The sequence below is a fragment of the Rhodamnia argentea genome, chromosome 7 (assembly GCF_020921035.1).
Source record: "Rhodamnia argentea isolate NSW1041297 chromosome 7, ASM2092103v1, whole genome shotgun sequence".
In the NCBI taxonomy this organism is placed as follows: Eukaryota; Viridiplantae; Streptophyta; class Magnoliopsida; order Myrtales; family Myrtaceae; genus Rhodamnia; species Rhodamnia argentea.
The window spans coordinates 1,418,312-1,542,332 of record NC_063156.1 but is presented as its reverse complement, the minus strand read 5'-3'; the positions used below and the strand labels follow the sequence as shown (position 1 = coordinate 1,542,332).

The 124,021-nt window shown below is 38.8% G+C and overlaps 11 protein-coding genes across 23 annotated transcripts; 5 read left to right on the top strand and 6 right to left on the bottom strand.

Moving 5' to 3' along the window:
- The first annotated feature begins 8,946 nt into the window (after positions 1-8,946).
- On the top strand, positions 8,947-12,743 carry LOC115746033. 2 transcript variants are annotated; one of them, XM_030681744.2, is made up of 2 exons: positions 8,947-9,216; positions 10,985-12,743. In XM_030681744.2, exons 1-2 carry the CDS (start codon positions 9,091-9,093, stop codon positions 12,350-12,352), a joined length of 1,494 nt encoding a protein of 497 aa, XP_030537604.1. In that variant the 5' UTR covers positions 8,947-9,090; the 3' UTR covers positions 12,353-12,743. The 2 variants fall into 2 exon arrangements, with proteins under 2 accessions (XP_030537604.1, XP_048138529.1); XM_048282572.1 differs by lacking the exon at positions 8,947-9,216 and adding an exon at positions 9,227-10,886 and having other exon boundaries at positions 10,921-12,743.
- Positions 12,744-14,463: 1,720 nt separating this feature from the next.
- Positions 14,464-17,381, top strand: LOC115744902 (silicon efflux transporter LSI2-like). 3 transcript variants are annotated; one of them, XM_030680319.1, is made up of 4 exons: positions 14,464-14,568; positions 14,643-16,008; positions 16,124-16,313; positions 17,013-17,381. In XM_030680319.1, exons 2-4 carry the CDS (start codon positions 14,824-14,826, stop codon positions 17,273-17,275), a joined length of 1,638 nt encoding a protein of 545 aa, XP_030536179.1. In that variant the 5' UTR covers positions 14,464-14,568; positions 14,643-14,823; the 3' UTR covers positions 17,276-17,381. The 3 variants fall into 3 exon arrangements, with proteins under 3 accessions (XP_030536179.1, XP_030536171.1, XP_030536187.1); XM_030680327.2 differs by having other exon boundaries at positions 14,493-14,568; positions 14,716-16,008; XM_030680311.1 differs by having other exon boundaries at positions 14,470-16,008.
- Positions 17,382-21,589: 4,208 nt separating this feature from the next.
- Positions 21,590-27,163, top strand: LOC115746146 (silicon efflux transporter LSI2-like). 2 transcript variants are annotated; one of them, XM_030681864.2, is made up of 4 exons: positions 21,590-22,748; positions 24,567-24,756; positions 26,722-26,990; positions 27,067-27,137. In XM_030681864.2, exons 1-3 carry the CDS (start codon positions 21,759-21,761, stop codon positions 26,982-26,984), a joined length of 1,443 nt encoding a protein of 480 aa, XP_030537724.1. In that variant the 5' UTR covers positions 21,590-21,758; the 3' UTR covers positions 26,985-26,990; positions 27,067-27,137. The 2 variants fall into 2 exon arrangements, with proteins under 2 accessions (XP_030537724.1, XP_030537716.1); XM_030681856.2 differs by having other exon boundaries at positions 21,591-22,748; positions 26,722-27,163.
- A 10,775-nt stretch (positions 27,164-37,938) lies between these two features.
- On the top strand, positions 37,939-43,355 carry LOC115743935 (SKP1-like protein 21). 5 transcript variants are annotated; one of them, XM_048281618.1, is made up of 11 exons: positions 37,939-38,075; positions 38,197-38,346; positions 38,955-39,189; positions 39,568-39,783; positions 39,961-40,152; positions 40,241-40,351; positions 40,436-40,508; positions 41,513-41,613; positions 41,705-41,886; positions 42,228-42,364; positions 42,766-43,355. In XM_048281618.1, the coding sequence occupies exons 3-11, from the start codon at positions 39,154-39,156 to the stop codon at positions 42,780-42,782; spliced, it is 1,065 nt and encodes a 354-aa protein (XP_048137575.1). In that variant the 5' UTR covers positions 37,939-38,075; positions 38,197-38,346; positions 38,955-39,153; the 3' UTR covers positions 42,783-43,355. The 5 variants fall into 5 exon arrangements, with proteins under 5 accessions (XP_048137575.1, XP_030534834.2, XP_030534817.2 ...); XM_030678974.2 differs by having other exon boundaries at positions 39,562-39,783; positions 42,228-42,337; XM_030678957.2 differs by having other exon boundaries at positions 39,562-39,783.
- A 1,841-nt stretch (positions 43,356-45,196) lies between these two features.
- LOC115745187 (kinesin-like protein KIN-10C) lies at positions 45,197-49,854 on the bottom strand. Of its 2 annotated transcripts, none has more exons than XM_030680600.2 (18): positions 49,529-49,854; positions 48,774-48,939; positions 48,481-48,681; positions 48,198-48,387; positions 47,908-48,116; positions 47,578-47,810; positions 47,438-47,480; positions 47,153-47,206; positions 47,017-47,070; positions 46,889-46,936; positions 46,752-46,808; positions 46,586-46,673; positions 46,243-46,511; positions 46,093-46,139; positions 45,872-45,893; positions 45,725-45,793; positions 45,515-45,553; positions 45,197-45,405 (listed from the first exon to the last, which is right to left on the bottom strand). In XM_030680600.2, exons 1-18 carry the CDS (start codon positions 49,747-49,749, stop codon positions 45,379-45,381), a joined length of 2,037 nt encoding a protein of 678 aa, XP_030536460.1. In that variant the 5' UTR covers positions 49,750-49,854; the 3' UTR covers positions 45,197-45,378. The 2 variants fall into 2 exon arrangements, with proteins under 2 accessions (XP_030536460.1, XP_030536468.1); XM_030680608.2 differs by having other exon boundaries at positions 46,243-46,505; positions 49,529-49,853.
- Positions 49,855-53,595: 3,741 nt separating this feature from the next.
- Positions 53,596-55,496, top strand: LOC115745198 (60S ribosomal protein L36-2-like). Of its 2 annotated transcripts, XM_048281621.1 has the most exons (5): positions 53,596-53,726; positions 54,144-54,248; positions 54,960-55,159; positions 55,278-55,327; positions 55,362-55,496. In XM_048281621.1, exons 2-4 carry the CDS (start codon positions 54,147-54,149, stop codon positions 55,306-55,308), a joined length of 333 nt encoding a protein of 110 aa, XP_048137578.1. In that variant the 5' UTR covers positions 53,596-53,726; positions 54,144-54,146; the 3' UTR covers positions 55,309-55,327; positions 55,362-55,496. The 2 variants fall into 2 exon arrangements, with proteins under 2 accessions (XP_048137578.1, XP_048137577.1); XM_048281620.1 differs by having other exon boundaries at positions 55,278-55,496.
- A 1,323-nt stretch (positions 55,497-56,819) lies between these two features.
- LOC115743162 (cleavage and polyadenylation specificity factor subunit 2) lies at positions 56,820-64,118 on the bottom strand. 3 transcript variants are annotated; one of them, XM_030677828.2, is made up of 18 exons: positions 63,867-64,118; positions 63,410-63,578; positions 62,782-62,878; positions 62,432-62,558; positions 62,233-62,348; positions 61,958-62,052; positions 61,738-61,877; positions 61,542-61,599; positions 61,357-61,464; positions 60,287-60,536; positions 59,729-59,913; positions 58,896-58,988; positions 58,370-58,468; positions 57,849-57,980; positions 57,723-57,767; positions 57,465-57,632; positions 57,258-57,332; positions 56,820-57,015 (listed from the first exon to the last, which is right to left on the bottom strand). In XM_030677828.2, the coding sequence occupies exons 1-18, from the start codon at positions 64,013-64,015 to the stop codon at positions 56,914-56,916; spliced, it is 2,208 nt and encodes a 735-aa protein (XP_030533688.1). In that variant the 5' UTR covers positions 64,016-64,118; the 3' UTR covers positions 56,820-56,913. The 3 variants fall into 3 exon arrangements, with proteins under 3 accessions (XP_030533688.1, XP_030533724.1, XP_030533733.1); XM_030677864.2 differs by having other exon boundaries at positions 59,729-59,910; XM_030677873.2 differs by having other exon boundaries at positions 63,410-63,589; positions 63,868-63,999.
- A 2,709-nt stretch (positions 64,119-66,827) lies between these two features.
- On the bottom strand, positions 66,828-69,523 carry LOC115741029 (cytokinin hydroxylase-like). Its single transcript, XM_030674729.2, has 4 exons — positions 69,185-69,523; positions 68,845-69,074; positions 67,967-68,578; positions 66,828-67,443 (listed from the first exon to the last, which is right to left on the bottom strand). Exons 1-4 carry the CDS (start codon positions 69,486-69,488, stop codon positions 67,015-67,017), a joined length of 1,575 nt encoding a protein of 524 aa, XP_030530589.1. The 5' UTR covers positions 69,489-69,523; the 3' UTR covers positions 66,828-67,014.
- A 13,765-nt stretch (positions 69,524-83,288) lies between these two features.
- LOC115741020 (cytochrome P450 72A68-like) lies at positions 83,289-83,702 on the bottom strand. The gene has a single exon (XM_030674718.1). It carries the CDS (start codon positions 83,700-83,702, stop codon positions 83,289-83,291), a length of 414 nt encoding a protein of 137 aa, XP_030530578.1.
- A 3,014-nt stretch (positions 83,703-86,716) lies between these two features.
- On the bottom strand, positions 86,717-89,458 carry LOC115741012 (cytokinin hydroxylase-like). The gene is made up of 4 exons (XM_030674705.2): positions 89,085-89,458; positions 88,745-88,974; positions 87,852-88,463; positions 86,717-87,299 (listed from the first exon to the last, which is right to left on the bottom strand). Exons 1-4 carry the CDS (start codon positions 89,386-89,388, stop codon positions 86,871-86,873), a joined length of 1,575 nt encoding a protein of 524 aa, XP_030530565.1. The 5' UTR covers positions 89,389-89,458; the 3' UTR covers positions 86,717-86,870.
- Positions 89,459-112,505: 23,047 nt separating this feature from the next.
- Positions 112,506-115,256, bottom strand: LOC115741003 (cytokinin hydroxylase-like). Its single transcript, XM_030674696.2, has 4 exons — positions 114,854-115,256; positions 114,516-114,745; positions 113,652-114,263; positions 112,506-112,946 (listed from the first exon to the last, which is right to left on the bottom strand). Exons 1-4 carry the CDS (start codon positions 115,155-115,157, stop codon positions 112,506-112,508), a joined length of 1,587 nt encoding a protein of 528 aa, XP_030530556.1. The 5' UTR covers positions 115,158-115,256.
- Between the last annotated feature and the right edge of the window lie 8,765 nt (positions 115,257-124,021).

The window sequence follows — 124,021 nt, the reverse complement described above, 5'->3', positions numbered from 1 at the left end:
CGAGAAACAATAAACCGATACACTCTTGACAAATTTATCATAAATTATTTTTTTATCATGAAAAATCTCAAACTAATACAATTATGAGAAATTTATCACAAACTATTTTTTTTATCGCAAAAAAATTCTAAACCGATACACATGTGACAAATTTACCCCAAACTATTTTTTTATCACAAAAAATTCCAAACCCGTACACTTGTGATAAATTTATCAGAAATTAATTTTTTTGACTACTAAAAATCCTAAACTCGTACACATGTGACAAATTTACTTTTCGTTAATTTCCGTTTAATAGGGTTAGTACCACGAAAAAAATTCAAACCGACACATCTGTGACAAATAGAGGGTAAAAACCCCAAACCGATACACTCGTTAACCGTCACGTGCCATGCAACTCGACAATTTGATGGTAAAATTTAACGAAAAATTAACGGCGGGTAACTTTATCACAAGTATACCGGTTTGAGGTGAATTTGTTATATGTGTACCGATTTGGGGTTTTTGGTGATAAAAAAATAATTTGAGATAAATTTATTACAAGTGTAGTAGTTTAAAGTTTTTTGTAATCAAAAAATAATTTGACCAAAATTTATCACAAGTGTTACGGTTTAGGGTTTTTCGTGGTATTAATTCTTTGCGATAAAATATCATTTGTTGTATTTAATGGACTTCACCATGCCTCCACTATTTATGAAATGGATTATTTTCTCATTTTATTTGCCACTCTCTATATTCTATTTTCTTTTTCTCACGTTAGCATTCATCATTTTCTTGATGTTTATTCTAGTAATTATATACCTTTAAATCTAGGCCTCCGGCCTTTCGAAACGAAAAATTCTTATTTCCCCACTCCCCTCCTCTTCTTTTGCTCTATTTATACTTTTTTCTTTATCGTATTCTTTTCTAACTATTCATATCGACAAATACTGTATTGAATAAATATAATTCGATCGTATTGATTCAAAGTCATACATATTGTTTATTTCCAGATTTCATTATTCATGCCGTGCTCAAATCAAGCAAGCGTTAAAATCTAAACAATCTTCAACACCAATTTAATTTAATCCAAGCGAACGGTATGTTCGCCGTAAGTTTTTCAGCATCACACACTTTGCCGTTGCGATCGGTTGGAATTTCCTTTGGTGCCAAATTTTCATTTTCTGGCTTGGGGTAACTAACGCAATGCCCTCATTTTAGATTTGACGGTGAACGGATCCCATGTGTTAACATGTTAATTCACCTATTTTGAATTTTTTTCTACATGTGAGCCTCCTGTATGTCGACTTCTACACGGATACGTGCACAAGATAGGTTTGTCCATGTAACTGACGCTGTCTCCTCCAAGTCGAAAAGCCAGACTTGAAAGTAAAAAAGATGCCACTTCAGAGAGTGACTATTACACGGGAACCCAATTAAATTTGACGAGTCTCGTTCAATCGAGGGTATTGAACCTGCTCCAAATGATGATCTTGAAAGCAATAGAAGTGCAAAAATTTTAGGCAAAACTGTAATTGGACTACCTAAACAATGAAAACTGCTCCTTTTTGACAACTCGAATTAAACCACCTCGATTAACAAAGACGAAAGCTCCTTAACAAGACGCACTAAGAGCAGGTCTTTTAAGAAACCAACCTGAAAGTAGCAGAGTATGCTTGGGATTTGATTTCCTCATAGGCCAGCCAAGAGAACAACCTCTTTCCAAAGAGATTCACGAGTTCCAATTCTTCCTTTGAAGGCATAAGGCAAGGACCATGATTGAGGATTTTTTTATCATCTTTCCCCGAGTAAGAGGCGAAATATAATTTACTTGAATTCGTGATAGCTATTTGAAATTTTAGTTAAAGATTGGAATTATTATCTCATGTTTATTTATCGTGAAAAGAAAAATACCAGTCGAAGTGGAGGGTTTCTCCAAACAACAAGGAGCTATTTGGCCTATGTTAAGTTATTTTAAAGAAATTTTCTATGCAATAATAAAAAAAAATATTGTGAAATTGAGAGAACGTAATGAAAATCTTTCACTGAAATAATTAGTAGGAAAAGGTGGAGAAAATCTTAGAATTTCCACAATTGTTAATTCTCAGCATTAAAGACCGTTAAACTGCTTGTTATTGTTTTGTTGAACAAAACTTATGGCGGGGACGAAGAAGCCTGCCCTGTTTGAGCGGGTCAATTCATCCCCCCTCAAATTTTTTATTTTCACACTCACAAAATCTTACTTTACCATGCAAGTTTCTTCTCTTTTGTGAACTTTCAACTCCACATTTTCGAAAGTAAAAACTCGACTCCATGGGAATATGAAAAGACCAACAAGCGACGGTCGAAGGAAGCCCAAAATCGTGAAATTTCTTCAAGTGTTTCTGAAAAGATGAAGAGCATATTATCATTTTCGAAATTCGGTGTACGGAACGCGTTCTTGCGATATTGTTCTCAACAGGTCACCCAATTTTTCAAACGATACGACAGGTACACACAAGCTATTGAGAGAGTCAGAGGACTCGATCGTACAATATTGATTTTAGAGAACCAAATTGCACAAATCCAAAACATTTAAGAGTATTCAATCTAAATGTTAGAAGATCAAGTTGAACAATCGCGCCGAAACTTAAAAAAACCATCTGTTCTTAACCCAACAGAGCAAATCCAAGTTGGTGAATCTTCTCCCTTCGAGAGCCAGCTGGTGCATGTGATTGTGGGCCTCGCCCTAAGACGAGCCCCATTGTGAACGGGCCAACTTTTTCCCCTTTCTTTCTTTTTTTTGTTTGTTTTTTTTTAAGGTTGTTACAATCAAACGATCCCAAGTGCGTGAAGGAATATGTTTTCTTTGTAATTATCCACACGTATGAAAAGGGAGAAAAAAAAAATTTCAACGTGGTTCAGTCGACCAAAAAGTAACCCTGAAAGTTTTAGTCCACGATAAGAAACCCCCAATTCTTCTTATCACCTAAGGCCCAGTTTGTTTAACGAAAAACGATTGATTTGGAAAATATGTTCTTAAAACATACTCTTATCACCTGAAATAATCGAGCAATTAAAAATATTTTCATTATTGACAACGATTTATGTTTAAATATTTTCGTAGACAACGTAGATATTCCTTGGTTCGTTCATTTTTACAAGCGATGCGAGCGACGACAATTAGAAAAATGTTTTCGAAATCATTCGTTTTTTCACAAAACAAAAGCACACTGAATAAGACAGGATACATCTGTAGAAACAAATATGAATATATATCGAAAAGACGATACAATTGCTGTTTTCCATTTTTATTGATTTGAGCCAAACCTCTTACTAAATTTGGACTCTCCTTGCGGATCGTCCTTATCTTTCCAACGGAAGATCTCGTGCCAAAATCTGGTCAGCATCTTTCTTTGTTTTTGTCAATATATATTCATTTCCATACCTAGTTGGAACATGAGGTGTGCTTGGCTGTGCTTTTGCACGTGGGACCGATCGCCGCCCCGCCCCAATCCACGACCACGTTAGGAGGGGGGCCGTCTCGTGATGCGCCGCCCGGTGGGCCAAATCCTGAAATTAATTTCCCAACGCCCCCCCTGCCCCCCCTTCAACCCATCTCCTCTTTTACCACAAGAATCCTAGATCTTCCCGATTCTTTGTTTTGTCTATCTATGCACCTCTTTAAAAGGTTCAAAAGAATATCATGTCGTATCGCCTAATGGATGTCACCCGTGCGCTTTGTTAAGTCCATTTGGGGGCAAAAGTATATAAAGAAAAGAAGTCTTAATCTTATTGCATTGATATTAATTTAGTCATAAATCTTTCAATTGGATCAATTTATTATTGAACTTTTCAGCATCGGTACTATTTCGGTTCGTCCAACTAATTTAGGCCGAAAATAGGCGACGTAAACACCGGTTGTACTGTGTAACACAATTGGCGTTGACGAGATAACTTTTTAATGAATTTTTAATATCTTTTTTTTCTTTTTTTTCCTTCCCCTTTTCTTTGTGCTAGGCTCGCCAAGCAAGCAAGGGTCGGTCGCGGTTGAGCAACGGTGAGGCCCCCCTCGCCAAATATGGTAAGGCCGGCCCTCGCTCGGGTGAGGCTTGACGAGGGTGGCTCCGGTGCTCGCCCTTGTTGGCCATGGCTTGCGGCCAGTGGCTTGCTAGCCACCGGCAAAAGGGAAAGGGAAAAAGAGTTCATTAAAAATTATAATGGTCCGTGTCACGTATGACGATCGGTGTCCACGTCAGCAATTTTCAGTTTAAATTTGCTGAATGACTAAATTGGTACCAATATGAAAATGTTTATCATCAAATTAGCCCAATCAATAGGCTTAAGACCGAATCGGTACCAATACAATATGTTTATGATTTTTTTGGTACTTTTCAGCCCCATTTGGGAGCATCGCTCATCTTTGAAATGCCCCGTTAATCTCATGGATCGAAGGGGACGCAAGGCAAATATGGAAAGGTCTATACCCAATAATTGGCCTAGTTCCCTGAAAAAAAAAAATTCAACTATTATGAACTTTTTTCCGTTAAAATACTCTTACCAACTGTCACTCTAATCTCGAATCTATCTCCGCATTAGAAAATCGCCACTGGCTTTTTTAGAAATTATCAGTGTCGGGGGATGCCGTTGTTTAATTAGAAGGTGAGGGTGTTGGTGAAGACACATGTTCGTCTCTAACTAGCTATGATATTGATAGTTTTGAAGAAACTAGTGGAGGTTTTTAGACATGGGGGTAGATTCTGGACTATAGTGAAAATTTATTTTATTTTAGACAAAAAAAAATTGAGGCAAAATTAGAATTAGATTTAAAGTTGAGGATCTTTTTGAGAAAATCAAGCCCTTGATAATGTGATAATCCATTTATCGACCATCAAGTCAATCCCGTGGGGTCGACAGCAGGTAGTAAATACTGTATCCTAGGTGCAAAGTGAAAAAACAAAAAAAAAAAGGTGTTAAGATAAGATTACGAAGCTGATTCCTACTTTTTCTCCCCTTGTTTTGCTAAAACTGAAGCTGATGACACCTTTTCAACATCGGATGAAGAAGAAGAAGAAGAAGAAAAAGAAAGTCGACCCATTTCCTATGCACCTTTTAACAGAAGCTTTTCGAGTTACTTTATTGCTTCTTTTCAATTTCAATTTCAAATTTTTTTTTCTTTTTGGGTTTACAGAGGTTAGATCTATCAAAGTTGCTAAGAATGATTCGGAGCTGTACCTCAATAATGTCTAGCTCGATCCACTCCCCATAAGAGGTTGAAAAATAATCATAGAACTCCCCAAAAAGAAGAGAGGAGTTGGGTCTGAAAAGGGGCTTTTAGGTCACACGGACTCTAAAGGTCGCGAAAAGGAAGGGCCCAAAAGAGAGATGATTGAGGAAAATCCCAAACAGAGAGGGTGGTGGGGACACATCTTTCCGGTTAATATGTTTTTTTTTTGGGGGTCATGATTACATATTTAATCCAGAATTACCATCCAGATTTTGTTAATGAGTACCATCCCAATATTTGTAGAAATTTGTGAATGAAGAGTGCGTTTTGGACAACCCTTAATAAAAAAAATAAAAAAAAACCAGACATGTTCCTTTCGAAGAAAAATCGCGAACATCGTCCTCTAATGTTGCACTCCATGTCGGATGCCTTTCTCGCGTTTCGAAACCCATGGGGTACCGTTCTCGCCGTTTTGCATTGCATTTCGAGTTCCGTCTCTAATCCAGACGTTAATTTACCGAGTCGCCGTTTTCGTTCTCGAATTATCTAATCCCCGATTGCTGGATTTTGCCTATTGAGTGTGAATTTGGGTGGGCATGAGCGCGAATTGGTCTTTTTAGGACGGGGGCGACACAGCCGTAGGTTTTGAAATATGAGGATGGTACTTAACATGGATTTTTGCAATTCTCGCTTTTCTCAATTGATGGTAGTTGTTAGTACGAGCATTATAACGATGATTCATGTTGCATACTCAAACTATGCTACGAGACTGTATTTTCGATCCTCCGAGCAAATTAAATTTATTTTTTATTAATTTTTTAAGACAAAAGTCGGGGTGGGTGACACCGAGGGAGAGAATAATAACATAGAGAGAGAAAGAGGAGGGCCTGTCGCTATCTTGCGCACGAGGAGAGATGCACGAAAAGTGGATCTGCACACGTGCACTCCTTTTGACAAAATGAAGTAGGCCTTTCTTGTAAAAGGGACGACTAATCCCACTTATCGCAAAGCTGGAAATTCTGTGGACCGTTCTGCCCTCGCGTTTTTGCTTGAATTGCGGGACCTTGTGCGAGGGAATCTTACTGTGCTTGGGGTTGCTTTTGGGGGAAAGCTACCTAATTTTATTTTATTTTGTTGCGTGAGATGGTTGCTAAAAAAAATTAGTCGATTAACTTATCAAATCAAGTAAATTATCTTACAGCTAAGTCCATCCTATGCTCTATTAAAGAAAAAGAATAATAATATGAGGATTGTACGAGTGAAGGTGGTACCCAGTCAATCGATTGTACCGAAAAAGAAAAACAATAAAAGTATGAGTGCGCCGAAATTCCTTAGAACTTGTTACAAAAGTGTAATTGAGTTCTAAAACTTGCAAAGTGTGCAATTATGTCATAAAACTTGTCAAATTTGTTCAATCGAGCCATTCCCTTAACTCCGTCTAATTTGGCTAACGGAATATGTCGACGTGATTTTGTTTTTCCTATTCTACGTGGCGCCGAAATGATTAAAATATGAGACATAAGGCTAAAATGACTTCGTTTTGATCCAAATCTAATTCTTCAATGGAAATTTTATTTAAATTATATTGAAAATAAAGAAAATTTAGAAAATATAAATAAAAAAACAAGCATATAGCCCTTGTCGCCGCCTCCCTCTCCCCATTACTGAGAACGGCAATGGTGGGGAATGGATAACGGAGGTCGCTAGGGCTAGTCATCAGCTAAGGGCTGGCTGAGGGCTAGTAACCCCCACCACCGGCAGCGCTCACCTAGATTTGGGGATGGCCTGCAGGCCCTCGCCCTTGGTCGGACTGATCCTTGTCAACCATTCACCCACTTTTGCTTGACGATGGTGGGTCGACGGCTGCGAATACTTGCATATTCCTTCTTCTTTTTTGTATTTTTTAGATTTTACTTTTTTAATATAACTTAAATTGATTTTATATTGAAAAGGACTTGGAGTAAAATATCGTCATTTTAGCCACGTCGGCGTCGCGTAGGATTAATGAAAAAATCACGTAAGTATTTTTCATTAACCAAATTGGAAGAAGTTAACGGAAGGACTCGATTACATCAATTTGATAAGTTTTAGGACTTAATTATATTTTTTGCAAAATTTAAGATTCACTTGCACTTTTTGGACAAATTTTAGGACTTTCAGTACACTTATAAAACAAGATCTCATCCTTTTCTTATTTATATTTTCTTCACGTCATTGACTCTAAGAAAGGGATGCATTTCATGCATATTTCAGAGATAAAATGGAACTTCTTTCGATAGTTAAAGTTTGAAGATGATTGTCGAAATCGATCTTTCACGTAGCAAAGTCAGGATGCAAGTTTTATCTATCTCACGAGTCCGGGATCAAGATTTGATCGAGACCCATACCGACCCCGTCACATAACGTCGAGTTCATAAAGAAACCTTTTTATTTTTCTTTTTTTCATTCGCGATCACGATGTATCCGTTACATGTTGTGTACACCGTGTTTAAAAAGTCACCTTCGGAACGCGAAAGCATTCTACGAATCAATGCTGACCATTGCCTGGCCCCCATGGGCTCGCCCGGTCGGCCAGCACGGACAACGGTCACGAGAGTCGCATGTATTAGGTGGCCGGAGTAAATATTCCCTCAGTTTGTCTCGGCTGGGCCTGGTCCTTTTAAGAGGGGGGCCGGAAAGAAAGGGGTGGCATCGTCAGTAAATACGGACGCAACTCAAGGGCGATCCCCGTCAATTCACGGGGCCATTGCTTTCTGGCCTCTACAACCCCTCGCTCAAATCATTGGAGGCGGATTGAATAGAATGGAGTTGAATCCCACGGGGAGCCGAACGGGGCAATTATGCGCAAATCTTCGTTGCTCGATTGGGCGTTTGACCTTTAAACGAGATAATCATTTCCAAATCACAAGCAAATAAAAATATTAGGCATCCAAAAGTAAATAAAATTTAATTTAATAAAATAACACAGCTGGCTGGTGTCCAACTCTTATCCTCAAGTGCCCAAGTGGGTCCCTTTTTTTAAAAATTTTTTTTTCTCCTTTTTTTTTAATATATCCGCTTAAAAAAATGGAGAAAAAAATTAAAATAATTGCCCATCTGTCCCACCACCCTATTTGTTTATTGCAAAGTAGACGACCCTTTTGTTCTTATCAGTAGCCGGGCTCTGTTCTCTGTATTTTGTCGTATTTTATTACGCATAGGAAACTTTCCAACTACAGTGGAAACGACAAGGAAAAAAAAAAAAGAAATACAACCGTATTATTATTAAATGCGGTCACATGTTTTATCTGAGAATTAATGATTTGAGTACTGCAATTTGCTGTCGGCTTAGCTCAGCTTGTCCGTTCACTGCATCTCCCCTGGAAAACGAAATTGCAATTCCTTAAACTTAAGCGAAATTAGAAGGAAAAAAAAAAACAAAAAAGGAAAAAAATTTCTCTTTTCCAAAACGGTGGACTTGCGATTTGAATTGGACATACGACTTTCCACGAAGTGCACACGTGTCGCGATGGTAAAAGCTTCGTACATAAAAAAGAAAATGTTTTTATCTCATGATAATTTTCTCTGAAAAGTGAAAACTCCGATGCTGATCAAGAGGTGGCGATAATTTGGTGCGAAACGGTGGGGGAAATTGGAGGGTAACGACCGGCGGAGAACCGAATCGAACCGGATCGGACAGGACCGGACCGGGGCGTGAGAGTAGTTGATTGTTGGGTGTTGTGATCAGAGATTATCATATTTATATGCAGAGAGTTGGGCTGGTCCGAGAGTAATTATTTGCTTCTCCTGTCTGCACATTCTCTCTGCGAGCGTCCATTTCCAGATCGAAACCGAACACTCTTCTTCGTCTTCGTCTTCTTCTTCTTCTTCTTCATGTTCAGAGAGCCTCTCTGCTTTTCCACAGAATGAGAGGCGTTCACAACCACAATCACAACAACAACAACAACAGCAACTACAGCATCGAAACTGTAAACGCCGCTGCTACTGCGATCGTCGCCGCCGAGGCTCGCGCCCAGCCCACCGCCGCTCGGGTACGTCTCTGCTGAGCTGCACACGCGCTTGCTTACGTGCACGTATGCCCATCGGGTGTGGGTTGATTTGGATTTCGCGTGTTCTTTTTTTGATTTTGAGCTCGAGGTTGGTTGTAGGAGGAGTCGAGACATGATTTGTGGATTTCTATCTATTCACGGCCTTGCATTTGTCTATTTAGATTGCCTTTTCTCCTTGGTTTTGAGCTTCCAGTTGGCGTCGAATCAACTTATCGCGGGAATCAAGTTATTATGTGTGCCTTGATTGTCTTGTTTTGTGAGTTTTTTTGGACGAGTTGTGGTTAGAGATTTCACGCCTGTTTAGATTGGAGCTACGAAGTTGTGAATCGGAAAAGTAAATGGGGGCAGTATTGTGATTTGTCAACACCAAAGGCAGGGGCTTTCTCCTTTCTTAGGTCCTGATTTGTCGCTGAGAAGATTGATCTAGATTTGTAAATTTTAGTTGTGCATAGCTGTTATACTTATGGCTTGTGATACGCTGACTGCTTTAAGAGCAGTGATATAAAGGGATCTTGTAGACTGTTTATGAAGTTTTTTTTCTTTTGGTCGAAATTTATGAAGAAGTTGAATCTGCTAAGATGGACTTTGCTTTTGTTTGTTTTTGTGATATTTTCAATGCACATTGCATGAATTTTCGTTTCTTTATTTCGTGCTTTTAAACCAAGAAAAAGAAATTCAACCACTTATAGTTCTCTAATCTCCGTGATCAGTGAAAATGAAAGTGATTACTGCATCAAGCTGCTGACCAGTAAGCACTCCAAAGAAGGAAGACACGGTAGACACAGTTTGGGTGCTCATGGTTTGGGCTTTTCTTTATGTGGGTGACAGAGTGTTTATTCATGCCCAGCAGACTTGTAGGAAAGGGACTTAGACTAAGGAACTTAGCGGTGATTTTTAGTATCCAAAGCTTTGTACCTTTTTCTTAGCATTTGGTTTTCTAAGTATGTTCCAGGAAACACCTCAGTTTCCCCCATGTGCGTACTTCTGGTAGTTTCTGCTTAAAGTTAGGACCACATACTGGAAGTGTCCCTCTATTCTTACTGTTAAGAGAAGTACTAAAACCGGTATTCTAAGCTTTTAGAGCTATCGGTAGTGCTACATGGTATAAGCACAGGAGGATCCGAGTTCAAATGTTTCTGGCTTCTATTTATCTCCCTTATTTATAATTCAACACTTTAGGCTTAGGCCAAAGTCTAGCCTTTGCATTAAGATGAATGCTAGAAAGTTTAACTATTAAATTACTCCAGGTTGTGGTCTCACAAAATTTGACACTTACATAGTAGCCTTTTTTTTTTGTTTTGTCCAAGGTGATTGATTATTATTCAGATATGAGCTATTTATAACTCTTGTTTCTGTTTGTGTAAAGCTCTTCACGGTCAAATTATTGGTCATGACTCATGTCAGGTGGTGGTGCCTATGGATTGTCACGTTAATGAATCAAAATAGTGTAGATTCTCTTACAAAACTCGTGGATTAGTTCTAGTACTTGTGAGTCACCTAAATGGCCTCTTAGAAAGTGGTAGCTTTTACTGTTTACACGCCTGATTTTTCTTGAAACGAACACTTGTTGGTTGATCTTTGATCCCCTTCCCATTGTTGTTTTGGTAACTGTTATTTGTTTGATCTTTGATCCCATCACTGTTTTAATAACCGTTATTCCAATGAGACTTTTTTTTTTTTGGTAAGGTTATTCCAATGAGACTTTGATGCTTTCTAACTTTAGTTGCTTTTTCACCCAACTCAAATGCAGAAAAGAAGATGGGGAAGCTGCTGGAGCCTATACTGGTGCTTTGGACATCATAAGAGCAACAAACGAATTGGCCATGCCGTCCTTCTCCCTGAACCAGTCGCTCTGGGTAACACAGCTCCTGCAGCAGAGAACCAGGCCACATCAACTGCTATTGTGCTGCCGTTTATTGCTCCTCCCTCATCTCCTGCATCGTTCCTCCCTTCTGATCCTCCTTCTGTGACCCAATCACCTACCGGATTACTTTCCCTTACTTCTCTTTCCATCAATTCTTATTCTCCTAGAGGGCCTGCATCTATCTTTGCCATTGGACCTTATGCCTATGAGACCCAGCTAGTTTCGCCACCTGTAGTTTCCACTTTCACCACCGAACCATCCACTGCTCCTTTTACTCCTCCTCCGGAATCTGTGTATTTGACAACACCTTCTTCTCCTGAAGTTCCCTTTGCTCAACTACTCACATCTTCGCTTGAACGCACGCAGAGGGGTGGTGGGACCAACCATAAGTTTTCACTATCCAATTGTGAATTCCTTCCTAATCAGTCATATCCAGGAAGCCCAGGTGGCAACCTGAGATCACCTGGTTCAGCAGTCTCATATTCGGGAACCACTTCGCCATTCCCTGGGAAACACCCCTTTATCGAGTTAAGAATGGGTGAAGCTCCCAAGTTATGGGGCTTTGAAACTTTTTCCACTCGAAAGTGGGGTTCAAGAATGGGTTCTGGGTCTATAACACCAGATGGTGCAGGGCTATGGTCCAGACTTGGTTCTGGATCTTTAACACCAGATGGCGTGGGAATGGGATCGAGGCTGGGTTCTGGATGTTTGACTCCCGATGGCACTGGCCCTATGTCCCGCGAAGGCTTTCTTCATTTTGGCAATCAAATCAGCATAAGGGCATCGGTTCCAAGATTGGATGATGGATCTAAACATGACGAGACCATAGTAGATCCTAGAGTGTCGTTTGAATTAACTGGTGAAGATGTTGCACGTTGTCTTGCAAACAAAGCTGCGACCTCTTTTGGAACTTTATCAAAATGTCCTGAGGATGAAGCAGCTGAAGGCCCAGCTGAAAGAGGTGGGACCGTGGGAGTTGATGAGGATTCTAATGAACGATGTACTGAAAAAGGTACAGATGATAAACTTGTCAAGGGGTCAAGTCTAATGGAGAAGGACCACAGCTATCAAAAGCATCGTTCCATCACGCTTGGATCAACCAAAGAGTTCAACTTCGACAACAGAAATGGAGGTATATCTAATAAGCCCAATATAAACTCGGAGTGGTGGGCGAATGACAAGGTTGCTGGGAAGGATACGAAGTCTGGTAGCAGTTGGTCATTCTTCCCAATGCTGCAGCCTGAAGTCAGCTGAGGTCTACTTTATCCTCCTCAGCTTCATCTATGTACAACAGCCAGCAATTGCACTTCTAGAAGTTAGATCTACTAATCGACTAACCCCATTCAAAGCATAATATCTGGAGGTCACGACCAGATGTGAATTAGACACAGCATTGCTTTCTTGGGTTTGGGTGACTGCTGAAAAGATGGTTTGCATGTGACTTGCGAATGCTAAGTGAGGATTTTGGTAGGAGTGCTGGTATCGATAGGGCATTCTTTCTAGTTTTTTCACCTTACGGAACATAGCTTTTACATGTAGCAAGTATAGTTAGCACTATGTGCATTATTCATTATGTCGTATGCAAATAAATGGTAGAGACTATCAATAGATGCAGTAATTGTATATGTCTTCTTTAGCTCGACTTCACCATGTTGATTTCGAGGGTATCTTTTTCTATATCTGATTCCATTAAGATGATAGATTGAGTGAGCTCAGGCTTTACTTATTTCCTATTATGAGATGAAAATGAAGGGGATTCACTTAAATTTCCCGAGAGACTGATGCCGGTATGATCGCCACCTGTGACGTGACTGATGAAGTTCGCATTAGCCATGTGGTAGTAAAAGAATTTGTAGTGCTGGGCTCTAGTTTGGCGATTGCATGAAAAAGTTGCGTCCATGGCAAGAACACAAAGAAGCTTTAGGCTGTTCCTTTTTAGTATATTCGGTGTTGTGCGACACCTGATTACAATATGATCTTACTACCAAACACTGATGCCAGCTTTTGTTATTCTGCTCTTATCGACCTTGCGTGCCCAGACACAGAACATAGACTAGAGAAGAGAACGGCCACGGATTACTCCATGTGAGTTCTTGCGGATGATTTTGTCTGCACTTATGAACCAAATCAATATTAATTTAGTAGGCATCCAAACTCTTCTTTTTTGCAAAAGATGGATAAATTTTAACTCGGTCTGCGTGAGACATGTCATTAACTTTAGAGAAGATGACCCAGAACACCCTACATGGTTGACAAGTTTCTCCCCAAATGTTTGTTGCCTTAAGTGGTTTTGTGTCATTAAAATGGGACATTACCCTGTTGCCAATTTCAGCTCGAGCTTACTCATTAGCGACAAATTCGGCATTGCCCGTGTGAAGTTCCTTCAGACCAAAGTTTGTTTGCTTACCTAAGCTAAAAACAAAAAGTAGTCACATTCTTTAAACTTTCTGTTATATATTATGTTATCTATTTTGGTACTAAGAACATTATTTGTCCGTCGGCACCGTCAGCCCTGTCCCATGCGATGTGGACTTAAAGAAAATTTATGTTGAATGATAGGCGTCGTTGTATTCTTAAACCTCAATCAAATGCAAAGGTCTCTTCTCCTTGCCTGTCCGGTTCCTGCCTTGGCAAGATCAAAACGGATCCTTTTGCCCAGACCCTTTTTTAAGAATCACACATAATCGTGACGGGTTAAAGATTTAGACACCTGACAGCGACATCATGAGCCGAATCTCGAATCAGTATTTCGACACTTTCTACACATTTTCTTAATGTGTATGGAATAAACAGACATATAGAAATTAGCCGGGTATTTAGAAAATCCGGACCCTTTTTGTATAAAAGGAGATGAAGTGCCAAAAAAGAATTTTAAGAGGGTAATGTAGACTTATACAGGACGTGGATAAGAACCGTTGATCCCGAATCCCGATGCTTTTAGTTTTGGATAATGGGAGACCCACTCAAAGTCAACGAGACGTTTCGTTACTCTTGATCAACGCCTGATTTCTTGGTGAGAGAGAATGAGACTTCAATGGCCTCATGAATATGATACGAATTGCGGTTGCAGAGATTGATCTGGCTCGTTCTATTCGATCTCGATCTGACTGACCTGAGAATCGTGCCTTGTTAAGAGACTGTTGTCATGGGCCTGAAGTTTGGTATCGTCCCGATTTCATAGTTAGAGACTGTTGTCAGACTCAGGCTTCCTTTATATCAGTGCTCGAATCTTAGAGCGTTCTAGAGAGAGACTCTGAGAGGAATGCTTTTGTAGTATTGATTTGTCGGTAGGGGGCCTTGAATTACAACCGTAAATCCCTATCTTATCTAATGGCTAAGATCTCACCTCCCGTATTCCGAGAGGGAACTCTCCTCAAGTGCTGATAAGTTTTGATAACGGAGGCCGTTTTCGCTCTTGAAGAGACCGAGCCGATCGGGACATTATCTAGTAGAAAAAAGACTCAGTTGAGGTGAGTTCGTTTGACTATTTGATTAAGTCAGTGCATCTTAAGGCACACCCATTATTGTTGTCCTCTTTGAGCAGCCTAAAGTATGAGCGTGTCGCCAGAAGATTGTTTTCTTTAGGGTCTGTTTTTGTTGGGGAATCTTGCTCACAGAAGCAATTACGTATCGGCTGTGAAGTTGTCGTAGCTAGTGTTTTCTCAGTCCATCTAGTTCTGAGGTGCTTACTCTCATCAATCGGCCATAAAGAGGGAAATTTTGTAATGGCTTCATCAGTGAAAATAGTTTTGGGATCTATAGCCTTTGCAGTCTTCTGGGTATTGGCGGTTTTCCCAGCTGTCCCGGTTTTGCCCGTCGGGAGGACCGCTGGCTCCCTCCTGGGGGCGATGCTTATGGTCGTTTTTAGGGTCATAACGCCCGATGAAGCTTATGCAGCGATCGATCTTCCGATCCTCGGTCTCCTATTTGGGACGATGGTCGTCAGCGTGTATCTTGAAAAGGCGGACATGTTTGAGTACTTGGGCAAGCTGCTCTCGTGGAAAAGCAGGGGAGCCCGGGACTTGCTTTGCCGTGTCTGCATAATTTCAGCCATATCCAGCGCCCTATTCACCAATGACACCGCCTGTGTAGTCTTGACCGAGTTTGTCTTGAAAATAGCCAGGCAGCATAACCTTCCTCCTCATCCGTTTCTACTTGCTCTTGCCTCGAGTGCGAATATTGGGTCTTCGGCGACTCCAATTGGCAATCCTCAAAACCTGGTTATAGCAGTCCAGAGCAAGATTTCGTTCGGAAGTTTTCTTTTTGGCCTTCTTCCCGCGATGCTGGTGGGGGTTTTCGTCAATGCTTTGATTCTACTATGCATGTATTGGAGGCTATTATCCATTCAAAAGGACGAAGAAGATGCTACTACTGGAGTGGTTGCCGAGCAGGACGTTAGTTCTCATCGCTTTTCACCTGCAACAATGTCGCATGCTTCGTCCTTAAATTCTCAGGAATGGAACTCTAGAGTGGAGTCCATGAATATGCAAGGCTCTCCCATCGCGAATAGAAACTCCCTGGCTCAAATTGAGATGCTCCGAAGCCGCTTGGCTCCAAATGAAAATGAAATCCATAGGGTCCTGAGCGGCACGCTCGACTCAGCAAGAAATTCAAATGCCTCGAAGGAGGCCACTACTGACTCACCTTTGCAGAAAAGAAATGAGAATGCTTCTTCAGAGAGGGTGCTCTCAATGGACAGGTTAAGTGATGCACTCTCGGTTAAGTCTCAAGCAAAGGAAACCCTGGCCCCTAGATGGAAAAGACTCTTGTGGAAATCATGCGTTTACTTGATCACTGTAGGAATGTTGGCGTCGTTGTTAATAGGTCTGAACATGTCTTGGACTGCCATTACAGCAGCCCTTGCTCTTGTCGTCCTCGATTTTAGGGATGCACGGCCGTGCCTAGAGAAGGTAAGCCAAGCCTTTATACTCTCATTTCAATTCGCTTCAATTTACTTGGTGTCCACTGACAGGAGTGCATTATACTCTATGGTTATTCTTAAGTCCATTCTGTTTTTTTCCCCAGGTTTCTTACTCTCTTTTAATCTTCTTTTGTGGAATGTTCATTACGGTTGATGGATTCAATAATACTGGAATTCCAAGCAGTCTCTGGAACCTCATGGAACCCTATTCCAAAATTGATCGTGCTAGTGGGACAGCGGTTCTGGCCGCTGTCATACTTGTTCTGTCGAACTTGGCTTCGAATGTGCCAACAGGTACAGTGATATAGTTGAGTTTTTGCTGTTTTCTTCTTCTGTTATCCTTTTGCAGCATATTTCGGTTATCTTTGTGCATTGTTCTAGCTTGTAAGGAACTTCAACCTTAGTTGGAAAAAAGAGGAAGGGACATCAAACCTTATAAAGCATGCTAATACTGCGAATCTATCACAATGCAGCTGTTTTACCGGCTGTGCTAGTGTAATGACTGAACCTTCGTGTATGAAACCCTCAACTTTTAGTCTTGTAAAGGGTATTTGAAATCAGAATACAAGCAAAGACAGGTCATCTATTTTCATTAAGGACACATAGGCTAATGTTAGAAAACATGCACAAGTCCTGCGGTTCTTACTGTTAGAACATATGGCGCTCTTTCTCTATACGACGTCCTGGTATTTCAGTTAACCCAGACGGTCCATTCCAATCAAAGCATCCCCACTTCTTAAGTACTTTAGACTAATCCAAGATGCGATATGTGCGCAATTCCTTTAATGCTCATGAATCTGTTCATTGGCATTTTGTTCTGTCCCTTTGCCGCTCCTTATGGCAACATGTAGAACCTGACTCTGAGCTGATCCCACTTTTTTATAGTCATCTGATGTTAATCTCCGGAACAGTTCTGCAATCAACGAAACTTGTTACTGCGTGTGGAAGTTAAATCACAGGGCACTGACTGTTGTGATATGTGTTGCCACGCAGTTCTCTTGCTAGGGGCACGGGTCGCGGCATCTGCAGCTGCAATCTCTGCAGCCGAAGAAAAGAAGTCGTGGCTGATCCTGGCTTGGGTCAGCACAGTGGCCGGGAATCTCTCATTGCTGGGATCGGCCGCCAACTTGATCGTGTGCGAACAAGCGCGCCGTTCGCCGCACCTCGGGTACACTCTATCCTTCTGGAGCCATCTCAAGTTTGGGGTTCCTTCCACCGTTGTAGTGATTGCCATTGGGTTGATTCTCATAAGATGATATTATCCCCAATGCGTCCTGTGAAGTTTGCTTTTCGCAGGCAAACTTTTTCTGGCTGCTGGTTACAAGTGTGTTTCATTTGATAATTCACTGAAGAGGCGAGACTCTACATCAGGTTGCAAATTTCTGTTCTTCCCTTTAATAAAAAAAAATGGAAAACTTTCCCATCACTAAATTTCTGTAAACATTGGTAAATATCAAGTAACAGTTGGTAAAAAAAAGTTGTGGCTCGTATATTGCTTGTCCAATAACTTGTTACTTAGTTACCAATCCTTATTTCTCAAATTACCAAGAGTTATTTGATTGTTTTTTTTAAAAATATTTTAGCTGTTCAAATCAATCATCAACTTTTATTTGGGCAGCCTATCAACGTGTGAAATTACCAACTCTATATAATGATCAACTTTACTTACGGTGGTTTACCAACTTTTTTTTGTCTAATTAGATCACAAACTCTTATTTGAGTCACTTACCGTTGTTTATTTAGTCATCTGGAACATTATCATTATCTGTTCAATTTACCAACTATTATTTGCTTAGCTCGCTGACATCTAAAAGTTACCAACTCCCGTGTCAAACTACCAACCTTAATTTGAGTTGTTTTTCAATTTCTTTTTGATTAAATTGATAACTAATTTCAGGTTATCAATTCTTATCTAAATATTTTCCAAAAAAAAAAAAAACAGATTGGGTTTGTTGATTAGAATAATTAGTCAATTTTTTTTTTTCACTGCCGACAATAATTTATATCTGAACTTTTTCGAGACGATGGAAATATTTTTCGTTCCCATATTTTTATAAGCGATACGATGAATTAGCTCTAGGAAAACCTTTTTAAGAGGTTGATTTTTTGCGAAACAAACGGATTCAAGGCGGCTCATCGACGGTAATTTAGCAATGTAAAGGTTGGTTAGCCCTGTAAAATCGAATTAGAGAAGTCTATTGTGTGCGGATCGGGAATCCAACAATCTAACCCTAGCCATGTTCCGTAGCTTCGCACTACGCTCGATGGACATATATGGCGAGCGAGGGAATATTAGATACCCACACGCATGGCTTCATAAGCTCCACGACGACGGCCGTGGAGCCGTGAAACGGAGAGCTATGACGTGGACAGCGAGAGCTCTGTCGGATCAGTTGGTCTCATGGTTCGGTGGACAATATCGATCATCTACGTCTCCGACAAAGACAATCACCTTGGAACGAATTTGCGTCCTAAAATAACCCTATCCAATTGTGTAGATTTCATCATAGAGACCATTTTATTCGAGTACGTAATCACACAACATTTCAAAATATCATGTTATTAGACATGCAGACTAAATCTGTTGGGAAAAGTACAAAATAAAGTCTCAAAATCTGTTACATTTGTGCCGATTCAATCCTTTTTCGATTTGTCAATTTAATCTACGTGGTTGATTTTGGCCAAAAATCAATTCAATTGTGTGACATGTACGATGGCCAGCGGCTCGTGGACAAAATTTAGAATGTTTTAATATTTTCTTTTGTATTTAGTATTTTCTTTGTATCTTATTTTTTCATTGTGGCCCCGCGAGGGTGGAGCCCTCGCTAGATCCGACGAGGGTCGCCCTCGCCTAGGGTATGCCAGTCCTCCCCCAAGCTCCGAAGGTCGAGTGCTCCCTAAATCTGACAAGGGCGATCCTCACCCAGGTGAGGATTGCCCTGGTTGACTTTTGGTGAGGGCTTGACCCCTGCAGTTGGATCTAGCGAGGGCTCGTAGGCCCTTGCCCAGTGTCCGGTGATGGCGACCCTTGCCCGACGCAGGGCGATCTTGGCCTAGGTTGCGAGGGTCAAGCCCTTGCTAGATCCGGTCGGAGCAATCCTCGATCACGTGGGCGAGGGTCGCTCTTGTCGGATTTGGGGAGGGCTTGACCCCCGCTGTTGAATTTAGTGATGGCTCGCATGTCACGCTCGCTAAGTAGTAGGTGTAGACAGTAGATGCATGTGAATATATGGGTAGCTAGAGATCACGCAACTATTTGATTGCATAAGGCCACGTGGGCCTTGGTTATATCCATCTCGAGTAGAAGATGGTTCTCTAATTGTTTCGGTCCAAAGAATTGAAATAATTTAGTCTACCAAATATTATATTTATGATTTCGTCTAGGCTTTTTGGATAATTCTTGTGCATGTGTATTTAGTTTACTCTGATCTAGATAGATAATCAACTATATCGATATCATATATCAAATGGAGGGTTCTTGTTAACTCCAATTTTCAATCTGTTGTGGGTGTGTCTCTCTCTCCCTTCTCTTTCTCACACAAGCTAAACATGTCTGGCTGCTTTCCAGTCAAAACTAACTTTCTATGAGGGGGGGTTAGACCCGCCAAACATCCATCTGCTCGTGCAAATGATCTTCTCTCCAGGCTCTCTCTTGCTCAATGTCTGGCCCCAAGAAGAAAAAATTTCGTTTTTGCTCCCTTTCGTACGTCCTCCTGCACGTACATGTTGTCTCCCTCCAAACTCTTGCTTAACGAATGGCCCCCAGAGGTAGCTCGTGCTCGATGAACTGGGTTAAAACCAGAACAACTCTTGATCAATGTTGAGCAGGATGTCTTATCTACCTTTAATTTGAGGTTGACATGAAATATTATTTTTTCTTAAAAAAGGATTCGGTTTTTCGGTTCAAATTATGAGTGAGCGGTTTTAGAGTCGTTTCAAATCTCACATGGAACATGGATACTATTCTATTGGGAACGATTTCATAGTTTTTGAAACTTGAAACCTACCATGTCTATCGGTTCTAGGGTCTACCAGAGAGTTGGGAAATTTCTTTTTTTTTTTTTTGTTTCATTTTTTAGTTAAGAAAACGAAAGTGAACGCAACAACAAAAATCCCCGTTTATTCATAAAAGATAGTTTTGTAAAATAAAATAGACAATAAAAATTTCAAAACATGCAACATAAAAATGTTCCTGATTTAGTTCTTACCTAGGAACCGAGAACAAAACCGCACAATCACCGGTTTCACTGTTTTTGGAGTCGGAAATTGAACCTATAACCGTGGAAACCTGGAACCGGGGCTGATTCCTATAGCCGGTTCGGTCCAATTTTCGACTCTACCATGGACCCATGCTCACCGCTAATTCAGACCAAGATGGGAAGCTCCTCAGCATCCACAAGTTTATGATTATCTTTGTCCCCTAACCTCATGTACACAATCAAACCCCAAGTCCATCCGTGAAACGGTCCGAATAGAACCGGCAATTGCATTAGATGACGAAATATTGTAATAGTTACATAGCTCAACATAATCATATATGCCACGAAAATTTTGGTCCATCACATGGTAGTTTGTGGATGGACCTAAGCAAGTTTTTAAACTATTTTGTCCGAACTACGGTTTGTAAAACTTCGAGAGTATTCCCTGCCTTTCAGCAATTGGAGACTTAAGGCGGGCGGCTATCGGCATGTTAAAAATAAGGAACTTATCCATGGAACCTGCTGTCTCTGTATATCAAATAAATGGACGGGCCGCGAAGTTCCTCGTAAGAGAGAAATTTCCCTTATCTGATGAGGTAACCCTTACGTAACCACACCGAGGATCCAGGGAAGCACCGGTCTGTGACAGCATTTATTTTCAATTGATCCCACGTGAGTGGAGAGGCGGTCCAGGACCACCCGATATTTTCTTGTCCTCTCCATGTATCTTTCGACCGTACCGTTACCCACCAAACGACCACATATGGAATAATGGAAGAACCAATCCTTGCATGAGGCCAACTTCCCCTGAGAATGGGAAAAATCGGGAAAAAAAATAAAAAAAATGAAGGTAAAGGAAGCTCCAATCTCACCTCAATTCCTGGTCCCCCGCGGCAATGTCGAGTAGCTATGAGGTCCGTCTTATTTCGAATATCACTTAGCTGCTCCTGCTCATACAAAACGTCTTTTTTTTTTCATGTCAAACTCTTCTAGGATGTATAGTTGACGCACCAATCAAAATCGCCAAGAAAGATTACAAACTTTATTCCCATTTGAAGGCCTATCCAAAGACGAGAGAACCGTTGTTCATGAATAGGCTTGCACAACGTAACAATTTTTAGGTGATTGGGAAAGTGACAGTATATTGTGGGGTATAAATTTTTAAAGGAGTGGATCCCAAAAGCAATGATAACTTCTCATTTTTTATTTTTTTTAGCCAGAATAAACTGTTAGTTTCACATAAATTAAGAACAGTCGCATAATCATCTCCCTCGTTGTTTGATGGCCAAGATCTTCCTTATTTGTCTCTTTTCCTTTATCGTTTTTGCCGCTCCATTCTATTCTTTTCACCATCTCTCCCACATGCATTTGGTGAGGCATGAAATCTCAGTCTCTCAAAACCTGATTGCCTTTTGTCATTCTTTGGCACAAAACTCCCAACTTCACTCCCAAAGTTAGGATGGTACAACCAAAGAGAGGGCCCTTATCCTGAACTTGTAAAGAGCCTGAAATTTTCAATCCATTTGGCTCCAAAAGAACGATGAGTTCTGTGGTCAAAGTGATTCTTGGCTCAATAGCCTTTGCAATCTTCTGGGTCTTGGCTGTTTTTCCAGTTGTTCCATTTCTTCCCATTGGACGAACTGCGGGTTCGCTTCTTGGAGCGCTGTTAATGGTGGTCTTTGGAATTCTAGACCCGGTCGATGCTTATGATGCGATAGACCTACAAGTACTTGCTCTTCTCTTCGGGACAATGGTGGTGAGTGTGTACCTTGAAAGAGCAGACATGTTCCAATACTTGGGGATGTTTCTCTCATGGAAGAGCATGGGCGCAAAGGACCTGATGTGCCGAATCTGCGTGGTTTCTGCTGTTTCGAGCGCGCTCTTCACAAACGACACTTCGTGCGTGGTCTTGACCGAGTTCGTGCTCAAGATTGCCAGGCAAGAGAACATCCCGCCCCACCCGCTTTTGCTAGCGCTCGCTTCGAGCGCGAATATCGGGTCGTCGGCGACTCCAATAGGGAACCCTCAAAACTTGGTGATTGCCGTCGAGAGTGCGCTGTTCAGTTTTGGGAGCTTCATGACAGGGATGCTTCCGGCAGTGCTGGTAGGGCTCGTGTTGAATGCACTCGTCCTCTTGGTCATGTATTGGAAAGTGTTGTCCATTCGAAAGGAGGACGAGGGAGATGTGAACACGCAGATGCTTCTGCCCGCCACCATGTTCCATGTACCCTCGAACCTGAACGAGAACCGAAATGCGGGACATGCAGACACACCAGGTCTCGAGAGCGGAGTGTCCTTGGAAGAACGCGAAACGACACATCTGGTCGTCCATGAGATGTCGGAGTACGACGTTGTAGAAAACACGTCAGGGAAATGGAGGAGGATATTGTGGAAGACTTGTGTATATTTGGTCGTGGTAGGAATGTTAGTTTCTCTATTGATGGGTCTCAATATGTCATGGACGGCGACCGGCGCAGCTCTTGCCCTAATCGCTCTCGGTTTCGAGGACGCTCAACCATCCCTAGCGAAGGTGAAGTTTCCTTCGCGAAAAGTGTCTTTCTTTCATTCGAATAATGCTAAGTCTACTAAGATTGATTTATAAAGCATTATTATCGGGGGAAATTACTTAAAAAAATCCTAAGCTCATTGTACTTGTACTAGTTCAGCCATAAATATTCAATTTGATTAATTTAGTCCTAAATTTATTGCATTGTGTCAATTTAATCTTAAACAATTTAGTCTTGAACCTTTTAATTGTGCCAATTGAATCATAAATCTTTTGACTTATTGTTAATTTAATTCTAATCATTTTGACGATTGCCAATTTAGTCATTTCGGTTAATTTTGACAAGAAATCGTTGACGTTACGGGCCAGCCGATGCCAGTCGTCCTACATAGTACGGCCGATGCAAATGTGGATGAGTTTTGAAAAAAAAAATGGTTTTTTTTCTTTTTCCTTTTCTTTTTTTCTTTCCTTTCTTTTTTTTGACTAATTTTGACAAATCGTCAAAATGTTTAGAATTAAATTTACAAAAAGTCAAAAGATTTAGAATTCAATTGGCACAATTGAAGGTTTAAGACTAAATTGGCACAAGTGCAACAGCTTAGGACTAAATTGACCAAATTGAAGGATTTAAGATGACTTGACACAAGTACAACCGAGTTTAGGACTTTTTTGGTAGTTTTGCTGTTAGTATTGGATATTGAAATATGATCTACTCAATTTATTGCCCACTTCAAATCTAACAGGTCATTTATAAAGCCATTTTCCTATAATTTCGCCTTCACCTTCCCCTAGCTACCTTTCCTTGGGAGTACATTTTAAAGAAGGGTAAAAGTCATCAAAAACCCTAAATTATGTTTGTTGTGACAAATTTACTTCAATTTTTTTTTGTGACACCCAAAATCCTGATCTTGCCCAAGTAACACATTTACCATAAGCTTTTACCTATGTGGCACATTTACCCCCAATTTTTTTTTTGACCCCAAAAATCCAATTGGGATAAATGTTTCACACGCCTACAAATTTGGGGTTTTTGATGTTACAAAAAAAATTGAGTGAATGTGTCGCATGGGTAAAAGCTTGGGATTTTTAGTGCGACAAAAAAAAAATTTGGAGTAAATGAGTCACATGGATACAAGTTTGAACTTTTTGGTGTCACCAGAAAAAATTTAGAGTAAATGTGTCACAATGAATATAATTTAAGGTTTTTAGTGGCTTTTTCCTTTTAATAACTACGAAGACTTGCATGTTTTTAAACACAAGTAAGTAGCATTGGTGTCCAGTGAGGAAGATAGAAGTTCTAACAACTTGTCACGATTTGATAAATAGTAATTTCTATGTGGAGAAATGATCTAGTGACAGTCTTTAATCTATCATGAGAATAACAGTATGTTCTAGGCCACAAAAAGGTAAATTTATAAATTATTATAAATCATTATGGTGTCTGTTTTTTCAATGATTTGTGGCTCATAACATACTATTACTCTTATGGTGGTCTAAATACTGCTATACTAGCAAAATCCTTCTAGATACGAGGAAGGCGAGAGTTCCAGAATAGAACTTGCACATGAATCATCAGTTCGACATTGTCATCACCTTCTCTCTTTTTCGGGCCCATAAATTCAAAAAAGTTAAATATATAAGTTCCTTGCATACAAAATTAGGAAGTTGATGCTCCTTCTCTTGTTCTTTTACCTTATGAGAAAACAAAAAATGAAAAAAGAAATCCCAAATCCACTAATTTGAAGTGTGTTAGAAGTTACGTGTATTTTCATTTATGCTTATGTGAAAATAAGCAAGTGAAACAGTTCACTCCTTTGTCTGAACACATTCGATTTGATTTAGGTTTCATATTCCCTCTTGGTATTCTTTTCCGGGATGTTCATCACCGTCGAAGGATTCGAAGGAACCGGAATCCCATCTTCGCTTTGGGCTTTTGCGGAGGGATATGTGCAGGTCACGAGTGCGAAAGGCGTCGCTGTTCTCGCCCTCGTCATCCTTGTCCTCTCCAATTCTGTCTCCAATGTCCCAACAGGTATGTCACTTTACTCGTGAGGAACTATCTTATGCATTCTTCAGCACACTATTGACATAGAAAATCACGCCTACTATCAATATTTAATGCAGAAAACGGAATTTCATGATGCATTACAACCATTCATAAGTCCAAGATCCACGTTGAAACATCTTGAATTTTTTTTAACATCTTGGTTTTTATCCTCAAATGGGCGGAGTTGACGTAGAACAAACATGTTGTCACAAGGAACTTTAAGAACTAGGAAGATTGATATGTCAATCGAATGCAGATTACTTACCTTTTTATCTGACTGCAATGTAAACTCCTGCATTTCGGACTTTAAATGTAGAAAATATACTTTAGACATAGATTTTGCTCAATGACCAAAAGCATAAGTAGTCGGGGGGGCTGAGTGGTCGTTGCTTTCACCGCGGCTTCTGGTATGCTGATGAACCCTAGGTTTTCATCCTTAAAAGGGAGAGAGTGATCAAGTTTAAGCCTATGCCATTAGGGGAGGGAACTTCTGCAACAAAGCTATGGTGGATATATCCAACAAGAAGGTGGCAGTGGCCCGACCTGCAGAATCCTGTGAGACACCTGCACCTACATTTTATATGTGAAGACATCGCTGCAGCCACCATTTCTCTTGTCTAGGATTTCCCAAAAGTAGCGCTATTCCAGAGTTGTTTGTATGGCCAGAGTCTTTCCTAGGTTTTTCTCCTGTAAGAAAAGGAAGAAAGGCTTTGTTTGACACACGGGATTTCTTGCTAAGGAAAAAATTACCAAAACAGTCCTAAATTTATTGTCAATCATAAATCTTTTTTTTGGCTAATTTAGTCCTAAACCTTTCATATTTTTGCCAATTCGCTTCATTTAGCTAGCTAATAATGACATGGCCAATTTTCAATAATATTTTATTTACTTTTTACTTACTTTTTTCCTTTTTCTTCCTTCTTTGCTCTTGTTTGTGGCCGGTGAGGGTCGTGGCCCCTCGCCCGGGGAGAGGGCAACCTCACCATAGCCTTGCTGGCTGTGAGCGAAGGCGGCCTCACCTGCGGCCGGCAAGGACATGGCCACCTTCGACAGCGGCCGGCAAGGCTGTCGCGCCTCATGGGAGATATTGGCCTCACCCGAGACTTGTCGGCGGTGGGCGAAGGTGGCCATGGCCTTGCCGGTTGTGGGCAAGGTTGCCTTTGCTCACGGCCTCGACCATCGCGCGAGGCTATGCGAGGAGCTCCGGCAACCCTTGTCGACCACAAACAAAAGTAAAGAAGGAAGAAAAATAAAATAAAATTTAATTAAAATTTTGAAAAAATATTATTAAAATTTGGTCACATTAGCGCTAACCGGCTAAATGGACTGAACCGACATAAATGCAAAAGGTTCATGACTCAATTAGCAAAAATAAAGTTTATGACCGAATTGAAACGATTATAATAGATTTAGGACTGTTTTGGTAATCATGTTGTTAGATTGCGCTCCTTGTTCTTGTAATTTGCGAGTCCGTCCTGGAACAATGGGAAGAGCATCTAGTATCTTGACACGGTCGTTTGTTGGTCGTGTTTTAAATGTAGATTTGGTCCGATAGGCGTCTTGAAATTGACTAACCATTGTTTCGCGAAGTAATGCTTATATTAAGTTTGGAAAAGGCCTATTAGTATTATGCAATGCGTATATCATGTAGCATATTGATATGGTGTCACTAATTAAATACATCATTTATTGTGACTTTTACACATTTACAATAAAAAAATAGATTAGCCGCACATGCTTTGAGATGAATACGTCGTTCTGGGATTCCAATTTGCCACAGTTATTAAACTATGAAAATGTCAATCTAGCAATTGAATGTGTGATCTCTTCTCCAGTCCAACCCCATCCAAATGCAGGGATCATATCCATATCACTTTTAAGTTTCAAAATGGTCATAACATATGATGATCTTTTCTAGTGCAAACTTGCTTTAATTCATTACAATTGCAGTTTTACTGCTAGGGGCAAGATTCGCGGATTCGAAAGCTTTCAGGACGCGAGACGACCTCAAGAAGGCATGGCTGATTCTGGCTTGGGTCAGTACTGTGTCCGGAAACCTCTCACTCCTGGGGTCAGCCGCCAACTTGATCGTGTGCGAGCAGGCCCGCCGCTCGCCTCATCTTGCTTACAACTTAAGCTTTTGGAGGCACCTCAAGTTCGGAGTCCCTTCCACGATTTTAGTGACCGTCGCCGGTTTAACACTTATTAGTTAAATGACAGTGAGTATGATCACACAATTCTCAGAGGCTGCAAATTTTGCTGATGATAGAACTGCATATGACGAGAGTGTTGTAGTGACTTGGACTAATGGAGCACTCGCGCGGAGGGAAAGGGCAAAGCTTTAACTTAGTTTTTGTGATCAGCTGCTTTATGGAGCTTTAGGGAGCTTCAGAGGGGTCAAAAGGCATCCTCATGAATTAATTTCAGTTTTTACATATACATATTAGAATCACTCTTACTTGTTCGGTGCGCAGTTCGGTTCATTCCTGCCTTCTTCGCTTTCCTAGAAGCATGCCAGTGAATCAATCGACCACGTTTGTTTTGATTCAGGTTTCATGTTCCCTAGCTCATGGTATTCTTTTGCGGGATTTTCATCTCTGTCGAAGGATTCGAAAGAACCGGGGTCCCATCTTTGCTTTGGGAGTACACGAAGAGATACCCGCAGGTCGCTAGTGCGCGTGGCATCGCTGTTCTTGCCCTCGTTTTCGTTGTGCTCTCCAATTTCGTCTCGAATGTCTTTTACATGATCTCTTTGCTAACGAGAAAAAGAATGGCTAATATGCTTTGTTCGGATGGGTTAGATTGACTTCTTCGTTCTTTGCATCCGTGAGACCGAGTCTGTCTGGAAATGTGGGAAGATCATCTAATATCCTGAGCGGTCGTTTGTTGCTTGCTTTTCAAATGCAGAATTGGTCCAATAGGCGTCTTGATAGAAAGCTATTGTTTCTCGCATTGCGAGGGGAAGAGAGATTCTTAACTGTGTTACCTGTTGAGATAGACAGATCACGTAACAAGTGACAAATAAGGATTTTTGTAAGATTCCCAAATCATTCGTATGTTACAAATTCTTCATACATTTCCTCTCAAGCCCCTTTTAGTTAACATGCCTAACGAACTTTGTTTTAGCTTCGCTGAGAGGAGTTACTAAAAGCCTACGTCGTGGAGAAGTAAGTGGATCTATTAAATGACTAAACTCTAAAGAAAACAACGTTATTACCAGATTAATTATGTTTTCTTTCTTTTGGATAATGATGGGTTAATCATGAAATCCGAATAAAAACTAGGTCCATCAAATCCTATCAATATATCCATAATTTGCATTTTCACATCTATGGAGAAAATCTACTAGGTAATGGTTATATCACGTGACATGTTGATGTGGCTTCACTCATTGAGTATATCATAATTTTTACGCATTTCCTGATAGAAATACGCCAACGGCACATACGTTGTGATCAATATCGCTTGATGTGGCTGTTACATAGCACGGTTTCTTGTGGATTTGTTTGGTGGTGAAATAAAATGTTAGGGGATGGCAATGTCCCACGCTCAGGCAAAATAACAAAGGAAGCTAAGTGAATGGCGAGGTGGGGGCGTGTAAAGCAAGACGCATTGGGCCAAGCCCGGTCCAATAAGGCACGACCGGTTCACTTTCAGTTATAGTTGTAAGATTCCAGTGACGGCCATCTAATCATGCAACTGAACGTGTATTGGTCTCTTCTCTAGTTCAATCTCTTCCGAATGCAGGGATCGTATCCATTTCACTTTTAAGGCCTAACATGGCTTAGCATATGACGACTCTCTTTTGCAAACTAGGCTTAATCCGCTGCAAAACATTTGCATTGCAGGGTTATTACTAGGAGATTCCAAAGCTTTCATGTCCCGAGACGATATCAAGAAAGCATGGCCGATTCTGGCTTGGGTGGCTGGAAACATTTCGCTCTTGGGCTCGGCCGCTGACGCGATTGTTTGTGAGCAGGCTCGTCGCTCGCCTCATCTTGTTTGCAGCTAATGGCACTTAAGTGATCAGATTCCAGCAAGAAAAATCGCCGATGGTATTTAAGCGATCTATTTTTCAAATTTGTGGCATTCGAATGAGCGAAAAAAAGGTTATAGCACCCAAGTAAACGGTATACAAAAGTCATGGCATTTCGGGTAAACTTATTCCCAATTTTATTGCTAGGAGCAAGATCAGCAGATTCAACAGCTTTCGTGTCACGAGACGATATCAAGAAGGCATGGCTTATTCTTGCTTGGGTCAGTACCGTGGCTGGAAACCTTTCGCTCTTGGGTTCGATCTCCAACTTGATTGTTTGCGAGCATGCTTGCCGCTCGCCTCGTCTTGCTTGCAACTTAAGAATTTGGAGGGGTCTAAAGTTAATTCGGAGTCCTTTTTACGATCGTAGCGGTAGTTGTAGGTTCAACACTTATTAGTTAGATAATAAAGGCATAATCATTGGGGACCATAGAACTTTGACTGAATTAACGGTTATATCACATGACATGTTGATGTAGCGTCACTCATCGCTCATGTCACGAGTTGTAAATTTTACGCATTTACTATTACAAACAGGCGAACAGCACGACACGAACGAGTTGTGACCAATACGTGGCTTGATGTGGCTATTACATGGTAGTGTTTCTCGTGGACTTGTTTGGTGGTGATTTTTTTTTTCAAGGGATTCTAATGTCCCACGCTGAGGCAAAGTAACACAGGAAACTAAGTGAATGGCGAGGTGGGGCGCGTAAAATAAGACGCCATTGGGCCAAGCTCGGTCCAATAAGGCACGACCAGCTCCCTTTCGATTATAGTTGTAAGATGCCAGTGATGGCCATCTAATCTGGCAACTGAATGTGTGATCTCTTCTCTAGCCCAGCCTCATCCAAGTGTGGGGATAATGTTCGTTTCCCTTTTAAGGACTAACATGGTCATTAGCATATGATGACTTTCTATTGCAAACTAGCCTTAATTCATTGCAAAACATTTGCATTGTAGGGTTATTACTAGGAACAAGATTAGCAGATTCCAATAGCTTCTCCATGTCGCGAGGCGATATCAAGAAGGAATGGATGATTCTGGCTTGGGTTGGAACCGTGGCTGGAAACATTTTGCTCCTAGGCTCGGCCGCTGACTTGATTGTTTGCTAGCAGGCTCGCCGCTCACCTCATCTTGCTCACAACTTAAGCTTTTGGAGGCGCCTAAAGTTTGGAGCCCCTTTCTGGATCATAGTGATTGTTGTAGGTTCAACACTTGTTTAACTAATAACATGCCCATGATCACACATTTCTCCGACTGCAAATTTCGTCGCCATAGAACTTTGGATGATGTGATTGTGTTGTAGCGAATTCGGCTAAGGGAGCACTTGCGTGGAGGGAAAAGGGGCAAAGCTTTCACTTGATGCTTATGATCAGCCATTTGTATTTGATATCTATGATACTTCTAGAGATGTGCAAATTTGATCAACAAATTAGGAAACGACTTACATTCCTATTTGTATGGATCTCTCTAGGCAGGGGACGACCATGACAAAGGTCAGTGAACTTGCACCAAGTAATGCGACATAGCCAACTTGAAGGAACCTGAAATTGTGATTTATTGGAGGGCTTGATGCTATAATTCTAGAGATATATATGACTTGATTACATGGAAATAAAAGTTGAGAGTATTATATCGAAAGAGAGGAATTATTGTATAATTCGATGTATCTAAAAAATAGTACATGGAACCTATTTATAAGCTTTGTTAGAAGACTAACCAAGGTAATAAGATAAATATAACATCAAATATAGTCAATTAAGGATATGCACTATCAAAGGTGACAGTGTATGTCTTGAAAGATATATTGAATCAACTAAATATATATTCTAATATTACTAACAATAGACTTAAAAGAATCAAATTGTGATTTCGCACAGATAAAGACATCAAGAGAACTAAAACTGAACTCAAACGGCCCTTTTAATGACATAAATTTTAATTGATATGATGTTGTCTCATCAAAATCAAAGGTAGATCATATGAAAAAACTGGTTGCCTACTGGAAGGCGCAAGCTGGGAAGAAAGGAGACTGTGAAGATCTTGAAAAGACTCAAAAACAGGCAGCTAGAAGAACTTTTTTTAGTTGTCTTCGTAGCGACTATTGGTTTTGGCAATAAGAGCATTTTACAAACGATGACGAAACGCGATCAATCTTGTGGATCTTCGACCCCCTTATGAAAAGTATTAGGAGATTTTTACATATTCCAATTTGGAACAAAACAGGTTCTAGAGACTTCTTGGATTTATTTATTTTTTCGATGAATTTCATATTTTCGAGTTCCTATCGAATCCATTTTTTCAAAGATAGACCGCTAAATGTTTGTATTTCCTTTTTCTTTTGATGTCCCACTACCCTGATTATTGCATCAACGGAAGACCATCATCCTACTGCTTCAAAATGAAAAAGAAAAAAATAAAATAAAATATGTCAACAAAAAAATATTAACGTATTATTACAACATATCCACGTCGGTGCCATTCGTGCTATGTAAGAAGGTCAACATACATTGTGATGCCTTTCAAGAAAAATGTGTGCAAAATTTATCTAAAGCTCTGGAAGATCATCATATGATTTTTTATCTACTTTTGCTCCGCATATCTCATATAGAAATTGTAAGTTGACAATGCTAAGGAGCGACTCACTCGGGGATAATGCGAAGCCACCTACGTTTGTCAATGTATCACCCATTGTGTCAAATTTGGACGAGACTTGCAATTCTTTGATGTAAGTCCTGACATTTTTTTATTTCCTTTTCGCTCTTATTCAACGATTGCGTACTTATGAGATAATTATTTAACGAATTGTCATTTCTAGTAAGAGCTGGGTCTATGTAAATGCTTGAGCCATTACTGTCGATGATTGCTTGGATTGTTAGTTTGTAGAATTGATGGCTTCAACTTCTCGAATGGGTATTGGTTTGTTTTTGAACTATCTAAGAATATCGCAACCCCAAAAAAAAGCAATCTCACAATATGCATGTTCAGGTATGCATCAAAGAATTTCTCATCAAAATCAAAATACGTAGAGCGTTTAAAAAAACTAGTTGCCTATTGAAGAAGCAAGCTGAAAAGGGTGAAGACTTGTGAAGATCTTGAATAGATTCAAGACCAATGTTTTTGAGTTATCTTCGGAGATTGTAATGGTACTTATGTTGTTGATGCAATGACTTTTGCCTTGACTTCTTACTTAAGAATCATTTTACAAAAGATGAAACAACACGACGATTCTGCAGATCTTGAGGCCACCTCCTTCTGGAAAGTTGGAGGAGATTTTTGCATATTCTAATTTGAAGCGAAACAGGTTCTAGGGACTTCTTTTATTTATTTATTTTTTTTTCCAGTGCATTGCATATTTTTGAGTTCCTATCGAATCCGTTTTCTCAAAGATATAGCGCTAAATCTTTGTTTCATTTTTCATCCGATGTCCCATTACCTTGATTATTGCATCAACGGAACAGCGTGATCCTGTTGCTTCAAAATGAAAAGGAAATAAGAAAAATAAAAATGTCAGCAAAAAATATTAAAATAGCATTACAAAATATCTTCATTAGCGACGTCTGTGTCACGTAAGAAGGTCGGCGTACATTGTGATACCTTTCACTAAAAAATGTGTGTAAAATTTATCTAAAGCTCCGGAAGACCATCAAATGATTTTTTTTATCTACTTTTGCTCCACATAACCCATATAGAAATCATAAGTTGACAATGCTAATGAGCAACTCGGGTAATGTGAATACGCCTATGTTTGTCAATGTATCACCTCCTGTGTCAAATTTGGATGTGACTTTCAATTCTTTGACGTCTTGTTTCGCTCTTATTCAACGATTGCATAATTATAAGATAATTATTTACCGAGTTGTCATTTCTAGGAAGAGGGTCTATGCAGCTATTCCACGTAGCAGCTTGCACCATTACTGTCGATCATGATTGCAATGGATTGTTAGTTTGTAGAATTGATGACTTCAACTTCTTGAGTGGCCATTGGTTTGTTGTTTTTCGCTTTTTGAACTATCCAACAATATCCTAACCAAAACAAAAAAAAAAGCTATCTAACAATATGCATGTTCAGGTATGCGTCAAGAGTTCCATCAGTCACTAATGATCCCAGCAAGAATGTCTCATCAAAATCAAAAGACGTAGAGCGTTTGAAAAAACTGGTTGCCTACTAGAAGGAGCAACCTGGGAAAAGAGGAGACTGTGATGATCTTGAAGAGTTGGGGAGAGAGGAGACTGTGAAGATCTTGTGGAGATTCGAGACAGGCGGCTAGAAGAATGTTTTTGAGTTGTCTTTGTAGTTGTAACGTTACTTTGGTTCTTCATGCAATGACTTTTGCATTCACTTCTTACTTATTCTTAATGACTATTAGCTTTGCATGGGAGCATTTTACAATTGATGACGCAACGCGACGAATCCTGCAGATCTTGCGGCTACCTCCTTGTGGAAAGTTCTAGATTTTGTGGCCACCTCGTTGTGGAATGTTGTAAGAGATTTTTGCATATTCTAATTTGAAACGAAACAAGTTCTAGGGACTTCTTTTATTTATTTATTTTTTTTCCGGTGAATTGCATATTTTCGAGTTCTTATCAAATCCATTTTTTCAAAGGTTGACAGCTAAATATTTGTATTTCATTTTTCATCCGATGTCCCATTATCTCGATTATTGCATCAATGGAAGACCGTGATCCTATTGCTTCAAAATGAAAAAAGAAAAAGAAAAAAGAACAATGTCAGCAAAAAAATATTAAAATATTATTATAAAATATCCACGTCAAGACTGGCCGTGCCACATAAGAGGGTCAGCGTCCATTGTGATACCTTTCACGAAAAATGTGAGCAAAATTTATCTAAAGCTCTGGAAGACCATTAGATGATTTTTTATGTACTTTTCCTCCGCCTATCCCATATAGAAATCATAAGTTAGACAATGCTAATGAGCGAATCACTTGGGGCTAATGCGAAGACACATATGTTTGTCAATGTATCACCTGTTGTGTGAAATATGGACAAGACTTTCAATTCTTTGACTAAGTCCTTATATTTAGTATGACTTTTTCGCTCTTATGCAACAATTGCGCACTTATGAGATAATTATTCACTGGATAGCCAAGTTTTAGTAACAGCTGGTCTATGCAACTATTCTACCAGATGCTTGAGCCATTACTGTTGATCATGATCGCAATGGATTGTTACTTTGTAGACATGTTTTCAAGTTCTCTTAGTGGCTATTGATTTGTTGTTTTCCCTTTTTGAACTATCTAACAATATCTTAACCCAAAAAACAATATGTGACAATATGCATGAAGAGTTCGTTCAGCTAGGAATGATCCAAGCAAGAATATCTCATCAAAATCAAAAGAGGTAGAGCATTTGAAAAAAGTGGTTGCCAATTGGAAAGAGAAAGCTGGGAAGAGAGGAGACTATATGACTTAAAAACAGGCGGCTAGAATAATATCTTTGAGTTTTCTTCCCATTACTTCTGTTCTTCATGTAATGACTTTCGTCTTCACTTCTTACTTATTCTTAGCGACCATTGGCTTTTGCATTAGGAGCATTTTACAAAAGATGACACAACACGATGAATTCTGCAGATCTTGCAGCCATCTCCTTGTGGAAAGTTGTAGATCTTGTGGCAACCTCATTGTGGAAAGTTGTAGGAGATTTTTGCATATTCCAATTTGAAACAAAATAGGTTCTAGGGGCTTCTTTAATTATTTATTTTTTCCGGTGAATTGCATATATTCGAGTTCCTATCAAATCCGTTTTTTCAAAGATAGACCATTGAATCTTTGTATTTCATTTTTCATCCGATGTCCCATTAGCTCGATTATTGCATCAACGGAAGACCATGATCCTATTGCTTCAAAATGAAAAAATAAATTGAAACAAGAAAAATAAAAAATGTCAGCAAAAAAATGGTAAAATATTGTTACAAAATATCTACGTCAGCACCGGCGGTGTCACGTAAGAAGGTCAGCATACATTATGATACCTTTCACGGAAAATGTGTGCAAAATTTATTTAAAGCTCTGGAAGATTGTCGGATAATTTTTTTATCTATCTTTTCTCCGCATTTCCCATATAAAAGTCATAAGTTGACAATGCTAATAAGTGACTCACTCGAGTACTGCGAAGGCATATATGTTTGTCAATGTATCGCATGTCGTGTCAAATTTGGACGAGACTTGAAATTCTTTGACCTAAGTCCTTATATTTATTATGTCTTTTTTGCTATTATTCTACGATTACGTACTTATGAGGTAATTATTTCTTGAATTGTCATTTCTAGTAAGAGCTAGGACTATGCAACTATTCTACGTAGATTCTTGAACCATTACTGTCGATCATGATTGCAATGAAAGGAGCAAGCAGGGAAGAGAGGAGACTGCGAAGACTGGCGAAATGTTTTTGAGTTGTTTTTGTAGATTGTAATTGTAACATTAGTTATGTTGTTGATGCAATGACTTTCGCCTTCACTTCTTATTTATTGTTAAGGACTATTGGCTTTTGCATTAGGAGCATTTTACAAAAGATGATGCAAACGATTCCTGTAGATCTTGCGGCCACCTCCTTATGGGAAGTTGCCGGATATTTTTGCATATTCCAATTTGAAACAAAATTACTTTTTTAATTCGTTTATTATTTTCTGTTAATTCCATGTTTTTGAGTTCCTATCGAATCCGTTTCTTTAAGGATAGACCGCTAAATGTTTGTATTACACTTTTCATCTGAGGTGCCGTTACCTCAATTATTGCATCAACGGAAGACCGTGGTCCTATTACTTCAAAATGAAAAAGTAAAAATAAAACATGTGAGCAAAAAATATTAAAATATTATTATAAAATATCCATTTCAGTATCAGCCGTGTCACATAAGAGGATCGGTGTCCATTGTGATACCTTTCATGAAAAATGTGAGCAAAATTTATCCTAAGCTTTGGATGATTATCATATGATTTTTTATCTACTTTTGCTTCTCATATTCCATATAGAAATCCTAAGTTGACAATGCTAATGAGCGACTCACTTGGGGTAATGTGAAGACACCTATTTTTATTGATTGTATCACCTGTGTCGAATTTGGACTAGACTCGCAACTCTTTGACATAAGTCCTTATATTTATTATGTCTTTTTTGCTCTTATTCAATGATTGCGTACTTAATAGATAATTATTTACCGGATTGTCATTTCTAGTAGGTGTTGGACCTATGCAATTATTTTACGCTCGAGCCATTAATGTCAATCATCCGATGTGCCATTACCTCGTCGACAATCAAATTTTCATCAGCCTTTGGAGCACTTGATTTTTCCAGCGGCTGGAATATGACATTTTGTCCAAAACAAAATCTGCAAAAATATTAAAAAGAAGACAATTAAATTCAAATCAGAAGAGAGAGATCGCCGAGGAAGAAGGGGGCGGTGGAGTTCAACAAGCCGCCGCCGGATAACATAGACAAAGAACAAGATATTGCGAATAAAGCAATAAGTCATGCATTTTGTAGAGGTAAAGGAACTTCTCAAAGATAAAATTCGCAATGCCGAGAATTCGAGAAAATTACCAAAAAAGTCCTAAACCTATTGCAATTGTGTCAATTCAGATTTTTTTTTTTTTGGCCAATTCACTCATAAACCTTTTATATTTGTACTAATTTAGTCATTCCGGTCAATTTTGACTGGAAATCTCTAAAGTGGCGTGGGCTGACACCGACATGGCTAATTTTTGACAATTTTTGACTTGTTTAGTATTCTTTTTGCCTTTTTTTTCTTCCTTATTCCTTCAGCCGGCCTATGGTGAAGCTCGCCCCCATTGGCCATTAACAAGGTTGAGCCTTGCCCAACCATGGTGAGGCACGCCCTCACCCAGCAACGGCGGGGTTCGCCCTCACCCGCCCTTGACAAGGTCATGAGCTATGGGCGAGGCTTGACCTCAACCTTGCTAATGGTCGGTTCTCCCGAAAGCCTGCTAGATGAAGAAGAAAAGGAGAAAAAGAAAGAAAGAAAAATATAAAATTCGAAATAATAGCAACATATTATCAAAAATTGTCCATGTAAGTGATAGTGTCCACGTTAGCGTCGGCCGGCCAAAATTGGCTTGAAGGAATTGACAAAAAAAAATGATTTATGGCTGAATTGACACAATTGTAATAGGTTTAGGATTTTTTTGATAATTTTCCCGTCTTTCGCAGCCTCCATATTCATGTGGTATACTAGCAAAGTCACTTATGCAAATTCTAATAGAATGTAGTAATGTGGAAGAATCATTTTATCCCAAGGTCTTGTTGTGGATAATATACTTTGGCGAAATGTTTACATACTTGTAATTCAGCTTAACCATCCTTTATATTTGGTACTCACGAACTAACTTAATTCGAGAGTAGAGAAAGGGGAAAATACTTACCATCTAGAAAAGAGTACATGGAACTCATTTATAAACTTTGTTAGAAGACTAACTAAGTTAATAAGATAAATATAATATCAAATATATTCAATTAAGGATATGCACTAGCAAAGGTGATAGTGTATATTTTAAAAGATATATTGAATCAACTAAATGTATATCTTGATATTGCTAACAATAAACTTAAAAGAACCAAACTGCGATTTTGCACGGATAAAGGCATTGAGAGAACTAAAACTAAACTCAACCGGCCCTTTTAATGGCATAAATTTTAATTGATATGATGATTAAGTAATTTCTTTTATGACATTGCTTTCAAGAGTTGTACATTTCTTTCATAGCTTCGTGCTTTCGAGTGTCTCAATTTAATCGATCGACTTTTCAATTGCAGTACCCCGATCTTACCGCGTTCAATAATATCCGAGAGAAAATACCGTCGCGAGAAGTGGCGCTCGAGCCCCATCGACTCATGGGGGAGTACCGGCCCGTGAATTAATGCGAGAGGTTCGAACCCGATTGAAATCAAATCGGCACCTTCGGTTCAGTTGCGATCACGAACGAAATTAGCCAGAGAGAAAATAAAAAGAAAAAGAAAAAGAAAAAAACCCTAACTACCAACACGTGCAACGGTTGCCCCGAGCTCTGATTAGAGTCACGTGCGAGGGAGCGAGCACCACCACCCCCACCCCGCACACAAATCCGTAACAGCGCCCATCGACGGCCCGCTCCCAACAGAAATCTAGAGAGAGAAAATTGGCAGATAGAGAGAGAGAGAGAGAGGTGCTTCTTCCCTCAATCACCCCTGCAAACCCTAGCACCGCCTGCGAAAATTGGCGACGTCTCCCTCGTTTCTCGCCATTTCTCGACAGGTTCGACCTCGCCTCTATCCCCTCTTCCTCTCTGCGTCGGTTTTTTTCAATCGGGCGGGTGCATTGTGCGTCGTACTTGCCTGTCTCGCGAGCGTGTTCAGTTCGTCGCTTTGTTTCGTAGATTCCGCCCTTCGACGGTCAATTGAGATCTGAATTGGCGTCGTTTTGATTGAGGCGTTGTGATTTGGTCATTGGTCGTGCGGTGCTGAGTAAAATGTGACGTCTTTCGATTCCAGGATTGAGCTGATTTTTTTGCTTGTCTTCTTATAAGGTTGCTCTGTTGACGGTTTGCTTTATATGCCACTAGCTTATGTTTGGCGCTGGCGAATTGAGTGAGCTGATAGTTTTTCTTTTGAGTCGGCTTTTTGAAGGAATTAGCTTCTGTTTGGCGTGGGCGAATTGAGTGAGCTGATAGTTTTTCTTTTGAGTCGACTTTTTGAAGGAATTAGGAGGATTATTTTGGTCCGCTAATTTCTATATCGTATACGAAGGTGCTTGTTATTCAATCACAGAGATGGATACTAGTTACTCAGCATTTGCCGCACATAAGTGGAAAAAAAAGAAGACCAGTGAGATTAGTGCGGATTGAAATTAAATGAAGTATAGTAATTTTGCGGCAAAATGGACCGAGTGGTGTGAAAGTTGAGTTCCTGGATATGTATATGTTGGCCTCGGTGGACTCTTCACTTTGATTTGAATGCTTATCTGTTCTAAGCTTGCATAACTCTGATTTGACATGCATCTTCTCGTTTTGCTTTTATGTAGATATTTTTCAAAAGGTCTTGGTTATATTTTCATGTTCTTAATTTTGTCCCTTGGATTGTTGGAATAACAACTTATGGTTTCTTCTCCCTTCTTTTTGGCTTTTCCCCGCGACAGTATTTAAGGGAGCAGCAGTTGAGATGCAGAGAGACATGTCATGTAAAATGGGTATTTTGTTGTACTGGGAAGCATTGAAATCTCTCTCTTATTCAGCTCAGGCATCCATCTTTTTGACCATCACGAAGCCTTCATTTCTTCTGTAAAACTCGTGACTTAGTTGATCTTTCTGAAGAAGTCATAGTTGTTTAGTCTTCAAATGTCAGAAGGTGCCATGGCAGTTGTCAAGCCCGAGGTACGTATCTTAAATGTTTACGGGAGAGGTTACTTTTGTTTGTTTTTTATATTTGGATTAACAACCCTATGCAATACACAAGGAGTGGTTATCATTGGGAGTGTCTCGAAATGTCAAATTTGGCAACTTATTTATAGTTGATACCAACAACTTTCAGATTTTATGTTGGATTATTGCGAAGCAAATGAACCATATCTGAGTCCAAATTTAAAGGAACTTTTAGAGGCGTATTTCATAGAGTTTTATTTTACATCCTTATAGGCGCTATTTTTGTTGTTGCATCTTGGCTTTTGTGGAAACTCATTCATCTAGTTAAAGAATTTAAGTACTGTACCAAAATTTTTTACTAATATTTATTTCTTTTATATCAAGATGAAGTCATACATCTGGCTCCAAACTGCTGATGGTTCAATCCAACAAGTGGAAGAGGAGGTTGCCATGTTCTGCCCCATGATATGCCGAGAAGTAGTTCAAACTGGCATGGGGTCTTCGAAAAACTATGCTATAGTACTTCCACAACGGGTCAATCCTCCTATCTTGGGCTTAATTCTTGACTATTGTCGATTTCATCAAATACCGGGGCGCTCGAATAAGGTCCGGTTTGATGTCAATAGAATTCATTCCTCTTGGTTGTCGAAATTCATTTCATCTGTCGTATTTTAAGGTTGGCATGATTTATGGTCATACCTCCTAGAGTGAGTCTACTTGAAGATTATTTTAGTGAAGAAAGAAAACTATCCAGTTCTGTTCTGATTTGACTTTTACTGCCAGGAACGCAAAACATTTGATGAGAAATTTATCCGAATGGATACCAAAAAGCTCTGTGAATTGACATCTGCTGCCGACAGTCTGCAATTAAAGCCTTTGGTGGATCTAACCAGTCGTGCACTTGCTCGAATTATTGAAGGAAAAACTCCTGAGGAGATTCGGGAGACATTTCATTTGCCTGATGATCTCACGGAGGTGTTAATCAGTCTTGATATATAGATGTTGACTCATGTTTTATTTGGGTTTTTGGGTCACATGTGATATAATATTTTGGTTCCTTTAGGAGGAAAAGTTGGAACCTTTAAGAAACATTACGGATGATCCACGTATCCGATTGTTGAATAGATTATATGCAAGAAAAAGGAAAGAGTTGAAAGAGCGAGAGAAATTGAAGGTACGTGTTTAATTTCAATACTATTCTCAAGGCTCCAACCTAACTTTGCATGTCTTGCTAATAGTGGAATTGCACATTTTCCAGACTGTGGAGGCCGAGGAGGAGCGTGTCGATGAACGCTCAGCTGACGATCTCTTGTCATACATAAATAGCGGAGGTATGTTAGTGGATACTTGGTCACACAATGATAGTGAATGGTATGACTTCATTATTCTTGGCCTCTCAATTTATCTCAATTTGCCATAACTAGCTTTTAGCTATTAGATTGTAAGAAAGACAATATAATTCCCCATTGATTGGTTCTAAACTTATATCTCCACCCTTTATGGAGGATGCACTGCTGATTTTGATTATGATGCTGATTTTTTTTATTCCGTAGCCATTTTTTGATTCTGAACTTTTGCAATCGAGGTTTCTGCGAGTAGGTATATATTAGAAAGTGAATACAGTTGGCTGTGGAGATTTGGATTTGAAATTACAGTTTTAGTGTGCAAATTATAGACTTCATTGAATCCTTTTATTTCTTGGACTGTCAAAGTGATCTGCAAAGCCTGTGTTTTTGTTGGCTTAGTCTGTCTGACTTCTTAAGCTTTGCCTGAACTGTTAGTAGTTAGAGTGGGAAGATCCCTCTTGTGATCTTTTTAATATATAGAGGCTGGCCATACAAGAGGTTTATGTGGATATACCCTTTTGTTTAATTACATTGATGTTAAGTTTTCGGAGCAACTGGGTTTAATTTGGAGTTCATGTATTCTGTAAGCATATCAGATAACACTGTCTAGGATATGGAGGTAGATTGAGGTGAGAATGTATGGTGCCATTCTTCATACATGCTTTGAGTCAGCAGTATATGTTCTATCCGTTATCTGCTTAAGATTGCATTCTTTATGATACTGTTTACCTGATTGTGGCCCATTTTAATATACTCATTGAGTGGACAGAAAGTAGCTGCAATCTTGGCCGTTAATGCATATGTAGCTGTTGTCCATTTTAAAATGTTGATATCATGTTGATGAACATTTGTCATTGGTAAGTGCCGTCACATTCTTCTTGGCTGTCCATCCTTTTTCCGTGTCTAATGTCATGCATGATTATTAAATAATGTTGTGGCCTTCTTTTCCATAACTACCAAAATTAAGATGTGACCATGTTCGTCTGCAGATGGCAAGGGAGTGAGAGCTAATAAAAGCAAAAAGAAAAATAGGAGGAGAAAAGACCCATCAAAAGATGCTTTGTCAAATAAGGTGAATGGTGATCACGACGTTAGTGACGAGTTTCTATTCGACATGCAAATCCACTCTGTTTTATTTTTTTAGACAAGGTTTAATATTTTGGTTTTTTTCGTCTATTCAGGAAGTGGAAGCTGTGTCCACTGCTTGCTCTCATGGTGAGGCTAAGGACCTTGAGGTGGCTTCCCCTCATAAAGCTTCGAAACTTCGAGATTCTTTTATTGGCACCTTTTCCCCTAAGCTTGAGTTTGATGATGGTGATATGGATGATGATTTAGATCCTGCAATGAGGGAAGAGCTTGATAGGTGAGTTGCAGGAAAGGATTTGTGCTTTATTTGTTAATTTCAGAGAGTAGCTGCTGGTCTTATGATATAGCTTTGAGCGAGGATATGATTATTAATTAAATCTGTGCTTGTTTTCTTTCTTGAGTGACTTACCCTCCCTTACAACTTCAAATGTGCACTAAAAACCAAGTTTATTGTGAAGATCTTTTTACTTTATGGGTTGGGTGTGATGGTCTGTGACGACCCCTATGAAGGTGTTGAGAAGGGATCATCTTCTAATGATAAGTGCATAGTAGGTGTTTTGTTAAGGAGGGACATTCGATTCCTGGCATGACCTCTCATTTGAGTCGCCTTCTATGTAGGGAGGTAGAGGACTTTGCTCGTCGATTGAACTCAGATTGGCCTGAGAGGATGCAGGAGTTGTTGTGTTTGGGCCCCCCAGAAAGTAAACTTCTGCCAGTACATATCAATGGTACTAGTTCCAGTTGTGCATGCATAAGTATGTTCCTATCCTCGAGTATTTTACCCTCTTCACTTTATGGATCTAGCTGCTTGATAGCATTTCTATCATTCTCATCTTCTTCGCTGTTATACATATGGATTACTTGTCTCATTTCTCTCTTGAAATGACTCCTCTTTTCACTATCGTGTGTGATTTAGCATTCACTTGTCCGGTCTCAACTTATTTAGAGTTTGGGCAGTACCTGTGTGTGTGTGTGTGTGGGTGGGTGGGATGGTGAGTGGGCCGTGTAAGTTTTGACTTATTCTGAAGCTAGGGGCTTGGGGACTTATATGGGAAGCAAGTTTGCGTCTTATTAGATTTTACTGTACTTTTACATTTTTCTACATGGCTCCTGCCAAAGAAAAGCATTGAATTATATTCTTCATGGATTTGAGCAGGTTTGGATCGAAGATAATTGGTGGAAGAGAGATGGTTGTTTTTCAGTGATCAGAATTGTCGCCTCCTTTTCTTGTTTGAGCTACTGCAAATGCAGGCTATGTTGCTCTTGCAATGGAGAGGAGTTCGAATACTCTGGTGTGGGTAGTGTGCCAGCATGCATACCTAGTTTGCCATCACCAGAGCCCCGTCATCGTCCTGTGGGCATAGTGGATGTCAGAGAAAAGGTGAAGATGAGAAACCGGGAAAGCAGAGGAAGTATTTCGAAGTTTTGATGTGCAGTTTAAGCAGATGTTGCTTATATATCTTTTTTTTACTTCTGTTATTGGGTTGGTTTGTAGTTTATACATGATCTTTGGCTGGATCATGTGCTTGCTAGGAATTGTCAATTCCAATAATGATCCCTTTCCTTTTCTCTTACACAATTTGGCCGAGCACACACAGAGGGACAAAGCGTTCTTGTTGTCGCTGATGTCATGATGGTGTTTTCATACCAGATTTACTTCTTGTCTTCGGCCCCCTCATGGCTTTCTTTAAGGACATTAGCCGTAGAGTGGACATTTTTCCAATAAAGTCATTATTCTTTTGCAAATGTGGATGTATATTTAGACAATTTAGTATCTCCTTGTCTTCTCTTATTTATGCGATACTCTCTTCTTTTCTGTGGTTTGCGAGTGACGCGTCATTAGCTGACATGGCGTGCATTTTTTCACTCCTAGCCAATTAGTGACATGTAATACTGACGTGGAATTACATAAAGAAATCAAAAATTTCAGTCCATCTCTCTCTTCCTCTATCTGCCATTGCAGCCACCAAGAGCCCACAAAGGTCGAGTAACCAGGCCTCCCTACGCCGTTGCTATTAGCAGTCTTAGTGCTCACCTCCATCCAGGGTTTTTGCCAGATCTGGAAGTTCTCTGTCGTCCATGGCCGGTGCCTTCAAATCTGACTCGAACACGGCCATGGCTGCAAGGTTTGTTGCGGCCTAGCCATGGACTAGGAAGGAAGACCGAGGGGTGGTCTGCATGGTTCCAGATTTGACTATGGCTCCAGGTCTGTTGCGGCCATGGACGAGCAAGCAATGATCATGGACGAGGAAAGACGACAGAAGGGTGATCAACGTGGATGTGCAGTAGTGTAGGCGGATCCGATTGAGGAGTGGATTTGGTGACCAGATATGGACTTTCGTTGCTCGCCTTCATTGTAGCAATAACGAAGGTGTAGTTTGGGCCGATTGAAAGCGACACCAGAAGGATGGAGATGGATGGTGATCAGACGGGGTGGTGTTCTGTGATGGAGGAGGTTGCCGGAAGGGAAGGAGACAACAATGGCCGGATGGAATGGTGCTCTATATATATATACTAACTCAGCAAGCATTTGTCAATCTACTATTGGATTTAAGTAAAAAATGAATGTCAAGTCAGCGATTGACGTGGCGCTTTGCAACTATTGAATATTTTTTATTATGTTAGTGATACTGTGCCTGATTGCTACGTTTGCACCGTTTGAGCGCTTGAGTGAGAGATTCTTGGGACTTGTGATTTGAAGTAGAAGATAACAGCCGTCAAGATGACAGATCTGAATTGATTCACATGCTGAATATATTTGTGTCTTTGCGAATCAGCAAGATGTGGAGGGGTGCATCTGTAGAACTCTTCCACTGTGTTAAGAGGAATAAACATGAAGTCCCGTACAGCGCTATTTTGAAGGAATGATTGGAATATGGTTTAAGATGTAGAATGTGCTAATGAGTAAGTTACTCTCAGAACTGATGGATACTTTAAAACACGGTACTTTTTCCATTGGACAGATGCGTGAATTGCCAGCATCATTCAAGGCCAAAAGTAATTCAGAAACTGGATATTCTTATGTAGATGGACCACTCCTTTGGTGCTTTGAATTTAATGGGCATATGGAATAAGGGAGATTATATATATTTTCAGGTCATGAGGGAGATTATATCTTCACCATTACATCAACGAAAGATTTACGATTGTAATTAGAAGGGCTCATGCATATGTTACGGACGCAAGGGTTTATAGCCGGACCGGTCGTTCATGTGACCGAGAAGATCCTCAAGACTTGTTGTGCCTTAGCAACCGACGGTTTCCTAAGATTTTCTAAGACTCTCTAAAATATTCTCAAGGGCGGACCATACTGTAATTGTCCATCTCTCAAGAACATTTCCATTTATTGTCAGTTGTTAATATCAAATGAGATAGACATCAACGATTGTAATCCAAGGGCCTCTCTTGCTTTAACTCACTGCAGGGATGACCCTCAAATGTCGGCCCATGACACATAGTTCCCTCTCACTATTAGCCTGAGAATTGAAACTTAATTCTTTCTAATTCGCCGGCCCTTTTATGGAAAACCTAAATCAAGTGTCCGCTCGTGATGGTGGGTCATCTTTGCAGCCCATCCAAAAGCAAGAACACAACAACACAACACCATGAGTTGTCTTTCCCCTTACATCCTGAATCATCACCATGATCGCATGAGGACATGCTACAATACATATCACACAACAAGCTCCGCACGGATAAACCCGGTTTTGAGGCAACACTTGTCGCCAATAGAAGATTTATCTTGCACACAAGGAATGGTCGGTGCACTCTACTTTATTGCCAGCATCTTCTTCACCTATGTGACATGAATAACACTTTGTAGAATCAGCTTCCGTTTAATTAATCTTTCCTTTGATTCAATTGTCATATTTGGCACGGGGACAAGGTGACTCGGAAAGACATACCTGCTTTGCTGAAAGTCCAACACTACCAAGATCGTCAAGCTGAAATCAAATATAAAAGTTATTATCACTCATTAAATCACTTGGAACCTGACAGACGATAATGGCCAGACCAAAGAAATTGTTCAATCGAGCATCACATCAAAATAGATATACAGACGATGTGCAATCAAATTTTCTGAATGAACATTTGCAACAACAAAAAGTACTTACACTCTTAAATGGCTCCAGAGATTTTTCGCGAAGTTGAAGAATGGAGGTAGCTCTCTTCTCCCCGATTCCCTGAATTAAGAAGTTCAATTCATGCAGCTTACTTGACAAAATTTAGAGTAATCATTTTCTGTAAAATAAATTCCTTACCCTTAGTCCCTTCAACTCTTCCCTGACAAAAATCGAAGAAATGGAGACAAGCATAAGTCCACAATTCTAAATTGCTGAGATGAAAAAAAAAATTGTTCCCAACAGCTGAGAAATAGTGCAGTTCTATTTTTCAAAATTTGTCTGACCGTTTCGTGGCTCAAGTAGTTACCACAAATCTAGAGTTTTTTCTATTCAGAGAAACAAATGTATACTTTACTCACTTGCTAGCACTGTTGAAAATCCTTAGATATTCTTGAATGAGGGAATTCTGCATGAAAAATTTTAGAAGGTGAATTAGCAAAATAAAAATTCAGAATTTGAGCAGTGAGATACACTCTTTTTCTTTATTGGATAGAGTTGATGAATGTGACCTTTGTTGCCGGGTAGCATGTCCTAGAAGCAGCCCAAGGACTATTTGTGTTAGCAATGTTTTTTCCCTCATTTCCTTGGACATTTGAGTCAATTATTGGAGTTTTTGGCTCCAGAGCTTCCACATTCTCATTTGGCATCTTCACGCATGGAGTTGAGGAATACAATAGCTTCAAGCTGTTTGATAGCTCCTGCAATCTGGCAGTTAATGGTGGCGATCCACCTTCATTGACGAAAAATTTCCAATTTTCCTTACCCATACTACCTGCATGTTTTCAGAAAAAGGACCATCAGTATATGGGAAATTATAACTGAATACTATCAGTTGAAGGAATGCATTTGTACCTCTATTTGGAAGAGGCAATGCTTCCTCTCTACAACTGAGATTAGAGCTAACCTCCTCTTGATTTTCTTCGCAGTGATGAGAAACATCCTAAAACACAAAAGAGAATGTATACATATATTTTCTTCCTCGAAGGATTTCTGAAAACAATGTTGACATGTAAATTACCCCGTTTTGTGGTTCAGTGTTTTCCAAGGTATGTTGCAACACCGTAGAGGAAATTTGCTGTTGAAAAAGAAATCTTTCATGACGTTTTATAAATTAAATCACATAAAATGACATTGAAAAAGCAAAAACTCAATTACCTTCTCTGATGAGACCATACTCTTGGTAACACTGAAGCCGGACTTTTCCTGAAATTATCAGGACATGAACTAAGTTATAAAACAATATGCTCTTAACCTCAAACCTCAAAAGACTTGGGGTTACTAACATCTCCATGCATCAAAGATTCAAAAGATGAAGCATCGGCAGATACAGAAGTTTCCTGCAATATATGAAAATACTAGATAAGGAAACCAATGTTTCTCAAGAAATATGTTTGTTTGAAATATGTAGAAAGAAGTAACCTCTTCTTGTGCTCCAGCTTCAACGGTTGAAGCAACAGCTGTGTTTGAGCTAGCCTGCAATATGGCCATAAAGCAAAGGTTTATTGGAGAAAAGAAATGGTTGAGTCAACTTCAATCCATACGCAAGACCCAAAATGCTCATTAGAGAGGTGAGATTCTTAGACATTCTTGTCTACAAATAGATACTCTTCTCTCTTGCCATAAAAGAACCATTCTTGTTCAGCTGCCAGTTTAGATAAAAGTGATAAACTACTTCATTTACATATAAAAGAGAAGGTCAAGTACCTTCACATCATTATTCATGTCATTTGTCTCGCCAAATAGTTTCCTTCACAGCAAGAAGAAAAAACCATGTATACCCCTTAAATAAAGATCCACATGAATTTTAGACAGTCATAAGAATAAAAAGGAAAACATCAACTTACTTTCCCTTCATGATTGATTTACAACTGGCATTCTTTCGAAGAAGACCAACCCGAGACCTGATTTGCTTTCCAGAAGCACTTTGTGAGATTCTAACCTTAGATGAGGATATCACTACTGGTTTTTCAAAAGTTTTGCCCTTCTTTGCAGATTCCATTGCAATCTGATGACTTCCTTGACAAATCCGAGAAGCTAAACTGGTAATGTAAATGGAATCTTGGCAAAATAATGGGTTCTGTAGGAGCAAATTAAGAATAATTTATTGACTAGTTATCATAAGTAAATAATGCAAATGAGACATGTAAACAGAGCAAAGAAGCAACCAGGCTCACCAAGCAAGCTATGACTGTGAGCCTATTATTTAAGCCTCCAAGTGAATCTTGCAACAGGCGAGTGACTTTGCTTTCCCGGAAAGGAACATGATTTTCATTAGCATTCAAAGCATGAAGAACATTTTGTAGCGCATATAGTGACTTGTTAATTTTACTCTTCTCCACAAAGCTAAGGCCGTCGTTACTTTTCCTGCGAGGGTCCTCATAACCTGATAAAGACAAAGTCAAAGGGAAGCACAGTTTATACTTGCTAAAGAACTTGGGGATTACAATAAAAGCGTGAACCAAACCTGTCAAGTCAACAAAATTCAGTTTGCCAACAAGAGGTGCATCTGTGTTTTCAACAAGAGATGTGACGTGAATAATTAAGCCCCTATGGCTTCTTTTAGGAAGTTCATAAGCCGTCTTGTTGAGTGTTCTGTTGGAATTGCAACCGCCAAAATAAAGCTTGCGAAATTCTGCGCCAGTCTTTATGGGAACCTGAATATTACGGAACATGCACAAAGAAATGAAGTTGGCCAACATCAAGTCACAAATTCACATCCTAATTCTCTAATTACAAAGAGGACATGCCTGAGAAAGTCCCTTCAATTTTATTTTTCCTTGGGCATCTTCAAGTATTGAAACAGCTGCCCTTTCTGATTTCAGCAGATCATAGACCTGCTCTTGGTAAATCTCATAGAATGATATTGTAACTAGTCTCTCCAATCTTTCAGCTTTTTCAGTAATGTCTTCAATCGCTAGTGCAGTCAAGCCTGGGCTCTCCCCCGAGCCCTTCAAGATAGACATATCAATAACCACAGCATATGCTAGAACTAAAATTTGTGAATAATACGGCCAAAAACATTAAAGCTATCAAATCTAACCTGAATTAAGCATGTCTTTCCGCTGCCTCTAGCCCCATAAGCAATGGTAGTGAAATTATGACCATCAAAAACTTCTGATATAAAAGGCTTGATCTCTCTGATGTATATCTTATCATTGTCTTCATTAGGCTCGTAGCAGTAGTGCACTTGATGGGATTCTTTTTTACTGCAATAGAAGGGTGATTAGCCCATCCAATTCCACATATTACTAGAAGAAAGTGAAGATGACTGGCTATTTCAGCATTATCTGCATAATCCGGTCCTGGAAATCTAAATGCTAATCTTCTTGACACATGCTAAAAGTTCATGGACATTAGATAGGATATGTAAACCTTACTTCTCTCTCATAAATTCCCCTCTTCAAGACTAGGGAAAGCCTTTCAACTTGTCATTCCCCCGTCACAATCTAACCACCGGCTCCAATTTTTCCATTCTCAGGGAAACTAAAAATAAGCCTAATCTCATAACATAGATATCGTCTTCCCTCATTCTCGACCGACAATAGTTTCGCATAGTGTGTGTATATTTGTGCACAAATGACTTCCACTATCCTCAGCAATTCAAACAGAAGAAAATTAGCATCGTCAACAGGATCCCACATCAATCTGGACACAGTAGTCGTGGAGTAAAAGACTCCTAACCATCACTAGCTTCCTTTCATCAATTCACGTACAGGAAACGTAAAATCGCAACAAAAAAACGCAAAAAAAATCGGCAGGCAGACACACGCACGCACGCAGAGAGACTGAGAGTACCTAGCAGATTGAGCGTCAAAAGACAAGGCGACAGTCTCCGAGTCCTCTCCGCTAGGCTTGTGGACAGAGATCCAACGTTTGGTCTCTCGATCCGCATGGCCTCTGATTTTCGCGACGACTCGGATCTTCAGAGAGGGTTTCGAGCTCATCTTCGTCTTCTCCACCTCGCCGCCAAAATCAGACCGAGAGACCCGAAACCTCGAATGCGCGATCGACAGCATACGAAATCGAGACCGGAGGGATGCGGAATTCAAGAGATTTCTGGGGGGAATTCAAAGCGCTGAGAAGCCAAATTGGGAGGCGTCGACCTCTGAGAATTCTCGGGGGGAAGTAGCCGTTTCGTTCATTTTGAATGTAGGGGGGGATGAACTGGCTTTTCTCATGACACTCCCCCTTACCCAGAAAAGCCCACGTCCTTCCGTAACGGGTTCATGGGCATTTTCGTCCTTTTAAAGAAAAAGATCCAGATGATTCCTCAGCAAGCTTCAGTAAAATTTGCGTTTTTGTTCTTTTGAATTGGTGGGGCCCAAATATTATATCTTTCTGCGTCCCGAAATGAAAGATACAAAATTATAAGTCAAAAGATAAACTTTGGTAAATGAGTTACTCATTTTTACCCGTTTCATGGATTTTCTTACTCGATGAAGGAGAATGATAGTATTACTAAATGCTAAGAAAAGACTTTCTAGTTTTCGAATTGTTACCAAATTTCTCATCCACTGTTCTAGTAATGTCGAAAGCGATGATGTTGATCGAGCGACACGATGCTTGGCCGAGCGAGCTCAAGCGACGCGACATTGTGACGACGAGGCTGTGTGGCCCCGGCCAAGACCCCGTTGTCGCCACGACGCACGAGCGTTCAATCACTAGGCTGGATCTAGGTATGAGACCGCTCACAAGATTTCCAGCACGTGGCTCTCTTAAGCTTCATATTATGGAGTCCCCGATGTCGCATGATCCCAGGCGAAGTTCCTTGGCATCAAGTGACCCTTGATGAAGGTTGTCGATGTCTCACGACCAGCAGTGATGCTTTGATGGCATCCCTTGACCTCCTCTGCGAAGTTTCCCAGCCATGAACTTTTGGTACGAGTTGAATCTAATCCCCGAATTGCATGAAAATGTTTAATATTTTCTCTGAATTGGAATTAATCAAGCGACGACATTGAATATTTTCATGTAGTAAGAATTAGATTGAACTCGTACCAAAAATTCACAAACTACATTGAACAAATTAAAATTTTAACCATCACATTACAAATTAAGCCACAATTTATGGACTATTTAAGTCGTTATTATCCCCGATCTATGGAAGCGACTCTCAGATATATAAACCTAGTTCTTCTTCCTCGACATTTGATCGACTAGGATAGGTAGCATTCGACGAAACAGATGGTGTTTTCCGACATGGAAGAAATGTAATCCAATTGACATATCCCTCGACCTCCCTAATCCTGTCTTGAAGAATCCATGGGTCAAAGGCAGCCCCAAGTTCTATTCGGGCAGAACTCGTTATTGAAAAGGTTAGAATATGCCCTTGCGTCGTGCAATCTCTAATTCAGGTCGATTCATATTATGTAACGGATATACTTGCGATTGTGAACCGTGCAAGATAGAGAATTCTTGAGAGAGAGAGAGAGAGCTTTCACGAAGATTTTTATTGCTCGGATAATTCAAATGGGGAGTATATTTATTTAGGCTCCGTTTGTTTCTCGAAAAATGAAGCGTTTCTGGAAAATGTTTTCCGAAAAGTCGTTTTTTAAGAAAATAGCGACATTTTCCGGTGTTTGGCTGAAATCTGAAAACGAATTGAAAAATATTTTCAGCTCTTTGGTAAGGAAAATAAATTTCCATCGTACATAATTTTTTAATTATATTTTACTTTTTTCTTTTTAAATTTTTTTAATTTATTTTCTCTTTTTTCCTCCTTCCTCTTCCTTCCTTCGCCGCTTCTTCCTCCTTCCTTAGCCCGACCATCGGCCATGACGTATGCTGGCGAGCTCAAGGCACGGCCGGTCTCGGCAAGTCCCGAGCTCAGCCTCGATCGAAGCTGGTGAGCGAGCGGCCACCGTTGGCGAGCGAGGAAGTTGAAGGCAAAGGTGGCCTTGGTGATGGACTCGGCGGCGTCGAGGAACAGCTCCATTGTAAATTATGGAAAATGTTTTTCAAAAAAATATTTTCCGTGAAACAAACTTGCTATCCATGATTCTATTTTTGATCCAAAGGTGGAGATCCAATCTCCATATCCACCATTTAGCTCATTAATCACAAGCTAGATACAAGAATCTTCAAGAGTACCGGGTCAATTCATGGATTATCCGCACCCACTCTCGCGTCGGTTGGGTTTGAAAAAACGGGAACAAAACACCAAAAGAGTGGTCCCTATGCATAAATCAAAGGTCTACTTCCGATCAGTTCCCCCTATATTCAGAGCATAATCCTCTCAATTTTGGCTATTCAACGCTCCAAATTCCATTTCTTGGAAACGCAGCCGCCAAGCTATCTCTCTCCCTCCCTCTCCATTTCCTTCTTGCTTCCCTCTTGTCTCTTTGAAGCTTTTATTTTGTGTGCGTAAATAAATTTCTGCAACTCGTCTTGAATGAACATGGAGATCGGTTAGGCCATCCGTCCGGTCGATAGCCGCCGAGGAAGATAGTGGTGACGTGGCTCCACAACCTCTCCGAAATTAGACCGCTCTCCTCTCTCGATTTAGATTTAGGTCAATATTTGGGAGTTTTACTCTCCCTAACTTAGATCTAGATATAGATTTGAAAGTTCTATTCATGTATTTGATATATGTTCTTTCAATATATTGATGTTGGTATTTCTGCACGACGATGTGATGAGGACGTTGAAATTAAACGCGCACTCAAGCCGTTGCAATTGAAGTGAGAGATTTCGATATGTGCTCATCGCTATTCCCGATGATCGGCCACCAAAATTTCACAGTGACAAATTTGTTTTAGAAGAACGATAGTGTGCTTCTAGTGTAGATTGTGTTTTGTTATTTGCTTTCTAACTCTTGTTTTGTTCAACAGTTATTTGAAATTTACTAGACTTGGCAGATATAACTCTTGACTATTGTTATGATATATGAATGACATCTTTCTCTTGACAAAAGAAAAGAAAAAAATAAAACTCCATAATTCCCCGCATAATCTCTCAAATTATACATCTCTCCCGTCTCGACTTCATCCGCTCTCGATCGATTCAAATCCCGCAACACACACCAAATTTGTTCTATGAATTACATATGTTTTTATGTCATTTAAAAAAAAACACAAGTTTTCATTTCGAATAAAGCAATGCGCCTTTTGCAATATAAAAATCTCGACAAGCAAAGACGACTTTACCCTTTATCTTTTTTATCACCACTATATTTGCAATTCGTAAAACCAACTCTCTTGAACGTGATATACTCCTTAGACATAGCAAAAGTAAAGCCATCCTTTTGAGTTTCTCGGAAAATTTGTTAATATATATATTTTATGATCGAGGATCCGCCAATCGTAATAGGGCTTTGCCCTTTCCAACGGCGACTATACTCGGAGGGAGGCTTGCCCTGAAGCCCACCAATAAGGACCCCCCACTTAAGTTTGGGAAACGCGTTGGGAGAGTTTCGAATCCCTGACAGTGGCTTACGCCAGCGCCAAAAGGTTTGATTCTCACAAAACACGCCATGCCCGTGGTGAGTGTTAATATTTTGACTTCACACAATCGAAAAAAACATATATTAACTCATATATCCATTTGGATTGTCTGCAGGGACAAGGAGAGTGAATATAGCCGTAAAAAGAACGTTTGGCTGATAAACAAGCGTATCTTGACAAAAGTATACTCGATGTTCTTTGTGCGACCGAATAAAATTATTAATTTATTTTCGCGACTTATTAATAACTTCAAATCGGATCAGCTATGTCATATGATCGTGTCGTCTTAATATTTTCTTTTTGCACACATGATATGAGCGTTTTCGTAGTGTATCCATACAGGAGCAAACAAATTTTCATGCTTAGTATTGGTTAATAGGTGTTTTCAAAATATTAACTTTCAACATGTGCAATGACGACTTTACCCTTCCTCCTCCCCAGTCCTCCTTCTCCTTGCCCTATTTTGCGGATATATAAAAGGCGACGCTGAACGCCTAACCCTAGTTCTTCCTCTTCAAGCCGACCGCCTCAGATTGTCAGGCCGCCAAAAGGTAATGTCAAGCTGTCGACCTTATGAGTTCACAGAGGAAGAGTGAAAACTCTTCAGAAGATCGAAAGCTTGAGTTTTCAGATTCTATGTTTATTAGATTTGTCCTCTCCGTTGTTCAACGTATAAGCTTCGTGATGTTTGATTCGTCTCTGTATCCTACTTATCTCGCGTAGCTTTGGTTCATCCCACGTTCATCGATTGCTTGCTTGCTGTAAATCTTGGATTTGCACATGATAATGGGGTTGTTGTCGGTCTCCTCACGGCACTCTATGGCAAAAACTTCTCTTTACAACTCTTCGGTTTTGCTAATTTCACCTGCTTTAACATGGTGTATCACAGGCGTACTGTCTGCGTATTTTGATTAGGATTGATTCTGCAAGCACGCACTAATTCGTGGGTTCGTGTTTTCGATAAGCAGGAAATGGCTCCGAAGCAGCCAAACACTGGCCTCTTCGTGGGCCTTAACAAGGGCCACATCGTGACCAAGAAGGAACTTGCTCCGCGTCCTAGTGATCGTAAGGGAGTAAGTTTCATCCTGCATTCATGCTGATTAGCCGATGCATGTACATTTCATTGATGCAATTTGAAAGATTCAGGATTTTGTATCAGTTTTGTCTCCCTAGAAGAGAATTTTAATGACTCGTGATTGACGGCTGGCATTTGTTGCCCCTTTGTTTTGTAATGTGGAAATTTGCTGATGGCTGGGAGATTGATATCTGAGGAGGGATGCCCTAGTATCTTGCTTGACGGTATTTGTAGAGAGAGAGTATAAGGATATAAGGAGGAAACTAGTTTCTCTTACAGGGTTAGGTTCTGGCAGAAATTGCATTATAGTCTGTTGCACTCACGCAATTGGCTAAACCATGTAAGCAGTATCTAGTTTGGTGAAAATACGTGGTGCAGCTGGTGCCCAATACTGTAGGTGGATTGCAAAAATATCACTGTTGTCTTCCATGTAACTATCAAAGTTGCACATCCATACAATAGCCGGTGTTGAGGTCTCTCTAAATTACAGTTGGAATAGTCATAATTTGCTCCCCTTAAATTTCGATGGAGAATTGTGGTTTCCACTTCAAAATGCAAATTACTGAAGGGGTCTCTTTTCTTCTCTCCCTTGAGTAGTATCAGCAAAAGCAGAGGTCATAAGTTACTTCTATGGACATTAATTGTAGGGTAGGAAGAATTGAATTATTATTTTTCCTATGTAAGATTTGGTTCCTTTTATGTCCTCTAGAAAACCAGCAAGAGGGTCCATTTTGTGAGGAACTTGATCAGGGAAGTTGCTGGATTTGCACCATATGAGAAAAGGATCACTGAGCTTCTGAAAGTTGGAAAGGATAAGCGTGCTCTGAAGGTGGCTAAAAGAAAGCTGGGCACCCACAAGAGGGCAAAGAAGAAGCGCGAGGAGATGTCTAACGTCCTCCGCAAGATGAGGTAATCTAGTAAATGCACACTTTTTCATGGTGCTTTTGTAATTGCTGGCAGATCTTTTTATGTTTTAACGTGTTTCGGTGAGATAATCTCTTTCGCCCTTTCTTGGATTTCGGTGCAGGTCTGCTGGAGGTGGTGAAAAGAAGAAATGAGGGATAGTTTGAAACTAATGAGGGATAGTTTGAAACTAGTCTTTTGAAGGGATTTTCTTGTTCAATTACAATCTGAATAGTCCGCCAGCAGTTTAGAAATTTTCCTTGATCGAGACTCTTGAATCTGGGAAGACCCGAATTCCTGTACTTCCAAGAATGTCATTTTTGCCATGATAATGTTTCTCATATGTTGCCTTTCTACTTTTGCATTTTTTTCTTTTAACTTGGCATATGGTTTCGATGCTCTTGATGCTGTCGGCTGGCTACTTCCCAACCACACTGGGCGATATCCAGATCAGCTTTATGCTCTGGAGCTTAATATAATATTTGGCACTTGCCAGATGGTGAACTAGACGGAGAGTTTGAATTTTTTGCCTAGAGCTAGTTCATCTACTCGATCGCGAATTGGAAAAGATCGAATTCACCCATCTATATCATCGGAATTCGTTTCCCATGATTTAAGAGTGGGTTTTATGTTTGGCAATAGGTAAAGGACTAACGTGAATGCCAAGTGTTCAGATGACTAAATGAAAATAGAGCAAGATTTCAGAAAACAGGACACCGTGGTCTGGAGGTGTAACTTCTTTGCAATGATGGGGCGAGAAAACACAGGCTTCTTTACACCGTAAGGAGAATTTCTACAAATAATCGTCCTCGAGGACAATCCGCTTGAATAAGCCAGATAAACAGTCGTACAAGATGGAAACGCACAGAATCAGTGACAAGGATAAGAATGCTGAAAGGAGGGAGTTATTCATAGTTCTTTCCCTCAAAATAGATCGGATATGGGCAAATTCCATCATGAGAAATTATACGGCTCGGATTGCTTCGTTCAGAGGCGAAGGGGGTCAGGTTGGACAGCGATCAGGAGTCGGGACAAGGCAAGAGGGAAGTAGAACAAAGGAAGACAAAATGGAGTCCGACAAAACCAGCAGAAATAACTGATGCAACTATAGCGCCTTTCGCCTTATATACAGGTTGCATCTAAACGACTGATGAAACTAATATCATAATGCCAACAGAAATCATTTCCATCAATCATCTGTTTGCCAGAACTGTTCAGATACCGTTAATTTGTTCCTTATAGTGAAACATCAACCTACAAAAAGGCCACAGTACAACTATCTAGAAGAGTATGAATTCACCGATCTGTGAGGTTATTCCCGGTAGCCACACATGAGGTAAAGCCGGATAAGATCAGGTTAGTTGTTTTGCATCCATTGTTTAGAAAATAAGTGAAGGACAAACATTTTATGCCCATTGCTCAGAAGACTTGAGATACGGTAAGATACAAATAGGAAGAAAAAAAAAAAAAAACAGGAACCTATGGCAGTGGGTGTAAACACTTTGCGATAGCCGTTTGAAAGAAACAAGTCCATGTTGAGCTACAAAGAGATGGCAAAATCCTTAAGATGGTGTTACTTAAGAATGGACTCCACTATAGTGGTGGTGATCGTCGTTCACGGTGTACGGCCACTGCTGCATGTGGTGATGGCGCCTGTGTTCGGTTTATGAGAAATAAGCTGTTAATGGCTCCCAACAGAATAATGAGACATGGCACAGGCTTCTTTACCCCATAAGTAGAATTTGCATGTGTATCTAATCTCAAAGCAAGTAAAACTGCGAGTACAAATAATCACGAATCTTGTAATAATCTTCACAGAGAGGGCCCTCAAGGACAATCTGCTGAGTGCCAGATAAGCCGCCCTACGAGATGAAAACGCACAGAATCAATGACTGGGTAGAAACACAAAAGGTAGCAGGCATTCATAATTCTTCCACACCAAATAAATCGGACACGGGCAAATTTAATCATGAAAAAGTATCTAGCTCTGATTACTTTGTTCAGAGGTAAAGGGGATTGGTATGGACAGTGGTTAGGAGTCAGGACCAAGCGAAGACGCAAGTAGAAAAAAGAAGGACAAAACAGAATGCCACAAAATACTGACCTTCTGGCTTGCGTCGCCAGCTTTGCGTAGTGTTACATACTCACCGCATCTAAGAGCTCCACCTGCAAATTCTACCTGCAAACACCAAAATTTAACATTCAATCGTGTCAAGCACTGTCCGATTGTCTTGCACTTCAGGTAAAAAATCCATCATCACTACTTATATTGGATAAAGTAAACCCATGTTAGCAAGCAGAGAAAATTTACCTGAACACCCTTGCTGGACAGAAACTGTTTGAAATCTGCCAGCTTCAAATCACCAACAAGTACCGATTTATGTGGTGGTGCTGAAGTTGACAGCGGAAGCAAAGACAACATTCCATTCTCTGTCTCTCCAACTTCAGCATCGATCCAAGCTATTTCATGATCTCCTAGCTGTACAATCCGTTGACATGAGACCCTCAAACTGGAAAATAACATGGCAATCAAGCTTTATGAAGATGAAAGAAAACATGAGGAACTCACCTTTTTAAAAAGCACATTGCTCATCAATTTCTCAGAGAGTTGCACCTAATTGTCACAAAACAAGAGTCAGAGGACACATTTACAGCATCATGATGACACAAATTACATAGAAATTCTTAAAAGTACCTTATAAGCACATAAATCAGACGTGACATCAATCGTTTCTTCGATTTGGGGAGCATAGACTTGAGGGCAGACATTTTTCAAGCAGTGTTGCTTCAGATGCTCTGTTGCCTCGGCTGATCCTCGCACCAAAACCTCCAAAAAGTGCAAAACACGAGTTTATATCCAACAAATCATATGGTTATATTTTGCAATGCAATTATGCTTAGTCGCAGAAGAACATCAACAGGATAAGTATCATTTGACCAACAAAATGAGTACTATAATCTAGTGGGTAATGAATAAGTTGTATCTTTTGATGAATGGTAAGCAGCACCAGGTCGAAACCTCACATTGGATGAAAACAATAAGGAAATCTACTCCTTATTTCAGCTGGCATGGCATATGCCTGCATGAACACTAAGATGCTATCGGATTCTGAATCACAATTGCCTTCAAAGCTTAATAACATAGTTTGAACCTGATACAGAGACCCTACAGTCTCTGGTCATCCTTCACACTATTCAAAGCCAAGATAACCTTACAAGCTTTAGGGGAGCCACATGGGCAAGTATTGATTTAATTGCTCGGCTGTCCGCACGTCCCTCGAAGTCCATGTATATCAGTGAGCATTTGACTTGCACCTGATAGTACAAATCAAAACGCATGTAGAAGGCAGGTTCATCAAACAATTAAATTATTAATGTATGAATTAAATCCACAAACGCCAACTATTTACAGCGCAAAGTACAAAAAAGCATCATTTGCTACCATATTTTCACAAAGTTCAAGTTTTTGCAGCCAAATTCAGAAGTAAAGACAAGAAACTCTCACAGAGCAGTAGCATGCCATGAAGATGCTCTGTCCAAACGGAAGGAAAAAATAAATAGATGAAACGATAAAATAAAGAGGTGCTTCCCCACAATTCAAGGTTAGGTGAGAGTTTACTTCCTGTCCACAATCTCCATCATGGAAGTACTCTTTTCAGGAGGCAATGTGAGACATGACTGTACTTTAGTTCAGGAATAAAATGATGCATGCCATGCATCACTCGTGAAGGAAGTCACTTACAGTTAGTTCAGTCGATACAACTTTCGAGGGCTTCATATCAAGTATCAAACTGGCAGGTCCTTCATCAAGTTTTCCATCCATGTTGCTCACAAACTGCAAAGCCATCAATCCAATCAAATATCTCATTGCTGTAGCGCCATAGAAGGTAAAAAATAATTATATCAAAAGACTACCGTCCTAAAAATGACAGTGGAAGAGAAGACTCGGTGAACTTCAACTGTAGAGTTCCATTAGGAAAGCTCACACCGCTGACAGACCATTATTTCATTCAAGTCAACCAAGGGATCTCTCAATATGATTCATATGCCACTGTATTAATATTAGGTGACAAGGGATAATCTGATACCATCCTTTGACATGAAATAAGTATTAAATGTTCAAAGCTCCCAACCCATACAAATTACATGCTTCAAACCATTAATTCACTTTACTTTGTTTTGTTTCTTGTTTACCCTTCTTCTGGATCATTTAGCAGGAGTTGCTCATTCATGTGACGCTGGGGAAATGCAAACACTTACAAGAACCATTTGCACGATATTGTGCCGACAAACTCCGATGCAATCTACATAGCTTCTTCAGGTCAAAAGTTCTAATGATAAAGCTGAGAGTCGCTAATCTTGGCAAAACCTTCCAATATTTTTCAAGTTTGTCATGGATGAGCATCATAACAAATTCCCAGCATAATCTCGAAAATCCACACTTTTCCAAATCCAGAAAACAGACTGGACTATGCATTGATGAATAGACACGATATTCAAAGGTGACTATCCTACGGTACCTAGAGCACTCGAAGAGGCAAGCATAGAGGCTGAAAATTGCAATAGAATACTTACAGGCAAAGCTCCTTGATCCATGTCATCGTCTTTAATTACGTAGTCATCAGGATTGATCACTTCACCAAAATCATCCCACTCAGAGGCATTCTCATAAAAGGGAAACATAGGAGCAGCACAGTTGGGTGGTGGAACAAATCCATCAATTAAAACGTCACGGTATCTGCCACCATGTGAAACAGCTGCTGCCAGAAATAACACTAAACATTAAAATAAAGCAGAAATAATGTACAGCCGAATACTTATGTACACTGTTATTCTTAGTCCTTAACGGGAAAAGATTGTTCAGGCCAAGAGTCATCCAAGGTGAAGCTTCACTATGTAGTGAAAATCGAGGAAGAAAGAGGAGAATTGAGTTCCCCAAAGAAGGTTACTCAGCAGCGAGAATCATTAGCGAATGCTTCAAACATGAGGAATTGCCACCTTTAACTTGAATACAACTTAGGATGGATTACTACATCTTTGCCAGCTAATGTGAACATCTTTTTGCTACAGATAACATCTAAGACATAAACCATGACAGAAATTGCTATTATATCAACTTCTTGAGAAAAATACCTTCTTGTGATGTCTGAGTGTTGCTGGCATCAATGACCATTGGATCACCCACATTATCAGATGCATGAACCACTTTTAATTCCTCTTCTTTGATAATACTAGCTTTCATAGCTTCTTCCTTCTTTATCCGATTTTGCTCTTCTTCATAAGCAAGTAGCTCCTCCCCAACCAAAGGAATTCTTTTAGACATGGTAACTTTGACAGCTTTTGGGGGTGGATCTGCCTGAAGCATGCGAGCTAAGGTTGCAAACTACAAGTTCATTGGTAACTGTCAGCACATAAATATGATAAGGAAAGGAAAATCTGTGTAACAAATCAAACTTAGAATTCACGTCTGCAACAACTTATTTTTGGAAGTTCCTTCCACTGAAATGAACAATAGATTTTTCATAAGTAATTATGCCTTTCATCTTATATGCAAGTTGCTTTTAAACAACTGAGGAAACTATATCATAAAACCAGTAGAAATCTGTTCCATCAATCATTTGTTTGGCAGAACTGTTCAAATAGAGTTACTTTATTCCTTATAATACTGACAATTCCGTTTCCATTGAAACATTGCACAAAAAAAGGTAATATTACAACTGTCTAGATAAGTTTGTCGCCTTCTGGGAAATATAATCTTCAGCCCTAACAATGTTATTCTCTGACGCTAAAATTCGAAGAGCCACTGACATCAGTGATTAGGAGGGGCACTGATTTACAGGACGTAAATATATACCCATGCATTCTAGATTGAGATTTACTCCAACTGTTAATGAATCTATTGCAGATTTTATATTCCGAAATATACAAATGATTCCACATATTTATTCAGGAAAATACACCCATGTGAAGCTAATCAAGAAGATGCCTAATGGGTGGGTCCAAGATTTTTCTCACCAGTTCAGCCCAAAAAAGCAGTTTGATTAGTTCAAAAATCAAGAAGATGCCTAATGGGTCTAAGATTTTTCTCACCAGTTCAGCCCCAAAAAGCAGTTTGATTAGTTCACACAATTAAACAGCAGAATGACTTATATTGTGCAAATTCACAACCAATTAAGTAGCACCAACATTAGTAGGCAGATTACCTGGCCTCTTTCAGTAAACAGTATGAGATTCTTGGTATCAGTTGCCCATTCCACAAATATATCATGAGCAAAGCCTCCTTCTAAGCTGGCCATGGATGCTAGAACAACCTAAAGTAACTTGAAATAGTTAGTAACGAAAAGAATAAAGAACTATACAATAACGAATAAATCAAAGGAGATTTAACCTTTGGACCAGCTGGAGCATTATCAAGATCACTCTTGTTAATTAGGAGCGAGACATGCCTGTAAGTGATAATCATAATGTAAAATAATTTGAAAATATCTTAGGAGGTAAATTGAACCACTTCACAGTGCAATCAGATGAAGCGCAAAGAAAAGCCATTGAAAGAACCAAAACTTTGAGCAGAAAGAATCACCTACTTCAGAAGAAAAGCATTGTCACGTGTATGCTCAAAAGACTTTGCTATATTGTCGCTCATCCACTCGAGGAAACTCTTGACATAATCAATTGTGCTTGAGGCGACATATGTGAGGAAATAGATTGGACAATTCAGAGGGCTCTGCAATCAGGATGTAAATTTAGCAAGATTTGTCTTCCGTAGCCACAAAAGCAAAAATCAGGCCTAGATTGCCGACTGACCTCTTCGAGTATCAAAACAAGTTCCAGCACTCGTCCAGCAGTGTCAACGGGTATTAATACATTTCCTCCTGCTTCGACAGTCTTTTTTATAGCATCTTCATTAGAACAGAATATTACCGTGTGAGCAGTTAAATCATACAAATGAACAAGCAGATATGGAGGAGCTCATCAGTCAGGGCATAACAGTGAAATTGAACCCTGAAAAACAAACTTCGATATTATACAAAATGCACTCGCTGCTTTATTTATAGAATCTTGAAAGAAGAGGATAATACCTATAAATCCTCTCTCCCTTTGTTTAGTTGGGAGCTGATTGTTTAAGGCATTGTAAGCATCGGTAATCAAGACGGCAGGTCGGACAAAGGATTCAAGAACAGTTCCATTCAAATGCCTGCAGAAATACATAAGTATAATAAGTAATTTCTGGTGGCATAAATAAGCCTGCCAAGGCAGGTACTTGGTCGAAACTCTTACTTTTCTTTGCGATGGTTAAAATCTACTGCATATATAACATCCTCTCCATCCTTTGATATTTTCCAGATTGTACCTCCCAGGAGATGCCCAGCCACGTGTGGAGAAATGACAATCCCCTCCCCTTTTCCTGATAAAGTCAATATACTAACCACGATCAAGGCAGAGAGATATGGGGGGAATACAGATGTATCCAGAATCAACACAAAGGAGATAAAACAAGATAGAAATAGCCAATCATGCTTAGAAAGGTTCAAGAAAGGGCTCGGTCTGAGCAACTGCAGTCGAATAACAAAATATATCAAAATCAGACTAGCGCTGATCAAAATGATGCAATTCCTCATAATGCCTACCGGAAAAATGATGGTTCTGAGAATATGTTAGCCTGGTCACGTTTTGGAAAGTTGAATCAATATCATCCAATGTGAATAGATCAAACTCTGATACTTGCTGCAGAAAACAGGAGAGACATTTTCTTTTATTACTTCTCATTGCTCCAATAGCATATACTGCTGTAATAGTAGACTGCATTAACTGTTAACTAAAACAACAATGCAAAGGATACAGCTGCAGGTGATGTACCCATTAAAATCAGTTCTCCAGATTACAGGTGTCATTGGGGATCAAAAGAAGAAAATAAAAGTTCCTTTGGTTAACCAAGCACTAGCATCTGATATGTTATAGGCAACACCGAGCTCTGAAGAATTAGTTGAACTGGTTCTTAATTGATACAAATGGTACAGAAAGAAGGAGGAAAAATTATGACTTTGGCCTATTTCTTTGCTCAAACTAAGTCAAACTCAATACACCCGCAAATTTACCTGTTATATTTATGATTTGAAAAATGTTCACATCAACAACAACAGGATAATCACCCCATCCAGGCCAAGCCATGTTGAGGCAGGAGGTCAAATCACGTAATTGCACCAGTTCAGCGGGGAAAAAAGATTAAAAAACCTGTCTGGTACGAGTCCTACTTACTTTCCGCGACAGGTAGTGATCATACATAGTAAGAAGCCCCAATCTGAAAACCGGCTCGGTGGCATAAACAGGAGCAGAAAGCCCGAGCTGTTTCATGGCATAAGGCAGAGCTCCAAGGTGGAGAGTGTCCGGATGCGACAGCAACACCGCATCTATCGTCGAAGCTACTCTGCACACCATGATGAACTAACGGTGAACACTCTCGCGACTTCAATTTCAAACCAGACGCAAATTCCGATCAGCGGAGCAGGCGACATTCTCGCACTCGCATGACGAGCTCGCGTTTTCGCATCGTCGATCGAAGAGAAACAATAGTGCGAATAGAGAGCAGGAAGCGTGTTCTGGAAATGGCGAGCTCGCATTTCGCACCGCCAACCGAAATGGAGAGAGCAGCGTCAAGCATCGGAATCGAAACGCGCGGAATCACACGCCCAAACAGAGAGAGAGAGATAGAGACCTGGAGAGTGGTTGAAGGAGAGAGGGATCGAAGTGGTCGTTCCAGCCGCAATCGACCAAGAAGTTGAAGCCGTCGATGGAGATCAAGTAGGAGAGAGGGTTCTCGTTGTAGACGCCGCAGAGAGGCGTCACCTGGACCGACGTCCCCATCTTCAATCTTTCTGCAACCGCGAAGCTCTTGAGCTTCTAGTCTCCGTGACTGACTTCCGTTTTGGGGGGCATTGGCCTTATTGGAGGGAAAGGGGGAGGGAGAACTGCAAGCAGCGAGGAGGCAGAGAGAGGGACACCACGCAACGTCGTCGTTTCATCGTGGCAGGTCTTTACACCATTTTCCGAAGATTTTCCTTTTATCACATTGTGACTCATCATCGACCAATGATTCCTATTTCAATTTCAAACTTTTTACCGGACAAAAAACCCCGTAAAATGCAAATATGAGAGCCTTTTTTTTTTTATAGCAAATATTTATGAGAATAGATCAAATTTTAGGGTTTTTCCCATCAAATCATTAGTTTTTACAAGTTAAATTAGGAATTGCAAATGGTATGCTCATTATAAAAACGAGAAGTGGTGGCTCGTTTCATTGCCCAAACACACGATACAATCATTGCTCAGCCAAGATTCAACATCGATTACTCCAATTAGCGATGACGTGTAACCACAGAACAAATTTTATGTAATTAGAAATAAGCTAGTAGAATAAATATACCACACCACTTTAGATTTATGACATCATTATTCTCTTTTTTTTTCTACAAAAAGATGCAAAATTATTATCCTATTAATACAATACTAATAGACGAATTTTGTGATTTAAGCCCGAGAACAGAATGCTGCTATTTATGAATGGAATAGCAGTTCACTTAAATCATTTCAATCCAATCTTCACATTATTGATAAACGACTTTTTTTTTTTTTTAATGTTTTAAGTCGCGAGTGAGATTGGACAAGATCATAAGAATAAATAGCCCAAGGTTAGGGGCCCATCAGGATTTTTTTTGGGCCATAAGGCCCATCATCATTTGACAGCTTAGTCTCTAAAAGGGCCAGCATCGTCAAATGGTAATCTCCCCGCGGCCTTATTTGGGGCCGGGGATGAGATCGGGCTACGCTATATAATGTTAATTATTTTCTTCGATGACTAAAGACTCAACGTGCATTTATTTTAGGGGTCTTTGATTTACACAATTGTATGGTTTTCAGATTTAGGCTCAAATGATTTGCTAAGCATTTTTGAAAGGATGATCGTTTGTATTGCTTGAAATAATCAGTCAATGAAAAATAATGTCGTTCTCGACGACGATTTATGTCTAAATGTTTTTGCGGACGGTAAAAATAATTTTCACGCATTCATTTTTGTAAGTGATTCGAGTAAATATCTTTGGAAAATATTTTCTAAATCATTCATTTTTTCGGGAAATAAACGGAGCCTTGAGTGAATTCTCTAGTTCATTCATTTTTATATGCGATTCAAGCAATAATTTTTAGGAAAATGTTTCTCAAATCATTGGTTTTTTGCGAAACGAACCCACCCGTAGTGTGAACGAGAGTAGAAATATCGATGTTTTTGCCAAATCCACCCTATGCTTTGGGAAATTAGTCCAAAAAGTCCAAAATCGATCGTACAATGACCAATTTAGTCATGAACTTTGCAATTATGTCAATTTACCAATTTAGTCCCAAATCTATTAATAATTCCAAATTAGTCCTTAACCTTTTAATGATCTGCCAATTTAATTCTAAAATTTTATCAATTTGTCAATGTAGTCCTTCCGGCCAACTATTAAAATTGCAGGTTTAGGACTTAATTGTCAAATCTTCAAAAATGTTTATGATCAAATTGACCTTGAAAGGTTTATGACTAATTTTATAAACCGTCAAAAGGTTCATGACTAAATTATCATAATGAAAGGGTTTAGGACTTAATTGGCCATCGTAGAATAGATTTCATGATTTTTTTTATAATTATCCCTTATACTTATTATGTATGATCGTTTATCGCGCTGACCATCGAGTTGATGAACTAGTGCCATTTTTACATCACGTGCTAGTTCTCTATCGTGCATGAATTTTGCGTTCTTCTCATTCCTCTGGTGCGCCAAATTTCGCAGCAATTTCCCAAATTGTGACCAAGTGGATTCAACATGCAAAAATACACGTCAGAAATACAGACGAGGGGCAGAAATTTTTCACCTCCTGTCCCTTCTCGTCGCCATATAGACTTTCCTGTCCCTTGTCTAACACTTGTTCGAATTTAGAAATAATAAAGCACGTGCACATGTGCCCTTTCAAGCACGTGCATTGGTAAATTCACATAGTCTCCCTATTCATGGAACAAACTCAAAACTGTCTTGTTTCCGCCTCAAATTTAGGAAAGTTCATTCTCGTTGCTAAAAAATGAATGATAATGGGCATGTCATTTTTAAAACTGGCCAAGAATCAAATCAAGTTAACCATACAAGGGTGTCAAAACCGAACTGAAAAATCAAACCAAACTGTTAACTAAACAGAACTATTGAAAATTTCATGCATTTCAATTTAGTTCGATTTTCGATTCGGGTAATTGAAAATAACCATTCTTCTTTTCCAGTTCGGTTATTTCGGTTCGGCTCGATTTTTCCTTTTTGATTTGTTCTTTTTCATTCTTTCTTTTTTCTTTTTTGGGTATGAGGGCCGGCGGGGGTGGGCGTTGACGTGAATAAATTTTAATAATATTTTAGCATTATTTCATCTTATTTTTTTCTTTTCCTAATTATATATAGGCACAAATGCAAAAAAATTTATGACTGAATTGACACAATTGCAATAAGTTTAAAACTTCTCCGGTAATTTTCTCTATTTAGTTTCATAAGTTTCTGATTCGAATTTGAATACCTCTCATCCTTCATATAAATGGGAAAAGTATCTTATAGCCACATCTTAATTCAAATAATCATAGGTCTCTTTCGATTAACAATTCTCGTAATAACTGAAAAGTTTCACTTAAATTCGGTCCCATGATAAAATGTGAATACATAACGTTACAATGAATACTCGCAGCTGAGCTAATAGACCCTGTGTATATCCCTAATATTGCTATTGGCAAGAACATCAGGTTCTACATTATTACTCTTTAATATAAAAAAAAAAAAGTACTATCGCTGACCATCCTAAAGAGGTTTGACTATGAGAGGCAAGCCTTGAGAAGGTCTAAGAGAGAGCATAAGGGAAGGAGAGTGGCAATAGCTTGGTGAAACAGAAAAGGAGAACTTGGAGAGAATTAGGGTTAAGACAATCTTGTACTCCATCAAGGTCAAATTCCGGCCGATGCACATTCTCCCTCCGAACCCAAATGGCAAAAACCCCATCTTGTGCTTGCACCCTCCGTAGAGCGAGTCCTCCTTGAATCGCTCTGGCTTGAATTGGTTTACGTTGTCCCCCCACAGAGCGGGGTCGTGGTTCATCGACACCACATCGATCCACATGTTTGTTCCCTTGGGGATTACCATGTCATAGACTTTAATATCCTCTAGCGCCTGTCTTTGCACGTTCGGTGCCGGGCTATACAGCCGTAGAACTTCATTCATTACCCATCCCATCTGCAATCAATCACCATTTGAGATAACAGTACTAATCGAAAAAGAGTTTTGAAACTCTTGTGCATACACAAGTTGACCACCTCCCTCAAATCAAGCCAAAAATGGAAGTTTGCATCTCATTCTGCTGTGTGAATAAAGCATGTTCAATTACCTACGCATGATGCATAGCTAGGTTCTACGTTAACTTTCTGATTTTGACCTTATTCTCTGGATCGTGGTTTAAAGACTACGCTTTCGCCAATCAAAGTACAACTGATCAAATTATTCATATGGACAGTTTAATTGTAGGCTCATTTCTATCCAAAACAAACCATGCTCATGCTCCAATGATTGGACATTTTCCACCCGAACCTATTCACGCATTACGAAACATGAAATTATACCAACTTCGGGAACACAAACACAGACCTTTTCCCTGTGGAATATCAGCTAAGCAACATCAAGCAATTGAATTGAAAGCACAAGCAAACAAAACTAGCTCCATGTACAAAAACGTGCACTGATTATGGAATAGTGTTTTCACCTTCTTTAGTCCGGCCATCTTGGTTGAATCAATCTCTTTATTGTCACCAATCACTTGTTTGATCTCATCTCTGAGCTGATCTTGCCACTCGGGATGCATGGCCAAAAGCAGCAACGTCCACGACAGAGCCAACGCCGTCGTCTCATGACCCCCAAAGAAGAAGGTCTTGCACTCGTCCACCAACTCTCTTGTCGTCAGACTCTTCCCTGTTCTTCCATTCTCGCAGTGCCCTTCGAGTAACAGTCCGAGCAAGTCCTTCTGGTTATTTGCCACTACGCCAGCCTTGCGATCATCGATGATCGACATTAGTAGGTCGTCGATTTCTTTCCCTAGCCTTTTTGCCTCCATGGATTTTTTGGGGGCGATGAATTGGTTGAATGGTACGCCTACGAAACGATTTGTCTTGAAGAGAGTGACCTGCATGGCTCGCAGCTTCTCGAAAACTTTCTTGCCATCTTCGTGGCTAATGCCGAAGCTGGTCTTGGCTATGATCTCCCCCGCCGTCGAGATGATCTCTCTCTCAATGTCTATCTCCGGGTTTCCGGAGTTTACGAGAGCCGTCCACTTCTCCAGCATCTTGTTGGCTGATTCCACCATTAAGCTCGCCATTCCCTATGGTACAAGCAAATTATGTACAAAGTGAGTCGGTGTGCGTATAAAAGGCCTTAAAATCTAACTAATCACTTCCTTTACATAATTAGAGATAAATGATTTATGTGTACCAACACTCCTCAATTCTTACGCAATATTTTGTGATGCGCATTTCCTTTTCAATAAATAAGTTTGACGCGACTTCCATGAATTGCTATCACTCATATGCAAAAGCCCAAACATCGGTACGTGTGTATGCTGAGAGAGAGAGAGAGAGAGAGAGAGACCTTGAGGTTTGCAGGAGAGAAAGCTGGGGTGATGAGATGCCTATGACGGACCCATTCGTCACCCTCGGTCATGACCAGTCCATTCCCGAACATGGGTTCTCTGTCGTTCTTGAACACCCTGGGCTTTCCCCAGCTCTTCCCCATTACACCACTCGACATTTGCTTCAGAAACTCTGGCTCTGCAATATACAAGAACGGCTCTGTACCTAGCCAATACATGAACACTTTCCCTGAAATCAAAACACAGAGATTATTAATGAAAACCAACAAGAAGTAATTGGGAACCCAACTTCCCGAAATGAACTTTTCTTAACAGAAATATTTTCGTTTATGGGCTTACCGTGCGATTTTTGCCAGCGAGAAAAGTAGGGGAGGACCGTGGAGTGTATGTCATGAGCGATGATGTTCGAAGAGTCACCATTAGAATCCACAGAACAAGATTCATCTTGTATGGCCTTTTTCATATCCATGAGATTGCCGAGAGGGAAAGTCGGAGAGGGCCCTCTGAACCCATTTCTCTTGAGCTTCTGATAAGCTCTCGCAGGTGAAATCCAACACCTGAACGCCACTCTCCACAAAACAGAGAGCAAAAAAACTATCAAAGTTGATAGAGCGAGATTGGATACTTGAAGAGAATATTCCATCTCTATCTCTCTTCAAAATAACTCTCTCTCTCTCTCTCTCTCTCTCTCTCTCTCTCTCTCTCTCTCTCTCTCTCTCGATCTCTCGACCAATGAAAGAATGTAGAGTAGGTGAAGAAGAAGACTACACAAGAGAGGTCGTAGAGCAGGTGAAGAAGAAGACTGCACAAGAGGTCAAGATTATGAGTTGATGTTTGCTGAGAAGGGAGAGAACGGAACTCGGTATTTATAGGCTACCACGGACGGTCGCTTCAGAATGTCGGAATTTGACTGTAGAACTCGGCTTTGAATCTCTTTTGTCCCGGTCTTAACGGGGACCTTGGGAGAAAAAAGTGGTTTTTGTTTTCTTATTTCCGGCGTGGCGCCCATCTTTATTGGCTTTTCTCGCTTTGGCGGTTGTCAAAACCTTTCCCTTTGGTTAATTTTAGAAAATAGTCGCGTATGACAAAAAAGAACATAATTATGATGTTAATCCATTTAATAAAGGATGTAATATGAAAAGAAAATATACAAGCATTTTAAAAATAATTTTACCTATACCGAGATTGATTTTTGAAGTAATAAAGTTACTTTTGTTGGGCATTACATACTTTTCATTTATTCAGATTCTCATTTGTAATTTATCATATCAACTAAAGAATTGATTTTATAGATTAATCTTATAACGTGGACCGCTATTATTATTATTATTATTATTATTATTATTATTATTATTATACCCTTTATTTTTAATCCAACAAAATAACTTTTGAAATTATGTTCTTTGATGGAATTGTCGGATCCATATTTGAATCGCCTGATTTGAGTAATGTCATACATGTCATGGAAATTCCAATGTTAGGCGATCCAAATTCAGAATTGTCAACCCCCAATTTGTTTTTACCTTTCTTTCCATACATGCCAACAGGGGCAAAAAGGACGGCGGTTTGAGGAGAAGATGCACCCGCACCAGGTATGGAAGACGCCGCAAATTCTATGGCCGGCTCAACCGATGATCTCTTTCCACGTCATCCCCTTTGACTGACACGTGACATGCTTTCAACGCGGAACGTGGAAACTTGGAGAGAGTATTGAGGGCGAAGTGTTTGTATTAGCTCTTGTTCTTACGTGAGTCAAATATATAAAATTGCATGCTCGTGGAAAAGTTTTGCAATTACCGTGAGCAATGATCTCATCTCATTACCCTTACTTTCCAGTAAACTTCCCAGCACTTTTTAAGATTGGAAAATAGGAATTTCTCTTAACCTTACAACATGCGACATGTAGAGACAAATGAATCTTAGGTATTTTTTCGCACCTCGTTTTCGTGAAACGATGCACATGGTTTGAATCATCCTCTCGTAAGGATTACGATAACTGACTTGTACTAAGTTACTCAAAGTGATAGGACAGAGATTTGAATGGCCGTGTGCACATATTAAAATTAAGAGACTTTGCACATCTTCAAGTCAAACATTAGACTCCAAGCGTGTATGTGCCCGAGTTGACTTTTTGTGCTCATGACATTTGATCGGCTTTATATGCCTGCTGCTGCTAAGTAATTGATTAAAAAAAAAGTTAAATGTTTGCAATTGTTCTCTTCTTCTTTTTTGGTCGTTCAGGCGGCATGCCGTGCCTCATTTATTATTGACATAGAATTGACTTTCAGAATGAAGTCTGAATGCACGCAAGACGGTGGGAGAAAAAGAAAGACCGTCAGCGGTTAGCAAATAACCCAAAATGAAAGTACTTGAGAAGAAGAAATATTCAAATAATAAAAAGAATTATTTTTGAAGGATAGAAACCCCCCAAAAAAAAAAAAAAAATCTGTCCTTGTTTGTTTTCCTCGCATGCGCTTTTTCTATATAATTATTTTCTTGTCCTCATCTCTCGTGAAAGAATTGTCTTTAAGACAAGAAGACATGAAGAAGCTTGTTTGAATATTACAATAACCCATGTACTATTTCTTCTTACGATTTTTCAATTAAAGTCAGATTAGTACCCTATAAATTATTCTATCCAGTGCAATCAAGGCCATGCAACTAAATTTTCTAAACATGTGTTTGAATTAATGAGTTCTCCAAAGATACTTCTTCGACGATTAAAATGAAATAATAATATCATATAAGTGCAATTGAGTCATGAACTTTCAAAAACTACAAAGCTCTAAAACTTATCAAATTGATGCAATTAAGTCATTCAATGATAGAAAAAGCACAATTAATTCTTTTTTTTATGTATATTATTCCCTCTCTCTTACATGGCACCGACCTACCCTAAAACATAAAGAACAAGACCAAATGACCTCGTTTTAGTCCAAATTTGATTTTTTAATCTAAATTTTATTTTAAAAAGAAAATATAAATAAATATCTTAATAAAAAATAGGAATGAGCGCAAATTGCGTGAGCATGACGCCGCTACCCCACCATCGTTCCTCACCTGCTACCGACCATAGGCCAAACCCATGCATCGCCACTTGTCCCTCGCCGCATCATCGTCGGCAATGGTGGGGCAGCGACCTCAAGGGCCTGTGTTCCTCTTCTCTTACTTTTTTTAATTTTTTTAATTTTTTTTGGTATATTATTTAAATATAATTTAATAATAATGGAATGAAAAAAATTCAACTTGGACCAAACAACGTTGTTTTGGTCTTGTACTTCATAATTTAGCTATGTCAACGCCACTAAGGAGGGAGAGAATAAAAAAGTTATTTAGTATTTTTCGTTAATCAATTTAAATGAAATTAATCGAATGACTTGATTGCATCAATTTGATAAATTTTAGACTTGATTGTGTTATTTGAAAGTTTTAAGACTCAGTTACATTTTTGCGATAAATTTTATAAATTCTAATACACTTATCTCTTGAAAAAGAAATTCATGGTTTCTAATATACGAAGTGTTCTCAAGTTATAAATAATCAACACCTGCGTGACCTCATTTATTTATGAAAAGCTAGAGATAAAATAGGCCCTCGTGCAATGATCTAAGCATAAGTCATGCATCTGAATCCGCGTCCCACTCGTCCAGCATCGCTCGCGAAAGGACAAAATAAGTCAGAGAGTTAGAATTTTCATCTCCGAGGCTTACGAATAAAAGTCAAACCCTATTACAATATAATATTAAAACAGTAGTGTGAACAGATGCACTGGCGTACGGCACCACAAGGTCGTCAAATTCTTCGGGCTTAGAGAGATTTCTCTAGCTTTAATTTCCGTTTTCCGTCAAATAATTTACTTTAATCTGCCTTAGCTTTTTCATGTACATACAGCATTCAAAGTCTAATCTGCCTGCTCAAAGGGCAGACAAAATTATTACCACTGCAATAAAAGAGAACTCGGTTGTTTAAATGTTGATTTTGCAGCAACATTAAATCTTACGTCAAAACTTTTGTCTAATCAATGTCCCTAGCAAAGCAACAAGAAAGCCAAATTGTTGTCTTTCTTTTTGTCCCTAACAAAGTAATAAGAAAGCTTGTTAAAGTCAACTTTAATCATGGTTGGGAACTAGGCGATTCTACATTCTGAATTTGTTTTAGCGCCACGCTATTTCCACATCCATTGGTTAAGCCACTTCTTTTTTCCATCAAACCGAAATACCATTCTCTTTCTTTAATTTATTATTATTATTTATCAAACTAACCAACATAATTGCCTTCATTTCTATTTTCCCTATTAAATTACCAATTTCGTAATACAAAAGTCAAATGACACCTAATAAAATATAATCTTATCATGCATCATATTATGACATTGCCTAGAAAGTCATTATTTTTAATTTATGGTCTCATTTTTTAGTTACAAAAGTTATATAAAATGTTATAAATTTCTAGTATTAACGGCTTATAAATGCACGATTAACTACCTTTTTTTAAAATAGTTTGAAGAAAACTTTATTTCAAAGTTGAAAATTAAAATTTAATCTAATTTTCTAGTAGATTTTGACCATGTGGTTGATTTTTTGGAATAAATTTGTAGGTTTCTAAATTTTTTTTTTCGGTCAAAGTAGGTTTCTAAAGTTAAACATTGCTGATTTGTGCTTTCTTTTGAACTTCTCACATTTTAATATGAATTTTAAGATGGGGTTGAAAATTTATTTACACATTTTGCACTTTCAAACTCACATTAGATTTTTTTAGGGGAAATTTTTAAGCACATTTTAATGTTTCGATCCACTTGCTATGAGATTGAATTAAAATTTGATATTAATGTGTAATTAATATGTTTGACTTTTGATCACTCTTTTAACAAATTAACCTTTTCCCATTTTGATCAATTTTTCTTTTCAATTTTTTATCAAGTTCGGCTAAATAATTAAATTGAATTTTATTTTTGATCTTTGAATATAGTTTCACTCACACTATAAAAAAAGGCAATTAATTGCGCCTTCATAAGCTATCATAAATAATTTTTTTTTTGTGAAATCAAATATTAGACCATAAATTAAAATTAACAACATTCTCCAGGAAAAATGATAATAAGATATGGTAAATTGATGTATTGATGGGTGCAATGGAGTATTTGTATTATAAAATTAACGAGAGAGATAACAGAAATAAAAGTAATTTTGTGGATTAGCCTAATAAAAGAAGAAACAAAAAAATTGAAGAGAGATAAAGAGAGGGATGAGGGTATTTTGGTAAGGTAACAAGAAAAAGAGGCGTCTTAGCCAAAATAAGAGTGGAAATAGCGCCACCCTTGTGTTATCTTATAAACAACCTTACCAATAGATGATCAAATTTTCATATATTTTTTTCTTTTACTCCATATAGGTATACAATTTTGTTATACTGTTTCAATAATTTCTTTCCACAATTAATAATAGAAAAAAGTTTTTAAATGTCAATTTATTGTTGCATACACAAGTGTATGTGCCATTTTGATTGCCAATTCCGTTGAAAATACAAAGTTAAAGAAAATAGGAGGAAATGAAAGAGGAGGTTATCGGTTCATATACACATAAGTTCACACATATAGATAATCCCCCGATAGTATATTGCACCACTACATATTTATTGTTCGTAAAACTACTCGATCAGTCATAAACCTATTGTATATATGTCAATTTGGTCATACACTTTTCAATATTACTAATTTCATTTCTAAACCTTTGTGCGGAATTCAAATGTAGTCATTCTAATTAATTTTCTTTTGAATTATAATGTGGCTCTCCATTTATCGCTAGGAGTTCTATGTAGATATTGGAAAAAGTATTTTTAGGTCAGGTCGACATGTCAACAAATCGCTAAAATTTGGCTGAAAGAATTATATTAAAATTTCGCACATTTTGTTGCAACTAAATTGATAATTAGGACAAAATTGACATCCATATAATATATTTCTTCATTGATTGTTTATCTAAACCCTTTTTCATCAGATACTTAGTGGCCATAGTTTCATATGCTAGTTGCGCTGCTTGTGAAGCCACGTTTTCAGAAGATCCCTCGTCTGTTTCTTTCCACACTTTGCAATTGCAAAGTGAAAGGACATGACTCCTGTCAATCATAGTAGATTCGACAGAAAGCCAAAAAAAAAAAAAAAATGAAAAAAGAAGAAGAAGTGCATGGCAGTGGAATGCGCACCCAGACCTATTCATAGCTGAAAAGGCACTATGAGAATCCAAATAGACCAAGTCCTATGTAGATGAGACCAAGTCCTATGAAGATCTGGAGCTTCCCTCTGTTCCACTGAGTAATCATAGCGACCGTCTTAGATTCTTGGACCTCATCGATGAACCGGAGAAGACAATCGTTCAAAATCACATTATTCTTGTGGGACATCTCTCTAGTTATATACCCGTGTTATCCAAGTTCTTCCTCTGGCGAAACTTCCGGGATTTAGAAAGCTCGACGTGACACTTCTCCTTTGGCCGACGTCCAATGTTTCTCGTCCCTCCCTTGCATGTATTTATTTGGACAAAAAAGAAAAAAAATTGGGATATAATACATGGGTCTTAATATCATTTTAGGCTCGTATTAGAGTAGTTTTCTAACAATGTCCATAGGTCAAATATACTCGGATTGCTTACTTAATTAGCAAAGAAAATTACGGTGCAAAGACACGTGTCATCGTTTCCAATACATATATGATGATTGCATTGGTGTCAATATTTCCAATGCTAGAGTAGATGTGAGAAGTCGAATCTAGCATAAACAAGTTTAGTCCTCCACCACTATATTCCCCTATCACCATAAAACCATATTTTTGTTGTTGTGGAGATTCTTATTTATTTTTTTGCTAAAATAAGAACGTTAGGACATTACTTTTTTTTTTTTTTGACGAACGTTAAGACATTACTAGAATAGCGGTATTTAGCATCGACAAAATTTTTTCATACTAGCTTCAAGATATTCGACTTTAAAAAGATAGTCCTTGGAGATAGGGTAAGCCCTCCACGGTCAATAAAAGGGCCTCGGTATGATTACTAAAGTTTGAGAGTATTTGATTTGGAAAAGATAATCCTTCGAGATGGGGTAAATCCTTGGTGGTCATTACAATATATTTTGCATGCATCTTTTATGACTCTCTTCCTTCTGAGTATGGTTTTGCTCGTGCAGCTGCTATCGAAAGTGGATTCGAACACGCAATTCTGAGGGTCGGAAATCATAATCACTCGAGTAGCCACACCACGGTAGGCCGTAAAAACTTTTAGGGTTGTTGACCAAGAAAATATCGAGCTGATATGGAAATATGATACCGACCAGCCCTGTTCTTGCTTGGGGTGGAGACAGTAGGCTCCTACGTTGAAGTCATTTTCACGTTCCAAATGTGACTACACACGTGAAAACCCCAAGTCATCGATCCAAATATGGGGAAGAAGAGAATTGCCCCACGATCTAATCTAAGACTTGTTCCGCAGTAGGAACTTACTCAGAATTGGTCAATGTGTCTAAGCGCAAGAGTGTCAGGTATACCTCATCATCCCTCATTTTCTAGTAAGTTTTGCTTCTTTTCGGCTAATGGATGTCAACCATTGTCGCTCTCAAATGGGTCTTTCGGTTACGTGCCGCTGTTAAGGCTTTCGTGGTTTAATAATTTCCTATCGACGCGTGAAGTTGTGGGAAATTATACAAAAAGTCTTATACCTATGTCCTAAAATTTTCAATTGTATCAGTTTAGTTCTAAACCATTTGATGATTTGCCAATTTAAATCCTAAACCTTTCAATTGTTGCAATTCCGTCCTAAACCTTTTGATGATTTACCAATTTAGTTCTAAATATTTTGATGATTTTTCAATGTAATCCTTTTGGCCGAATATCCAAACAATAGGTTTAGGACTGAACTAACACACAAAAATGTTTAGGACCAAATTGACATAAGTGAAAAGTTTAGGATCGGATTGGCTGTCGTATAATAGATTTAGGATTTTTTCGGACAATTATTCCCGTGAAGTTGAGATAGAGCACGTATTGCATAAACATAAACATGATTTGTTCTTAATGCCATTGGTTAATCCATTCAATGTTGGTTAAAGCTTCAACCAATGTATCCTTGATTTGAATGGGGGAATGGAACTATGCTTTTAAAAGGTTCAACGATCATTGATGGTTACAATCTAAATTCTCAACCACTTGGCCGACCCCTTAAAAAAAAACACGTAACATAGTAACAATCAATGGCAGTTACGCACAACAGAGCCACAACCCTACCAAATAGACATGTATCAATTGAGAATTTTGGAACTTATGGTAGTACCCTAAGAGTTCCGTATAAGATGAGGAGCATGTATTTTAAGGTCATGCTAACATGTTCACTGGTTAAGTATTTTCGAGGCCCGTCTCAAATTGATAGGGCTGGATCATTACGAACATGCCCATGCGTGCATCTTAACATAACTATTGCTAAAATCAAAGACAAAGTTTGGTTCAAATGGAAGTGAATCACATAGAAAGAGAGCTAAAGCATTGGTCGGCGCTCGGGAGAAGGAGATCATACAAATACTGGGATTTTCAACTTCAATGAGTACATATAGACAACACTTGTAACGGACCAACTCACCACACTTCCCATCTTCCTCTTTGGTCGTCATCGTTGTCATCATCGTATCTTTTGTAATAACGCTACGGTTATAAACTTTTTGTGGCGGCGCTGCGTTGTGTTCTGCGAGGAAAGCATTTTGCAGCAACCGAAAGAAAGAGAACCAATTTGATGACGACTCTTTGGTGTGTTGCATGCGTTTGCTCTGTGCTATGTGCGGCGTCAAACCTCGATATGCAATGGCTGGTGCACTTAAACCAAATCGGGCGACCTACCTCATTTAGTTAATGATTGGCGTTTTAATTAGTGGTTTCGGGGCGATAATTTTTTTTTTCTTGAGATGATATCTGTTGTGTCGACACCCAATAAAAACATTGGATAGGCAAGCGAAAAAAATGTGCAGCGTGTATGAATTTTTATCGATAAAGATTATAATCCTGTTATCGAATTTTAATTAGTGGTTTAAGGGTGCTAATCTTTGTATTTTTCTTGTTCCTTCTCAAATGGCGTCATAACAGCCAATAACCAAACCGCTAATTAGGATATGCAATTTCGAGCATGACTCGACTCATATAAACACGAAATAAATTGTTAGACTAAAATAGACAATCAATATGGTACATATATTTTCATATGGTTTTTTCCATTCATTAAGGTCGAGATGAAGTTATTTCGATGAGGACAGGTATGAAATGATCGGCATGGTATGAATGACCCATCTACATCAATTGGATAATTTGACAAAGGATTGGATCCATTTTTCTGGTACTAAAGTCTAGAAGCCCTTTTCCTTTCCTTTCTCTATCGGATGAAAACGAAAGCCGAAAATAAGGGCAATAACAATTTGAAGTAGTAGATAAAGGAAAGTATGAGCTAGGATCCAATTTCAAAAGGCGACAGCGACGCTTGAAAGCCGGTGGGACGCGTCCAACGCGACTCTCTGACTTGGCCGGAGAACTCCTGTTTTGTTGGGCTGTCGTGGCAGGGGTTCTTACTAAAGCAACGTGTTTGGACTGAAAATCTCTATTTTAGTTCGTTCTTGTTTTTTAGCCCCCCTTGTCTGTGACATTATAAATATGTATCACGTGAGGATTTGGCCGATGATGTTTAGTTGCTTCTTTAATTATAAAAATCATGATTTGAAGGAAGAGATGATGCAAGAGGAATAGTTTGGAAGAAAGAGGTAATGTGTGTTAGAGATATGCCCTAAAGCGATTATGTAATAGTTACATGTTAGGGATTTCAGTTGTATTTTCAATTTATTATTTAATTAATGGCAAAGACGTATTTATTCATTTGTCCAATTATTTACTTATATGAATAAATTCCACAAGATCGGTTGTGGCTGGACCTATTCTTGAGACGTTGAGAATATGTGTGACAGGTTCACAGTTAGACTGAATCTTTAAACTGTTCCCTGTTGATGGATTATTGAATGGATATCAATGATCCCGTTGAGACCGGTGTGTTCTTAACTTCACCATTGAGCATTGGATGCTTAAGGGAATGACGAGTCACAAGTCATTGGGTATTGCGATGCCCGAATTAGAACACAGGTGCTTGTATCGGACAAGTTCACTGAACGTGACACGCATTGAACGATTAGCGACATGGAAGCTTTTGGCGCGGTCAATGTCTAATTGTTCATGCTTTGGTCTTGTGTAAATAATCCTTAGACCTGAGGCATAGTGTTGACTTGTGTGTTGCATGACTATGGTTCACGAGGACGCATATTGATGGTTCGTCGATCCGTCTCTGTTCTTGATGGTCGCAGTTCATGCACATACGAAGTCACACGTGTGCGCAAAATGGAATCTGTCTCCTTGTCACATGCAAGGTATGATATCCTATGCAATTTAATTATGACAATGCATTGAAATCCTCGGCCGGGGTTATAATCGAGAATGAAATGTTCATGTCTCGTATAAATGCATGTCGATTAGATTTGTGCATATGATCGAATCGGTGACTTGACAAATATTCCATGGTCTTTGTTCGATCGGGATATAGTAAGACAGAGGGATTGAATTACACCGTAAGCAAAGCTGACAGGTTCATTATGTTCTTAAAGAATTCACACTGTCCGGGTAGCCATGACATATTGCTAGATGTCACTCGTGACTTGTAGGACCTAGAGGTTGATCGGGACAATCAATTCTCTTGGAAGTACTAATGTGTTAGTGCATGTCTTACTGCCAGCTCGATGATGAACCTAGGGATGTCACACACCTTAACCAATACATGACGACGTTGAACGAAAAGACACATTGCAAATATGTTTGCAATTACGATGTACCGATTTTAGTCGGGCTAAAATTAAATTAAATGTGATTTAATTTTAATTTTATTTTTGGTCATCGGCTCACGTGCATATAATGCACACGTATGCTCAACGTGGACATATATTATATGTCTAACATGCACATTTATTATTGTATAGCCTTTTTGTTTTTTATTATAATAATAATGGTTATTATTATTATTAAAAAATATATATATATTATGTGCATGCACATGGTCAGCAAATGCTGACCATGTGCGTGGCACACGATGAGCAAATGTTGCTCATCGTGTGCCCATGCACAACGAACGGCAACGTCAGTTGCCGTCGTTGTCTAATGCGCCCACGATCAGATCGTGGGTGCTTCTCCCGATGCTGATCGTGCGGCGCATGTTTTCAATTAAAAAAAAAAAAAAGGAGATTTGTCTGCAAAAAGGGAAAAAGGGAAACGAGTGAAAACGGTTTTCACTTGGTGTGCATTTGAGAAAGCGTATGAGCATTTTTGAGAGCTGCGAAAAAGTATTCGTAAAATGAACTATTGAAAAGCCTCTCAAAAAACTCTCTCCCTTTCGTGACCAAAATTTGAGATTGCGGAGTAATGTATCCACGACATTGCTAGCACAATTCAAGTGGTGATTCTCGCGCGCTCGTTCTTCCGTTCATCGTTGCGATTGGTGGTGTGTCCGAACTAGAGGCCCGACACTTGTGGGGCTCGGATCGAAGAACATCTAAACCTATTTCGTTTCAAGCACGCTTCAAGAGGTAATCCGTTAAACCCCTTTTGTTGCACGTGTTTTTCGATTGAAACGCACGAACTACGCCTCTGGAGATACGTGTATAGGTTTTTATTTACTTCTGCTGCGTATTTTATATGTTTTATTTGCCTATGCATGTTACGTGTATCCCAACAATGTGCGCAGACCTTATTAGTTCTCCGCTCCTGACCTACAAGAAAAAGGGTTAGCAACACCAAAATCTCTAAACTATGCTCGCTTTGATACTAATACTCCAAACGTTTTACTATGTCAAAAAAAAAAAAAAATTAAAACTAGGCGAGTGACACAAATACCTGAAACTTTAAACTATGGCCTAAATATGATTTCTAGATAATAAATACTTTCTTCTCCTTCCCCTACTAGCAGATGATCTGATGACTTAATTATGGCCAATGTGAAAGAATGTGTGGTAGAGTCAGGTATTACCCGACATAAATGTCAAACAAAATGTTGATTTTCCTACACTCTAGTAGGGGAAGGAGAAGAAAGTATTTATTATCTAGAAATCATATTTAGGCCATACATATATTGTTTCTTGAACATCTTGCAGAACACTTGGGACATTATCACAAAGAAATTATGTATTTTTAATGCATTGAGATTTTTGTCATATTTCTTATTTATTTATTTTATTGATTAATGGATGTTAAATTACTACTCTCGCACCCGCATGATCACTTCTCACTTGTTAACGGTTTAGGGTTAAAATTGGTGCAAGTAGTAATTTACGGATGTATGAATTTGGATTAGCTGAGATTGCATGCACTTTTGGCTCTTTCTATGAAAAAGCTAATGACGGGATGGGGATCACGGGTAGTAGCATTAGACATGCTAAAGAATTGGACATTAGTAAGAGAAAAATCAATGAGTGATAAGATGTTAAGTGTGAATGAATTTGGCTAGATCATGAGTTAATATACAGGAGAAGTACGAAAAAAGTCCAAAACATACTGCATTGGAACTACTTCAGTCCTAAACCTTTTAATTGGGCCAATTTAGTCCTAAACATTTTTTCATTGGTATCAATTCTGTTCATTCAGCCAATTTAGGTTGGAAACAGTTGACGTGAATGCAATAGGTTTGTGACTTTTTTGGTATTTTTCCATTAATATACATCATCAAGGTTCGAGCACCATAACACTCATAATGAAATTTCTTTAGATACAAGAGCATCAATTCTATATCATAAATGGTATATATTATTTTTTTGATCGAAAGAAAGATTCCCTTCATTAATCAGGATAATATTCGAGAGGTACATAAAATGCTTTCAATCTTCCATACAACTGCAGAAAAAAAGTAAATACTAGAAAGCAACTAGCAAAGCATATTTTGCAACTAGAAGCACGCTCTCATTTTCCAGGAATAGATCTGGCGGCCAATAACTGGATTCAGTGATAAGCACACACCGAGAACTCCCATGCATATTGTAACGGCTTACGGTGCATGTTGAGATTTGACGTCCTCATCACCATCGTTGTGCAGTAATACCAATATCAATATGTTGAAAAAGCACAGATCAAATGCATGTAAAGAACTCCCAAATCTATATCTAGATCTAGTTTAGAGAGTGAAATCCTTAAATCTATACTTAAATCTAAATCGGGAGAGAAGAGTGACATAATCTTAAAAAGTTTATGGAGTAACGTCACGAACATCTTCATTGATGGTTGTCAACTGGATGAATGGTCAAATTAGTCTCCACATTTACTCAAGATCAGCTGCAAAAAATTATTCATTCTTGCAAACTCCCAAAACATAGTGGGAGATAAAAGTAAATAAAAAAAAATTTGAACCCAAGATCAACTGCAGAAAGATGGAGAGAGAGAGAGAGAGAGAGAAGTTGGGGGATGGGGAAGGCGAGAGGGAGAGAGAAAAAGAAAGGGATTGACTTATGGTATATATTGTTACTCTTCCACCTAAAGTAGTATCATTACTGACCTTCCAAAAGAGGTTTTACTAAGAGAGGCGACCCTTGAGAAAAAAGACGTGGTGACTGCCACTGTACATGATGGTCCAGGGCACTTTATGATAGGCAAATTCTCAGGCTTCAAAATTTTCTGACGAAGGACGTACAAACGCGATGTGGAAGAGAAGAAGAGATACAGGGGCACGTCCGTTCTCTGGAAAAAATGTCTAACGCCATGGCAGGAGGGGAGACAAAAAAAAAAAAAAATGAAGAAAAGGGAAATCAAAGCAGGAAAAAAGGAAAATGGAGAAAGGAAAGCAGAGAAAAGAAAACACATAATACGACAAAAGAATATGAAAACTTGGCTGGCTTGGGTGATGACGACGACGGTGGCGTATGAGAATTTACTTATGAAGGGAGAGAACTTTTCTATGTAATTTGTACAGGACAGAAGAAGAGGGTCTTTTCTTGAAAAAGAAAGGTGACCCACTAACGCACACGGACATTTAAGAACTTTTGTATGTAATTTGTACAGGACAGATTTTTAAATCGTTCTGTTTTGTGAATAAATCATCTTCAGGTAGCTACATAAGTTTCCTATCCAAAACAAACCATGTTCATGTTGCAATGGTTAGATATTTTCTACCCGAAACTATTAACCCATCATGAAACATGAAATTATACCAACTTTGGAAACACAGACGCAAACCTTTTTCATAAGGAAATATCATCTAAGCAACCTCAAGCAATTGAATTGAAAGCACAAGCAAACAAAAATGTGCATCACTTGCTTCTCATTTGGAATAGGGTTTTTACCTTCTTTAGTCCAGCAAGCATGGTTGCATCAATCTCTTTGTTATCACCAACCACTTGTTTGATATCATCTCTTCCCTACTTTTCCATTTCCGCAGTTCCCCTCGAGTAACAACCCGAGCAAGTCCTTCCAATTATTCGCCACGATGCCAGCTTTGCAATCATCAATGATCGACATTAGTATGTTGTCTATTTCTTTTCCCAATCTTTTCGCCTCAAGGGATTGTTTGCGGGCAATGAACTGGTTTGAAGGCATGCCCCCGAAACAATTTGTCTTGAAGAGAGTGACCTGCAAGACTTGCAGTTTCTCGAAAACTTTCTTGCCATTTTCTTGGCTAATGCCGAATCTGGTCTTGGCTATGATCTCCCCCGCCGTAGAGATGATCTCACTCTCAATGTCGATCTCCGGTGTTCTGGAGTTTATGAGAGCTGTCCACCTCTCCAGCATCTTGTTGGCTGATTCCACCATCAAGCTTAACATTCCCTATGGTACAAGCAAATTATGTGCAAAGTGAGTCAGTGTGTGGATAAAAAGTCTTAAGATAATTGAGTCTTTTCTTCTAGAGCGTAAACTTTAACTAATCACTTCCTTCACATAATTAGAGATAAATGATTTACGTGTACATGCACTCCTTATTTCTTTGAATTTGAATACCTCTCATCCTTCATATAAATGGGAAAAGTATCTTGGAGCCACATCTTAATTCAAATAATCATTGGTCTCCTTCGATTAACACTTCTCGTAATTGTCGAAACCTAAAAATTGGGTTTTCCAATTTTATGTTAATGGATTACTAGATTAATTAATTAAATTAACTAATCTAGTTCGAACTCTCCCAAATTCTACCAAATCGTGACTTAAGGTCCAAGTAATTATTTTGTAAAATATTTTTATTTTGTGGAGCCGCCATTAATCATTTCTTGGTAGGTTGATTAGAAACCTAAATAAAATAGTGGGAGAAAACTATTTTATTTCTGCAAACCAGAGATCTTAAGTTCGGGACTTGGTTACATTAATTTTTTAATTAATGCCATTTTGGTACCAATTTCATGAAAAAAGTTCGATTTGGCAATTTTGATGAATTTTGACTGGTGCAAATTTTGGCTTTTCTTTTTATGATTTTTTGTAAGTTTTTGATGTATTTTCGAAATTAAAATTAATGAAAAATGTGGGTGAATTGGTTCAAGATTATCTTAAAGTTTCTCGGATTCAATTTGCATTAATTCCCAAAATTTTTAAGAAAATCTTTTTACCCTACGTCTACATCTTTTAACATCTATCCTAATGGATTCAAAAGATTTTATTTACTGAGTGTAATCCACAAGATAGGATTTTCTAGAAAAATCTATCTTTCTAAAAATGATAAGACGTGGTTTTAAGAAATCATATCTTCCTAATCTTTTTTTTTTCTTTTCTTTGATTTTCCGACACGAAATTTAAAGACATGAGACAAGAATTTTTATTTTTATTTTCTGATTTTTAGTTTTTATGAGTGAATTCAAATTAAAGTTGCAAATCTTTTAATGAAAAGATAATCACTGCTATTTCTTTCGAATTAAGTTCCAATCTAAAGCCCGATAGATCGACCCTAAAAATTCGAAATACCTGCTATGAAAATAATTCCATCTAAAGCCCGATAGATAGGCTTATTCCCATGTATGCGATTGCGCATGAGGAAATTTATATTATCGATCACATTTTGAAATATCTTGGTATCTTGAATATATTCAGAAAGATTTTCCGATTATTACAAGATTATCACAAAGATCTCAAAATATTTACGATGAATCATAATCTTTCAAAAATATTGAAAATCTAATTTTAAACATGCAATCTTTCCAATTAGGCAAGTGACATGTTGCAAGATTTTCAAGGATATTCAAGTCAGATCTGCAGTATTCAATTTTTGATGCGCAATCTTCCAAATTAGACAATCGAATATTGTATTATCCTAAATCAAGCAACAAAATCTTCTAGATATGCAATGAAATGCACAATTCATGCATAATAAGCAACGAGGATATTCTAAAATATAGAATAGGACACTATACCTAATCCTCGAGATAGCTCTTTCCTTTTCGAACTTGCGTGAAATCTTACGGATCAAACTTCGACTCTTTCGGACCGGCTCAAGAAGGATGGACTTGCGGATCAGCAACTTGTGGTACAGCCACAACGATAGGACTTCTTGGACCTTGCAGTGATGGCTCTCGATTTGACCGGTGGGATCGTGGCTGAAATTCCTGCACTGTAACTTTTATAAAGTCCGAAAATTCTGCACTGAAATAGTAACAAAAGATTGTCCAAAACAAGGCTGTTTATGAATGCAAATAGCAGTGAAATTGAAGCCAAACAGCAGCTGTAACGTCCTCAAAACAGTGGCAAAAAGTCCTCCAAGCGATGGGCAAAAACTGCACTGAATAGCTAGTAAGAACCGCTCAAAACAGTGCTATTTTGGGGACAAAACAGCCTGAACAGGAGTAGAAAATTCCCTGCACAGCAGTGATTTTGTCCTTGGAAAAAAAAAAAGTAGAAGATTGGACCAAATCACGACCGAATTGTGCGCCGATTTGCAACCAAACAATCCCCTATCAACAAGGTAACGTGACTGGTCCACAGCAAGGAAAATCGCCTTGAGCAGTGGCCAAAAATAGTGCCAAACGGCTACTTGGATCAAACGGACAGCATCGGGAAACAGCAGAAGCACCGGAGGACGAATGGTGTCAAAGACTGAGCCGAATCCACACAAGGCGTCAGAGGGATCTAGTAAGGGCAGCACGTGAAATTGGGTAGTTGGGTGCGGCACCAATTGGACGGATGATGCTTCGGGACAACTTCAAAACCGAGAAGCTCTCTCTTCGTCTCTCTTGCTCTCTCTTTTTTTTTTTCGTGAGTGTGTCTCAATGTGTGGAACCCCCCTCTCTCTCCCTCTTTTTCTTTTGGAGTGACCGTTGATGTTCTTTTATAGGCGAGCAAGTCCTGATTTTCAATGAAGCAATCAAATCCCTTTTACTTTCTGCTCACGCATCTAGACACGTAAAGATATCACAGAATATATTACTCAAAATAGTTGCCCTTTTGCTGACCACATTCTCCTTTTCTACATTGTATTCCCTTGTACGAGTGTACGTGCATATCTTCTTGATTATTATTTTTCTTAAATAGTTATGCACGTAAATATTCATTGAAGATTATTGCTGATCAAACCAATATTTCCAACTTACATATCAGCCATGTGATGGGTCTTCGCGAGATCCTTTGTGCAAGCATAGTCCAATCAATCCAATTAATTACGGAAACATCCGTCGCCAGTCCAATTAAATGCAAAATGCATGATTGACAAAAACCAAATATGAACGATGAATTATAATTATTATTTATTTTTTTTGTAGGGATTAATTTTTAACTCCTGATTTTTTTACTCAAAGTAAATGATAAAATGAAAAATCAAATTTTAGGTGTCAATAGTAATAACTGAAAAATTTCACTAAAATTCGGTCCCATGATAAAATATGAATACATAACGTTACAATGAATACTCGCAGCTGAGCTTATAGACCCTGTGTATATCCCTGATATTGCTATCGGCAAGTACATCAGATCCTATATTATTACTCTTAACCAAAAGAGGTATCATTGCTGAGTATCCTAAAGAGGTTTGACTATGAGAGGCAAGCCTTGGGAAGGTCTAAGAGAGAGCATAACGGAAGGAGAGTGGCAATAGCTTGGTGAAACAGAAAAGGAGAACTTGGAGAGAATTAGGGTTAAGACAATCTTGTACTCCATCATGGTCAGATTCCGGCCGATGCACATTCTCCCTCCAAACCCAAATGGCAAAAACCCCATCTTGTGCTTGCACCCGCCATAGAGCGAGTCCTCCTTGAACCGCTCCGGCTTGAATTGGTTCACGTCGTCTCCCCACAAAGTGGGGTCGTGGTTCATCGACACCACGTCGATCCACATGTTTGTTCCCTTGGGGATCACCTTGTCGTAGACTTTAATATCCTCTAGCGCTTGTCTTTGCACATTCGGTGATGGACTATACAGCCGCAGAACTTCGTTCATGACCCATCCCATCTGCAAGCAGTCGCCAGTTGAGATAACGTTACCAATCGAAAAAGACGTAACCGGGCATAGATGTTACATAACCCATTTAAAACTCCTGTGCATACACACGTTGACCACCTCCCTCAAATTAAGCCAAAAATGGAAGTTTGCATATCATTCTGTTGTGTGAATAAAGCATGTTCAATTACCTACGCATGATGCATAGCTAGGCTCTACGTTAATTTTCTGATTTTTACCTTATTCTCTGGATCGCGGTTTAAAGACTACGCTTTCGCCAATCAAAGTACAGCCGATCAAATTATTAGTATGGACAGTTTAATTGTAGGTTCATTTCTATCCAAAACAAACCATGGCTCATGTTCCAATGATTAGACATTTTCCACCCGAATCTATTCACCCATTATGAAACACGAAATTATGCCAACTTCGGGAACACAGACACAGACCTTTTCCATGTGAAATATCAGCTAAGCAATATCAAGCAATTGAATTGAAAGCACAAGCAAACAAACCTAGCTCCATGTACAAAAACGTGCACTAATTATGGAATAGTGTTTTTACCTTCTTTAGTCCGGCCATCTTGGTTGAATCAATCTCTTTGTTATCACCAACCACTTGTTTGATCTCATCTCTGAGCTGATCTTGCCACTCAGGATGAATGGCCAAAAGCAGCAACGTCCACGATAGAGCCAATGCCGTCGTCTCATGACCCCCGAAGAAGAAGGTTTTGCACTCGTCCACCAGCTCTCTCGTCGTCAAACTCTTCCCTGTTCTTCCATTCCCGCTGTTCCCTTCGAGTAACAGCCCGAGCAAGTCCTTTCGGTTATTTGCCCCTATGCCGGCCTTGCGATCATTGATGATCGACATTAGTAGGTCGTCGATTTCTTTCCCCAGCCTTTTTGCCTCCATGGATTTTTTGGGGGCGATGAATTGGTTGAAAGGCACACCCACAAAACGGTTTGTCTTGAAGAGAGTCACCTGCATGGCTTGCAGTTTCTCGAAAACTTTCTTGCCATCTTCGTGGCTAATGCCGAAGCTGGTCTTGGCTATGATCTCCCCCGCCGTTGATACGATCTCTCTTTCAATGTCGATCTCCGGGTTTCCAGAGTTTACAAGAGCTGTCCACTTCTCTAGCATTTTGTTGGCTGATTCCACCATTAAACTTGCCATTCCCTGCGGTACCGGCAAATTATGTGCAAAGTGAGTCGGTGTGCGGATAAAAGGCCTTAAAATCTATCTAATCACCTCCTTTACATAATTAGAGAGAAATGAATTCCGTGTGCATGCATCTCCTCAATTCCTACGAAAGATGTTGTGATGCACATTTCCTTTTCAAGAAAAAAGTTTGACGTGACTTCCATGAGTTGCTATCACTCATATTCAAAAGCCCAAAGATCGGTACGTGTGTATGCTGAGAGAGAGAGAGAGAGAGAGAGAGAGAGAGAGAGAGAGACCTTGAGGTTTGCAGGAGAGAAAGCTGGGGTGATGAGATGCCTGTGACGGACCCATTCGTCACCCTCGGTCATGACCAGTCCGTTCCCGAACATGGGTTCTCTGTCATTCTTGAACACCCTGGGCTTTCCCCAACTCTTTCCCATTACACCACTCGACATTTGCTTCAGAAACTCTGGCTCTGCAATGTACAAGAACGGCTCTGTGCCTAGCCAATACATGAACACTTTCCCTGAAATCAAAACACAGAGATTATTAATGAAAACCAACAAGAAGTAATTGGGAACCCAACTTCCCGAAATGAACTTTTCTTAACAGAAATCTTTTCGTTTATGGGCTTACCGTGCGATTTTTGCCAGCGAGCAAAGTAGGGGAGGACCGTGGAGTGTTTGTCATGAGAGATGATTTTCGAAGATTCATCACTAGAATTCACAGAACAAGATTCATCTTGTATGGCCTTTTTCATGTCCATGAGATTGCCGAGAGGGAAAGTCGGAGAAGGCCCTCTTAATCCATTTCTCTTGAGCTTCTGATAAGCTCTTGCAGGTGAAATCCAACACCTAAACGCCACTCTCCACAAAACAGAGAGCAAAAGAACTATCAAAGTTGATAGAGCGAGATTGGATGCCTGAAGAGAATATTCCATCTCTCTCTTTGTCAAAACAAGTTTCTTTCTCTCAAGACGAAAGAAGGAATGGAGAGCAGGTGAAGAAGACTAGACGAAAGAAGGAACGCGGGGCAGGTGAAGAAGAAGACTACACAAGAGGTCAAGATTATGAGTTGATGTTTATCGAGAAGGGAGAGAATGGAACTCGATATTTATAGGCCACGAGGGTCGGTCGTTTCAGAATGTCGGAATTTGACTGTAGAACTGGGCATTATCATGCCACGGCTTTGAATCTCTTTTGTCCGGGTCTTAACGTGTACCTTGGGAAAAAAAATGGATTTTGTTTTCTTATTTCCGGCGGGGCCCCCATCGTTATAAGCTTTTCTCGCTTTGGGGGTTGTCAAAACTTTTCCCTTTGGTTAGTTTTAGAAAATAGTCGCGTATGAGAAAAAAATAACATAATTATGATGTTAATCCATTTAATTAATAAAGGATACAATATGAAAAGAAAATATGCAAGCATTTATGAAATAATTTTACCTACACCGAGATTGATTTTTAAAGTAATAAAGTTACTTTTATTGAGCATACGTCTCATTTATTTATATTCTCATTTGTAATTGATTATATCGATTAAAGTATTAATTTTATAAATTAATCTTATAATGTGGACTGATATTATTATTATTATACCCTTGAATTTTAATCCAACAAAATAACTTTTGAAATTATGGTCTTCGATGGAATTGTCAACCCCCAAATTGTTTTTACGTTTCTTTCCATACATGCCAACAGGGGCTAAAAGGACGACTTTTTTTAGGAGAAGATGCACGTGCACCGGGTGTGGAAGACGCCGCAAATTCTATGGCCGGCTCAACCAATGATCTCTTTCCACGTCATCCCCTTTGACTGACACGTGAAATGCTTTCAACGCGGAACGTGGAAACTTGGAGAGAGTATTGAGGGCGAAGTGTTTGCATTAGCTCTTGTTCTTACGTGAGTCAAATATATAAAATTGCATGCTCGTGGAAAAGTTTTGCAATTACCGTGAGCAATGATCTCATCTCATTACCCTTACTTTCCAGTAAACTTCCCAGCACCTTTTAAGATTGGAAAATAGGAATTTCTCTTAACCTTACGACATGCGACATGTAAAGACAAACCGGTCTTAGGTTTATTTATTTATTTATTTATAATCCAGGATCCACCAACTCACCAGCCACCCTTCGGGCGGGGCGAAGGCAATTATACCTGGAGGGAGGCTGGCCCCGCAGTCCACCAGCAAGGATCCCCTACTTAAGTCGGGGGAATGAGTTGAGAGAAATTCAAACCCTTAACCGTGGCATGCCGGCGCCAAAGGATTTGATTCTCACCAACTACGCCACGCGTGTGGTGGGTTGGTCTCGGGTATTTTTTCGCACCTCGTTTTTGTGAAACGACGCACATGCTTTGAATCATCATCTTGTAAAGATTACGAGAACCGACTTGTACTAAGTTACTCAAAGTGATAGGACGGAGATTTGAATGGCCGTGTGCACATATTAAAATTATGAGACTTTGCACATCTTCAAGTCAAACATTAGACTCCAAGCGTGTATGTGCCCGAGTTGGCTTTTTGTGCTCGTGACATTTGATCGGCTTTTTATGCATGCTGCTGCTAAGTAATTGATTAAAAAAAGTTAAATGTTTACAATTGTTCTCTTCTTCTTTTTTGGTCGTTCAGGTGGCATGCTGTGCCTCATTTATTATTGACATAGAATTGATTTTCAGAATGAAGTCTGAATGCACGCAAGACGGTGAGGGAAAAAGAAAGACCCTCAGCGGTTAGCAAATAACCCAAAATGAAAGTACTTGAGAAGAAGAAATATTCAAATAATAAAAAGAATTATTTTTGAAGGATATAAACCCTCCAAAAAAAAGAAAATTCTGTCCTTGTTTATTTTTGTCGCATGCTCTTTTTCTATATAATTATTTTCTTGTCCTCATCTCTCGTGAAAGAATTGTCTTTAAGACAAGAAGACATGAAGAAGCTTGTTTGAATATTACAATAACCCATGCACTATTTCTTCTTACGACTTTTCAATTAAAATCAGATTAGTACCCTATAAATTATTCTATCCAGTGCAATCAAGGCCATGCAACTAAATTTTCTAAACATGTATTTGAATTAATGAGTTCTCCAAAGATACTTCTTCAACGATTAAAATGAAATAATAATGTCATATAAGTGCAATTGAGTCATGAACTTTCAAAAACTACAAAGCTCTAAAACTTATCAAATTTGTGCAATCAAGTCATTCAATGACATAAAAAGCACAATTGATTTATATATATATATATTTTCTCTCTCTTACGTGGCGCTAACCTACCCTAAAACATAAAGAACAAGACCAAACGACCTCGTTTTAGTCCAAATTTGATGTTTTAACCTAAATTTTATTTAAAATATAAAATATAAATAAATATCTTAATAAAAAAAATAGGAAGGAGGGCAAATCGCGTGAGCGTGACGTTGCTACCCCACCATCGTTCCTCACCTTCTACCGACCATAGGCCAAAGCCCATGCATTGCCAGCCATCCCTCGCCACATCATCGTCGGCAATGGTGGGGCAGCAACCTCAAGGGCCTGTGTTCCTCTTCTCTTATTTTTTTTAAAATTTTTTAAATTTTTTTGGTATATTATTTAAATATAATTTAATAATAATGGAATGAAAAAATCCAACTTGGACCAAACAATGTCGTTTTGGTCTTGTACTTCGTAATTTAGCTATGTCAATGCCACTTAGGAGAGAGAGAATAAAAAAGTTAACTGGCATTTTTCGTTAATCAATTTAAACAAAGTCAATCGAATGACTTGATTGTACCAATTTGATAAATTTTAGACTTGATTGTGTTATTTGAAAGTTTTAAGACTCGGTTGTATTTTTGTGATAAATTTTATAAATTCTAGTACACTTATCTCTTGAAAAATAAATTCATGGTTTCTAATATATGGAGTGTTCCCAAGTTATAAATAATCAACACTTCCGTGACCTTATTTATTTATGAAAAGCTAGAGATAAAATAGGCCCTCGTGCAATGATCTAAGCAGGAGTCATGCATTTGAATCCCCGTCCCACTCGTCCAGCCTCGCTCGGCGAAAGGACAAAATAAATCTAGATTTGAAATAAGTCAGAAAGTCGAAATTTTCATCTCCGAGGTTTACGAATAAAAGTCAAACCCTATTACAATATAATATTAAAACAGTAGTGTGAACAGATGCACTGGCGTACGGCACCACAAGGTCATCAAATTCTTCGGGCTTAGAGGGATTTCTCTAGCTTTAATTTCCTTTTTCCGTCCAATAATTTACTTTAATCTGTCTTAGCTTTTTCATGTAGATGCAGCATTCAAAGTCTAATCTGCCTCCTCAAAGGGCGGACAAAATTATTACCACTGCAACAAAAGAGAACTCGGTTGTTTAATTGTTGATGTTGCAGCAACATTAAATCTTACTTCAAAACTTTTGTCTAATCAATGTCCCTAGCAAAGCAATAAGAAAGCCAAATTATTGTCTTTTTTTTTTGTCCCTAACAAAGTAATAAGAAAGCTTGTTAAAGTCAACTTTAATCATGGTTGGGAACTAGGTGATTCTACACTTTGAATTTGTTTTAGTGTCACATAATTTCTATTTCCATTTTGATTAAGCTACTCCTTTTCTCAATCAAACTGAAATATCATTCTCTTTCTTCAATTTATTGCTTCTTTTTTTATCAACCGGACCAACATAATGACCTTCATTTCTATTTTCCCTACTAAATTACCAATTTCATAATACAAATGTCAAATCACACCTAATAAAATATAATCTTATCATGCATCATGTTATCACATTGCCTAGAGAGTTGTTATTTTTAATTTATGGTCTCATTTTTTAGTTACAAAAGTTATATAAAAGGTTATAAATTTGTAGTAGTAACTGCTTATAAACACACAAGTAACTATCATTTTTTTTAATAGTTCGAGGAAAACTTTATTTCAAAGTTGAAAATTAAAATTCAATCTAATTTTCTAGCAGATTTTGACCATGTGATTGATTTTTTGGAATAAATTTGTAGGTTTCTAAAGTCTTTTTTTGGTTGAAGTAGGTTTCTAAAGTTAAACATCGTTGATTTGTGCTTTCTTTTTTGAACTTCTCACATTTTAATATGAATTGCAAGATGGGGTTGAAAATTTATTTACACATTTTGCACTTTCAAACTCACATTAGATTTTTTAAGGGAAAGTTTTAAGCACATTTTAATGTTTTGATCCACTTGCTATGAGATTGAATTAACAATCGATATTAATATGTAATTAATATGTTTGACTTTTAATCACGATTTTAACAAATTAACCTTTTCCATATTTTGATCATTTTTTATTTTTTATTTTTTTTAACAAGATCTGCTAAATAATTTAATTGAATTTTAATTTTAATCTTTGAATATAGTTTCACTCACACTATAAAAAAAAAAAAGGCAATTAATTGTGTCTCCATAAGCTATCATAAATAAAAAAATTTTGTGAATGGAAATATCATACCATAAATTAAAATTGACAACATTCTCCAGGAAAAATGATAATAAGATATGGTAAATTGATGTATTGATGGGTTCAATGGAGTATTTGTATTACGAAATTAATGAGAGAGATAATAGAAATAAAAGTAGTTTTGTGGGTTAGCCTGATAAAATAAGAAACAAAAAACTTGGAGAGAGAGAGAGAGAGAGAGAGAGAGAGAGAGAGAGAGAGAGAGAGAGAGAGAGATATGAGGGTATTTTGATAAGTTAACAAGAAAAAGAAGCGTTTTAGCCAAAATAAGAGTGAAAATAGTGCCATCCTTGTGTTATCTTATAAACAACCTTACCAATAGATGATCAAATGTTCATATATTTTTTTCTTTTGCTCCATATAGGTATACAATTTTGTTATATTGTTTCAATAATTTCTTTCCACAATTAATAATAGAAAAAATCTTTTAAATGTCAATTTATTGTTGCATACACAAGTGTATGTGCAATTTTGATTGCCAATTCCGTTGAAAACACAAAGTTAAAGAAAATAGGAGAAAAAGAAAGAGGAGGTTATCGGTTCATATACACATAAGTTCACACATATAAATAATTGCCCAATATTATATTGCACCACTACATATTTATTGTTCATAAAACTACTTGATCAATCATAAACCTATTGTATATTTGTCAATTCGGTCATACACTTTTCAACATTACTAATTTAATTTCTAAACCTTTGTGCGGAATTCAAATGTAGTCATTCTGATCAATTTTCGCTTGAATTATAACGTGGCTTTCCAATCATCGCTAGGAGTTCTACATAGATATTGGAAAAAGTATTTTTAGGTCATGTCGACATATCAACAAATCGCCAAAATTTGGCCGAAAGAATTACATTAGGATTTCGCATATTTTGTGGCGACTAAATTGACAATTAGGACTAAATTGACATCCGTAGAATATATTTAGAATTGATTGGACAATTTCTTCATTGATTGTTTATCTAAACCCTTTTTCATCAGATACTTAGTGGCCATAGTTTCGCATGCTAGTGACGCTGCAAGTGAAGCCCCACTTTCAGAAGATCCCTTCACTGTTTCTTTCCACACTTTGCACTTGCAATGTGAAAGGACATAACTTCTGTCAATCATTGTAGATTCGACAGAAAGCCAAAAAAAAAAAAAATGAAAAAAGAAGAAGAAGTGCATGGCAGTGGAATGAGCACCCAGACCTATTCATAGCTGAAAAGGTGTTACCACCAGAATCCAAATAGACCAAGTCCTATGAAGATCTCGAGCTGCCCTCTGTTCCACTGGGTAATCATAGCGACCGTCTTAGATTCTTGGACCTCATCGATGAACCGGAGAAGAGAACCGTTCAAAATCACATCATTCTTGTGGGACATCTCCCTAGTTATATCCCCATGTTATCCAAGTTCTTCCTCTGGCGAAACTTTTGGGATTTAGAAAGCTCGACGTGACACTTCTCCTTTGGCCGACGTCCAATGTTTCTCGTCCCTCCCTTGCATGTATTTATTTGGAAAAAAAAGAAAAAAATAATAATATCTTTTTAGGCTTGAATTAGAGCAGTTTTCTAACAATGTCCATAGGTCGAATATACTTGGATTGCTTACTTAGCAAAGAAAATTACGGTGGAAGGACACGTGTCATCGTTCCAAATGAATAAACAATGATTGCATTGGTGTCAATATTTCCAATGCTAGAGTAGATGTGAGAAGTCGAATCTAGCATAAACAAGTTTAGTCCTCCACCACTATATTCCCCTATCACCATAAAACCATATTTTTGTTGTTGTGGAGATTCTTATTTATTTTTTGCTAAAATAAGAGCATTAAGACATTACATTTTTTTTTTTTTTTTGGATGAACGTTAAGACATTACTAGAATAGCAGTATTTAGTATTGACCAAAATTTTTCATACTAGCTTCAAAATATTCGACTTTAAAAGGATAGTTCTTGGAGATAGGGTAAGCCCTCCACGGTCAATAAAACAGTGATTACTAAAGTTCGAGAGTATTTGATTTGGAAAAGATAATCCTTCGAGATGGGGTAAATCCCTGGTGGTTAATACAATATATTTTGCATACATCTTTTACGACTTTCTTCCTTCTTAGGATGGTTTTGCTCGTGCAGTTGCTATCGAAAGTGGATTTGAACACAAGATTCTGAGGGTCGGAAATCGTAATCACTCGAGTAGGCACACCACGGTAGGTCGTAAAATCTTTTAGGGTTGTTGACCAAGACCATATCAAGCTGATATGGAAATATGACACCGACCAGCGCTGTTCTTGCTTGGGGTGGAAAGAGTAGGCTCCTAAGTTGAAGTCAGTTTCACGTTCCAAATGTGATTACACACATGAAAACTCCAAGTCATCGATCCAAATATGGGGAAGAAGAGAATTGCCGCACGATCTAATCTAAGACTTGCGCCGCAGTAGGAACTTACTCGGAATTGGTCAATGTGTCTAAGGGCAAGAGGGTCATGCATACCCCATCATCCCTCATTTCCTAATAAGTTTTGATTATTTTCGGCTAATGGATGTCAAACCTTATCGCGCTCAAGTGGGTCTTTTGGATACGTGCCGGTGTTAAGGCTTTCGTAGTTTAATAAGTTCCTATCGATACATGCGAAGTTGTGGAAAATTATACAAAAAATCCTATACCTATTGTAAGGAGCCCAATCCAATCTTCAATTTTTCAATTGTATCAGTTTACTCCTAAACTATTTGATGATTTGCCAATTTAATCTTAAACATTTCAATTGTGGCAATTTCATCTTAAACCTTTTGATGATTTACCAATTTAGTCATAAACATTTTGATGATTTTTCAATGTAGTAATTCTGGCCAAATATTCAAATAATAGGTTTAGGATTGAACTAACACAAAAGAAAGGTTTACGACCAAATTGACACGAGTGAAAAGTTGATGACCGAATTAGCTGCCTTATAATAGATTTAGGACTTTTTCGGACAATCATCCTTGTGGAGTTGAGATAGAGCACGTATTGCCTAACCATAAAGATGATTTGTTCTTAATGTCATTGGTTAATCCATTCAATGTTGGTTAAAGCTTCAACCAATGTGTTAGGATGCACGTGTGAGTTGTGTTAGAGATGTCCCACATTGGAGAATTATTGTTGTGAGGAGCAGTTAATATATCCAAGTTGGCTCATAACTCATTGGCTTAAGATTTTGAGTGAAGGTGGGTCCAACTGGATTTGTTAATGGGCTTGAACTTGAGCTCTCTCTTGGCGACCTCCCCGGCAAAGGTATCGGACTTCTGCTGCGCACTCCCAACACATGATATCAGAACCGATTGTTGATTGGTGGCCCACTCACAATATGTATTGGTGTTTGGCGAACATCTCAAGAAAAGAATCTAGTGGCCAACGCGATTTTCGAGCAGGTGGACATTGTGGTGTAGCAACATGGGCCCGATGGACATTGATGGAGATTAAAGTTGATGTGGACGGATACTTGGATTAAGGGGGAGCAAACCTATACTGGAGCTCACACGTGAGGAGGAGATTGTTAGAATGCACATGTGAGTTGTGTGAGGGAAATCTCACATTGAAGAATTAATATGGTGTGGAGTAATTAATATATCTAAGTTGACCCATAACTCATTGGCTTAAGCTTTTGAGTGAAGGTGGTCCAACTGGATAGCTTAACAAGCTCAAACTTAGGTTCCCTCTTGGTGATCTCCTTGGCAAAGGTATCTGACTTAACAATCATTGATGGTTACAACAAAGTCTACTACATACAACCTAAATTCTTAACCATTTGGCCGACCCCTAAAAGAAAACACATAACATAGTAACAATCCATGGGAGTTACGCACAACAGAACCATAACCCTACCAAATAGACATGTATCGATTGAAAATTCAGGAACGTATGTTAATACCCTAAAAGTTCCGAATAAGATGAGGAGCATGTATTTTAAAGACATGCTAACATGTTCACTGGTTAAGTATTTTCGAGGCCCGTCTCAAATTGATAGGGCTGGATCATTACGAACATGCCCCCCCGTACATCTTAACATACCTATTGCTAAGACCAAAGACAAAGTTTGGTTCAAATGGGAGTGAAACAAATAGAAAGAGAGCTAAAGCATTGGTCGGCGCTCCGGAGAAGATCATAAACAAACTGGGATTTTCAACTTCCAATGAGTACATCTAGACGACACTTGTAACGGACCAACTTACCACACTTCCCATCTCCCTGGGTGGTCTTCGTCGTTGTCACCATCGTATCTTTTGTAATAACGCTCCGGTTATAAACTTTTTGTGGCGGTGCTGTGTTGTGTTCTGCGAGGAAAGCATTTTGCAGCAACCGAAAGAAAGAGAACCAATTTGATGACGACCACTTTGGCGTGTTGCATGCGTTTGCTCTGTGCTATGGGCGGCGTCAAACCTCGATATGCAATGGCTGGTGCACTTAAACCAAATCGGGCGACTTACTTCATTTAGTTAATGATTAGCGTTTTAATTAGTGGTTTCGGGGCGATAATTGTGTTTTCTTGAGATGATATTTGTTGTGTCGACACCCAATAAAAACATTGGATAGGCAAGCGAAAAAAATGTGCAACTTGTATGAATTTTTATCAATAAAAATTGTACTCCTATTATCGAATTTTAATTAGTGGTTTAAGGGCTCTAATCTTTGTATTTTTCTTGTTCCTTCCGAAATGGCGTCGTAACAGCCAGTAACCGAACCGCTAATTATGATATATAATTTTGAGCATGACCGTACTCATATAAACACGAAATAAATTATTAGATTAAAATAGACAATTAATATGGTACATATATTTTCATATGATTTTTTTTTCCCATTCATTAAGGTCGAGATGGAGTTGTTTCGACGAGGACAGGTGCGAAATCAGCGGCACGGTCTGAATGACCCATCTACATCAATTGGGTAATTTGACAAAGGATTGGATCCATTTTTGAGGTACTAAAGTCTAGAAGCCTTTTTACTTTCCTTTCCCTATCAAATGAAAACGAAAGCCGAAAATAAGGGCAATAACAATTTGAAGTAGTAGATAAAGGATAGTATGAGCTAGGATCCAATTTCAAAAGGCGACAGCGACACTTGAAAGACGGTGGGACGCGTCCAACGCGACTCTCTGACTTGGCCGGAGAACTCCTGTTTTGTTGGGCTGGTGTGGCAGGGGTTCTTACTAAAGCTACGTGTTTGGACTGAAAATCTCTATTTTGGTTCGTTCTTGTTTTTCAGTCCCGCTTGTCTGTGGCATTATAAATATGTATCATGTGAGGATTTGGCCGATGCTGTTGAGTTACTTCTTTAATTATAAAAATCATGATTTGAAGTAAGAGATGACGCAAGTGGAATAGTTTGGAAGAAAGAGGTAATGTGGGCAGACCTTATTAGTTCTCGGCTCTTGACCATCAAGTGACACTAATATTCCAAACGTTTTACAGTGTTAGAAAAAAAAAACTTTAAGTTAGCCCACTGTGACACAAACACCCTAATTTTTTTTTTAAGTTACCAAGATCGCCAAAGTCGTATCAGTCTGACAAAAAAATTCCTAAAATTATTGTCACATTATTGGTACAAGTTTATGGTATTGATGACATGAACAAAAAAAAAGTTTCGGATGTTGGTGTCACAGTGGACAAAATTTATGACTTTTAGTGGTAGATATAGTGTAATTTCTATCGTACAAGTTTGGAGTATTTGGTGACATAAAGAAAAGGTTTGGCGTACTATTTCCCCCCCATGAAATAACCTATTTCCAAAAATAACCATATTTGTCGTTGATTCTCCCTTTATCAATATCATAATAAGCAATTAATGAAGAACTTAGGATTCACTTATTGTATTCATAATTTGATTACATTTTATCATACATTGATGGTAGTATAAAATCTAAACTTTGTAAGTACATAGCAATTACTTAGCTGTAAGCAATGATACCATAACATAACAACTAATAAATTATTTAATTGTTGTATTTAGAACAAAGGAATATCTTAGGGAAATTAATTGATTACTGACAATTTTATTATAATCGCTACGACTATAGTCACCATATAATATGATCAATGAAAAAAAATTACAAACCATCAATGCAAACTTCTCATTCTCCTCGTGTAAATCAGGACTATTAAACAAGTTTTATAATGGAAAACTGAAATAAGTGTTCGGAAAGAAAAATCTTGGGTATGATCCGAGTGACTAGCAGAACTGAGAAATGGTCGATACTTATCTTTGGCTGAATAATGATCCACGATGGCACAAAAATTTGGACTCCCGTGAAAGTTACATCGGCTTGATTTCTTGCCCGCTAGTTTAGAAACGCATCACGGCATAAGTCAAATGCACATTAGATGACCCAATTTTGATTATCTTAAGATACTTAGACGCCCCAAAGGCATTCTTCAGTCAAATTCTACTCGAAGTTTTACAAGTGCAGCCTCCATATAGATAGAAAAAAGATTTGCCATTTCATCAATTGTCTCCGTAAATGGGGAGCTATTGACCATAGCTGCTCTTTCGCATATCCAAAGTCCGCACTAAAGTCCATTTTACACCTTGAGAAAATACACTTGACAAACTCTACCGGTAATCGATGGGACTTTTCGCCCTAGGGACGTTTTCCATGACAATTTCTGCGAGATACACATGTTTTTTGCACTATGTTGACTCAATCTCAAGGTTTTCCTGCTGAACAATACCTTGTGCAAGTCCATTTCATCTTTTACGTTACTTTGTCTATTTAATTCTTGCTGGATATAGGAGGTCGTTAAACAGCCTCGTAACAAATTCATAATTCATTATTTCATTTGAATTGTGTCGTAATGTAAAACACACCGTTACTCTTACTTAACGAGCTTTTGTAATTATGCTTGAAGGTAAAGAGTCTATAAATTGCATGTCCAAACCCCATTTGACCACCGGGGAGATGTCTCTGTTTTTCCCAATAGCATGTGTGTTTAATTTCTAATATGTTTCTTGAGCTGTGACTGTTGAAAAGCTTGAGTTCTACAAAGCTGTCCTTGGGAAACCATGAAAATTTTTAGTTTTCTCTGGTCGAAACAAAGATTCAATTCATTAATCAAAATAATATTCGAGAACTATATAGAAGACTTTCAAGCCTAGGAACTTCCAAATAATTACAGAACATAGCAAATGCCAAAAACCAAATAACAAAGCACAGCCTGCAGGTAGGTGCATACTCTCATCCCTCAAGTACAGATATGCCATTGTAAACGTTCGGCGGTTGATCACTAGATTCAGCGATAAGCATATACCAAGATCTCTTACTTCATCGTAACGGATTACGGTGAGCATCTAGGTTCGATATTGTCGCGACCTAAAAAAAAATAGACGAGTTAATTTTCGGGCTAATGGATTATCAGGTTAATTAATTAACTAACCTAACTCGGACTCTCCCAAGTCCATACCAAATCGCAACTTATGGTTCATGTGATTATCTTGCAAAAGATTTTTCATTTTTTGGAGCCGCCACTAATCATTTTTGGTAGGTTGATTAGAAACCTAAATAAAATAGCGGGAGAAAACTATCTTATTTCCGCGAACCGGAGATTTTGAATTCGGGGATTTGGTTACGTCAGATTTCTCTAACGCCCTTTCGGTACCATTTTCATGAAAAATATTTGATTTGGCAATTTTGATGGATTTTGCTTGAAATTCAAAGATGCAATTTTTTTGGTTTTTTCTTCTTTTTTATGGGGATGTAAAACATTGAACTTTGTACGATATACACCATGGGTGATTTAGAAAGAAAGAAAACGCAGCCAGTCACGAGTATTTATAAAAATAAATTAACATGTAATAATGCTAAAATTTGGAACACGTGGCATGTCTAAAATAAACAAACAAATGTTCAAACCAAACGATTACATTTTTTGTAGATCGAGATGGAAAGGATTACCTTCTATTACATAAAATCTTACTCACATACACATTATAGTTCCCTTCAAGATCTCGGAGCCGGAAGAACGCGGCTGTCGTCGAAAATGGCAAGCAATGGCGTTGTTGGGTTGCGAGGGGCGAAATATGTGTCGGGACTCGTCGAAGATGATGCTCGACTAAAACACTTTTCTTCACTCTCGAATTTTCTCTTCTGATTTTTCTCAAGAACTCTCTTTTTCCTCTCTAAAAATTCCTCTCAAAAACTCTCTCAAAACTCTCTCAATTCTCTTCCACTCTTCCTAAAAAACTCTCTCAATTCTCTTCTACTCTCTCTCTCAATTCTCTTCCACTTCCCCCCTCTTAAAAACTCTCTCAAAACTCTCTCAATTCTCTTCCACTCCTCTCCTAAAACTCTTCTCAAGAGCTCTCTACCTTCTCTATCACAAAAATTCTCCTAATTCTCTTCCACCCCCCCTTCTAAAACTCTTCTCAAGAGCTCTCTCTTTTATAGGCAAAGTTCTTCATCCTTCATTCTTCACCTTCATTTCTTCACCTTCCATCTTCATCTTCTCTTCTTCATCTTCATTTCTTCACCTTCCATTTTCATCTTCCCTTCTTCATCTTCATTTCTTCACCTTCCATTTTCATCTTCCCTTCATTATCTTCCCTTCATCATCTTCCCTTCTTCATCTTCTTTTCATTATCTTCCCTTCATCATCTTCCCTTCTTCATCTTCTTTTGGTATTTGCAATACAGTCCCCGAAGTTCCAAGTATTTGCAATACGTCCCCGAAATTTTAAGTATTTGCAATACAGTCCTTGAAGTTTCAAATCTTCTCGGTGTATTTTTCCATCCCGTGCCTAGTCTAGACGCATGCTAAATTAAGTGTTCTGCTTGCCCGATTATATGCCAATGCAATGTACGCTAAAAATAAATATGTGAGATGATTTTTTTATAATTTTTATGCAAAAAATAGATTAATCAAAATTTAGGCGTCAACAGCTGCCCCTCTTTGAGTGGAGGCTCGTAGAGGTTCCGCTCAAAGACAAAATTGAATCCTAAATTTTGATAGTGCAAATTATGGATGAACTTTTTTGGCGGGAGTTTTAATCCCATTTTTTTTTAATGTAATGAAGTGATGCATGATATGCAAGACCTGTAAATAACATGTGTCATAATTCCTCTTTTCCATGTTAGAGAAACATGCACATGGATCGCATACAAGAATACCTGTTTTACCAAATTTCTCGTAAGCTAATGGTTCTCTTAATTTCCAAGTTTCTTTTTGCGGATGCAAGGATTTTAAGGTATTTGGCCTATCTCGTTATCGAGACTTCTCCCTAATGCAAGACAACGCAAGATATGTGTGTCGTTTGAGATCACAAGAGCTACGTCGTTGTGAGTCGAAAGAAGTGGGATCAAGTTCACAAGAGCTACGTCGTTGTGAGTTGATTAAATGTCGAAATCGCCGAGTGCATATGTCTTCACGATTCGATAAAGGGGGAACCAAAATCATAAGAGCTACGTCGTTATGATTTGGTTTGGATCAAAAATATGGGTGCTTATGTTTTCATGATTTGATAAAGGAGCCGAAAATCATAAGAGCTATGTCATTATGAGCCGACTAAAGGTCAAGATCACCAGTGCATACGTCTTCGTGATTCGATATCGAAATCATAAGAGCTACGTCGTTATGATTTGAAGAGATGTCAAGATCGCCAAGTGCATATGTCTTCACGTCCCCGAGATTGAAACCATAAGAGCTACGTCGTTATGATTTGATAAGATGTCAAGATCGCCGGTGCATATGTCTTCACGTCCCGAGATTGAAACCATAAGAGTTACGTCGTTATGATTTGATAAGATGTCAAGATCGCCAAAGGCATATGTCTTCACGTCCCGAGATTGAAACCATAAGAGCTACGTCGTTATGATTTGATAAGATGTCAAGATCGCCGGTGCATATGTCTACACGACTCGACGGAAGAGGCATATTGCCCGAATTGAACAATATTTGATAGGAGCACCATCGAATGGAATCGATAAGTACAAAAGGGGCATATTGCACGAATTGAATCATAACAACTATCATCGAAAAAGTTGTTAATTTGAAAAGGGGTTCGGAGAAAACTTACCCGGGTTCTCCAAACGATTAATCAAGGAACGAAACAGTTGCCGTATCGTACCTGGTAGGCATTTGCCAGCAAAACTTGCTCATTCAATAATCCTTGGATGAATTTCGAGACCTTGGGAGGGAACTCGAACATCGGGAATGTATTACCTATCATAGAATGTCGGAGGTAACACACACAAACATATTCAACAATGAGTATAATGCAATCACTCATACTATGGTTCATGCATAACCATTCTGTCAAGTTTGCATTACCAATTTTGTCCAGGGAGGTTCTCACATTACGAATACCTCGAATGTGAGCTGAATGGGGGACTTCAGTCCGAAAGGGCTTTCTCTCACTCTCGAGAAAAGCTATTTATCCCGTCTGCAGGATTCAAGAGAAATCACTCAATCTTTCCATCATCGCATTCGATAAGGATCCAAGTAATCTCGCAATTGATACGACCGAGTCGATCCGGAGGTCTTGATTAGGACCGTAATGAGAGCTAGGTCAAAGGTTTACAAAGGGGACTCCGGTTGAGTCAAGGTCGCTGAAATGAATTTCTTCATCATTTGCTCCGGATTTACAAGTCAAGAATCCTGCAAAAATGAGAGAGAAATAATCTTGCTCGAACTTCTTCGAGTGATGCTTAAAATCATTTAACTCTACGTTAACTCAAGTGCCCTAATCGGAAGAGACTTTGGAGGGTTATAACGTAGGCTAGGATTGGGGACCGAGGAACGAAAAGGCTCGTTTTGGCTCGAAATTAAATGAGAAGGGGCTTGACGTTGGTGATCATCGCCGACTAGTCACCGATCTTGGTCTTCTGGAAATGTCTTCGAAAGAATACCATCATTGAATGAGGGATGGTAGTTTTCTACTGAAAATTGCACTTTACAAACCGATTTCTTGGGGAGTCTTCTTCACAACAAGTGTCTGTCAAGGATTTGCAAGAGACACAATGCAAACATGTACATGGAATTTACAACTTAACATGCAAAAATGTACATTCAAAATTCAGAAGTACTTTACAAATGAATGTGCATTGGCCTTACTTTTGGTAGGCACTTTGCTTTTCCTATGCTTGAAATTTTCATATGAGATCGGCCTTTGCTTTTCTTACTCCCGACTCTCATTTTTCTTTTTTTCTTCTTTTTTTTCGAGAAAAGATTTCTTTTCCTTTTTCTTTGAGAGCCCTTCGACATCTCTTTATTTTGCTTTTTTTTTTTTTTTTTTTATTTTTTTTGTTTTTTAGAGCGGGCCCTTCTCATTTAAGCTGAGTTTGCCTCTCCTTTTTTTTTACAATCCCATGACTTTGAACCAGGAATTACAACAAGCATAATGATCATTCGGGAATTCTCTGTTGACTCGACCATCTCCAATTCTAATCCTTGGGAAAATGCTATCTTCGCCTTTGGAATGAGCAAATGATCACCAACAGGGGTTTAAGAAATGAATTTGCAGGCTCAAGTGGGCTATGCAAAGAATGAAGTGTATAGGATAGAGAAGTGAATGATCTTCATCATCCTAAGGCACTTGAATTAAAATTCGAGTATAAATGCAAAGAAACACCCGCAGATTAATGTTAGTCCGAGCAAGAAAATTTCTAACCATTTACCTCGTGTTGCTGTTAGAATTAACTCGCCTGGACCCCGATGTAGGGTGGTTCTTGACAGGGGTAAAGAAATGAAACCACCGCTCAAAAGGGGTAATCAATGGATAACCCGTAGTGTTTAGGATAGAGAAATGAACGCCTCCGTTACTTCGCTTATCGTACCTTTTTGCGAGAAAACTCTTTACCTCGGGGAATGCGGAATTTGGCCACCGTTCATCTCGCCTGAAAAAAATGGGACGTGTTTGGAAAAAGATTGCCTTTCATCATCCTCGTCTCCGCCCCATTCCATACATTCGATGTATCTTATGCGGTTCATGTTCCTTATTCAGAGTTGGTAAATTAAACATGAGGAACAGTCATGCGCAAACTATGCAATGTATAAGTGTTTTTGAGCATGTAAAATGCAACAACTTTTTATCTTGGTGGACAGAATTCGCAAGCACATAAGAAACTTCTTAGGGGCGTGGATCGCGAGTTGCCCCCGCTCATGCAAATGAGTTGCAAAAACTTCATTATCCGGTTCGAGACATGAGATTGTCAAAGGCTTCAGGAATTTCTTATTTCATTAATTTTTCGGGGAGAATGGATACTTCCCTATCCGGAAAGGCAGTGACCCCGTAAAAATCAAAAGGGAAAGCGTCAATGTACGTTCTCATGTTCTAAACGAGTTGAAACGATACCGCTTTACCCTTGTACGAATTTCTTGTGAACTTTTGAATTGAAAAGATCAACTCATCCGGATCGGATTGTATGTCCGGGATGTTATCTCTCCGGTTTTGTAACCATCCTGGGCGAGCTTCTTTTAAACTAGCCTGGAAAGTCTGAACCATTAAAGGGCCGTTGGTCACATGCTTATTCATTCTTGCCTGGTATATCCGGACGTGCTGAACCGAGTTGGAAGTTCCATCATATTTCTCAAAGTCGGGCATCTTGAACTTTTCCGGCACAATGATCTTTGAAAAGACAGACAGTCGACTGGGGTATGTTGTGAGTCCCCTCGACCTCTCGGATCCTCTGTTCCATTTGGGCCAATAGCTTGGCCGTATCACCATTCAATCCGGGGGCCACATGGCTGGCTTGAGGGATTGGGACTACGGGCGGCGTGCTCGAGCTCATGCCTGTGATGATCACATCCTCTACCGGCATTGTCGGATAGGGAGTAGCTTCCGTGGCTTTACCGAAGTTGTCCGTAGGAGGAACTAGAGCAGGAAGCGGCGGGATGGCGGCGGATGATTGAAGTTTGGCGGTGAAGGCGGCCATAATTTCTTCCATCTTTCGGGACATCATCCCTTCAAAGCGCTCGATCAAGGAGCCAAGTTTCTCGTCTAGGGCAAGACCGATGATAGCGTTGATGTCGGACATCCTCTTTGCGACCGATCGAGTAATGTGTAGAGGATCCGTGACAAATTACCTGTACGCAGTAACAAACCCAAAATGAGTATAGGGAGCAAGAATAGCGAGCCGGCCCATGACATCCCTCTAGACTCAAACGAACAAAGTGATTATGGCCAAAGGATTGAAACATGTAATTTTCAGTTTGTCCGCTTTTACGAAAAAATTCGTATTAATCCGTACGTTGATCAAAACATGTCCAAATTTTACGAGCTTATAGTTGAGAAGGTGATGAACAACTTTTATGTTGGCCAATCAGACTAGAAATGCACGGATCAAATCAGTTTAATGTGTCTCTCCAAAACAATCACGTTCAGAAAACTGTTATAACCGCATGTTGTTGAAAAAACGAAGGGCCATCTTAAATTATGAATTTAATTCTGAAATTTTGCAAGATATTAGTTGAAACATAGGTCTACAACTTTCGTGTTTGGCACTTACTCAAAGCTCGATCGTAGAATTTAGTAAAAATCGCACAACAGGAATAAGCCAAATCAAAATTGAGGACAACTGATGAAATTGTAAAAGCTACGGAAGCAAAGTGCGAAATTGAAAATAAGACAATGAAACTTCTAAACAATCAACCTAAACCATGGACCGGCCCAAAATAAAAATGAGATAACAGGGTACAAGAGACAAGAAATTACCTCTCATACGAAGAAAATGCCAATCACAAAGACATGCGCATGAATTGTGAATTTAAATCTTATTCTATCTATCCAAAAGGCTTTTGCAAAGTGAAATGATGAACGAAATGACATGTCGCAGCCTCGCGCGCAATCATCATGACTAGTCGCAACCTCGCGTACAATAGTCATGACTAGTCGAGTCCAATCACTTCGGCTTGGTTCGGTTGACAAGGGCAATTCTCATGCATCGTAGCCTCACGTGTATGAGAACGACCCTTGAGCCATTTTTTGGAAAAATTTTCGGGATCCGGATGGGATAACCTTTAGCGAAACCTTACCGCCAAGGTTAAAGCACCATCTAAATACCATCTTAAAACTATTAGTGTGACCCCAGTCCGGTCACGGGTTGTGTGCGAACAGTAGTGCAAATACGATAAATCATGCACAACAATTAAAGGCAAACACCGCTTCCATGATTCAAAAGTTAAATCACAATTCCAATTCACCAAGCCTGCAAAACAAAGGGTTAGCCGATCACTCCTCCCCTTATAACTCCCAATCTGCAAAAACATTTAACACCTAAGAATGAGAATTCAACCAAAGTTTACCAAATCAAGTGATTTCTTTTTCATGAAATTATCTCGGCCTAAGTCCTCTTTGAGTCCCCAAATGAGTCGCCAAGCTGTCGCGACCTAAAAAAAAAAATAGACGAGTTAATTTTCGGGCTAATGGATTATCAGGTTAATTAATTAACTAACCTAACTCGGACTCTCCCAAGTCCATACCAAATCGCAACTTATGGTTCATGTGATTATCTTGCAAAAGATTTTTCATTTTTTGGAGCCGCCACTAATCATTTTTGGTAGGTTGATTAGAAACCTAAATAAAATAGCGGGAGAAAACTATCTTATTTCCGCGAACCAGAGATTTTGAATTCGGGGATTTGGTTACGTCAGATTTCTCTAACGCCCTTTCGGTACCATTTTCATGAAAAATATTTGATTTGGCAATTTTGATGGATTTTGCTTGAAATTCAAAGATGCAATTTTTTTGGTTTTTTCTTCTTTTTTATGGGGATGTAAAACATTGAACTTTGTACGATATACACCATGGGTGATTTAGAAAGAAAGAAAACGCAGCCAGTCACGAGTATTTATAAAAATAAATTAACATGTAATAATGCTAAAATTTGGAACACGTGGCATGTCTAAAATAAACAAACAAATGTTCAAACCAAACGATTACATTTTTGTAGATCGAGATGGAAAGGATTACCTTCTATTACATAAAATCTTACTCACATACACATTATAGTTCCCTTCAAGATCTCGGAGCCGGAAGAACGCGGCTGTCGTCGAAAATGGCAAGCAATGGCGTTGTTGGGTTGCGAGGGGCGAAATATGTGTCGGGACTCGTCGAAGATGATGCTCGACTAAAACACTTTTCTTCACTCTCGAATTTTCTCTTCTGATTTTTCTCAAGAACTCTCTTTTTCCTCTCTAAAAATTCCTCTCAAAAACTCTCTCAAAACTCTCTCAATTCTCTTCCACTCTTCCTAAAAAACTCTCTCAATTCTCTTCTACTCTCTCTCTCAATTCTCTTCCACTTCCCCCCTCTTAAAAACTCTCTCAAAACTCTCTCAATTCTCTTCCACTCCTCTCCTAAAACTCTTCTCAAGAGCTCTCTACCTTCTCTATCACAAAAATTCTCCTAATTCTCTTCCACCCCCCCTTCTAAAACTCTTCTCAAGAGCTCTCTCTTTTATAGGCAAAGTTCTTCATCCTTCATTCTTCACCTTCATTTCTTCACCTTCCATCTTCATCTTCTCTTCTTCATCTTCATTTCTTCACCTTCCATTTTCATCTTCCCTTCTTCATCTTCATTTCTTCACCTTCCATTTTCATCTTCCCTTCATTATCTTCCCTTCATCATCTTCCCTTCTTCATCTTCTTTTCATTATCTTCCCTTCATCATCTTCCCTTCTTCATCTTCTTTTGGTATTTGCAATACAGTCCCCGAAGTTCCAAGTATTTGCAATACGGTCCCCGAAATTTTAAGTATTTGCAATACAGTCCTTGAAGTTTCAAATCTTCTCGGTGTATTTTTCCATCCCGTGCCTAGTCTAGACGCATGCTAAATTAAGTGTTCTGCTTGCCCGATTATATGCCAATGCAATGTACGCTAAAAATAAATATGTGAGATGATTTTTTTATAATTTTTATGCAAAAAATAGATTAATCAAAATTTAGGCGTCAACAGATATCCTTATTACCATCACGGGACAATGACACCAATATCAATTGTTGAAAGAATACAGATCAAATATATGTAAGAAACTCCTAAATCTATATTTAGATCTAGTTCGGGACAACAAACCCATCAGATCTAGACGTAAATCTAAATAGGGATAGGAGAGTGGTCTAATATCGAAGAGGTTGTGGAGCCACATCATAAATCACGATATTCGGAGTGAAATTCTTACACTCTATTTTAGCAAGGTAAAGGCAGAGAGCCCTTAATTCCTTTGTCGTGGAAATTGATCTCACCCGAGGCTATCTCAAGAATATTGAAGTGCTGTGTTGTTTTGTTTTATATTGGCTGTGAATCGTTGTGTCATCGCCGCATCTAGATTTTACCTTGGCAGAGATGCCTATCGTCTATTTGATAAAAACTTGAGCCTCAGTTTATATCTCATATGTTCTAGTATTGATTGTACTATTTGAATGCAAAACTATGTCATTTTATATACTGGATTTCCTGCTTTATTAGAATAATACACTGATGCTAGCTGGATCTCAAATTTAGATGAGACAAAATCTATTATAGGCCATTTGTTCACCCTTAGTGGTGATATTGCAACTTGAAAATCAGTCAAAACAAAAACTATGGAGGAAATGGCAATCCCGCTACACCAAAAGTCATCTTGATTGAAGCGGATAATTTGATAACGTAATTATGGCCAATGTGAAAGAATGTGTGGTAGACTCAGGTACTACTTGGCATATATGTCAAACAAAATGTTGATCATCCTACACTCTAGTAGAGGAAGGAGAAGAAAGTATTTATTATCTAGAAATCATATTTAGGCCATACATATATTGTTTATTGAACATCTTACGGAACACTTGGGACATTATCACAATGCAATTATGTGTTTTTAATGCATTGAGATTTTTACCATATTTCTTATTTATTTGTTGCATTGATTAGTGGATGTTAAATTACTACTCTTGCACCCGCATGATCACTTCTCACTTGTTAACAGTTTGGGGTTAAAATTGGCGCAAGTAGTAATTTAAGGATGAACGAATTTGGATTAGCTGAGATTGCATGCACTTTTGGCCCTTTCTATGAAAAAGCTAATGACAGAATGGAGGTCATTGGTAGTCACATTAGACATGCGAAAGAATTGGACAATAGTAAGAAAAAAAATCAATGAGTGATAAGATGTTAAGTATGAATAAATTTGGCTAGATAATGAGTTAATATACATGAAAAGTACAGAAAAGATCAAAAACTTTTTGCATTGGTACTAATTCAGTCTCAAACCTCTCTATTAGACCAATTTAGTCCTAAATATTTTTGCATTTGTATCAATTCAGTTTATCCGGCCAATTTAGGCTGGAAACTTTGACATGGTGCAATAGGTTCATGACTTTTTTTATGGTAAAATGACACGTCGAGTGCCAATATTTATGTACAACACTCACTTTGGTACCAATATTTTTTTGGGCCATAAGTACCGATTTTTTTGAAAAACGATTATTTAAGTGCCAATTCTGGTGAGGTTGGAATTTTTTGCCGTTGGCATTAAAATGATCGTTTTTTTTTTCGATTTGACACTGAAATGATCGTTTTTTTGGATCACTTAAGTACTAATTGTTTTGAAAAATAATTATTTAAGTGCCAACTTCGATGAAGTGATTGGAATTTCTCGTTATTGGCACTAAAGTGATCGTTTTTTCTCCGATTTGGCACTTAAGTGATCAAAAATATATATATTGACACAAAAGTGATCGTCGTACACAAATATTGGCACTTGAGGTGTTCTTATGCCCTTTTGTGGTACTTTTCCTGTTAATATACTTCATTAAGGTTAAAGCACCATATTTCTTTAAATACAAGAGCATCAATTCTATATCATAAATGGTATATATTATTTTTTTTGGCCAAACAAAAGATTCTATTCATTAATCAGGATAATATTTGAGAGGTACATAAAATGTTTTCAATCTCCCATATAACTGCAGAAAAAAGTTAAATACCGGAAAGCAAATAACAAAGCATATTCTGCAACTAGAAGCACACTGTCATCCTCTAGGAATAGATCCGACAGCATAAAATTTCATCGGCCAATCACCACATTCAGTGATAAGCACATGCCGAGAACTCCCACACCATTTGCAACGGCTTGCGGTGTGCGTCCAAGTTTGATTTCCCCATCACCATTGTTGAGCAATAACACCAACATCAATATATTGAAAGAACACAGATCAAATACCTATAAAGAACTCCCATATCCATGTCTAGATCTAGTTTAGAGAGTAAAATCCCTGAATCTATACCTAAGTCTAAATCGAGAGAGGAGAGCGGCATAATCTCGAAGAGTTTATGGAGTTACGTCATGAACATCATCATCGATGGTTGTCGACCGGACGAATGGCCGAACCGGTCTCCATATTCGCTCAAGATCGGTTGCAGAAAATTATTCATACTTGCAAACTCCCAAAACATAGCGGAAGAGAAACGTAAAGAAAAAAAAATTGAACCCAAGATTGGGCGCAGAAAGATGAAAAGGGTGGGAGAGGGGAAGCGGGATAAAGAGAGGAGGGAGAGAGAGAGAGAAAAGTTGGGGGCGGGAGAGAGGGAGATGGAAAGAGAAAAAGAAAGGGATTGGCTTTTGGTATACATCGTTACTCTTCAACCTAAAGTAGTATTATTACTGACCTTCCAAAAGAGGTTTTACTAGGAGAGGCAACCCTTGAGAAGGTCTAAGAGAGAGCAAGAACGAAGGAGAGTGGCGATAGCTTGGTGAAATAGAAAAAGAAAATTTCGAGAGGATCAGAGTTAAGACAATCTTGTACTCCATCATGGTCAAGTTACGACCGATGCACATTCTCCCTCCAAACCCAAATGGCAGAAACCCCATCTTGTGCTTGCACCCACCAAAGAGGGCGTCCTCCTGGAATCGCTCCGGCTTGAACTGGTTGACATCCTCCCCCCACAGAGTAGGGTCATGATTCATTGACACCACGTCAATCCACATGTTTGTTCCCTTAGGGATCACCATGTCGTAAACTTTCATATCCTCTAGTGCTTGTCTTTGCACGTTCGGTGCCGGACTATATAGTCGCAGAATTTCATTCATCACCCATCCCATCTGCAATCAATCACAAATTAAAATAACATTACTAATTGAAAAGTCATATTGATGAGATGTCATGTTACGTAATTTACGTAAATTCACAAATATTCTTACTTATGACAAGTGTCCTAAAATTCTTGTGCAAATATGCGTCTTGCATGGACCTATCAAGGTAGAAAGTGACTGCTTCGCTTGGCTCGTGGATACATAATATTTTAAGCATGGACATGCAGACACGTGGCAACATGAGGTTCTATCGTATGGTGGTCACAACGTTTATATCAACCTTTTCGTCCACGATTATGGCGGATCGACGTTGACCACCTCCCTAGAATTTAGTCAAAAAACGGAAAGAAGAAGAGGGTCTTTTTTTGAAAAAGAAAGGTGACCCACTAACGTACACGGACATTTAAGAACTTTTCTATGTAATTTGTACAGGGCAGAATTTTAAGTCGTTCTGTTTTGTGAATAAATCATCTTCAGTGACCGACATAATTTTTCTATCCAAAACAAACCATGTTCATGCTCCAATGATTATAATATTTTCTACCTGAAACTATTCACCCATTATGAAACATGAAATTATACCAACTTCGGGAACACAGATGCAGACATTTTTCATATGGAAATATCATCTAAGCAACCTCAAGCAATTGAATTGAAAGCACAAGCAAACAAAAACGTGCATCACTTGCTTCTCATTTGGAACAGTGTTTTTACCTTCTTTAGTCCAGCAAGCATGGTTGCATCAATCTCTTTGTTATCACCAACCACTTGTTTGATCTCATCTCTGAGCTGATCTTGCCACTCGGGATGAATGGCCAAAAGCAGCAACGTCCACGACAGAGCCAATGCCGTCGTCTCATGACCCCCAAAGAAGAAGGTTTTGCACTCGTCCACCAGCTCTCTCGTCGTCAAACTCTTCCCTGTTCTTCCATTCCCGCTGTTCCCTTCAAGTAATAGCCCGAGCAAGTCCTTCTGGTTATTTGCCACTACGCCGGCCTTGCGATCATTGATGATCGACATTAGTAGCTCGTCGATTTCTTTCCCCAGCCTTTTTGCCTCCATGGATTTTCTGGGGGCGATGAATTGGTTGAAAGGCATGCCCACGAAACGATTTGTCTTGAAGAGAGCGACCTGCATGGCTCGGAGTTTCTCGAAAACTTTCTTGCCATCTTCGTGGTTAATGCCGAAGCTGGTCTTGGCTATGATCTCCCCCGCCGTCGATACAATCTCTCTTTCAATGTCGATCTCCGGGATTCCGGAGTTCACAAGAGCTGTCCACTTTTCTAGCATCTTGTTGGCTGATTCCACCATTAAGCTTGCCATTCCCTACGGTACCGGCAAATTATATGCAAAGTGAGTCGGTGTGCAGATAAAAGGCCTTAAAATCTATCTAATCACCTCCTTTACATAATTAGAGAGGAACGAATTCCGTGTGCATGCATCTCCTCAATTCCTACCAAAGATTTTGTGATGCACATTTCCTTTTCAAGAAAAAAGTTTGAAGTGACTTCCTTGAGTTGCTATCACTCATATTCAAAAGCCCAAAGATCGGTACGTGAGAGAGAGAGAGAGAGAGACCTTGAGGTTGGCAGGGGAGAAAGCTGGGGTGATGAGATGCCTATGACGGACCCATTCGTCTCCCTCGGTCATGACCAGTCCGTTCCCGAACATGGGTTCTCGGTCGTTCTTGAACACCCTGGGCTTTCCCCAACTCTTCCCCATTACACCACTGGACATTTGCTTCAGAAACTCTGGCTCTGCAATGTACAAGAATGGCTCTGTGCCTAGCCAATACATGAACACCTTCCCTGAAATCAAAACACAGAAATTATTAATGAAAACCAGCAAAAGTAATTGGCAACCAACTTCAGGAAATTTACATGTTTTCACAGAAATTTTTTCATTTATTGGCTTACCATGAGATTTTTGCCAGCGAGCAAAGTGGGGGAAGACCGTGGAGTGGATGTCATGAGTGATGATGTTCGAAGATTTATCGTTAGAATTCACAGAACAAGATTCATCTTTTATGGCATTTTTCATGTCCATGAGATTGCCAAGTGGGAAAGTCGGAGAAGGCCCTCTGAACCCATTTCTCTTGAGCTTCTGATAAGCTCTCGCAGGTGAAATCCAACACCTGAACGCCACTCTCCACGAAATAAAGAGCACAAACACTATCGAAGTTGATAGAGCGAGATTGTATAGCTGAAGAAAATATTCCATTTCCCTCTCTCTCTTCAAGACAAGTCTCTCTCTGTTTCAAGACGAGAGAAAGAATACAGAACAGGTAAAGACTAAAACTACACAAGAGTTCAAGATTATGAGTTGATGTTGGTCGAGAAGGGAGAGAATGGAAATCGGTATTTATAGGAGGCGAAGGACGGTCGTTTCAGAATGCCGGAGCTTTGACCTGGCCGTTAAAGTGGAACTTGGAAAAAAAAAATTAATTTTAGTTTCGGCCCCGTCTTGGTCGCTGTTCTCGGCGTTGGTTGTTGTCAAAATTTTTAACTTTGGTTATTTCTAGAAAATATCCTCACGTGATAAAAAAATAACATAATTATCATGCTATTCTTTTTATGAATGGACATCCACAATTATATATAAAAAATATATAAGCATTTGCGTATTTGTGGTATTCAATATAATTGTTAGGATGAATGTGTGAGTTGTATTAAAAAAGTCTTCTATCAGAAAATTAGTCTGGCATAGAGCAATTAATATATCTACACTAGTTGGCTCATAACTTACTGTCTTTAGTTTTAGGTTGGTCCAACTAGATATATTGACGGACTCGGACTTGGGTTCCGTTTTGGTGATCTTCTCAAGTGAATGTGTTGAACTTCCGTTACACACTCTCAACAGATAGTATATGAGCAGATGGTAGATTGGTGGACCCCCAATTTATTTCGGTGTTTGGTGTATATATCGATGGAGGAACCTGATGACCAACGCGATTTTCAAGCTGTGATAGACTTCATGGTTCGGTCTAGACAAAGAGATTGGGCACGAAGTTGGGCGTTAATAGCTATTCAAACTAAGATATCTTGATGCAGAAGGATATATGGATTAAAAGGGAGCAAGTTCTACTAAACTCACACGTGAGGGGGAGATACTAGGCAGGAAGTTGGGCATTGATAGAGATTTAAGCTGAGATGTTTTGATCCAAAATGATAACTGGATTAAAGGGGAGCAGAACTAACATTAAGCTCACATGTGAGGGAGAGATTGTCGGGATGCACATTTGAATTGTATTTGAAAAGTCTCGCATAAGAGAATTGGTATAATGTGATACAATTAATATATCTATCATAGTTGACGCATAACTCATTGGATTGAGTCTTTGATTGAATATGGATCCAATTTGGTATGTTGTCGGACTCCAATTAAGGTTCCCTCTTGACGATCTCCCTTAATAAAGGTATCGAATTTTCGTTCACGCTCCCAACTATGTATAACATTGTAACAAGGTTACTCCAACTGGATATTGTATACTACATATTTATTCATCTTCTTACTTGCACTTTACCAAATCAACTACTCTTTTTTAAAAGAAAATTATCACTGATTTTTATTCTAGCAATTCTAAGGCTTGCTCAACCAATGACCTCGCTCCACGTCAGGTGTGGAAAAGTTTTGGGATTACCGGGAGCAATGTTCTCATTACCATTACTTATGAGTAAATTTCCACAAAGCACTTTTAAGATTGGAAAGTAGGAATTTTTTACATTTGATATGTAAAAAAAAATTGGTCTTAAGAATTTTCTCACGCGTTAGTTTCATGAAAAACGACAGACGTTGTTTGATTCGTTCTGCTGTAAAAATTTATGAGAACCATTTGTAATGGTTTATTCAAGATGCTGAAGATGAGGATTGTTTGAAGCATACGTATATTTACCATTTTGAATATGTATATCTTCAAGTCAAACGTTAGACTCCAAGCGTGTCTATGCTCGTATTGCCTTTATGTGCTCATGTAGTTGGAAAAATCTTGGAGGAACATTCGATCTGCTATTTAATGTACTATTGCTAATAAGTTGTGAAATATAATAAATGTTGGCTCTTTTTTCAAATGAATGAAATGTTGACTACAAATATATATTCGTCCTCTTCATATCTAATTCGACGTTTGTTCTCTTCTTCTTCTTCTTTTTTTATATGCCTCTCATTATTGACGAAGGATTGATTTTGAGAATGAAGATTATATTGAATTCACAGGATTTGGTAAAGGGGGGAAAAAAAAAGACCCTCGCCTGTCGTGGAATGATCCGATAAAAACCACTTCAAAATAAGAAATTTTCAAACCCTCACCACACACCACCCCCCCCCCACCCAAAAAGAAAACCTATATATATATACCTCAAATGAATGTCTATAAGAGAAGAAGACATGAAGGAGCTTGTTTGAAACTTTAAAAAACCTTATTTTATTTCTTCTTACAACTTTCCTCCTCAAAAAAATGCATAGTAAAAAATATACATACCTCAAAAATTTTGAAAAATCGTATGCGACTCAAGCATTTTGTGGTGAATAAAAGTAAAATTGAAGAGCTGACGAATTGTAAAAAGAAATTAACTGCCTATTGAAAGCCCTTCTTCACTGTGCTGGATTTATTTTGGTCAAAAGAAAATTTTCATCTATTAATTAGAATAATACTCGAGAGGCATAAAGAAGGCTTTCAAGCCTAGCAAATCTCAAACAACTGAAAAACAAAGCAAATGCCATAAAATAAATAACAAAGCATTGTCTATAGCTAAAAACATACTCTCATCCCTCAAAAACGTATCTGCCGCCATAAATGATTGGCGACCGATGACTGAATTTAGTGATGGAGCACTCGTTGAGATCCCTTGCTCCATTTGGAATGGCTGTCGATTGAGAGCGACCTAATCTCAGAGAGGTTGTGAAGCCACGTCACAACATTCTTTTCGGTGGTTATCGACTGGACAAATGGCTAAACTGATCTCCATGCTCATTCAAGATCAGCTACAGAAATTTATTCATACACACAAACACCCACAATAGGTCACGAGAGAAAAGAAAAGACAATCAAACAAAGAAAAAGAAAATTAGACACCGAGTAGATTCTCGGCTTCAAAAGAGCCTATTGGAGAGTTTCAAAAGAGGGCTGGGTTTTTGGGAGACGAGGGAGCTTGCTGAGAGAGAGAGAGAGAAGAACGAAACCATGTACCCTTCTTGGAAGGAAATTTACTTTTCACCTCCTTGTGCTAGATTGCCTGGTTATGTTTTCATCCATGGTGCGTTCGGTTCACGAAAGATAAATGAGTCAAGGAAAATATTTTCCGTCAATAGAAAAAAAAAATCTTCAAAAGTGGGGAAAATAATTTCCTCTTTTTCTCTCTATCTACATGCTTTGAATTCTTTAATAATTTTTCAAATGATTATTAGTTTTTTCTTTTACTTTTTTCTTTTCTTCTTTTGCTCTTCATTTCTTTCTTTTTCTTTCTTTTTTCCTCTACCGATCGCTAGGCCTCGACGACATCCGATAACCCGGCCAAAGACGTAGCTCGCCAAGCCTCAAGCTCGGGCGATCCCGACAAACTTGAGCTCGCTTGTGTGGCCATCGGCAGCAAGCCTTCAGCCTCGAGCTCTCCTGTGGCCATCGCTTGCTAGTCGCGGTGGAGGAAGGAGAAAACATAAAATGAAAGAAAAGAGAAAAATAAAAAATAATTAAAATTTTGATTTTTTTAAAAACGTGAGAAAAATAAATAAATAGAGTGCATGGAGGAAAATCTAATCCGATTTTCCATACTAAACGGCGGTAAATAGTTTTTCAGATCGTTTTCAGTTTTCGCGAAAGGAACAGAGGCTAGATTAGAAAATTTGTGATAAGAGCTTGATAAGGTTGGCTTTTCGTGTCTAAAGGTGGAATTTTGTCTGTATCGCTAATGCACGCTTGGGATGCCCTGAGGTGGACTAGCATGGCCTAGAGATAAAAGAGGGCCCTCCCAGAATCTTCTAAGCACGACTCATGTTGCTGAATCCGCGCCGCACCTCGTCCAGGTTTGATTCCGACCGAGTCAGAAAGTCAAAGTTCTTCTCCAAGGTTCAAGACAATTAAAATTCAAAGCATATTAGTGTGAACAGATGCAAGGTCGTACAGCCCCCAAAATTCGTCGGTCTCTCTCCCTTTCTCTCTAGTTTTCATCTCTTCTTTGCAGTCCAATAATCTTTTCAAACTGTTTACAAATTTTCAAGGACGCACGGCAATCAAAGTCTAATCTGCCTGCTCCAAGGGCAGACAAAAGATTGAGAAAAACCTGATTACCGCTTCATTAACAGTGAACTCGGTTTTTTTAATGGCCATGTCGCAGCAAACGTTAGATGTAAAACCAAAACTGTTGTCTGATGATCTATGTCCCTAGCGAAAGTACTAGGAAACCCAATATTATTGTCTGATTTTTTTACCCTAGCAAAGTAATAAGAAAGCTTATTAAAGTCGCTTTTTGTTGCGGTTGGGAACGAGACAAAGTAAACTGCAAAAGAAGATTTTGTTGAATATACATTGGAAGGTACACGCGAGAGGGTATTAAGTGAATTGGAAATACCACTTCACAGGTGATTCGATAAGGAGCAGTTAATATATTTAATTAGCCTATAACAAGCGACTATTGAAAATCGTGACGATGATTGTCGTTTTCTCCCCTTAACTATGTGATCGAGAATTTCTAATTGTGCGATTTGGAGAAAGGATGAAAAGAGAAATGCTATGAGGATGTGTTTGCTAGCTCCTTATCTATATCGTCCACTAAAACTTATACTTATTGTACGAATGTCAAATCAGTTATCAACTTTTCAATTTTGTTAATTAAGTCTTAAACTTTTGAGTAAAAGTCCAATAAAGTCATCATGGCCAATTTTTGTTGGATATCGTTGACATGTTGATGTGCCATGTGGAACGGCTGGCAATGTTTATATTAACACGTCAACAATTTTTGACCAAAATTAACCGAAAGACTATATTGAAATTTTGTGCAAAAGTTAATTAAAATGACAAAATTGAAAAGTTTTACGATTGAATTGAAATAAGTAAACTAAGTTAAGGCCGAGTATGTAATTTTCCCGGCGAAAGGACACTAAAAATGTCAAAATTTGCGTACGACACTCACTTTAGTGTCAAAATTTTTCACCGGCTCACATAAATGCCAAATCGGATAAAAAAAAAGTTCACTTAAGTGCCAATGGCAAGGAATTTCGATAAAAAAAAATATACGTGACATTTATAATTAAATTATTTTAGTGACGCGTCATTTATAATTAAAAACCAGTCCACGTGAACTCCACCTAGCAATTTTTTTTTAAAATCAATCCACGTGGCAAATTTCTTTAAAAAAATTCAGTCTTCAAATTAAAGATAAACTAAAAAAGAGCTAAAACAAGAAAGAAAAGAAAAGAAAAGAAAAGCGGGGTTGCTTGCAACAATGAGGGCTTGCACAATATTGGCGAGACCCACACCCTAGGTCGACAGGGGTCACCAACCATTGGCTGGGCACAGCAACCCCCGTCGACTAGCCCCCATTCATCGCCAGCCATTGCTGGTGACGGTGGCGAGGGCTGTCCAAGCCCTTGCCACAGGAAGCAACCCTTTTTTTTTTTTTTTAGTTTTTAGCTTATTTTGTAGTTTTGTTAAACTTTTAGCCAACTTTTCTATTGCTGACTAGGATCCTCTTATGAGCTACATAGATGCCATGCAAGATTTCCAGCAACGCTCATCAATTTAGTTCTATTGATAAAAAATCGCTGACGTGGCATCACGGCATTGACGTGGACAGTTTATTTATAATTTTTAATATTCTTATAAAATAGTTCAATTTTTTTTTATATTTTTTCTTCCTTTTCACTTGTTGGCTAGCGGCCCCATCGACTTAGGGCCGGCAAGGATCGTCGACTCTTTGGCCATAGGAGATGGGTCGCGGCCCTCCCCCCGCTAGCCACAACGAGGGCATTGCAGCCCTCCCCCGCCCTCACCATGGCCATATTTGGCCAATCCGCCGTGGGTCGCTGGCTCCCGCAAGCTCTTACCCATGGCCGGCGATCTATGTCAGCAATTTTCGGTCAATAGAATTAAATTAGCAAGATGTGAAAAGATTTAAAACAAAATTAGCAAACTTAAAATGTTTAGAGCTAAATTGGCAAAAGTACGAAAGGTTTTGGACTTTTTTGACAATTTTCCCCAATATTTCCCATTTTGTCTCGATAATTTCTCTTCATTAATTAATACCTCATAATTTCTTATATTATTAGTTCACACACATACATGTATATTATGTATGCATATACATAATAAACATATTATTAGTTCGCGCGTTTTGTTGCGACTGAATTAACAATTAAGACTAAATTAACATCAGTAGAATATGTTTAGAATTGATTGAACAGTTACTTCATTTATTGTTTATCTAAATCCTTTTTCATCAGATAGTTAGTAGCCATAGTTTCATATGCTAGTGACGCTGCATGTGACGCCCCATTTTCAGAAGATCCCTCGTCTTTTTTCTTTCCACACTTGCAAAGTGAAAGGACATAACTCCTGTGAATCACTGTAGATTCGACACAAAAAAAAATGAAAAAAATAAGAGGAAGTGCATGGCAGTGGAATGAGCACCCAACCTATTCACAGCTAAAAAGGCACGATGAAAATATTATCACCAGAATCCACATAGACCAAGTCCGATGTATCAAACCAGTCCTATTGAAGATCTTGAGCTTCCCTCCATTCCACTGAGTAATCATATCGGCCTTCCTATAATCTTGGACCTCATTGATGGTCGAGAGAAGAAGGGACCGTTCAAAATCACATAGTTCTTGTGGGACATCTCACTAGTTATATTTGGGAGATGATAATACGACATCTCAATAGCTCTTGTGGGGCATCTCACTAGTTATAGTTGGAAGATGACAATACGACATCTCAATAGTTCTTGTGGGACATCTCACTAGTTATCCAAGTTCTTCTGGCGAAACTTTTGGGATTTGGAAGGCTCGCGTGCGGTCGACATTGAGAAATGATTAAGCGACTGCCCTTAATTTACTGTGAAAATAACGGTTTATTTTGGGCCACAAAAAAAAATAAATAACAGATAATTATAAAATTATTGCAGTTTCAATTCCTTTAAGAATTTGTGACTCACAACGTACGGTTACTCTCACAATATCCCAAAGACTGTTATGCTAGCAAAACCCATCAACGTTCAATTTCTCTCCTCCATCCCTAGCATGTTGTTATTTCTAAAAAAAGAAAAGTTGGGACATAATATCAGGTGGTGAGAAAATCGTTTAGGCTTTGTAGGGAGAGTAGTTTTCGTAAGTCGACTGCGATCATATCGCTTACTCAAGAAAAGTCTACAGTTGGACGACACGTATCATTGTGTCCAATTTAGATGCGATGATTGCAGCAATGACGGCATTATAGTCCTGAATTAGGTGCAACAAAACGAGTCTAGAAACAATTAAGTCCTAGTCCTACGCCACTATATCCTCCTATAACCATGAAATCATTTTAGATTATTGTTTATTTCTTGCTAAATTAAAAGACCAGTGAGGCACAACTAGAATAGCAATATTTTAGTGTCGTCATAAAAAAATTTCACACCAATTACAAAATATTCGACTAAAAATGGATAGTCCACCGACATGAGGTAAGCCCTCCGTAGTCCATAGAACAGCCTTAGCGCCAATGCAAAAGTGTGAAAATTTTCGGTTATGAAAGGGATAACCCTCTAAAGTGGTGTGAATTCCTCATGGTCAATAAAGCGCCCTTAAAATTGGGGCAAAAGTTTTACGACTCTCCTCCTTCTGAATATGGTTTGGCCGGTGTGACTGCTATCGAAAGTAGATTTGAACACGCAAATCTGAGAGTTGAAAGTCGTAATCGCTTGAATAGCTACACCATAGGTTGGCCAATTCCAAATGTGGTTACGCACATGAAAACCCAAGTCATCGATCACATATGGGGAAGAAGAGAATTGCTCCATGATCCAATCTATGAGACTTGTTCCACGGTAATTACTTAGTCAGAAAATGGCCAATGTGCCCAAGCACAAAAGGGTCATGTACATTGTATACCTCATCATCCCACATTTCATAATCAGTTCTGCTTCTTTTTGGCTAATGGATGTCAACCGTTGTAGCTCTCAAAAGGGTCTTTCGGCTACGTGCCGGGTGTTGAGGCTTGCTTCTCATTGCAAGTTTCTATACACGATAAGGTGAGGTAGAGCACATATTGCATTAACATAAATATGATTTTCTTCTTTGTTGAGAATACTCATGCTATTGGGGCTCCATTTATATAGCTTACAAAAATGAATGAATGACAAATATTTTTATCGTTCAGGAAAATATTTAGATATAAATTATTGTCGATCATAGAAACTTTATTTATTGACTAATTATATCAAGCAATGCGAGCGATTCTTTTTAGAACAAAAAAATGTTCCACAAAACATTTAGTTTTAACGAAACAAACGGAGCCTAGATAGTGGTTAAGTCTTCAACCATCGGATCCTTGATTTGAATCGGCCTAGGAACTATGGTTTTAAAAGCTTCAACTCCTAGACCAATTGATAAATACCACCAAGTTGGCCACATTCTAATTAAACTCTTAATCAGTTGGCCAATCCCTTGGAAATCACACACACTGACCTCAGTTTAAGATACTTGTATCATTTGTGCTGCTCTCTTACATAGACAAATTAAACGATGTTGAGTAATTCAATCTCATAAGGGAGTGTAAACTAGACCTAATTAATGGACATGCAAAGCCTAATACATACCAAAACTCCATTTTTTTTTTCTTTTTGGTCGAAACCAAAACTCTATTAAGTGTCATAAGATGTGATTTATCGTGGCACTGATATCGTAATACCCTAAAAAAATCCCGTATAAGATGAGAAGAGTGTATTGTAAGGACCCACCAACATATTTACCAATTAAGTCTTTTCGAGACCCGACACCAATTGATCAGGCTAGGTCGTCACAAACACGACCACCTATATATTTTAACATACTTATCATTAAGATCAAACTTATAAGTTCGATCAAAATGGAATAAAAGAGAGCTAAAGTGTTGG

What these genes read in the sequence shown, in the direction of transcription:
- LOC115745187 (XM_030680600.2), bottom strand. Translation starts at nt 49,749, where the DNA reads ATGCTGTCGATCGCGCATTCGAGGTTTCGGGTCTCTCGGTCTGATTTT. An exon ending in TTTGACGCTCAATCTGCTAG is followed by an intron (nt 48,940 to 49,528) that starts GTACTCTCAGTC and finishes CTTCTATTGCAG; the next exon opens with TAAAAAAGAATCCCATCAAG. An exon ending in AATCTTTGATGCATGGAGAT is followed by an intron (nt 46,937 to 47,016) that starts GTTAGTAACCCC and finishes TGATAATTTCAG; the next exon opens with GAAAAGTCCGGCTTCAGTGT.
- LOC115746033 (XM_030681744.2), top strand. Translation starts at nt 9,091, where the DNA reads ATGAGAGGCGTTCACAACCACAATCACAACAACAACAACAACAGCAAC. An exon ending in CCCAGCCCACCGCCGCTCGG is followed by an intron (nt 9,217 to 10,984) that starts GTACGTCTCTGC and finishes ACTCAAATGCAG; the next exon opens with AAAAGAAGATGGGGAAGCTG.
- LOC115746146 (XM_030681856.2), top strand. Translation starts at nt 21,759, where the DNA reads ATGAGTTCTGTGGTCAAAGTGATTCTTGGCTCAATAGCCTTTGCAATC. An exon ending in CTCAACCATCCCTAGCGAAG is followed by an intron (nt 22,749 to 24,566) that starts GTGAAGTTTCCT and finishes GATTTGATTTAG; the next exon opens with GTTTCATATTCCCTCTTGGT. An exon ending in TGTCTCCAATGTCCCAACAG is followed by an intron (nt 24,757 to 26,721) that starts GTATGTCACTTT and finishes TTACAATTGCAG; the next exon opens with TTTTACTGCTAGGGGCAAGA.
- LOC115741003 (XM_030674696.2), bottom strand. Translation starts at nt 115,157, where the DNA reads ATGGAATATTTTCTTCAGCTATACAATCTCGCTCTATCAACTTCGATA. An exon ending in TCGCTGGCAAAAATCTCATG is followed by an intron (nt 114,746 to 114,853) that starts GTAAGCCAATAA and finishes TTTTGATTTCAG; the next exon opens with GGAAGGTGTTCATGTATTGG. An exon ending in TCTCCCCTGCCAACCTCAAG is followed by an intron (nt 114,264 to 114,515) that starts GTCTCTCTCTCT and finishes CCGGTACCGTAG; the next exon opens with GGAATGGCAAGCTTAATGGT.
- LOC115745198 (XM_048281621.1), top strand. Translation starts at nt 54,147, where the DNA reads ATGGCTCCGAAGCAGCCAAACACTGGCCTCTTCGTGGGCCTTAACAAG. An exon ending in GTCCTAGTGATCGTAAGGGA is followed by an intron (nt 54,249 to 54,959) that starts GTAAGTTTCATC and finishes TATGTCCTCTAG; the next exon opens with AAAACCAGCAAGAGGGTCCA. An exon ending in AACGTCCTCCGCAAGATGAG is followed by an intron (nt 55,160 to 55,277) that starts GTAATCTAGTAA and finishes ATTTCGGTGCAG; the next exon opens with GTCTGCTGGAGGTGGTGAAA.
- LOC115743162 (XM_030677828.2), bottom strand. Translation starts at nt 64,015, where the DNA reads ATGGGGACGTCGGTCCAGGTGACGCCTCTCTGCGGCGTCTACAACGAG. An exon ending in ATGTGGCTCCCCTAAAGCTT is followed by an intron (nt 57,981 to 58,369) that starts GTAAGGTTATCT and finishes CACTTTTTGGAG; the next exon opens with GTTTTGGTGCGAGGATCAGC. An exon ending in TGTCCAGCAAGGGTGTTCAG is followed by an intron (nt 57,333 to 57,464) that starts GTAAATTTTCTC and finishes TGGTGTTTGCAG; the next exon opens with GTAGAATTTGCAGGTGGAGC.
- LOC115741020 (XM_030674718.1), bottom strand. Translation starts at nt 83,702, where the DNA reads ATGTTAAGCTTGATGGTGGAATCAGCCAACAAGATGCTGGAGAGGTGG.
- LOC115741012 (XM_030674705.2), bottom strand. Translation starts at nt 89,388, where the DNA reads ATGGAATATTCTCTTCAGGCATCCAATCTCGCTCTATCAACTTTGATA. An exon ending in TCTCTCCTGCAAACCTCAAG is followed by an intron (nt 88,464 to 88,744) that starts GTCTCTCTCTCT and finishes CCGGTACCGCAG; the next exon opens with GGAATGGCAAGTTTAATGGT. An exon ending in AGATGGCCGGACTAAAGAAG is followed by an intron (nt 87,300 to 87,851) that starts GTAAAAACACTA and finishes GACTGCTTGCAG; the next exon opens with ATGGGATGGGTCATGAACGA.
- LOC115743935 (XM_030678957.2), top strand. Translation starts at nt 39,154, where the DNA reads ATGTCAGAAGGTGCCATGGCAGTTGTCAAGCCCGAG. An exon ending in TGGCAGTTGTCAAGCCCGAG is followed by an intron (nt 39,190 to 39,561) that starts GTACGTATCTTA and finishes TTTTATATCAAG; the next exon opens with ATGAAGTCATACATCTGGCT. An exon ending in TACCGGGGCGCTCGAATAAG is followed by an intron (nt 39,784 to 39,960) that starts GTCCGGTTTGAT and finishes TTTTACTGCCAG; the next exon opens with GAACGCAAAACATTTGATGA.
- LOC115741029 (XM_030674729.2), bottom strand. Translation starts at nt 69,488, where the DNA reads ATGGAATATTCTCTTCAAGTATCCAATCTCGCTCTATCAACTTTGATA. An exon ending in TCTCTCCTGCAAACCTCAAG is followed by an intron (nt 68,579 to 68,844) that starts GTCTCTCTCTCT and finishes CTTGTACCATAG; the next exon opens with GGAATGGCGAGCTTAATGGT. An exon ending in AGATGGCCGGACTAAAGAAG is followed by an intron (nt 67,444 to 67,966) that starts GTGAAAACACTA and finishes GATTGATTGCAG; the next exon opens with ATGGGATGGGTAATGAATGA.
- LOC115744902 (XM_030680319.1), top strand. Translation starts at nt 14,824, where the DNA reads ATGGCTTCATCAGTGAAAATAGTTTTGGGATCTATAGCCTTTGCAGTC. An exon ending in CACGGCCGTGCCTAGAGAAG is followed by an intron (nt 16,009 to 16,123) that starts GTAAGCCAAGCC and finishes TTTTTTCCCCAG; the next exon opens with GTTTCTTACTCTCTTTTAAT. An exon ending in GGCTTCGAATGTGCCAACAG is followed by an intron (nt 16,314 to 17,012) that starts GTACAGTGATAT and finishes GTTGCCACGCAG; the next exon opens with TTCTCTTGCTAGGGGCACGG.